We start from the raw sequence: 144,179 nt of genomic DNA on the forward strand, positions 1-144,179 counted from the left end.
CAGTTGTGTATATTTTCTATTTTTTTCTTTATATATAATGTCTATTTATTTTAATTATGTATTTTTATTTTCAAGTCAAATCAATAAAAAATATAGCTCCATTGTTTTTTACTAAATAAAAAAGTATAGCCAAAATAATGAACTTGCAATTGTACGCTGTTTTTAATTTCTTCTTTTGATGCAATGACTATTTATTTCAACTGTGTATTTTTAATTTTTCAGGTAAAATATGTAAAAAAAAACATATTTTTAGAGCACCATAATTTAGAAATATATAAAAAATTATAGCCAAAATAATAAAGTTCAAACTATATATTTTTTATAACTTTTTAGATGCCTTGACTATTTATTTCAATTATATAAATCTTTATTTTCAGGTCAAATTCAGAAAAGAATAACTATAACTTTATTTTTTTTAGCCAAATAAAAAAAATTAGCCTAAATAATGTAGTTCTAGTCATATTTTCTTATAAATTTTATTCGAAAAAAATATTTAAAAAGTAACATACTTAAAAAGGAAAAATTATATTTTATTTTTCAAAAAAAAATGTCACAGACAGAAAAATTCATGTGGCAGGCGAGTGCATGCCACTTTCCTGGGATGAGATCGTCCAAAGGGGTAACATTTATCGAATAACCAAGTATAGGGGGTAATTAAGACCATAGATAGTTCAAGGATATAACAAATAATGCGTGCCAAATTTAGGGGGATTTAAAAATATTTTGCCTAATTTAAATGAATACATGATACATAGTTTGAGTACATAGAAATAGCAACTTGAAGGAGAATTGAAATGCAGAAAGCTAATGGGAAATATTTTGGTGATATGACTCTGTTTACGCATAGACCCAGTTCTATCGTAGAGTATATTTATCCGTAAAACGGTACAGTTAAATTTATACGTGGTTTCTAGATAAGTGGATTAATTTAATCCTGATATAATAGAAGAATTAGATAAATATGCAATACTTAGCCTTGAGATAGAGACGAAATAACATAGATATAGTTCAGAGAGCAGTGCTTCTGGGCATAACAACAATGAAATCAAAAAGTAAGAAGATAAAATTATATTAAACTTTGAATACAGAGTAGCGTAAGTTTTTCAGAAAATTTGTATCACTTACAATGATAATAGAGCCCACTCATTATAGTTGCACCTAGGGAACAAGGTCCTAGGATCAAGCCCTTCTTTAATATCAATTAAAAGGGTCATTGAAGAATGTGTAAAGGCGGGCATGAATGCCATATTCTTTGTAACGGGCAGTGTACTTAATGCTGCATAATATTCTTTATTAAATGCTACGGGGGCAAGCATTTAATTCATCTTTATGAGTATCATTCTCTCAGGTGTCAGACGAGATCGTTGCCTTCGGTTTCAGTTATCCTCTATTTTCGGCTGCATGTGTCACTTCCTCATGCGATCATTTAATATAACATATTTTACCCTATACAGATAGTCCCTCTTCTTTCTGTTGGCATAACTTTGTGTCACCGGGAAGTTGGTAAAAATATTTTTTTGGCGAAAATTTTACTGACCCCCTCTGAAAAGTTTCTGACGCTTTATTAGACACACGTCTCTCCGCATTTAATGCCCCGAACACGCGTAATAATTTTTGTCGGCTATCGAGGTAATTATGACTACGAGTTTAGCCGCCTAAACCGATACTTATACGCATCAACCTCCTTTATTCACATTTCATAATTCTCCAAACTCTCTCAAACTCTCTTAATTCAACTTGTACTTTGTTCTTCAATCTCTCTTTAATTTTCTTCATAAGAGAAAAGCTTTTTCTTCTTCTCTAACATAAAATGGCTTCTTCTTCTAAAAACCTTAGTTTCTTAAAGAACAAAAGCAAAGCCGATGAAGCTGCTCTTCCTACAGTGAGCACCATTATCCCAGAAGTCTCGTCACAACTAAAGATTTCGAAGAGAAATTTCTTTCTGCTAACCCCCGTACATGGGCCGTTGGCAGATACCCTTCTTTCATCCATCCTTCCAGTATTCGTGTTGTGAAGGAAGATTGCCATTACCAGGATTTAGACATTATCACTCCTGATATGGTGTAGCGGGTAACCTTACCCAAGAAAGGTTTTACGTATCTCTTCACTTTGGGGACGTTTTCTCTGAGTGGAGAGCTTGACTCTGTTATTGTGAAGTTCTGCCTCCACTACCAATTGTGTTTGGCACAAGTGAGTCCTTCCGTGTGGAGGACGATTGCTTGTCTTATGTGCATGTGCCAAGAAACGGGAGATGGGTTATCCTTATCTCAAGTGATAAACCTTTATTCCCCCAAAATCTTCTGTGGGGGAATGATTAACTTCAGCAAGCGAGGCCACCATGCAGTGGTATCCAGCATGGATGATGATAACGACTATGGATGGATGGAACGGTTCGTTTCAGTCACCACCAGTGACATCATCCCGAACTCGGCTACGTCTTTCCCCGAATTATGGAACCGCACTCGTAAGTATATTATCATTTTCTTCTTCTTCTGTTAAAGACTATTCTTCATCATTATTGACTTTTCTTACTTTACCTGTCTCAAGGACTAGGTGGGTTCCCCCTAGGGTTGAGGGCTTGGACCAATGGGTTTAGAAAATTTTGGACGTTACTACTCCCGGAACCCGCACGTGAAAAGAATTATCCTTGAAATACGGGTGGAAGGCCAAAGATCATGGTAAGTTGAACTCATCTTGTCTTTACCTTTTCTCATGAGGAAGTTGTTTGATCCTTCTCTCCTGTTGAATATAGGTCTACCCCAGGGCTCAGTTGTCATCCCCGAGGAGGATGTTTTGGTTGATCCTGCTGATGCGGCGAGGCTGCTACTGAAGGCTTTTTCACATACAGGCATTTCCGGGTCTGCTTCTGGTGCGAGTGCTTCTTTCTGGAGTCCCCAGCCGGAGAACAAGCAACCAAAAAGAAGGCGTTCCTTCGCAGCCGGGGGAAAGAATAAGAGGGCGAATAATGCTGCCCCCGAGTCATCTCCGGATGTCATGGTGATGAGCCCTTTGCCCGGGCTGGTCATAGATACCGTGATGATTGATGATGATGGAGAAGCCAGTGAGGAGGGGTCTTCTCTACACGGAAGATAACGACATTCCTCAACTCAACAGACTGCTCAATCTGTTGAGTTAGTTACACCAACCGAGGACGATGCCTCAGCGCTCTAGGGGGAGTTTGAGATGGTGGAAAATTCCAACTCCCATTTTTGGTTGACGAGCACCCAACAACCAGCACTGCATTTGCCGCAGTTACTTCTCACCCTTTAACGCCATCAACTTTATCTCCTTCTTCACCAACTCTTCCATCAGCAACTGCAACATCATCTCCACCGGCCGCATCTGTCCGAGAAGAGGATGTTTCTCTCTCTCAATTCCCAGTTCATGGGAATTTGAGGCAAAATTATGTTGCCTACTTAGAATATCCACAAAGGAGGAGGAATGTTACTCTCTCAGTCTCTACCTAATGAAATTTGTTGTCCCGGTCGGTGGAACTTGCTAACTATTTGAAGCCTTTGGCTTCAGAAAAAGATTGGGAAAAGATACAGGCTCTCTCGAGAGAATGCTTGTTGAATAACGCTATGCACTACGCCGCAGCGGTATACTCTTCACTTCCTTTGTCATTTCTTCTATCTTTGATTTAGTAGTATTTTGAGTTTTCCTTTCTTGTTTCGCAGGCCAATTTCCTTGCTTACGAGGGCCTGCAAAGGTTGATTTGGGAAAAGGAAAAACTTACCTCCGAGAAGGATCAACTTTTGGCTGAGCGGGACCAAACTGATGCTCCCCTCTCAGAACTGGAAGCCAAAACTGTTGAGGCAGTTGTGTTGGAGGCTTGTTTGCAACAAAACGAGTAAGAAATAGAGACTCTTAGCCAAGAGATCACCCCACTGATGATTCAATTTGAAGAGGATAGGTTCAAATGGGCTGAAATCCATAGTGTCGTTCTTACTGCATCTGATCGCGAGGCTGCCTCCACTGAAAGATGACTAGTTTGGAGGTAGCCTTGAACTCCAAAACTGAAGAGCTTGCTGCTTCCAGGGCAAAATATGTCCAATTGGAGGAGAAGTATAAGAAGACCATTGAACATAATAGACTTTTCAGTGCTACTGTCTGCAAACTCGACGTTAGCCTCAAGTCCGTTAGATCCACCCGGGAAAACCTTTCTCCCAAGGTTGACCAACTTAAAGAAGAACTCAAGTGTCGAGCGACTTCCCTTGTTGTTGAAAAAACATATGTTATGTACAACATGAGGACAAAAACCTTAGAAGAGGCTAACGCGGGTGTTATTGACTTTGATGCCGAAATCGCTAAAGCCCGTGAGCTTGGAGTCAGCTGCTAAAAGGGGTCTCCCGGCCAGGACTGATGCTTTCGATTCTTCTGGTTCTGAATCCTCGGGAACTGAAGAGGAACCGGAAGGTGAATATGTTGAGGGACAAAATGATGAGGGTCAAGATATCGAGCCGGCGACGGATCTAACCATTTCCCTCGGGGCGCGGATGCTTCTCTTCCTCCGGGTTCCGGATATGCAGCAACTTAGCTTTTAATTTCTTTTCCCAACTTTTGTACTTGTGTCGCTTTGGCACATTCATTGTGAATAAAAATGTCTTTTTCTCAAGTATTGCATGAGTCTTTCTGGGTTCTTATGTTTGAATATTTATGCTAGTTTTAATCTTTCTGTTCTTTTATGCTTAAGTGTTTTGCGCAAGTTTTACTGTTTGCGTCTGATTATGCAAGGATTTGGGTGTATTTTTCCCTGAAAGCATTTGGATTTCGGGCACAAGTTCTTCCGAAATCAACCCTTTATCATGAGGGTTTTCATAAGAGAGGGCCCTCTTATGTTTACGATGCTCTTGAAGAGGACGTCTCATATTTATTACTGTACTAGCATTTGAAGTACTTGTTTAACTTTCAAATTACAAAATTAATTCATCGTTCAAACAAGAAACAAGATAGAAATAAAAGTACTTCACTTTATTCCTTCCATTTTTAAAAATTACATAATCATTCGTTATGCTAAAAAGAAATTGCCATTTCTTGTGGCTATTTGTACAACTTATTTCTACGGGGCTGGTCGCGCAGTCCTCGGTTCCGATGATACAACTATGTTTTCGGTTTTCATATTTCGATCGACGTGGCAGTCATTATTATCGTATCCTCATATCATTCCCCCCCAGTGTTCGAATGCGAAGAATGTGAATCTGAACACTGTAAGTTTTGCACCTTCGAGGATACCACTAATGAATTGCTAGATAATCTTCAGTTCGGTAACAAACATCACTTCCCCCTAGGAATTTATTCTATCGAGCCAAAGACTATCTAACAATCCCTTATTGGCTTTCACTTGTGAATGTTCGGGTAACCTTTGTTCGGTAGCAAACTTAACTTCCCGGTGGGAACTTTGCTACCGAGCAAAAGATTATCTAACCGTTTCGGAGTGGTTCTTCACTTGTGTACCTTGTTATTAGAAGGTCTTATTACTTCTTTTGAAACCTTTCTTCGTAGTATGCTTTCTGTTGCTGCCTTATTAAATACCTTGCCAAAAAACCCAATTGGGACAAAAATTAGACGAAAGGGAAAAGAGTGCTACACATACTTCCAATATAGGTGATATTCTTCAGCAATAGTATTTCTTGAGGTGTGCCATGTTCCAATTGCTTGACAACTTTTCTTGTCACGACCCAAAATCCAGTTAGTCGTGATGGCACCTAACCCAACCCGTTAGGTAAGCTAATTTGTAAAACTCCAATTCAATGAAATTTACTGATAAAATAAGTGACGAAATAACCGATTTTAACACATTTCCCAAGGACTGGTAGTACAAATCATGAGCTTCTAAGATTTAGTATTTACAAAGTTGATATGAAATAAAATACAATATTTGTTTGAAATATACATGAACAGATTAAAAATTCTAAAGCTACTATGAACAAGAGGCAGCTATAACCGGAACACAGGTACATCTTTAGATCTAGCTTCCGACGTACGTAGCTACATCAACATCTAACATCTGCACGCAAGGTGCAGAAGTGTAGTATAAGTACATCGACCATATGTACTTAATAAGTAACAAACCTAACCTTAGGTTGAAAGTAGTGATGAGCTTGGAAAAAAGTCAGAGTCCATCATCAATAGTCAGGAAACAGTTTATAATAACATAAATAAAACAATACAAGTAATAACCCAAGATATGATGTTCTGTTCGTTCATAATTTTCGGAAAAAATATACATTATTTTTCAAAGATGACAATAAAACTCTATTATTTTCACTAATCACCAAAATATGTGTAAATTTGAAAACTGTGATTTTTCCCCAAAAAAACTTTCTTCCATAATAAAGAATTTCATTATCAAATGACATGAGGAAAGTAGATCTCTATGCCTACATGCCAAGTATGCATGTCAAATAAATGATTTCACGATGATATTCCCAGACACTCTCGCCCTCGACATACTCAAGTTGTTTTCCTCAAATGCCCATTTCATCACACACATACACACACACAAAATCACTCAGCACTGTGTGGGTGCCTCGCTCATAAGTCCCTCACCTAAGCATGTGTATATATTTATATGTCATCGTGTCTGCGCTCACTATTGGTATGTCAGACTCCGGAGGGGCAGATCCTGCCCAAGCGCTAATATAAGTCAATCTGGCCTGATGTGGCGTGCAGACCGATCCCATAACAATAAAGCCTATAAGGCATGCTGTGGCATGCAGCCCTGATCTATAAATTACGCATATAGGCGTGCAACTCGATCCCATAAATACCCTCACAACTGGATGAACATGACTAAGTAGGAAATTTACAATTTAAACAAATACTTCAACAGCAATACGATCTTTGTGTGTCTCAATAATACCGCCATATAGCCTCAGCATGATTTTTAAGATGATTCTCAGCTCAATTTCTTTAACACATGATAGTACATGGATAATGCCTAGATTATTTTACTATAAATTCCACGGAATCAATTACGTCATAATTTCTATGGTGCACGCCCACACGCCTGTCACCTAGTATATGTGTCACCTCCAATCAAATTACATAACACGTATATTCAGGGTTCATACTCTCAGCTCCAAGTTTAGAAATGTTACTTACCTCAAATAGTGAAATTCTTTATTCCAATATGCCATTGCCTCGCGAATTGACCTCTAAACGCCTCGAATCTAGTCACAATTAATTCTATACAATCAACACAAAGTATAGGAATCAATCCCATATAAAAATACGAGTGATTTCCTAATTAAATATGAAAGTCAACTCAAACGTTAATAGTGGGGCTCACATCATAGATTCCGATGAAACTCACAAAATCCGAACCCTCATTCAACCACGAGTCCAACCATACCAAAATTAATCAAATTCGACCACAACTCGACCTTCAAATCCTCCATTAAAGTCTATGAATGTTTTTACTATTTTCAACCCAAAACACTAATTTAATGATAAAAATAACAATGTATTCGTGTAATTCAACCAAAACCGAGTTAGAATCACTTACCCCAATCCTCATGGTGAAACTCCTCTCCAAAGTCACCTAATCCGAACTCCAACGTCCAAAAATAGGTAAAAATATCGAACCTTCGAACTTAAGGCATTCTGCCCAGTTTTTCTCGCATTTGCGGTCACCTTGTCGCATCAGCGGTATAAATCTCGCTTATACGAGAACAGCTTGGCACAATACTCCCACCTGCGGACATTCGTCCGCTTCTGCACAACCGCAGGTGTGAATGGCAAAATCGTTTATGCGCTCCAGTTCCTTATGCGACCATAATATCGTCTCTACAAAGCCGCAGAAGCGTGCAAATTTCCCGCACCTGCGAAGTCTCCCCGGCTCAACTTTCCTCGCCTCTGCACCTTCTTATTCGCATCTGAGCCATACCAGTCGCATGTGTGGAACACCAGAACGAGTAGCTATAGAACTTCAACTTAGTCCAAAAGTTATCTGAACCTCATCCAAAACTTACCCGAGCCTCTCGGGACCCCGTCTGAATATACCAACAAGTTCTATAACATCACACGGATCTACTCGAGGCCTCAAATTACACATAATAACATCAAAACGACGAATCGTACCATGATTCAAACTTAATGAACTTTAAATTTTCAACTTCCAAATCCCGGGCCGAAACATATCAAATCAATGTGGAATGAACTCAAATTTTGCGTACAAGTCATAAATGACATAACGAAGCTATTAAAATTTTCGGAATCACAATCCGGACTCGATATCATAAAAGTCAACTTCCGGTTAAACATATGAACATTCAAACCTTAAATTTCTTACTTTCGCCATTTCAAGCCAAATTCAACTACGGATTTCAAAATAAATGTTCATACACATTCCTAAGTCCAAAATCACTATACGGGGCTATTGGAACCATCAAAACTCCATTCCGAAGTCATTTGCATAAAAGTCAAACTCCGGTCAACCCTTTTCAACTTAAGGTTTCAAACATGAACTTCATCCTTCTGAACAAATTCCTAAACACCTAAAAAACAAAACCGATGATTCACACACGTCATGATACATCATATGAAGCTATTCAAAACTTCAAATAGTTGAACGAGATGTAAATTCTCAAAATGGCAAGTCGGGTCATTACATTTCTCCATCTTGATTCTCCAACTTATATGAACCTTTCCAAGTGACAGTTGAAATCCTGTAAGGGCATTTCCATGTTGGACCTAGCTTCCCTGCGTTGAGTTCCCGGGTGTTTTGAGTTACTTTCCTTAGAACCAAGTATCCCACTTTGAAATAACATAGGTTGGCTCTTCGATTATAATATCTTTCTATTCTCTGCTTTTGAGTTGCCATCCTTATATGCGCCATGTCCTTGCGCTCATCGAGTAAATCCAAATTGACTAACATTGATACGTTGTTTGCCTCTTCATTTTCCTGGAAATATATCAAGGTAGGCTCCTCTACTTCCACTGGGATCAAGGTTTCTGCTCTGTACACAAGGTAGAAAAGAGTCTCTCCTGTGCTCGATTTGGCCGTTGTTCGTACGCCCATAGTACTCCACGCAGTTCCTCGGCCATTTACCTTTAGATGCTTCCAATCTCTTTTTGATATTTTGTATAATCACTCTATTCGTTGATTTCGCTTAACCATTTGAGCTCGGATGATAGGGTGAAAAGGTGATCCAATTGATTTTCAAGTCTCTAAGGAATTTTGTTGTCACAACCCAGACCGCAGGGCCGAGACGGGTACCTGGTGCCTTACACAACCGAGTACCAATGTAATATATCTTTCTTATCATACCGTCATGGGTAAGTGGGCCAGAAGGGCCGTCATGAGATAACGGGAATAAACATAAGGGAATACTAGACATAGGACAACCCAATATGATATAAAAATTTATACATGTGACATACGGTCCTATAAGGCCGACATGATCATTTGTATATTCAAAACATAGGTCGATAAGGCCATATAAGTATCCATATACATGATATTTGTCTAAAAGACTCTATGAGTACATAAATGTCATAAAGGTCGAGACATGGACCTACCATACTAATCAATACATGATCAAATCATACTGAACAAATAGGTAACTCCGGAGAAAGTGGAGTGCACAAACACTTTCCGCTGAGCTGATAGCCTACTTGGAGAACTCTCAACCTGTCTATCGGGACCTGCGGGAATGAAACGCAGCGTCCCCACGCAAAAGGGATGTCAATACAAATAAAGTACCGAGTATGTAATGCATGAAAGTAGTATATAAAAGACATGAAAGAAACATGGAGTAAAGAACTCAACATGTAATTCTGAATAGCTTTGTGAATCATGAAAAACTTATAATGTCATGCATGTGTGTATAAATGTCATACCATGCATAGGTATATGTGTACATAACATCATCAAACATCTAAGGGCATCCCATCATATCATTTCAGCCACTATGGGTGAAATCATCAACGTATACCAGCTGATCAAGTGGTGGTGTGTATATAACGCCATAACCTTTCCTCATATCTCATATACATATAATATACGTGTATATAACACCATATGGTCACGGGTAAATGTACATGTATAAATGGATGCAATGCATAATGAAGTAAGTCAATAAGATATCTCGGAATGTCATAAGATCAATATGCCTTCGGATAAACTTTAGCAACTTACTTATTTTTCTGATACCCATGAATAAAAGATATAATAATAGGACACATGGGTAATCAAGACATAGGCACCCCTAGTACTTCTAAGAATAGAATCATTTATGAAAGTTGCGTGCTTGCTTATTTCGTTTGTATCATATGGATCATGCCAAAGGGAAAGAAGGGACAGCCTTAACATACCTCAAGTCTTCAATGCAACTCAACAACAAGCTTATGACATCTAGCGTGCCAACCCTATAACAAAGAAATACGTGTACAACTTAGATGGCGGTGGTATATCACGTATATCAAATGATAACTCGATTCTAAAATAAAACGAGCAGCATTTCCCCTGATTTCACTGCTCCTTCAAGCCTACTATAGGTTAGATACAAACACAATGCAATCAGCAACTCAAAAACAACCCAACTGCAATTTGGGACCTTCAATACAACAAAACCCTCAAATATACCATAACACACCAAATCAATTAGCCTAAAATTGCAATGACAAGCGACCAACCTACTACCCTATCACATATGGCATTTATCCATGCCCTTTTTATCCTTCCAAACACCATAAATCAGCAGCACAATAGGCCAAGATGAGTGGACTACAAAACAATCCACTAAAAGTGGAATAAGTCGAACTCACGGCTTCCGATCACTGTCCCGTGAGTTCTAACTATTAGGAAACTAATTTATCAACCTTCCTTGATATTTAAAGATTAAATACAAAAAGAACAAGTTTTCTTAACTATTAAGTACCTTCCAAAACTCAAACAATAAAGAAAAAGAGAGGCGATATAGCGCTACTTACGTCGTAGGGATCGTTTTAATGTTATCGCTTCTTGATTTCGTACCCGGGATGTGAATCTCCTTTGAAACCCTAGAAGAGAGCTTATAGATATGTTTATAGATGTTCTCAAGTCGTGTTATATGGTAAAATAAAGATAAACACGGCCTAAGACTTATATATATCAAATTTGGAAAAGTCAAAGAGGTGCTAGCTTGGCACCCTCTCATTAGCCCATCTTCCGATGCTTATATCTTTTTATCTGGATGTCATATGAATGAACGGTTAAGAGCATTGGAAATTACATTACAAGACCTTCAATTTTATATATAATATTTCCCAAAAGAGGCCCAATATAGCAAACTAAATGTATTTCTCAAAAAGCTTTGTTACAAGGCAAATCCTTTATCGGTTTTTCCGCAACTTAAATCCGACTTTTCCCAAACTTTATATTTTCTATACCAACATCATATATAGTCATATTATGAATTTAAACCTATTTAAATCATGATTAACAAGTCTCATATTCATTATACATCACTTTGGGATGCACAGGGTGAAACAATCCCCCCCCTAGAAACATTCGTCATCGAATGTTAAACTCCCAGAGATCTTTAGAAATATTTGGCAGAGTCTCCTCTATAACAGTTCTACTTCCAACCTATCAGATAGAAAACCCAACTACACAAAGCCACACAGGGCCACAATCATCAATAACACCAATGGCCTTACCCGACCAATGATAATAACTAACATAAGCATCAAATACCATATACGTACCTAAAGGTTGTGATGTCTTAGTCTGATCCTCCTCCGAAAGCGGAAACAAGTGAGGATACCTAGAATTCATGTCTTCTTCAGCTTCCCAAGTCATCTCCTCCACATTCCTCCAAAGTACTTTAACTGAAACTAAGTCCTTAGTTCTCAATCTCCAAACTTATTTGTCTAGTATAGCAATGGGAGCTTCCTCATATGATAGTTGCTCTGTGACCTAAACATCGTCAACTGGAATGACTCTAGAAGGATATCCAATACACTTGTGGAACATAGACACGTGAAAAATTGGATGTACTGACTCCAAGTTCGAAGGCAAGTCTAACTCATGTACTACCTGGCCTACTCTGCGTATGATCTTATAAGGTTCAATGTACCTAGGGCTAAGCTTTCCTTTCTTACCGAATCTCATAATGCCTTTCGTCGATGATACCTTTAGGAATACCCAGTCATCTACCTGAAACTCCAAGTTTTGTCGTCGATTATCTCATAGGACTTCTGACGACTCTGAGCTGCTAATAGCCTTTCCCATATAATCTTCTCAACTGTATGTTGTACCAACTCTGGTCCTACTAACTTAGTTTCCCCAACCTCGAACCATTCGATAGGTGACCTACACGTCCGTCCGTAAAGAGCTTCATATGGAGCCATCTGGATGCTTGAATGATAGCTATTATTATATGCGAACTCAATAAGTGGAAGATGATCATCCCAGCTACCACTGAAGTCCATCACAAAAGCCCGTAACATATCCTCCAGTGTCTGAATAGTTCGTTCCACCTCACTATTATTGGTTCCCCAAGTACACGCAAGTATACGTGGTCGTCAAGTAATAAAGTGACTCGAAAGTCGGATGTCGAACCCACAGAGACTTAGATCAATTTTCAACTAAGCAAACTAAAATTAACTTACTGTCCAAGATGATCAAAAGTTTAACTATTCTATTACAACTACTATTGCAAAATTCAAACACGTAACCAAGGGAGATATAGATTCCAGGGTTGTGGTCGGTTTATCAATCCTATTGAGTTCGTAATTACACCTGTTAATCCGAATTATCTATGATTGCTAGTTGACCGGATCGTTTATATAAATAACATGTTACCACAATACTATTCGTCTATCCATAATATATCAGTCCTATATTCCTATGGTCTTGAATCTATCATGAATGAATATAATACGATATTCAACTAAGCAAGACTGTTACGTATATTTCTATCCTAACCGCGAAATCTTTTCCTGAGTCACGGGTTCAGAAACAAGCTCTCTCCAATTCTACTCTAATCTAAACACGACTTTCCCAAGCATAGCATAGATAGTAAATAGAACTCAATTACTGGCCAAACAATTAAGCAATTATGCACATAATTAGAGAAACAACCAAAGATGATAATTTGAATTAACGGTAATATAATTAATAAACTTCAATATTCATGACAACCACAACCCTAGAATACGGAATTTAGCTCCACGTAGCCATGGTAGTAAAATAACAAATCATCAAGAAAAAAGTAAAGATTACTAAGTTTGATAAAAGAAAGATGGAATCTGATGAATTTCGGCCTCCACGGTAGCTTCGTGCTCTCTCTTTGTCTAAAGTCCCAAAATTCCCCTTAAAATGGTGTTTAATGACTATTTATATGTGTAGAAAAAAAGACTTAGATGAAAATAACTAAGTCCAAAACAAAAAAGGAGACAAAATAACTTTAAACGCGAACACCTCGTGACAGGCCTCGCGGCGCAACCTCTCCAGCGCGCCTCCTCTCGCTATATCCCTCACGGCGCCATCTCTATAGCGAGCAAAATGCCTCGCCTCGCCTTCTCTATAGCGAGCAACAAGGCTCGTGTCGCCTTCTTTGTTTCTGCTTCGTTTAAAATGTTGATTTGCTTTGCTTCAGTTTTTCTTCTGTTTCCTTATCTTTTCGTTTCACGTTTTTTTTTAATTTCTTTTTCAATTGTTTTTTTCATGTTCTTTTGATTTGTCTTTGCAATCATTGCTCCATAATATCATTATAATATTTCCAATCAATAAATGATCATGAACCATTCTTGTAGTGTATAAACTACACATAAAATCTCTACTTTGCTCCCAATTTTATTTTCAACGTACCTACACATAAAATAAACTCAATTAAGCACAAATATAATGTAGTTTAGAATTAAAGTACCAAAATATAAGGTAAGTAATGCCCTAAAAATATGGAATTATAGCCAAACATCACTACCCCACACTTAAACGTTGCTTGTCCTCGAGCCAACCAACAATTCACACTATCCTTGAGCACTTTATTTTTACACAATTTAGGCACACTACACCAATGACCATGGTTTATAGAAACAATTAAACTTTAGCATGTGCAATCATATACACTTCCCTTTTCTTATGCCATACTTCACTAGTATTCACAACAAATACAACATGCTCATACTCCTAGCCTCAAAAATCAACTAAATGTCACAATGCACTCATAGCTTAAACACTCAACATAGAGAAGTCTAATAACGTTACAAATCCCTCGTGAAACCATGTGCCCTCACAACAAGAACAAGAGAGTAAGTTGAATCCACACATTCGAATTATATGATCAAATATAATTTAAGAACTCACATACATCGAATAAAATCTCTCACTCTCACAAAAGAAGTCACATGCATGCAATTGGTACCATAGGCTTGCCCTTAATGTAAATCTCTACTAATGCAGGCTCACTCAGTCTAAAATCAATTAGGACTTTTTTTATGGTTGTAATGTGGGCTAAGGGACGGGAATAATATATTTAGGAATAATGGCTAACCCTCCTAAGCACTTCAACACATCACAAATCAACTGTAAGCGCAAATTCTTCTATCGCAATTTTAATTTCACAACTAAAATTATCCCTAACAATGTTCCCTCTTTCTTTAAGCACTACTTTAATTCATTTCCACTAGCAAGAACAAAATATCAATTCATCTACTATTTTTTTCTTTTTCTTTTTTTAGATTTTTCTTCTTTTTTTTCTTTATCAATTTTCGCTAGTGGTGTATTATTTTACAAAATAAGTGCACCCTTCTTTATTTTATTGATTTCACTCAAAAGTCACCCCACACTTAGTCCCTTCTTACTTCTTTTAGCGCTCATTTTATAATTAAAGTGCCTTAAGAGGTAAAAGATCAAAATAAAGTCAATTAAGAATAAAAAGGGGTATAAGCTTGTAATGTGGGTGCCAAATAACAACATATAGGCTCAAAGAGGTTAACTAGGGATAGATTTTATTTATGATGAGCATTAAACTCAAAAAGAACAAAGATAGCCTAAAATCATTTTTTAAACCGAGTATCACCTAAAATTTCGCTTCGACTCACATACCGGGCAAGTTCTAGACACAAGCACAATAACATGGACTATACAAAAATCTCACCATACATGACACATGACTCACTAAGGACGGTTTCATTCCCACTCTCAAACTAATGCAAGTATTCACGGAGCCACGAGATGTTAAGCATTAAGCACAAAGTGAACATAAGTCAAGAAAATGAGACATAAGCGTCACAAAACATGCTATCCAAATAACCAAGGCATCAAAAGCACTTTTAGCACATAGGGAAGATACTACGCATGCCAAAGCCTAAATATGCTACTATCAAAAAAGTCAAGGGCGCCTAGGAATCTCATCTTTCTTCCTCTATTTATTCCCTAATTTCTAATCTACTCTAAAAATAAAAAAAATAAAAGGAAAAACTACTACCATGTTCAAACTACATCCCATGTAAAAGAACTGAGGTACAAAGAAAAATCACAGGGGATTATTACTACCTAAGGAAAGCTAAAAGACATATTTTTGGATTTTTGTTTAGACTTCAATCCCTCAAGAAATCTGTCTAGGAGATCCATCTCGGGAAAAGTCTAATTTTTCTACCTTTTTCGATTTTTTTCTTCTTATTTTCCACATCTTAAAAAAATAAATTAAGCTACTAAAATACTACACAACTACGAAAACAAAAATAAGAAGCTAAAATCAAAATAAGAAGTTAACATTTTCTAACATACTACTACTAATTATCTAGAGAAATTCTCCCACCTCACACTTAAAGGAGTGCAATGTGCCCAATGCACAAATAAAGCAAAATAATAACGAGGGTGGACAAGAAACTCCCTAAAAGGCCAAAGGCCGAAGCAATAGCGGCTCACGGGTACTCATACTTCCCCCAGGCATGGTCCTTTGTGTGGTCACTCCATACTTAGTTCTCACCATCTAGCTCGTTTTTGCACTATTCCAATGGCTTTGCCTCCTATGCTTATAATCCTACAAAACAAAATCAAACATTACAACAATAATAAGATAAAAATAAAAATAAAAGACAGCAATAAAGCTGAGTTGCCTCCCAACAAGCGCCTGATTTAACATCACGGCACGACTTGTAGCACTTTTTGTCTTCATCTCGAACTTATGAATTGAGCCCCCAATAGGGCATCCAGTCTGTGGCTATACTCTGTCAGTAAGGCTAAAAGAAAACCAGGCCAAGCAATAAAATTTTCACTCTACATCTCTTGACCTTTAGATGAGAAATGTAATTTTTGCTTTTTGGCACAACAAATTCAAGAATATAGGCACCCCGTTCCTCGTCCAATGGCTCCTCCAAAGGCTCAGATGACTCGATTTCCATGTCATAATCCAAACACAATGTTGAAAAATGTATAGAATGAGGATCAATACGTCCTAACTCTAGAATTGTATTACTCTTTACATCCCCATATGTACACACACTAGCATCTTCAAATATAATATTATCTACTTACTCACATGACTTTAGAACACTCCTCTCAGCATTGGCATCCTCAAGAAAAATATGATCTAATGCTTGGTATTCTCGTTTTAGCTCCTCGATTTGGTCTAGAAATTTTTTTTCATTTTCACACAACTCATCATTAAATTGTTGGGCGTTAGATGCAATAACCTTTGCATTCAATTGAGCTTCCAAGTCGTGAATAGTAGTGCCAAATTTTTTGATCTCTTGTCCCAGTTCAGCTCTTCCTTTTATTAAGTCTTTTATCCCATCTGTAATTTTCTCATGTTGAGCTTCATATATTTCTAATCGTTCAGCTTGTTCCATTAGCCAAGTTTGGCTCAAAATCTCATCTTCTTCAAAATTTTCCTCTTGCTGGAACTCACTCTATTCTCCAATTTTAAGCTCTTCCTGACTATCAACTAAGGTTGCAGCTTGTTGATCATCGAATGTTTCAACCCATTCTTCTACTTTGGCCTTCATTCTCTTCATTGTGGCCTTGAGATTTTCCATCTCTTTTCGACGTTCATGAGTTTGCTCCATTAAAAATTGAGTTTGCTCCATTATTTGCCTCAACAGGTCCATAGTCTGAGAATCATATTCCACATTCTCCACTTTGTTCCTATTAAACTCACAAACGTTATTAGAAACATCACAATAAGGGCTCGAAGAAGGATAAAAACAATTAGGACAGTCATTCCAATGGACACCTTGACCACCACACATACTATAAATATTCCACTCATAAGATTGAGATGGTGCACCGAACTCACTCTCGGGAATATTTTGACAATTTTTTCACCAGTGGGGTCCTCCACAATATGGACAAGGATCATCATAGTAAGAATAACCATCATTCGAATAATTTTCATTCCAAGATGCCATGTGAAAATAAGTTTAAAAACAAAGAATACTAACTAAATAAGAAAATTAAAAACTTGAACAAAAATCAACTAAAAGCTAAACTTAGATAAACAATTAATAACTAAGTCCTCGAAAACGGCGCCAAAAACTTGTTGGTTCCCCAAGTACACGCAAGTATACGTGGCTGTCAAGTAATAAAGTGACTCAAAAGTCGGATGTCGAACCCACAGAGACTTAGATCAATTGTCAACTAAGCAAACTAAAATTAACTTACTGTCCAAGATGACCAAAAGTTTAACTTTTTTATTACAACTACTATTGCAAAATCCAAACACGTAACCAAGGGAGATTGGATTGTTTATATAAATAGAATATTTCTACAATAATATCCGTCTATCCATAATATATCAACCCTATATTCCAATGGTCTTGAATTTATCATGAATGAATATAATACGGTATTCAACTAAGCAAGACTGTTAGGTATATTCCTATCCTAATCGCGGAATCTTTCCCCGAGCCATGGGTTCAGAAACAAGCTCTCTCCAATTCTACTCTAATCTAAATACGGCTTTCCTAAGCATAGCATAGATAGTAAATAAAACTCAACTGCTGGCCAAATAATTAAGCAATTATGCACAAAATTAGAGAAACAACTAAAGACGATAACTCGAATTAACAATAATATAATTAATAAACTTCAATATTCATGACAACCACAACCCTAGAACGCGAAATTTAGCTCCACATAGTCATGGTAGCAAAACAATAAATCATCAAGAAAAAAGTAAAGATTACTAAGTTTGATGGAAGAAAGATGGAATCTGATGAATTTCGGCCTCCACGACGGCTCTGTGCTCTCCCTTTATTTAAAGTCCTGAAATCCCCCCTTAAAATGGTGTTTAATGACTATTTATATGTATAGGAAAAAGACCTAGACAAAAATAACTAAGTCCAAAACAAAAAAGGAGACAAAATAACTTTAAACGCGAACACCTCGTGACAAGCATCGTTGCGCAACCTCTCCAGCGCGCCTCCTCTCGCTATATCCCTCACAGCGCCAGCTCTATAGCGAGCAAAATGCCTCGCCTCATCTGCTCTATAGCGAGCAACAAGGCTCTCGTCGCCTGCTTTGTTTCTGCTTCGTTTAAAATGTTGATTTGCTTTGCTTTAGTTTTCCTTCTATTTCCTTATCTTTCCGTTTCACGTTCTTTGTTTCTTTTTCAATTGTTCTTTTCATCTTCTTTTGATTTTTCTCTTCAATCATTGCTCTGTAATATCATTATAATATTTTCAATCAATAAATGATCATGAACCATTCTTGTAGTGTATAAACTACACATAAAATCTGTACTTTGCTCCCAATTTCGTCTTTAACGTACCTACACATAAAATAAAATGCAGTTTAGCATTAAAGCATCAAAATATAAGGTAAGTAATGCACTAAAAATATGAAATTATTGCCAAACATCAACTATTTGTCCGGGGATGAAATGTTGTACTAAGACTTACTTGAGTCCCCAATCCTTTTTGGAAGGACCTCCAGAAATTAGCTATAAACTGAGCACCTCTATCTTCGATAATAGATATAGGGACAGCGTGAAGTAGTATTATCTCCTTAATGTAAAGCCTTGCATAATCCTCTGCTGAATATGTAGTCCTGACAGGCGGAAAATGAGTTGATTTTGTAAGTCTATCAACAATAACCTATATAGAATCAAACTTACGTTGGGTATGAGATAAGCTTATGATGAAATTCATATTAATCACTTCCCATTTCCAAGTCGGAATCTCTATAGCCTGCAATAATCCATCGGGTTTCTGACGCTCAATCTTAACGTGCTAACAATTAGGGCATTGAGCAACAAACTCTGCTATATCCTTCTTCATTCTGTCCCACCAGTATATTCCCTTGATATCATGATACATCTTTGTCGCTCGTGGATGAATAGAATAACGAGAATAGTGAGCTTCTCCCATAACCTGTTGGCGTAACCCTGCCACATTAGGAACACATAACCGACCTCGATATCTGAGGACTCCATCTCCTGTAATCTCATATGATATCAAATATCAACTTTTGATTTTTTTTCTTCCCGTTCATTAGCTACGATAGGTGAAACTTTCTTATGGAGTGCATACAATGTTGTAGTGAGACTGTTATTACAGGACCATTTTTTTCTTTATGTCACTATGCTTAAGTTGAAGCCTTCTTCCTTATTACCTCAGCTAGTCTTTCTTTGTAGACTTTGGGGGGGACCATTTGACACCTGTAAAGCTGCAAGCTTATTACATCGTATACTCGAAAGAATTTTTGATATTCTTACTCGCCTATAATTATCCTTCATTACTTACCTCCGCGTCCTTGCACTCATAAGGTTGCTTCTGAATTGAAATTTTTGACTGTCTTCCCAGTGGCACTTTCTTTTATTTCCATAATACTTATACGGTACCTATAATTACCCCAACTCCTATTTGAATATTTCTCAAGGGTTACGACATCATATCTGCGAGACTGAATTCACTATGTTGGGGTTCACTACGTTTATCTTGCACAATTTGCTGATTTGTCTATATCCTCTTATCTAGCCATGACTAGGCTCTTCCTGAATCAACTACTAACTACTCGTTGGTCCATTCTTATATCTATATTCTGCGTAATCTCTCTTGGGTTGTATCCTTTGTCTTAACTTACCCCGCATACTAGCTCTTTATGTATCAAATGTTCATTTGCACTTATTTATCAATAACATCTAGCGACGAAACCCTTACTGCCTCTCCCCGTCATCATGCTTACATAATTTTCTGGAGTCGTATCATATCCGTAGGATCTGAATAAATGCAATCTCATTCCTTTTGCCTTTCTACCACATTCTTCCTTTACTATTCCACAGTTATCTGCACCACATAACTCCGACTTAATACCATATCATATTATTTTCCCCCTTTAGGGGAGTACTAACATTTAATGCTATGGAGATTTACCTATAAATTTTTTACCTCTTCATCTTTGGCGTCTTTTCATATTTTCGCGAACTTTTACTTGCCTTGTGGTAACCTTTTTGTACCATGGATAACTGAATTTCATACGCATGAAGGTAACACCTAGTGTGACCGGCACACTTAGTCCCTTAAACTTAACTCTTCTCTCAGTTCTTGCTTTAGGGAAGCGTCTTCCTTAATGACCTTTAAAGGTTATTCTTTTGTTGTCCATTCTATTATGCCGAAAGTGATCTCTGAAATTCTCACGATGTCGACTATTATCAAATCCTTTAGTCCCGAATTTATGTCTAGTTTATCTTATTCACTATCCTATACTAATTTCTATTACTCCGAGGGTCTAACTTTTCCTTATGGTAATCACGTACGAGTCACCAACTCATTTCTCGAAATGGGGACATGACTTTATGGCTTATACTCTTTTATTGTCTCGAGGCCTGTAACTTCTTGTCTTTTCCTTCACTTGACTATAGAATCTGTAGTCCTGTCATATTTTAATTTACCGATATCAGAATGCTTATATTTCTCTACATGAATTGTAAATACAAATAATCTTCGCTAACTAGGTACCCATATCCTTATTCACCTAACTTCTTTTACTTGTTGAAACTTGTAAATACCTTCTGCTTCTCTCATTGCTTTTTACCATAGGTATGAGGTGGATAGATATTCATGCCTTGGAGCTCCTTATCAAGAAGCTTACACATCGTAGTACACACATAATCTACTGAAGACCTTACATTTACTCATCATAAGCATGATGCAAAATCAAGGTCCTCTAACTCAACTCATCCACAACCACATTCAATCTCTTACCAACTGTCTTTCTGGATGTAGATGTCATTGTATAACGAATAAAATAGAATTTAGGAGTTTGAATTTCTTACAACTAAGCTCTACCACATGATCTAGAGTAAGAAGAAAGAGTGACAGTCCTAAATGCCATGTAGACACGACTTGTAGACTCCCTAGGACATAACTGCTCTAATACCATATCGGTCACGACCCAGACCGCAGGGCCGCGATGGTCACCTGGTGCCTTACACAACCGAGTACCAACGTAACATATCTTTCTTATCATACCATCATGGGTAAGTGGGCCAGAATGGTCGTCATGAGATAACGGGAATAAAACATAAGGGAATAATAGACATAGGATGACTCAACATGATATATAAACTTATACATGTGACATACGCGCCTATAAGGCCGACATGATCATTTGTATACTCAAAACATAGGCCGATAAGGCCATACAAGTATCCATATATATGACATTTGTCTACAAGCCTCTATGAGTACATAAATATCATAAAGATCGGGACAGGTCCCCGCCATACCAATCAATACATGTCTAAATCATACTGACCAAATAGGCAACTTTGGAGAAAGTAGAGTGTACAAACACATTTTGCTGAGCTGATAGCCTACTAGGAGAACTCTCAACCTGTCTACCGGGACCTGCGGGTATGAAATACAACATCCCCACACAAAAGAGACATCAGTACAAATAAAGTACCGAATATGTAAGGCATGAAAGTAGTATATAAAAGACATGAAAGAAACATGGAGTAAAGAACAAAACCTGTAATTCTGAATAGCTTTGTGCATCATGAAAAATTTATAATGTCATGCATATGTGTATAAATGTGGTATATGCGTATATAACATCATCAAGCCTCTGAGGGCATCACATCATATCATCTCAGCCACTGTGGCAGAAATCATTAACGTATACCAGCTGATCAGGTGGTGGTGCGTATATAATGCCATAACCTTTCCCCATACCCCATATACATATAATATACATGTATATAACACCATCTGGTCATGGGTCAATATACATGTATAAATGGATGCAATGCATAATGAAGTAAGTCAATAAGATTTCTCGGAATGTCATAAGATCAATATGTCTTTGGATAAACTTTAGCAACTTACATATTTTTCTGATACCCATGAACAAAATATATAATAATAGTACATGTGGTGAATCAAGACATAGGCACCCCTAGTACTTCTAAGAATAGAATCATTTATGAAAGTTGCATGCTTGCTCGTTTCGTTTGTATCATATGGATCATGCCAAAATAAAATAAGGGATAGCCTTAACATACCTCAAGTCATCAATGCAACTCAACAATAAGCTTTTAACAACTAGCGTGTCAACCCTATAACAAATAAATACGTGTACAACTTAGATGGCGGTGGTATATCACGTATCTTAAATGATAACTCGATTCTAAAATAAAACAGGAAGCACTTCCCCTGATTTCACTGCTCCCTCAAGCCTACTATAGGCGAGATACAAACACAATACAATCAGCAACTAAAAAATAACCCAACTACAATTCGGGACCTTCAATACAACAAAACCCTTAAATATACCATAACACACCCAATCAATAAGTTATCAATTAGCCTAAAATTGCAACAACGAGCAACCAACCTACTACCCTACCACATGTGGAGGTTATCCATGCCCTTTTTATCCTTCCAAACATCATAAATCAGCAGCACAATAGGCCAAGATGAGTGGACTACAAAACAGTCCACTAAAAGTGGAATAAGTCGAACGCACGGCTTCCGATCACCGTCCCGTGTGTTCTAACTATTAGGAAACCAATTTATCAACCTTCCTTGATATTTAAAGCTTAAATACAGAAAGTAAATGTTTTATTAACTATGAATTATCTTCCAAAATTCAAACAACAAAGAAAAAGAGAGGCGATATAGCGATACTTACGTCGTAGGGATCGTTTTAATGTTATCGCTTCTTGATTTCGTACCCGGGATATGAATCTCCTTTGAAACCCTAGAAGAGAGCTTATAGATATGTTTATGTATGTTCTCAGGTCGTGTTCTATGGTAAAATAAAGATAAACACGTCCTAAGACCTATATATATCAAGTTTGGAAAAATCAAAGAGGTGCTAGCTTGGCACCCTCTCATTGGCCCATCTTCTGACACTTATATCTTTTTATCCGAATGTCATATGAACGAAATGTTAAGAGCATTGGAAACTAAATTACAAGACCTTAAATTTTGTATATAATATGTCTCAAAAGATACCCCATATATCACACGAAATGTGTTTCTCAAAAAGCTCTATTACAGGCAAATCCTTTGTCGGTTTTTCCGCAACTTAAATCTGACTATTCCCAAACTTTATATTTTCTATCCCAACATCATATATAGTCATATTATGACTTTAATACTATTTAAATCATGATTATCAAGTTTTATATTCATTATACATTACCTAGTGACGCATAAGGTGTAACATTTGTGACCTTTGCACCTATAAACTATGGCCCGTTATCACAGGCTATCTATTTTGGTATTCCAAATCTACAAATTATGTTCTCCCACAAGAAATCTACCACTTCACGTTCGTCGATCTTCTGATAAGGACTTGCTTCAACCCACATAGAAAAATAGTTAGTTAAAATCAAAAGAAATCTTACTTTACCAGGGGCCGGTGGCAGCGATCCGATGATGTTCATCCCCTAATTCATGAATGGCCATGGAGATAAAACCGAGTGCAATGGTTCTACTGGTTGATGTACCGATGGTGCGTAGCGTTGACACTTATCACATTTTTGTACAAAAGCTTTCGCGTCTTGTTCCATTCGGGGCCAATAATACCATGCCCTTAACCAATTTTAATACTAAGGAATCTACGCCCGAATGATTTCCACAGATCCCTTTATGGACTTCTCGCATAACATAATTAGCTTCTGAGGCTTCCAAACATCGGGCCAACGGGCCTTGGAAAGATTCATGTACAATTGGCCTCATTTGAAACTATACCGCACTGCTTTGGCACGCAGCGCCCGAGATGCCTTGGGATCTTCAGGCAACTTTCTGTGCTCGAGGTAATAGATGATTTCTTTCCTTCAGTCCAGGACCAAATTAGCCGCATTTACCTCGTAATAATTTTCTGCATCCAGAACTGAGTGCATAAGTTTTACGATCGTACCAGAGTCGGATCCCTTCATTTCCGTCAATGATCTAAGGTTAGCTAATGTCTGCTTCTGCATTTTCTTCCCTCGAGATACACATAATTGGCCACTCCTGGAAGTGAGCAAGCAGAGCCTGAACCTTCATTACATATTGTTGCATGCACTCCTCTTTGGCTTCGAAAATCCCGTTGACCTGATTTACCACCAGCTGGGAGTCGCATTTGATTTTTATGATCGCGAAATCTAGTCCCCTGGCCAATTCGAGTCCTGCAATCAAAGCTTTATACTCCGCCTCATTGTTAGTTAAAGAAACCGTTCTTATGGCTTGCCTTAGGGTTTCTCCCGAAGGCGTGATTAATACTATGCCAAACCTGAACCCCTTTACATTGAAGGCTCCATTCGTAAATAGGGTCCAAACTCCTCATGTCGATTCTGACACCATCACTGCTTCTTTGGTTGCCAGAGACAGCAATCCTGGACTAAAATCGGCCACAAAGTCGGCCAAAACCTATGACTTAATCGTAGTCCTAGGTTTATATTCTATGTCAAATTCACTCATTTCGATGGCCCATTTGGCTAGCCTACCCAAAAGTTCGGGCTTATGAAGGATATTCTACAGGGGAAAAGTGGTCACCACATCAATCGGGTGACATTGGAAGTAAGGCCTTAGCTTTCGAGCGGCGACTACGAGAGCTAAGGCCAACTTCTCCAAATGTTGGTAGCGAGTTTCTGCTCCTGTTAAAATTCTACTAACGTGATAAAATGGGAGATTGCATACCTTCGTCCTCACAGACTAAAACGGCGCTTACCGCTACTTACGAGACTGCTAGGTAGATTAACAATTTTTCGCCTTCTCCGACTTCAAAAGTAACAGAGGGCTTGACAAGTACCTTTTCAAATCCCTCAAAGCTTGCTGGCATTCCTGGGTCCATTCGAAGTCGTTCTTATTTTTGAGTAGCGCGAAGAAACAGTGACATTTATATGATGATCGGGAAATGAACCTGCTCAAAGCGGCCAATCTCCCTGTGAGCCTTTGAACTTCTTTTACGCTTGATAGCTGGTCCGGGATGTCTTCAACGGCTTTGATTTTATGGGGGTTTGACACCAAAAATCCTAAGAACTTGCCGGAGCTGACCCGAACGCGCATTTCTCGAGGTTAAGCTTTATGTTATGCTTCCTTAGGATGTCAAAAGTTTCTTGCAAAGTGCTTAAGATGAACATCTGCGTTCAAAGACTTAACAAGCATACCGTCTATATAAACTTCCATGGTTTTCCCTATTTGTTTTTCAAACATCTTATTTACGAGCCGCTGATAAGTGGCTCTGGCGTTCTTTAGCCCGAAGGGCATCTCATTATAGCACTATTTGCCAAAATTAGTTATGAATGAAGTTTTTTCCTGATTCTCCAAGTTCATCTTAATTTGGTTATACTCGGAATAAGCATCAAGGAAACTTATTAACTCGTGCCCGGCTGTTACATCAATCATTTGATTGATGTTTGGCAGTAGGAACGAGTCCTTTGGGCACACCTTATTTAAGTCCTTATAGTCTACGCACATGCAAAATTTATTGTTCTTCTTAAGAACTTCTACTACGTTAGCTAACCAGTCCAAATACTTTACCTCTTGGATCAAACCGATATCAAGTAGGCGAGCTACCTCTTCTTTGACTAATTTATTTCTGGCATCGGTAATAGGATATTTCTTTTGTCTTGCCGGAAGGATGTTGGGATCCAAGCTTAGCTTATGTACGACCACTTCCGTCGGGATACCTGTCATATATGCATGTGACCACGTAAAATAATTGGAATTAAATTTAAGAAATTCAATAAATCCACACCTGAGTTCGGGGTGCAGTCCTTTCCCAAAGTGGAATTTCCTCTCTAAGAACTTTTCAAATAATGCGACTTGTTCAAGCTCTTCTACTATGGACTTCGTTGCGTCCGTATCTTCTGGTAATTGGAAATATCTTGGCACTTGATAAGATTCTGACACCTCTTCCCCTCAGTTGACTTCACTCGATTTGGGTGCAGGCGCCGGTTCTTGTAATTGCTATGTCGCATGCTCCTTCCCATTACTACTGGAGACCGAAATCACATTCATCTCCCTTATTGTCAGTTGATCACCTTTAATCTGTTTGATCTCCTTGGGAGTTGGGAATTTCAGTAACTGATGATACATTGATGGTACAACTTTCATCTCGTGCAACCATGATCTTCCCACGATAATGTTGTAACCCATATCACCGTCCAAAATCTCGAAAAGGTCGCCTTCATCATCCCCTCGGCATTTGTGGGCAACATGATCTCTCCTCGGGTTGTCACGCTTGTGAGGTTGAACCCAATGAGGAGTTTGTGACCGGAATGATGCTTCATGTAAGTTTGGCTTGTTCCAATACCCTCCATTGTATAATATTGGCCAAAATCCCTGGATCCACCAGAACACGTTGATTTTAAAATCTAATACATTTAAAGAAATTACCAATGCATCATTGTGCGGTAGCAACAATCCGTCTGCATCTTCCTCCGTGAAAGTGATGTCGTCTTCAGCGACTTCCCAGAGCCTCTTGTTGTGGGTTACTGATACCTTCGTCTTTTTGTTGTCGGAAAGGTAGCCCTGTTAATCTCGTTCCCCCCGAAAATCATGTTGATCGTCTGGCACGGGGGCTCTTCTCCTGCTTTTGAGGGCTTCGTGTTATCACGATTGCGACCGTAATTATTTTTGGCCCGGTTACTTAAGAATTCCCTGAGATGGCCATTTTTCAATAGTGTCACCACCTCTTTATGTAGATATCGATAGTCCCCAGTTTGGTGGCCGTTCGTCCCGTGGTATTCGCGCCACAAATTTGGATCCCTCTGGCTGGGATCAGACCTCATTGATTTCGAGAATCGTGCTTCTTTAATGTTCCTCATAGCCAACACCAACTCTACTACACTGACATTGAAGTTGTATTCTGAAAGTCTGGGATAGGAAGGATCTCGAGGACCTAAAGTTTCCTTGTCCTATAGCGATCTGTTCTACTATTGGTAGCGAACCTATCTGCCAACCAGAGACTTCTGTCGCGTCCTTCGACCCGTTCATAGGGCAAAACTGGCCCTTCGAAGATCACCTATATGTGTCAAAAATCGTCTTTTGATTTCTTTTTATTCCTCTCCCGACCTTTAACGACGTTGGGAAGTCGAGCTGATCATCCTCAATCCTTATCTTGGACTCGTACCGGTTGTGAACATCCGCCCAAGTCGTTGCTTGGAACTCGAGCAAGCTTTCCTTCATTTTTCGGGAAGCATCGAAACTTCTCGGATTCAAATCCTTGGTGAATGCTTCAGCCGCCCATTTAACCGGAACAGTCGAAAGCAACATCCTTTACTTCTGGAACCGAGTTACGAATTCCCACAGCAACTCAAACTCTCCTTGCGCAATTTTGAATAAATCGGGCTTCCGTGCCTGCACCTTTCTGGCCCCGATATGAGCCTTAATGAAAGAATCTGCGAGCATCTCAAAGGAATCTATGGAATGCTCGGGTAGCAGCGAATACCACGTCAAGGCTCCCCTCGTGAGAGTCTCTCCGAATTTCTTCAGCAAAACTAATTCGATCTTATGGGGAACTAAATCGTTCCCCTTCACATCCATTGTATATGTGGTAATATGCTCCCGAGGGTCTGAAGTCCCATCATATTTTGGCACGTCGGCCATTTTAAACTTCGGGATCAATTCTGGTGCCGAGCTCGGTTTGTACGGCAATTGAGTGTACTTCTTTGAGTCGAGTCCTTTCAGCACTGGTGGTGCACTCGGGATTTGGTCCCGGTGGGCGTTCACTTCCCTTATAAATTGTGTGAATTCGTTTTTGAAGGGATCACTCTTATTGTTGTGACCGGATCCGCTCCCCCCGGCCCCAATGAAGCCGACCTCGCCTCTCGGGGTGTTGTTGTCGACCCTTTGCATTATTTGATTTGCAGGAGCACCGGGAGGAACTGGACCTCGTCCATTCGCGTTATTAGAAGCGCCCTGTAACGCGTGCTTTAGTTTTGTCATAACCTTATCCTGCCGTGTGATATAGCCAAGAATGACCTTCTATTGCTCCTGCAGGACCCTTATCGCTTCAATGACATGCTCCTCTTCAGCATCATCAGGAGTCGCCTCCCGAACATATCGCGGGTACCGCCTGTCGTGGACCGGCGTGACATCGTCCCCCTCATTACGGGTATCACTTATTGAATCCTCGTGTTGGGGCTGGTTTCCTTGAGCCTCAAGATTGTGTGTGTTGTTAACACCATTATCTGTCATTTTCTACTATTTTTGCTAAGAAAAAATAACCAAAGCACGTTAGTAAAAGAGGCAAGGACCAACTTAATCGCACGACCGTCTAGGCCCCACGGTGGGCGCCAAACTATTTACCCGTAAAACGGTACAGTTAAATTTATACGTGGTTTCTAGACAAGTGAATTAATTTAATTCTGAGATAATAGAAGAATTAGATAAATATGCAATACTTAGCCTTTATATGGAGATAAAATAGCAGAAACAGTAGTTCCGAGAGTAGGGCTTCTGAGCACAACATCAATGAAATTAAAAGGCAAGAAGATAAAATTATATTAAGTTTTGAATAGAATGTAGCGTAAGTTTTCCATAAAATTCGTATCGTTTACAATGACAATAGAGCTCACTATTTATAGGTGCACCTAGGGAACAAGGTCCTAAGATCAATCCCTTCTTTAATGTCAATTAAAATGGCCATTGAAAAATGTGTAACAACGGGAATGAATGCCATATTCTTTGTAATGCGCAGTGTACTTAATGTTGCACAATATTCTCCATTAAATGCTACCGGGGGCAGGCTTTTACTTTATCTTTATGAGTATCATTCTCTCCGGTATCAGACGAGATCGTTGCCTTCGATTTCAGTTATCCTCTATCTTCGAATTCAGGTGTTACTTCCTCATGCGATCATTTAATAAAACATATTTTACCCTATACAAGGAAGTCGCCCCTTTGTTTATGTAGTGGGCATCGAATTGAAGAATTTGAATAAAAGTTCCAAATGTGGCAAGGTACCTTCTTTTTTATTTACTTTATAAAATCAATAAGTTGCAATATCATATATTTATGAGTGTGGTTCACAATCAAAAGTTCACTTTGTGGAGAAAAGATGTTATATATTTACGCGTGACTAAAATTTCAATTCTTAGTTCTTTGATTCGACCCAGATCTGAAACAGTGGTCGATCTATATACAAAATTTGGGTGCTTTACCACCCATTAACCTTAACATAGGGTATATAATATAGAATATTTTAGAAATTTGATATGATAAGCCAGTAAGCACCCAGAAAATAAGAAGCTTGATGGGTGCTTTAGTTAAGGAAGGATGTTAGATGCTCTAATGAAGTGAGGGGACAAAGTTCAAATCTCAATCGTAACAGGCATATATTTATTTTCTTCCTTTTTAGGTGTTCTTTTTATTTTATTAAGTACACTTTTTGACCCAATACTACTTTTTTTTGTCTACCGAAAACAACCTCTCTACCTGCATATGGTAGGGGTAAGGTTGCGTACATAATACCCTCCCCAGACTCCCCATTTGTGGGATACACTAGGTTTGTTGTTGTACTACTATATTTATTTTTAGACTATATTAATCTGAATTTGTTTTACCTTTTTAATTTTTAACTTTCCACTTCTGTTTTACCTAATAATTCTCTATAGCAAAAAAAAAAAACACAATCTTCTAAGTTCGACCCCTTCTAAAAATGAACTCTTCCTCTAGAGCGGCAAAGTCCATCAAATGTTTTCACTAACTTTTTCACCGTCATGTTCAATAGTTATGCACTTATACTATGTGATCGGTAGTAAAAAAAAAATTAAGCATCCACGAACCCAAAATCTTAGATCTGCCTTGTATAGGGTACAATATGTTCATATTAAATGCTCACACGATGAAGCGACATGTGGAGCCGAAGACAGAAAGCAATCAGGTCCAAAGGCAATGATCTCGTTGGTTCCCGAAAGGAATGGTGTTCATGAAGGCGGAATAAACGCCTACCACCTGGTAGCATTTAATAGAGAATATTCTATAATGTTAAGTATATAGTCCGTTACAGGAGAATGACATTCACTGCGTACCGTTACACACTCTTTAGTGACCCTAATAATTGTCATTTAAGAGGTGCTTGATCCTAGGACCTTGTTCCCTAGGTGCAATTATAAATAGAGAGCTCAACAACCAATGTAAAAGGGAAGATTTTTTTGACAAACTTATGTTATACACTGCTCAAAGCTTAAATAAATTTTATCTTCTTGCTTATTAATATTATTACTGCTACCTCCGGAAGCTCTTCTCCCGAAAACAAGATTTCAGCTGTCTTATCTTGATTTCAACGCTAAGTCTTACATTCTTGTTTAATTCATTTATCTTTCTAGGATCAAATCGATTCACTTGTCTATAAACCACGTATAAATTCAACTATACCATTTTACTGGTAAACACACCTCTGATCCGAAACCCTCACATTTGCATAGTACAAGAAGAAACATCATTAATATAGCTAGTGTGGTTCCACAAGTGAAGTTTGGGGAGCATATAATGCATGCGGACCTTATCCCTACCTTATATGAGGTAGAGAATTTATTTTTGATAGACTCTCGGCTAAAAAATATATTATTAAAACATATTTTAAAAATATAACAATAAAGACGCTATGATGAAAATACTATAAAAAAAAGTATTGGTAGCAAAAATAGTAAGATATTCCAATCAAAGGAATAACAGTAGTAGTAGTAGTGAAATTGAAGAATAAAATAATAATATGATAATAAGGGGTCGTTTGGTACATGTACTAAATTATCCCGGGATTATAGTCCTGAAATTATAATCTCTAGAGTAATTTAATTCAGGTAGGATAAAATAATACCAAATTTGATTGGATAAGATGTGATATCCATGATTAAGTATGAGACTAAGTTTATCACACTTTATCCCACCTTATTTCGCGTACCAAATGACCCATGATAATAATAATATTAATTAGGAGAAGAGGAGACATATAATGTGCTCTATACTAGAACCACATCCTCCCAAAGAAAAGAGAAAAATTGTCGATTACCTATTAACCTTATACTCTAATACTCGACCTACATACTCTCCTATTCATGTCCTCGATAAGCTGAAGATATGCCATGTCCTGTCTAATCGCCTTTCTCCAATTCTGTTTCGGCCTACATCTGCCTTTTCTTAAATTCTCGCTCCTACTCGTTTAAAAACTATAGATGATTTAGTTTTTAAATTAATTTAAACAAAATATATCAAAAATAACTTGAGAAGAGTTATGTGTTTGGATTAGTTTTTGAAAACAAATGTTTTGGATAACATTTAGTGGTGGTGAACAAAAAAGTTCTCTTTGTTCCATTGTCCAACAATAATAACAACCCAATTGAATTCTATAAATGGCATATGGGAAAGGTAGTGTGTACGCATGCCCTACCCTTAACCTAAGAAGGTAGAGAGGTTATTTCCGATAGACCCCCCGACTCAAGAACCAAAAAAGAAATAGCGAAAACACCTAGCATCAATAAATAGGTCAGAAAGATAGTAACAACAATCTCAAAGTTAAAAATAGATGGAAAGAAGCGGTAGCAATAATAAACAGTAACAACAACAGAGTACTAAGAGACCGAAGCAGAAGAAAATAGGAAAACAACATGAAATACTACCAATCTAAGACAAAAAAACTACCATACTAACCCTAATACCTCGGTCCGTAACAGAAACATGCTCAACTACCTACTAATCTTCTACCCTAATTCTTGACCTCTACACCCTCATATCAAGAGCCATGTCCTTGGTAAGATGAAGCCGCGCTATGTCCTACCTGACCGCCTCTCCCCAATACTTCTTAAGCCTCCCTCTACCTCTTCTTATACCCACATGCCCGAACCATCTCAGTCTCGCTTCCCTCATTTTTTCCTCCAGGGGGCTACGCCTACCTTTAGACAGATATCTTCGTTCCTAATGCTATCCAACCTGGTATGATCACACATCTATCTCAACATCCTCATCTCTGCTACTATCATCTTCTGGATATCAGAGTTCTTGATTGGCTAACATTTTACCCCGTACAACATAGTTGGGCTAACCCCCACTTTGTAGAACCTACCTTTAAGTTTCAGTGGCACATTCTTATCACACAAGACACCATAAGCTAGCCTCAATTTCATTCAGCTCACTCTGATACGGTGTGTGACATCCTCGTCTATCTCCATATTCCCTTAGATAACATGCCCGAGATCTTTGTAACTTCCTCTCTTGGGAATGACTTGTGAGCCGAGCCTCACATCCATGTATACTTCATTCGTTGCCACACTGAACCTACATTCCAAATATTTTATTTTCGTCCTGCTCAGCTTGTAATCCTTTGACTCCAGGGTCTGTCTCCAAACCTCTAACTTCTTGTTAACACCGCCTCGCGTCTGTCAATCAGTACAATATCATGTGCGAATAGCATATATTATGGCACCTCCCCTTGAATGTGGCGTGTCAGTGTGTCCACCGCCAATGCAAATAGAAATAGGGTAAGCATAGATCCCTGGTGTAACTCCATAAAATGATCCGAGTCTCCTCCCATTGTCTTCATCTGAGTCTTAACTCCATCATAAATGTCACGAATCATTCTAGTGTACGCTACAGGAACAACCCTAGCCTCTAAACATCTCCAAAGAACCTCCTTTATGACTTTATCATATGCTTTCTCAAGGTCAATAGATATTATATGCAAATCCTTCTTCCTCTCCTTGTACGGTTTCTCTTTTGTTCCATTATATGTGAGATTTTTCCCTCTTTAATTTATTAAACTTTAATTTTTATCATTTGATCTCTTATAGGCATACACATGTCATGACATGTTACCTCATTAAATTTTACGAATACTCTTTTATGTGCCAATAGTCATTATTTATTTTATTTTTAAACTTCGGGAGCAGTCAAGTAACATTATACAAAATTAAAGGAAAAAGTAACTAAGTAATGGTTGTAAAGTTAATTTTAGCGAAAAACATCACTAAAGTCGTTTTAAATTCACAGAAGAAGGGAAACTTAGAGAAAAATAAAGATATAAATTATTTTAGAAAGTCCAAAAATGAAAAGTGGTTACTTAATATAAATGAGAAGAAAGAGATGGCGTTAGGCAAATTCCAAGCTTGATTACGGGTCCCCTGATGTCAAATTCTGTCTTGGGGAGAAAGAAAGAAGACCCTGGCTAGTGAAAACACTATATATTCCAGTTAAGGGGTTCTCTAATATATTGATTAGAAGATTCAATTCCTACACAAAAGAGCTTGCTATCTTCACAATTATCAGTAGAAAATGCACTTGTACAACGCCTGGCTGCCTCCCCCGGTAGCAGAACCGACAAAGGGGGAGAAAGAATCGTTTGCCAAAGTAGTGAAATTCGTTAAAGAATCATACAAGTCGGATGATCCCGATTCGGTTTACGCCACTCTTAAATGGGTTTCCGTTCTTGACCTGTAAGTTTCCATTTCAATTCCTAGTTTTTTTTAACAGAGTAATTCTTTGTATACGTAATTCCTGGTACTGAATTTTATTGCTCGTTGACTTTTATCACTCACTTACACAACCAATTTCAGTAATAAACAGGCAAAAGAGAAATAAAGCAAAAAAGAACCAATTTCATTTCATAAACTATTTGCAATTACAATCACGTGTATAAGCTCCTCCTTCCCACTTCACTGAGCTCGTGAGCCTTCTAACAAACTGATAACAATTTGGACAGCTCACCACGACTCAAACGGACTAAGGAGCTAGCTTTGGACTAAACTGATGTAATAGAAAATACTCTTTCCGTCACATTTATGTGATGCAGTGTGACTGGGCATGCAGTTTAAGAAAGAGAAAAAAATTGTGAAACTTGTAGCCTTAAATATTTGCGTGGATTTAAATCATATCATTAAGGCTAAAATGAGAAGTTTAAAGTTAATTGTAAATATAAAAATGTATCATTCTTTCTGGGACAGGCGAAACTGGAAAGCGCATTACATAATTAGGACAGAGGGAGTACTTAACTACTTCATAATTTAACTGCTAATGACTATCACAACCTAAAATGCTTGAAGTACCATTTCTGGATGCTACATCGTTTTACTCCCCAGTCTGCACTCTCTTTCACTTTCCTCGTCTGGGGTTTTTGAATTTCTCGAATTCGAGTAAACATGATTATTGTGCTGTCTTATATCTATTTGTCAGCAGAATCGAAAATAGAACGCTAATTGATATGATAACAAGATTTAGGGACTTAGCACAACAAATTTATCGCTTGCAACCTATGCAAACTTAACACGAAATAGAACATAATGGAAGAGAAAGATCCTTGTAAGAGGAACTACTTTTTGATATTAAGGCTTAGTCTTCTGGGTATGCTCAAATTAATCCAGTATCTGCTAGGAGTCGCAAAGCATGTTTAGCGCTTCGCCTCGCTTAGCGGGTGCTTCGGTGTCGTCATCAAGGCTCTAAGGCATACTTTCCTTGCCAATGAGCGTACTCTGGATTGGAAGAGGCGACACTAAACAATTGATATTTCACTTTATTGTTATGTTTTTCAATTTCTTTGTCCTTATATTTGTTATTCATGCTTATAATTATTAGTCTTAGCCTACACATACATATTTGTATTTTTTTCTCCATTTGCGCCTTTCTTCATTAAAGCCCATACTTTATTTGCGCTTTGCGCTTAAAGCCCCAACGGACCTTAGAGCTTTTTTTGCGCTTTTTGCCTTTGATAACACTGGTAGTGAATTTGTAGGGTTAGAGAACTTAATTTGTTGAAAATTGAAAGGTGACTGATCTAGAAAAGGGCATCCCGGTGCACAAAGCATCCCGGTGACTGATCTAAATGGAGAGAAAAATTTAGTGAGGATTCAGATAGTGAATCCCAACTAGATTGTGATTAAGACTTAGTTGGTATTGATTAAAGAAAAATTTCTTGCACATTAAGGCTTGGTTACAACTGGGGTTCGTCTTTAGTGTATTGTTTTACTTGACTTAGGGGAGCCTTCATACTTTTCTGCTGGCTCTTTTGCTATTTAATTTCACAAGTTCAGAGGGTGGGCTTTAAAATTTAATTTGTGTGGCTGTGCTAATTTTCTAAATGTGGATACTGATTCAGTAAGTTTTTGTTAGTGAAAGTACTGCAGAAAGAACACTAGAGGAGGTGGTAGTAACTTCTTGTTGCGACCTCCCAAAAGCATATGAATCTTTGTATAAGAAGTTGTAAATGGACCTTATCAAAAAAGAAGTTTTAAATATGGATTAACATACTCGATTGTGTTGTCTCCTATTTGAATCTGCAAATTTTAATTCAATAGAAGTATTTGTGATATTCATTAACTGATATATCTGATAATAGTTATAAAATTCTGGGCGTAATTGAACTCAAGTATTCTCTTATGCAACGTAAGCGCGTAGATAAGAAACCCTGATTGGTCCTTGGTTTTGTGATACCGATATGCATATATCCAGTTTGAAAATCACAATTTTTATCCATGCATGCAGATACAACTTTTTTTGTCAGATATCTAGTCTGGAGTTTTTTTTTTGTTGAAGGGATACGGACTTGTGGAATTATATAAAACCTGCTGACTAATGGACTTACGTGCAGCTTCATAAAGGCAAAAAGTGAACTATCTCTGGAGGATGTTAAAGAAGTAGTTGAAGTTGGATTGGAATTGTTTCGTATATCAGAAAATAAACTTTATGCTCAGGTAATTTCTTCCGAAAGCTACATGTTCTTGCATATCCTTTTGATGGCAGTCTATTTACGTGGTTAAGGTCATTTGCTCTCATCAGGTTAGATGGGGAAATATCTTGGTAAAGGTACTGAATAAATACCGGAAAAAGTTGGCTTTGGAAGTTCAATGGCGCCCTTTATATGATACTCTGGTTCATACACACTTCACAAGGCAAGTCCCTACTTTTATTTTATTTTTGACCTTTTGTTCCCCAATTAACTTGCTTTTATTACCTTTTCTGTATTGACATAGTAATTAATTCAATTTTGGTCACACTTAGGCCACTTGAATTTCATATCATTTTTTCCATCTGAATGCCTTTGCAGCTAATATACTGTCCAGTGCTGCGATTTAACCCCATGAGGTTTGTGAAACCTGATAGTTGCTGGTCAATAGTTTAGGAGTATGGTTCTACCCTTTCATGGCTTTGTAAACCTTATCATGGCTCGTGCTCCCTTGCAGTCGAATTGGCGTGATGTAAAAGTGATAAGAGGATTGAATTTCTTCCTCAGTCTTTGTATTTAAGTTCTGCATTTCACCCCCCCCCCCCCCCAACTCTCTTGCTTGTAAGACCATACAGACCAATCTCAAGTCCCTATTCAAACAAGGCTAGTTCTGCAATGCCTTTTACCCTCTGCATCGTATTACCTACACCTGAATATTTGTATTGAGTTTAATTATTGAATTAGCAAATAGTTGAGGGTACTTCTCAAAATTCTCCCTGCCACTTTCAGATGGAGTTTGAAGATTCATCTGTTATTCTCTTCTTTTATAGCTCATACGGGGTGCCTCATATCTCCATAAGATATATTGACGGCAGAGTAATTCAAATAAGCAATAATTCTTTTTGATGTTTTCTGTCAAGGTGTCGCTCACAATTTAATGAATGTTGGACGTTATTAGTTAATTTGGATGGGAAGTAAAAATAGGGATAATCAGCAGCAATTTTAGAATTGTAAGGAGTTTGCAAGAAGTGGCTTTATCAAAGCAATCACATACCTCAGGAAGTACATTCCTTTCTGAAGTCTGATGTTTATACGCGTAATATTTTATAAATCTGACTGCTCACATACTCTACATATTTCTGTCTTTTGGAAGATAGAGGAGATACATTTTTTTGGTTAACATTTTTACTACCATAACTAATGGGATCTGTATTAATCAGTTTATTACAAACCTAAATCTCATTGTTCAGATACTTAATATGTAGCTGTTATATCATTAACCGTGCGATTGTTCTTTTAGTATATTATATGCTGATTTGTTGAACTATTTTATTTGCTAAAGGAATACGGGCCCAGAAGGGTGGAGAATAAGACAACGACATTTTGAGACCGTTACTTCGCTTGTTCGATCCTGCCGGAGGTTTTTCCCTCCAGGTTCTGCATTTGAGATATGGTCTGAGTTCAGGTAACATTTTACTTCCTGGGCTTAGTCTCCAAGACTGCTAAAATTGACAGTAATGTGGGGTGTATATTGTACTTTATTTCTTAGGATCCTTGAAAGGGGAAGTTCTTAAAAGAGAAGCTAATGTTTCTGTTAGCGTGGAGTATGTAGTGATCTAACTATGAAAGATACTAGTTCATTTATACATGCATTATATTGCTCTAGGCTCATGTGATAATTATGGGTGGAAAAGAACATTTGATTTGTACATTTTTGTTTGTATTTTAAGCTACTTTTCCTTTGGCATGCCATTATTCATGTGAAGACTGGTGGATTTGGAATCCTTTAAGATAATTGGAGAACTTGGCTGACCTTATGCTGACGGTCAGATCCAGGTCATTGAAATCAGAATTTTGCGCTTTGCACAATCTGCATATCATGGTGAACTTATGGGTTTATTAAAAAGTGTTAACTTAGAGGGATTATCTAATTGAAATTGGAATTTCTTGTGTGGTTTACACCTTTTTGGGGCTTGAATCCTTTTTTGGGACTATGAATGAATATGTAGGACTTCACGTGCACTTTGAAGCTGTTAGTCCCTCATTGGTTGCAGGATTGGGTTGTAGTATGGTCTTGGGAAATCCTCCCCTCAGAGCTAGCTCTGGGGTTGAGTTAGGCACAAGGCCCATTTCTTCACATGGTATCTGAGCCAAATCCATTGATTCCTGTTGTTGTTTTTCTCAATGTTGGCCCCCTGGATTATGTTATCCACGTTCCAGTTCTCGTCCTATACGTGCAGGGGTGGTGGTGGTTTAGTCTGACATTAGTTGAGGGAACAAAGTGTTTCCTTATATAGTCGTGTGCAATCTTCCCCTCATGAGCTAGCTTTTGGGGTTGAGTTAGTCTCAATATCTTTTTCTTCATAGAAGCATTCCTAGGATACTTTTGTGATACTTCATTTTACTAGTCATAAATTTGTATTATGATAGTTTTACAACTGATAGATAATTTTTTTTTTTTTTTTTTGGCAAAGTTGTGTCCACGTGGTTGCTCCTGTGAATATCATCTAATTACTCTATGAATGAAAATGTTAGGAGTGACTGCATTTTCCTTGGAAATTTGGCTTGTTTTGGTCCTCATTAATGGAAAGCATTTTGCAGATCTTTGCTTGAAAATCCATGGCATAACTCATCCTTTGAAGGTTCTGGTTTTGTAAGATTGTTCCTTCCTACCAATAGAGACAACCAGGATTTCTTTTCTCAGTAAGGACGATCAACTTATTCTGAAAATCTTTTCACTTTCATTTCACTAGATGAGTAAATTGATTTTCTTTTTGGTGTTATGACAGCACATGGATTGCTACGTGTTTAGCCCACTGGGATTCAGTACCAAATTCCCAGTTTTGGAACAGCCAGTGGGCCTCTGTTACAGCTCGTGTGATAAAGAACTATAGCTTCATTGACTGGGCACATTACTTACCTGATATTTTCAATAAGTACTTGAATATGTTTGAGGTAGGTTATGTTGCATAGACTTTTATCGTGCCGCTTGAAGAAATTTTCTCGGCAACTGAGCATGTGCAGACAAGTCTGTCTTATTACTATGCCTTGTATACAAAATCATATTCCATCATATATGTACATTGAAAGGTTTCTTATCTTAGGAAGAATTGAACTCGTTGGCATGCTGTTTCTCACGTAATACTTCATTCATGCTTGTTCACAGGTTCCCGTTGCAAATGGCAGGGGATCTACTCCATTCTCTGTGGATGTTCCCAGAAACACAAGATTCTTGTTCTCAAATAGAACAATCACTCCATCACAAGCCATTGCGAAATCAATAGTAAGCTCACTAATATAAGTGATCATAAGAAAATATTTGCATATTGTCAAAATGACCCTGTGTTTTTGTCAACGTAAATACAGGTTTATCTACTAAAACCTGGTAGTTCTGCGCAAGAGCATTTGGAGAAATTGGTCAACCTCCTGGAACAGTCTGTTTTCTAGATGGATTTTATATCACCTTGCTTTCGCAAATTTTGTCTTGCAAATTTTGTAAACCATCTCTTTTTTTGTTTTAGGTATTACCATCCTTCTAATGGTGGTCGCTGGACTTATTCCCTAGAGCGATTCTTGTTCCACTTGGTAAATACATTTCAGAAGCGCTTGCAGCATGAGCAACAGTAAGAATTTTTAATCTATCATAACAGCTCTAGATACTACATGGAATATGTTGCCTTAATCTGACGGTAAGACTGGGCTCAGGAGAAAAGATGATGGCGAGCAGTCTGAAATCTTCCTAGGGCAATCAGAGAGGGTTGCTTTTGTGATTTCTATTCTCAAGCTAATTGATCGTGGACAGTATAGCAAAAATGAACATCTTTCTGAAACAGTTGCAGCTGCCACTTCTATCCTTTCATATGTTGAACCATCTATGGTTCTTCCCTTTCTATCATCTCGCTTTCGTATGGCCTTAGAGACGGTGAGTTTGTTTAAGAAAGAATCTTGGTAATTTTGATTCACACTCCATTTTGAACCATTTAAAATAGATAGCTCCTGTGTGGCTGAAGAGTTAATATTCTTTGAGTTAGACTGATGATTTTACCCCCTTAACTACAATTTTCCGAATAGATGACAGCCACTCACCAGTTGAAAAGTGCTGTGACGTCTGTAGCATATGCTGGTCGATCTCTTCTCCTGACTATGTCAGCTTCATCCATGGCTTTGGACATTGTTGATCGTTCTGATTCACTTGTTGACCTGATGATGATTTCCTTGTCTAATGCATTACTTGGGATGGATGCCAATGACCCACCTAAAACCTTAGCAACAATGCAACTAATTGGCTCCTTATTCTCCAACGTAAGTACCAATATTAGAAGTTGCTTCCTAGTTTTGGCTTGATCCACAGAAGATTATGCTTATTTATCTTACCTGCAGATGGCTATACTGGAAGAGACTATGGACCAGTCCTCACTCATGCCAGGATTTCACTTTTCAGAATGGCTTGACGAGTTCTTGTACCGCTTATTTTCGTTACTTCAAAACTTGGAAGCTAACAGTGTTGTGTAAGTAGCACTTAATAGATTCTTCTCACTTTTGTTTTGTCATATTTTCCAAATTAATGCTACAAACTTGAGCACTAGTAATTGGAGTCAATTGTATATCTCGCATAAGCTCAAGGCTGTTGTCATAACTGGTGCTTCAGGAATGAGGGTCTTCATTCACCAGCAACTTCAGGAACTTTCCTGGTAGAAGATGGTCCATTTTATTTTTGCATGCTGGAAATCCTGCTTGGGAGGCTTTCAGAATCACTATACAAGAAGGTATTTTTCCTGGATTTCAAAATGATTGTGATACTTCTGAGAATTACAATTTATACTGATGTAAACTTCTATTTTACTGAACAGGCTCTTAAAAAAATTTCCAAGTTTGTCACAACAAATATTCTTCCTGGGGCAATTGCAGAGGTTGGATTGCTATGCTGTGCCTGTGTTCACTCTAACCCCAATGAGGCAGTTTCTCAGCTTATCAAACCACTGTTGGAGTCTGTTATATCAGCCTTAAAAGGAACACCTGTTACAGGATTTGGTGGAAGAGGAGCTTTTAGAACTTCTGAATCTAGCAAGGTTCTCTTCTTTAACTAATGGTTATTACAACATGCTTCAGGATCGCACTTAACAGTCTGCATTGATTTCTCATTTTGAATTCTCCAGGCTAAACCAACGGTGTCTCCTGCTCTTGAAACTGCAATTGAATATCATTTGAAAGTTCTATCAATTGCAATTAGTTATGGAGGTCCATCACTTCTTCATTACAAAGACCAATTCAAGGAAGCTATTTTTGATGCCTTTGATTCACCATCTTGGAAGGTTTTCTTTCAACTATATATCCTTTTTGATTACCTTTTTCTTACAAACCCTTGATTGTACCCACATTAGTCAAATATATAGGTTGCTGTCTCATTATATGGTGTTGGACAATCCCATCTCTTGGGTTAGCTTTTGGCTTGAGTTAGGCGTAAGGTCCACTTCTGTAGCACGGTATTGAAGCTCGACTCATCTTTATTCTTGGTTCCCCAATGTTGGGCCCTTAGATTATGTTGTCCGTGCTCTAGATGTCCAACCCTGGGCATGTGGTGCGTGCTTGGGTGTTAGAGTTGGTAGATATATGGGTTGTTGTCTCCTTATATGGTTTTTGACAATCCTTAGCTCATGAGCCAATTTTTGTGCTTGATTAAGCCAGGTCAATTTTATTGACAATAATTATCTCACAAAAAAAGTTATAAGCCCTTAATTATGTCATTTCATTTGCAACCTGTGTCGGTTATTCACCCGTCTTAGAAGTTGATACTTCTTAGCTTTTGTCACTCCTTGGTCATGAACTGTTTGATTGTCTTCTAATACTAACCTTTGCACTGGGTGGACACTCTCTAACTTCCTCACTCTCGTGGACTGAATTAATGCTTTTTCTTTCTGGCGTTATAAGGTTTTATACTTGAAACATAAGTAATCTTGCGGTAACACATTCACCTAAATAATCATAATTCCAGCAACCCCTCATGTTCCATCTTCCAAATAAATGATCCTATTAGGGATTGCAGCCTCCCATCTGTTGAAAACCAAGGTGCTTACAAAGATCATGGAGAACACTACCTATTGATCAGCAGTGTGGTTTGGTGATCAAATTGTTTTCCAGGTCCTGGTGATATCAGATTTATCAGGGGAAAGAGTTTATATGATTGACGTATATATGCCCAAGGCTCAAAATAAGAAAATAACCAAAAAAAGAAATAAATTGCCTAAAGCTTAGCAATTCTCTTCATTGAGGATATAGTTGATTACGTCTACATTGCTAACATTAAATGACTTGTAGATGGAGCCAGATGATTGTTATCTTCTATTCATTTGTAAACATATTCTGTAAAGATCTCTCTGGTATATTCCAGTTACCTAACCTCTTGCCTCCTGTGCCTCCCATCCCAAGAACAAAAATCCAAGAGAGTCTGCTTCTGCACGCAATAAGGAAGCATATCAGTCTTTTTCCTCTTTTCTCTGTCCGTCTCCCTGTTTTCACCTTCCATGGCTTGCATTGGGGTAGTAGTAAACTGAGAATCACAGCGAATAACATATACAGAGTATGTTATTTTTCGTCCAGCCAGTCCACGTAGACCGTGTTCATATGAAGCTTTCAGCCATAGTATTCTTGGTCTTTGAACTTTATCTGATAGGTTTAGTGTTACATGACAGGTTAATGGTGCTGGTGACCATGTTCTCCGATCTCTCCTTGGAAATCTTGTTCTTTATTATCCCATCGATCAGTACAAGTACGTGAAAATTTTATCTGGTTATGAATTTTATACATTCACCACGCAGTTTTTCCCATTTTATTTTTCGGTTAGATTATATGGGACAACCGTTTTTTACTAGATAGTTTTCATGCATGTAACTTTTGATTGCACCACTTCGGGATACCAGGTGTGTTTTGCACCATGCTGCTGCCCCTGCACTGGAGGAATGGATCAGCACAAAAGATTTTACTGATGATAAACCCTGTTTATCCCCTACGTGGCATGTCCCTTGCGCTGAAGAAGTTCATTTTGCAAATGAACTCTTGAAGCTGCATCTTGATTCTGCTTTAGATGACCTTTTGAAGATATGCAAATCCAGAATCCATTCTGATCCAGGTAACTATGATTTTCTATTACATTTCTGATTGTTGAAAGTGCAATCTGCCAATCGAATGAATCATAAATCTCGTGATTGATTGACTTTATGGATATTTTCTATTCCTCTACTGAATGGAGGCATAGTGTTTTGTCGAATGGTACTTGTGTAGATCATTAAGATCAGAATGAGTATTAGGTGTTGGTTTCAATAGGAAGTGGTACTTGCATAGTCATTAAGCCCGGAATGAGTGTTAGGTGTTGGTTTCAATGTTCATGTAGGGATGGTTAGATGAATTCTCTGTATCCATTTCGCGCTATTCAAGCCCAACACATGTATCATTTGCTTAGAAAAAGATATAATGCATGCATGGAAAAAAAAGACAAAAAAATAGTTGAGAGTTGTTTACCTTTTCTTTTTCCAGTTGAAAACCTGCGTTGTTTATTTATCTTTTTCTGTAAGTCATTGGCTTACTGTCTTTTAATCTTCAATTGCAGGTATAGAGAAAGAACACTTGAAGGTGACCCTTTTGCGTATTGATTCGTCACTTCAAGGTGTTTTATCATGTCTACCTGATTTCAGGCCATCCTGTAGGAACGGGATGGCTGAAGAGCAATCTGACATTCCTTTTCTAATTGCTGGAGCAACTGGTTCATGTGTTGGCACTATGGAACTACGAGCAAAGGCTGCTGATGTTATTCATGCAACCTGCCAGTATTCACCTTAATCTCTTCTATATTTTCTTGCTTCTTCTCTCCCTTGGGTTACATATGGTGAATTTGATCACTACTGTTGTCACAGATACTTGCTGCAGGAAAAATCAGATGATAGCATTCTGTTGCTGCTTCTGATTCGTATAATTGATTCCTTGGGGAACTACGGTAGTGGAATCTTGTTTTGTACAATCTTCTTTTTCTTGTTATGGGCCTTTCGTAACTTGTACCTGAAGTTATTGAGATGGTCAACAGGAAGTTCAGAATATGATGAGTGGTCAAATCACAGGCAGTCCTGGAAACTAGAATCTGCTGCCATAATAGAACCTCCAGTTAATTTTATTGTGTCATCTCATTCGAAAGGGAAACGAAGGTAAATTTAGCTATGCTTTTGTCTGTAGGACTAAGGGTCATATTGAATATGTCGTTTTCGAATTTGAAGATAATGCCAATTTTGCAGGCCTCGGTGGGCAATTATTGACAAAGCATACATGCATAGTACTTGGAGAGCCTCACAGTCATCATATCATGTCTTCCGGCTGAGTGCGAATGTATCTCCTCCAGAGCTTATCATTCATTTGATGGATGATCTTCTTAATCTCTCTTTGCATAGTTATGAAACAGTCCGTGGGTGAGCTCTAATCTTTTACTCCTAGTATCTGAAAAAATCTTTGGAATTTGGATGATTGTCTTAAATGAGACACTTGCAGATCTGTGATCATAAGTTCAAAGATTATGTGGCGGCTGTTACAATTTTGTTCAGGCTATCTCAGTGTATGATTATCTCCTACCTGATGTGGTATTTGGTTGACTTTTTCTTCATGATATCTATCCATTATGTTCTCTTTGCCTTAAATGAGGTCAAAGTATTACAAATCATTGAGTTTAACCTACACAATATTTCTTCATCCACTGATAGGAGCTCCACAATCACTCTATGTTGGACATACTTCTTTCCTTTAAACCTTTTGCTCATTCACTTAGTAGCCTATATATTAGTTAAGTGATGAAGCTAATATAATTCCATGCTATTTTATTATGTTGTGGAACAGTCATGGAAGTAGAATAATGATATCATCTTTGAGTGATTTAAGCAATTCAACGAAGTGTACAAACTGTGTGCTTATCTCACATGGTCTTTGTCTATCAATCTTAATTTTCATTGGAAAGACCACTGTTGTTGATTACTGGTGATTTGGTCCCATAACCAAGTTGCTTCTTCTGGAAGATTTATTGTATCTCATCTATCTACTCCCCATTTTCTCAGACTTGCTGGAAAATCTCTTTTGAAGATGATGAAAAGATGGCCCTCTACAATCTCAAAATGTGTTCTCAGTCTCAGTCAGAACTTGAAGAATCCTAGCTCACCAGAATATACAGTCTTAGGTTCCTGTGCAGTCCTTGCAACACAAACTGTTCTCAAATGTTTAACAACGGTATTGATCTTCAGACTGCTTGCATTATTTTTTAAGAAGTGAGTACCTGACTCTGTTTTTATTCTTCATGAATCAAGGATTTGAAGACACTTTCTTCTTTCCTGCTTGGAATTCTGTCAAGGTAAATTCTTATGCTTGCATCTGCTTAGCTTGTGATTCCTTGTAGCACAGCGTTGAGTATTGACTGTGTGTTACTGAATCTTTATTGCTCAAGCTCCCATCATGAAACACTAAAAGCTCAGAAAGCCATCAACGAGGTGAGATATACATTCTAACTTGAGTCTTTCCGTTTCTCCTTTCTATGTTGACAAAAGAATATTTACTCTTTTAATTGGGTATCTGACAGCTTTTTGTCAAGTACAATATCCATTTTTCTGGTGTATCCAGAAACATGTTTAAGGTATCAGGCAATTCAGAAGGAACAGATTTCACAGTCTTGGTTTCTGAGATAGGTTCTCTGAGTTTTGAGAGTTCCAACTTGCATTGGCGGTAAGAAATCTTTATGTAACGTCCTCCTACCCCCTCCTACCCCCCTTTTTTAGCTTCATAAGTTCCTATACGTTTATTTGTTTCCATTAGACTAGTATACATAGGAATGGCAATAGCGCTGGGTGTGGCAGGTTTTAACTTCGCTGCAACAGTGCTGCTTCACACCGTCCACTTCATCGCACAAGCTCTTTCTATAGGGCAGGGTGTGACAGATTTTGACTTCCGCTGCAATAACACTGCACTACACTGTCCATTTTACCGCACAGGCTCTTTCTCCCTGCAAAATCCCCGTCCATACTGCCCCCTGCATGCTGCAACATTTTTCTTTTTATTGATCTTTCGCTCAAGCATAACTATTGAACAATAAAACAGATCAACAGAGTGCTTCACGCTTGTCAAAAGATGAAGGAATTGAAAGTAGATATCAAAACCAATAATTGAATTAAAAACCATTAATTTCTTATTGTGATCTAAGATGCAACTCTATGAAAGACGTAGCATCTGCACTTTATGTCTTCTTAATATCTGAAGAATACTAAGCTTCACATTAGCTTGTCATTTTCTCTATTTTGTGTGCCACTGGAGATTTATTTTTAAATAGAGAGTTGCTGGTTGAGACACTTCAAAAAGGGTTCAACCACGAATAATGAAGGCTAGCTGTGGGCAGTGGGTAGTATTGCCACTGCCACTGCCAGTGATGAACTTTGATTGCTGTTGTCATGAGAGATGAATGGATGTTTAGAGACGTCGAATCCCTACTTCAGCATTTGTCCACATTGCCACAACCACCCCTGCCCCACAATTTTCTTGAAAGGAATATTCTCTCGCGTGACCTGTCTTGACTGCCATCACTAATTATTGAAATGTAGATGAAGATTAGCTGCAGAATTATTTTTGTCTTTCTGTAGTCAATCAACGCCTTTTTTTCCTTCTATGCATAAATAAAAAATTCTGTTGTTCTTCCATTTCTTTCAGGTACAATCTGATGGCTAACCGAGTACTGCTGCTGTTGTCTATGGCTTCCAGAAATGACCCTAAATCGTCCTCCAAAATTCTGAGCGAAACTGCTGGTTAGTTAAGTTTGTCCTTTGATCTTCTTTGTTTTTGCTTCAGCGCATTCATTATAGAACACTTCTGCTGATATTCTTGTTCCCTCACGAGGCAAGACATAACATTCCTGGTATTTCATTTTTTTTTTGGTTGATCACTATTCTTCTCCTTCTGGTATTCTTGTTCCCCGAATGTAGTTTAAATTGCATAACTAGCACTCAAAATGGTTGCCATCTGCAAAAGAAACTTTCTTTTACCAAGGAAAAGGGTAAAGAAAAGCCTCAGTTGATCTTTGATAATTGTGATTCTTGTGATCTAAAGTAAGCAGTATTATCTTTTGTGTTTAAATTAATCTTCGGATTTTCAGAATTTCTCATCTTATGATTAATCTTGTCAGGTCACTTCTTACAGAGTTTAAAAAGCCAACTACCGCAGACGAGAATTTTGGCGATCTCAGCTCTAAATACTTTGCTGAAGGAATCACCTTACAAGCTCTCTGAAGACCGGCCCATTTGCTCTACTAACAGGCAGGATAAATCCAAGTCTTCTCTTGAAGAAGCTTTAAGTAACATATTCAAGGAAAAGGGTTTTTTTAGCGAAACCCTGAATAGTCTTTCTCATGTTCATATTATTGACACCGATAGTGCATCTTCTAAAGGAAATCATGGAACCTCTTCGTTTCAGAGTGTGGCCGACAAATCCATCACCCGTTTTTATTTTGAATTTTCTTCATCATGGCCTCGTACTCCCAATTGGATATCTTTGTTTGGAAATGACACTTTTTACTCTAGCTTTGCACGAATTTTTAAACGTCTAATCCAAGAATGTGGTGTTCCTGTTATACTGGCACTAAAAGATGCATTAGAGGACTACATAAATGCAAAGGAGAGGACAAAGCAGTGTGTTGCTGCTGAGGCAGTGGCAGGTGTGCTACATTCTGATGTTTACGGTATTTCAGAAGCATGGGATAGCTGGCTGATGGCACATCTTCAGACTATTATTCAAGCACCAACGGTTGAGTCCATACCGGAGTGGGCAGCTTGTATTCGTTATGCAGTTACTGGAAAAGGAAAACATGGAACAAAAGTTCCAGTTTTGAGACAAAAGGTCATGGACTGTTTAATGAACCCCTTGCCTGAAACTGTTAGTACTACTGTAGTTGCCAAGAGATACATGTTCCTTTCAGCTGCATTGATAGAAGTTTCCCCACCAAAAATGCCAGTTGCTGAACTAGAGCTTCACTATAAGCTTCTTGAAGAATTGCTTGGCAGTATGAGCCATTCATCTCCACAAGTGAGTATTCAACATTTCAATTACAGGCTTTGGATCACAACCTATTATTTTCTCTTTTCCTGTGTTATTTTTCTGGTTATCTTAAAGGTTGCTTTGGTACATAAGCCATTCAGTATTTGATTTAATTGCCAAAGAAAGCCTAAGGACTATCTGGCAATCAACTCAAGTTGCATACCTCTTTGATGAGTTGCTTTGCTGAATGCTGACAGTTCTTTTCCTTGCTCAACCATTTTTAGTTTTACAAGCTCAGCTGGTTCTTCTCAATTGATCTACAGGAAAGACAAGCTTGTTAGTCTCAGCTTTTCCAGATTAGTAGGTTCAACTCTGAGTATCACTGTTGGGTCCCTTCTTAGATTTCTTAAAATATTTTTCTTTTATAACCTTTTGGCACTTCTTATGGTTATGGCCCCACACCAGACCTTGATCCCATTGTTTTTGTACGTCGTCTCTTTGCACCTCGAGGCATCATGACCCCACGTACATTCTCTTTGAACTTTCTTCTTTCCAAGTTGTATATACATTGAGGCTATATCCCAGAAATAATCTCCGCTTTCATCTGTACTCCTTGCGTCCAAAATTGTTGACCTCTGTGAGTTTAAAAAAAAAAGGTGATATTTGACGTGTTCACAAGAAATGATTTTGGCTATACTTTCTGAATGTATAATGTTGTCATTTGTAAATGAGAACATTGTAACTTATAGTTCTTCTCGTCTAGTTTCTAACAAAAAGTTTATCTTCAAAATACAAATTTTAAGTCTGGAAATTGGTAAAATTGACCACCAAAATTAAATAAGATTAAAATTTGTGACTTTTTTTTTTTTTGGGGGGGGGGGGGGGAGGGAGGTTATACTTTCAAAGGTTGACTTCCTATTAACAACATCAGGTTTGAATCCCTTTATCATTTCTTCAGCCCCCTCCAAAGTCTTCTGTAGAATTTGTTGTCACTAAGGTCACAACTAATGAAACGGTTTTCTGGAACAGGTGAGAGAATCTGTTGGTGTCACCCTCTCTGTTTTGTGCTCAAACATTCGGCTTCAGGTGTCCCATAATCAAGTTCATCCACAAGAAGTAGGGACAAGTAATGTGCACAGGAAAGTAGAAGCAGGGAATTGGGATCATTATCTAGTAGAACGAGCGTCTGAGCTTGTGGTGAAGATCCAAAGTTTTAGCCAGTCAGACACTCTTGATGTCCAAACGGACAGAATTTCTGACAGTGGAGTATCAAGCGAACAGTCTCATGATGATGTTAAATGGATGGAGACGGTACAGTCAGCCAAAAGCATCTACTATAATTTTTGCTCCTCAGACCTTTTATTAATTAGCTTGTATTTGTGATGTGCAGCTATTTCATTTCATTATCTCATCTCTGAAGTCTGGAAGATCCTCGGTTCTGCTGGATGTTGTTGTTGGTCTTTTGTATCCCGTAATATCACTACAAGTAAGTAAGGTGTGCAATGTTGCACCATTTCTGATGCTTGTCTTTTTTTGTTTTTTTTTTTTTAAAACATTTTGAATGGATGAAATTGCTGTTTGAAGAACGTAACAGATACACACTTCCCCTCCATTTACTGATGAAAATGGTAAAACCTGTATCTGAGATATCTTGGAGAAAAGAAAACTTGGATTTTTGTTTTTGGTGAAAACTGATGGAAAGCATCTTGTTAATCTCGTTTTTAAGAGGTTAGGCTTGATTTTTCTATTTTTTCTTGGCTTTAAAAACTGCTATATTTTGCAGTTCCCCTCCCATTTGACTGGTTGATCTTTTTCTTGGTTGATCTTTTTCTTTCTTTTACCAACTACATATGTATACTGTTGGAACTGGAAGGATGCTTTGCTTGGCGTCGAGGATGGAAAAAGCTATGAAGGCAGATCTTATTGGAAATAAATGATTGGGTTTAGTTGTTTCGGAGTTGAAAGATAAGAGGACCTACTTTGATCCAAATTAATAGGCTGAAGACGCTGAAATATTACATTTTCTTCTTCCTTCTCATCATGGCCCCCAAGATAGCTTTTTTGGAGTTACTGTTTCTACAAAATCTAGATGGTTCAAGCTTTTCCAAATGAGCAGTATTAAGTGAGACCTGAGCAAATAACTTAAAATCTTCTCTCTTTAAGGGCTTAAGATTCTAGATGAGGTGGCACCAAAAAAATCAATGTGGTATCAAATTTCAATAATTCAATTCTAGTTGCCCTTCATCATCCTCACATGCCTAAAAGAGTCCAGCCTTTCATATTAGTGGTACTGGCGAACTGTTTAAACAGATAAATCTGTCAGGTTTAACAGCTTAAGCTTTTAGAGAAGGTATAGCCACATTATTTATCAATATAAAAACTAGGCAAAATGGCCTCATGGCCACTTAAACTTGCACCGGATTGCCAACCCGGTAAATGAACTTAGGAATTTCCCAGTTTAGCACCTTTACTTTATTGAATAAGGACTAATAAACACATCCGTCTGAGCGTGTTCCTCAATCGCTATGACATAAATGACATATCATATGCTTAACCTTTTATAATTTGACATGTGTAATTTGCAGGTCCCACTTTTTTAATTTCAATTTATCAAAATTTTAACTTAATTTTTGTTCTTTCTCTTCTCCTCCACTACAACTTAGACCAGCGAGAAACTCATAAACTTGCAAAAAACTAAATTTGGCTGGAGAATTCGCTGGTAATGTCTCTGGCTGGCGATGAATAGTTCGCTCTCCGTGTTTGTCTATTTTGTTAATTTATATTTACCATCTCCGCGCAAACACCTTTTTCCATTTAATTTCAACAACCTTAATCACCATCTCCATCGAAACCCTCCTTCCCACCAAGCCCATTGGCATAGAGCAAACAGATCAGAAATGGCATTTCAACCCCGTCGTTAATTTTTTTCTTAAAAAAAGGAAAAGAGAGGAGCATTGACCAGATTGGGAAGCTAGCTTCTAATAGTGACCATATCGGAAAGCCTGATGTGAAGAACATACTCCAAAAAGAAATACTCCAAACACTTAATGTGAAGAACAAAGCCTTCTTTTTCGCCAGAACTTCATAAAAAAATCAACATCCCTATCGAAATAATGACCAGATCGGAGAAATTGATGTGATTTTCTTCTGCCAAAATTTGTGTTGTGGGTTAGCTTCTCCTCTCTAGATCCTTATACTCAAAAAAAAGAAGCTCTATTTCCTTTTCAATTAAAGGTTAATACCGAAAAGAATGAGAAGGGGTGGGGAGGAAAGATTTGGGTGATGATGGGATACAAAAAAAAAAAAAGGGAGAAGGGGTGGGAACGAAGGAGGTGGGAGGAAGAACGGGGAAAAAGGGTGCCTATTTATTCTTTTTATCTTTTGTTATATATTAATAGATTTTTATTTATTTAATATTTTTTTTAATCCAAACTACTACATTCACGCGCTATTTAAGTGTGATTTGCACGCAGTTTCGCCATGTCAGCAATGTTTCCTCGACGTAAGCATGATCAACGGTCAGAGGTGTTTATTAGTACTCACTCCGTCAAGTACAAGTGTTCAAATGGAAAACTTATAAGTTTATCTACCGGGCTGACTTTTAGAGAAGGTATAGCCACATTATTTATCAATATAAAAACTATTGAGCATAAATTTCTCCCTGCTGAGTTTTGCTTCTAATTCTCTCAGATGCTCTACTTCATTACCTTTTACTACTGACCTTCTCCCTTTTAGCTACTACCGGAGCAGAATTGCAAGTCTCTTCTTCCTTCATGTTTTGGTGATATTTCCGCTGTATACATCATCCAGACCATGTAAAATCTTGCACGTGTAGTTCTCTTAATTCGTTCTTCCAGTTTCTAGTCTTTGATTTATAACTACATATAAAGTAGGTGCTAGTTGAAATGGAGTGTTGTTCAAACAAATGATACTGAAAATTCAAATACTTGATATTTTTGCAGCTGTTACACACGTGAAGAATTGATACATAAGTAAGTGCATTCCTCTTATGTGATACTGTTGATTTCTTGTAGGAGACATCAAACAAAGATTTGTCGACCCTGGCCAAAGCAGCTTTTGAATTGCTAAAGTGGAGAGTTTTCTTGGAGCCCCATTTAAAGAAAGTTATACTCACGATTCTTTCTTTAGCCAATGATGCCAATTGGCGCACAAGATCTACAACTCTGACTTATTTGCGGAGTTTCATGTATAGGTATGATCTTTTCATTTTGATCTTCATGCTCCTTTTCCCCTCCGTTGAAAAATTTCCTTATTTTGGTTCTTGAAGAGAAAATGAGGTATTTTTGAAAGAGAAAATTGAATCACTTTGAATTGAATCATCATCATTTTTACTTCAACCTCAATCTTCAAGTATAACTCACTGTCTTGTTCCGGTGGTCTACTTTAGCCAAATAATGCAAAAAGGCAACTTGTAATGTCCTGAGAAATGAAGTGCTCTATTGTTGCATCATACAGGCACACTTTCATCCTCTCTAAGGTGGACAAAGAACAGATTTGGCGAACTGTCGAGAAGCTACTCACAGATAATCAAGTTGAGGTTAGTTTTTGACTAGAGTACATAAATTTTAACTGACATATTTGAGGTATCAACTACGTAAATCATTTGAATTTTGTGCATTATCATTTGATGTCTAGGTTTGAGAAAGTAAGTAATCTCTCTGATGCTCTTTGCATGTTTTGTGCAGTGGTTGGTTTGGAACAAATGCATTATTTTCTTAAATTTAGTGGGTCATGTTTTATTACATATAATAGAAAAGGATAGAATGCAATTTTCCTCTGTCTATCCTATCATATCCGGCTAAAGGTAGGCATGGCCCCCGTGGAGGACAAAATGAGGGAAGCGAGACTGAGATGGTTCGGCTATGTGCAGAGGAGAAGCTCAGATGTCCCATTAAGGAGGTGCGAGCGGTTTTGGTGGGTATGAGAAGAGGTAGAGGGAGGTCTAAGAAGTATTGGGGAGAGGTGGTCAGGCAGGACATGGCGCCGTTGCAACTTACCTATGACATGGCCCTTGATAGGAGGGTGTGGAGGTCAAGAATTAGGGTAAAAAGTTAGTGGGTAGTCGAGCGTATCTCTGATACGGACAAAGGGTATTAGGGTTAATATGGTAGTTTTTTTACCTTAGATTGCTAGTATTTCATGGTTTTTTCATATTTTCTTCCGCTTCGATCTCCTAGTACCCTGTTGTTGTTACAGCTTGCTATTGCTACCGCTTCTTTTCATCTACTTCTGACTTTGTGATTGTTGTTACTATTTTTTTGGCTTATTTGTTGATATTACTTGTTTCCACTCTTTCTTTTCTCTTTCTTGAGCTGAGGGTCTATCGGAAACAACCTCTCTACCTTCCCAGAATAGGGGTAAGGTCTGCGTACACACTACCCTCCCCAGACCCCACTTGTTGTTGTTGTTGTTGTCTATCCTATTATATGTTTGATGCACCAAAGGGCAACCTTTTTTCAAAGATCACCCTTGGTTATCGTATTTCTTATCTGATTCTATATGGTATTACAGAACACATCAATTTCTTGTAGGGTCGTCCCTCTTCTATTGCTGTAGCCTGAAGGTGTCTCGCATGCGTAAATTGGTACCATGAGCTTCTCTAAATATTGTTGGTCCAGCTCCGGTTGCCTGGTGATGAGACAGTTAGGATACTGTTGCATCAGGGGAGGCAATAATTTATGTAATGATGATATAGGTGATAGATGTTATGTGTTTGATTATAGTCCTTTTCAACCATTCATGTTCAGGTCAAGTGAGATTATCATCATTTAAGGTTATTGGTGTTTGAAAGCTCTTTTTATGTAGCTTGAATTATGATTGATTATTGCCGCCCCATTCCACGTAGGATAGGTTAGACTTGTTTGAATGGTATATAAAGCTTCATGCTCTCACTACTAAGAACTTGCGCCTTGACTTCTTAGTCAAATAATAATGAACCTAGCCGCTAAGGATAATCTCGATGAGTTGTTTGTCCTTGAGGTTTGACTTGATGCATTACAAAATAGGACCAAGCTCAGGGGAAACCAGCCAGAGGTGTGGGAACTAACTGCCATACCAGATCAAGCATTACATCACATAAGTGGTGAGCCATCTCTAGAACCGCTTGCTGGTCCCTGGCTGTGCCTAATTGAACATCAGGACTTCAACCAGTAGAGAATATGATATCACGTCCCACATCAAATAAGAAACACTTATGTAATGTAAGGCATGCTTTCTGTGTGTAGAAGTTGGGCCTGCTCTACGTGCTTCTTTGTTGTTAAGATGAATTATGTGTAAGTGGTAAGTGCATTATTTCTTGAGAAACAAGACATTTGCATTTTAAGTAGTCTTGTTTTATCGTCTTTTATAATTAAAATAGCTTTAGTTTTCCCTGATTACATAAATATGGAGAATGTGTTGTGTAAACAAATTCACTTGGATCCTTTTGAACATTCTTGTCAGGTGAGAGAGCATGCAGCAGCAGTTTTGGCTGGGCTAATGAAGGGTGGGGATGAAGATTTGGCCCAGGATTTTCGTCATAGAGCTTATGTAGAAGCAAGTATCATTCAGAAGAAGAGGAAACAAAGGTTCTTTTCTTGTTTTAGTTTTACTCAATTTTGCCTAGTTATAATTACTACGTTCTTTTCATTTTGTTTGGTTATCTCTGATGATCATCCTAGAGAGATCAAGCCCCTCTGTATATGCTCATCACTGGTGATCATCCTGAGAGATCAAGCCTATCTGTATATGCTTACACCATTTACCTGGCATGGGCTTGCTAAGTCATTACTGATGATCACCCTAGAGAAATCAAGCCTATCTGTATATGCTAACACCATGCACCTGGCACGGGCTTGTTAATCATTACTGATGATCACCCTAGAGAGATCAAGCCTATATGGGGTTGTTGGTCAAGGGACATATATATAATGATTAAGAAATGTATACACTTGACCGACAACTTTATATTGGTAAATGGTTTTAGTATACAGAATGTTTTGATCCTAAGAGATGACTTAACAAGTGAAATAGCATAATGATGATCAGATAGGCCAGCATGGCCTACTCTACATGAGTAATAGTCACGTTAGTGCACATATTTGATCTTGAATTTTAGTGGCCTTGTCGTATCTTGTTCTCCGTTTCTCAGTTGCACGATATACATGTTTCCACTTCTTTTTTCTTAGCACTACAAATTCAAGGAATGCAAATAGTTAGAAATAGGAATTTAAAAATAATTTAGAAGTTAACAAGCTAAGCAGGATTTAGAACTTTCAAAGAAGTCAAGCTACACATTAGGTAAGAAACTAAACCCGTAGCAATAATATAATGGACAACCTAAATCATACACTAGTATTAAGGAAATTACTCTGCTAAACATACCGTAATTAGGGAAAAAGAGTCTACATGTAGAAGCTAGATACTTTAGTCTTTCAAGGGTCCTTACATGTTAATCATCCAATAGTTAGAAAATATTACAAGACATTTGGTATTTTATAGGGCCCCAAAATTAAAGTAGGCCAAAAACAAAAAGACCCCAAAATGGGAAATCCATCCCGAAACAGTCATGCTACGAGCATTGAGGGTGGATTGCAATTGCAACACTGTCTTTTGAGTTGCTTAGGTTCCTTTAGGTTGTGATCATGTGTTGCGATTGCAACTTGATTTAATTGGCTGGTCTTTCAGGTGCTATTATACTGCGATCGTAACTCTTCTTGTGAGCCATCTTGACAGCATTCTGTTTAGCCTATCCATTTGTTCTACAACACGGATCCCTCTAGTGCGATTGCATGTATTCATGTTAGTCTCATAGTGGTCTCCAATCTGCTCCTTTGGCCTCTCCAAGCTCCGGGTTGGCTTTGTGTATGCCCAAGGCTCTCATCTTGGGCTCTGGATGTATCTCAAGTCAATGAATTGGCCTTGCTTTTTCTTGAGGAACTAATGTGGATCCTTCTCGGGTGCTCTGTTTTTCCTTGAAGATTTGTAGCCTCATAGCTTGAGATATTGTTAACGGCTTCTTTGGAGTAAGGTCCTCTCCGCGGGGTTTGCATGTGGATCGCCATCAGCCCCTCTCTCTTCAAATAGATTTGTCCTTCATTGCCTTTATCAAGAAGTGTTAAAGTCAGAAATATTAAAAGAAACACTAACCCCATACTCACCCTGTTAGTCAAGCTTATAACCATTGCCATTGATCTGCTCCAACACTTGAAAAGGTCCATCACTTCTCTGGCCGATCTTTGCCCTTCTTGAAGGAAACTTCTTCTTCGTCCAATGAATCCACACTCCTCAAGCACCCGGTTGAAAGATCATTTGCTTCCTTGATTGGTTCGTCTTGGAAGTATACTCCTTGGTTCTTCATTTCAAGGTGCGCCCTAGGTTTGTCATGTAGCCTTTTCATCACTTCGTCTTTTTCTTACCATCAACACTCAAGATCTTTTAGTAGGAATATGAAGTAAATCAAGAGGGGACACAGGGGATTAAAACCATAAACAAGTTCAAAAGGGGTAAAAAGAGGTAGACACATGCATTGGCCTATTAATAAAATGAGATGTTCGGTCCTTTGCATCGGGTGAAGGTAGAATTACTGCTTCATTGGTTTGAACCACATTTTTTAGCCATTTTCTCTCTCTCTCTCTCTCTGTTTCATTTTTTGGGTTCAAGTAATTGAACAGAAGAGAAGGACTGGAGAGCAACCAAGGTCTAGTGGTCAATGCAGTGGCTTTAGAACCATGAGTCTCAGGTTCAAATCCAAACGGAGGCAAAATTCCATCTTTCCAATTTTTGATGGATAGAGTTACTCGATATATGTGTTGTGGGAGGTAGCAGGTATTTTGTAGAATTAGTCCAGATGTGCGTAAGCTGGTGCACACACCACAATTATAAAAAAAAGAAAAGAGAAGGAATAAGTGATTCAAGCAAAAAAAAGAAGGGGAAAGTCAGATTGCACTAGAATTTTAGATTCAAGGTTTGGACAAGACATAGTGAAGGAAGAAACATGCATTTGAGTGGGGGAAAAAATTAAGTTTAGAGGAGATAGTATAAGGTTGGAATGAAGTTATAGGTGTGGGCTATGCGATATTGGCGAAGGAGGATCCCGAAAAAGACGCACATGTCGGAGTTGCGTGCCACCCCAAGAGGCTGTGGTGGTGTGTATGTTTTACGGGTGCAAATTTCGATAGTGGGCTTCTAGAAGCTGGAGCATCCCTGAGCTGTTTCTGGCAACTGGAGATCTTTTTCTCGGTACTTTTTAGGGATTTCTCTTTTCTTCTTTTTTCTCAAGCAGAAAAGGGAGAAAGGATATTAAAAGAAGGAAGAAAGGATTTCTTTTTGGATTGGAGATTCAAACCCTTGGCTGTGATACCATGTAAAGAAAAGAGAAGAAATGTTGAAGAATGAATTGCTTGATTATTCCCTCAAACATGTTGGGGTTTAATGGTGTTCACAACTAATCCTAAAATGGAAAAGAAAGTAATTCCTATTCATAATTACACAATCATGGGGATTCTAAATCTTTCCCATCTTTACAAGGAATGTGCTCTTGTCAAATTCTTAACAGTTACGATCTACAATCTTCTAAATCAATGGTGGTATCGGGAAAGCTAGCATGTATATAATGTATACATAAGCAGTCCTTAGTAGATCATCATCCTGCTAATGTATTTGTTTCAAGATCAATGTTGGATGCTTTTATGCTCCTATTTTGGGTCTTGGCCTAATTTTTTGCTGGCAATCATAGTGATAATGATATATGCATGCACTTGAGGAAATGAAGATGTAAATGTTTGTGGTTGTTGAACAGAACTCATGATGATCCTACAATTTGTCTGTTTTTTTTTGGCTTATTCATCACTCTCATTTAGCTGCTTGGGGTGCTGACAATTTGCACTTGTGCGTTTTGACAATATGGTGTGTGGTTACATCCTTAGAGAAGTAGGGTGCCGGAGGGAGAGAAATTTGATGCTTATGTGTTCTGTGGGTGAATGTGTTGCATGCTTCTAGTATTCCTGATGACTGATATATGCCCTTATCCATTCAAATTTGCAATTGCAGAAGCATGCGTTCTGGACTATCCGCAGCATCCCTACATGGACGGATACTTGCTTTGGCGGCTTGTGTGCTATCAGTTCCTTATGATATTCCCAGGCATGTCCATTATCTAGTATAGTTTCATATATTCGAAGATATATTTCACTATCAGTTCCTTCTGATATTCTCAGGCACATCCATTATATAACACATATTTTCATATGTTTGAAGATATATTTCACTAAGTGTTATCTTAGGAAGTTCCGGTTGTATGGATTACTCGAGGGAAATTTTACTCATTAGTGACAAATTGTCAACTTTTATTGCAGTTGGTTGCCAGAACACGTTACATTATTGGCTCAATTTGTATCTGAACCATCACCTTTAAAATCTACCGTGACAAAAGCTGTGGCAGAGTTTCGGCGCACTCATGCGGACACATGGAATGTTCAGAAAGATTCTTTTACTGAAGAACAACTTGAGGTATGTTTACGCATACATTTATTGTCATTTTTGTACATTTAGCAGATGTATGGGTTCCGAATTAGGTGATATATATGTGTGTGTGTGTGTTCATAGTATATACCCGAGTAAAAACCTATATTCAAACAAAAAGAGTTTGACATGTATATATATGGTCCGACTTGATAGCACTGAGTGTAGTTGTACTCACCCAGTTCTAGTTACTTAGATCCTTCTATGCACAGTCTTTTTGCCGTCCAAGGTTTAGAGTTGACATGGACAATTAATCCCTTCGAAAGTTTATCTACGAATGGAAGGTACTAAAAGTTTTCTTGTAATTAAAACCTTGTTAGACTTAGACATGAACTTCTCTTCTTTTTTGGGGGTGGGGGGATTAACAATTGGTTATTTTTAATTATAATTTATGGGTTAGCTTTTAATAAAAATTAAAGTAGAGGCTCTTCTAAAACTTTCTGTAAATTCACCTTGAAAGTCCGTAATATATATACTTGTTAATAGAGTTTAATCTGAGTTAAATAGTTTAAAACAGTATTTGATTGTCCTCGGATTGTTTTTAACTTTTTTATTCATGTGTAACTACTTTGAGAATATTGTATTATCTAAGTTATGTGTATCTTGAGAATCTATTACAATGACATGGTTGAGATCTTATTGCCAAAAGGCTCTATATTGAATTCCATCCAAAAATAATTACTTGTTGAATGTGAAAATGAAGTATTTTTTTAAGTTTTAAATAGAAGACTTCCATTTTTTATATTTCAAATCCTAGTTCCAGACGGGGATCAGATTTATCAGTACAGCTAGTACTTAAATAATTTTAAACAAGCCACCCTTGTAATTGATGTAATAGCTGCTTTCTTAGCTAACAAGATCGTTTGCGACTTCTTGCAGGTTCTGGCTGATACATCATCGTCCTCATCATACTTTGCCTGACATACATGGTTTGCCTTACATGAGAGATAGAATAAAGATAAAACAACGAGAATAATAGGCGTTTTTCTTTTGAGTTTGACCATTAATGAAATTATATTCTCTTTTTATTTTTTGTTTCATTGTTCTTCTGATAATGATGACATTTTTGACTCAGCCTCTTTACATATTAAAAAAATCTAATCTTCAGATGATATTCTCCCACAGAACACAATCTGAATTGAAAATCTTTGATCCATTCCTTATTTCTTTCCATCATCTGAATCCTCACGGTTTTCATGATCAAGTTTCTTGTGCAAGTGACCGTCTGTGCTTTGGGTACACAATTCCCCTCTTCATGAATCAGAGATTTGAAGGTTGTGGTGAAATCCTGCAAACTGATATGAGAAAACTACTGCTTATGCATAACTGGGTCATTTCCCATCTCTAATAGCTTGTTTTTTTACCAGCATGCTTAGGAATGAGATGCCAGTTAAGAGGAGGGTTTGTGGTCTTCCATAGGTGTCCACTGCCCCCTCTTGACGATATCTTTTCCACAGCATGGGATCCTATCCATCTTGTCAAATCGAGTGCAGTAGGGACTATTTTACTGGAAATAAGAGCTGAGATTTTCCCCAAGTTTTAAGGTTTTCGCAGGATGATGGTCTTGTCTCATTTCCTGCAATCTTTGGCTTCATGCAAAGCCAGATATGCTATTCATTTGCATTATGATACTTTCTTTAGAGTTACCGGTTGGCGTTTCTTTCTCTCCATCGGTAGGATTCTGTTTGCGCGAAACTTAGAGATCAACAATGAAAGAGATGGCACTATTGTTAAGCAGGATAAGAAAAGAGCATTCGGGGTGAGAGAGGGAGGGGGGACATGGGTCCTAAATTTGAACATCTTGTGTTATTCCTTGAGAAAAGAAACAGTAAGCCAAAAGTTCAAGTGGAAAAGTTACAATGGATGTTGAGCTTTTAAATTCATGATATAAAACATAACATCATTTTCTTGATCTAACATGGAGCAACTGAGTTTTTATCTGATACACCATCTTAATAAAGTGTGAGATTTAAGGAACCTCTAGTCTTAGAGAATATCGATTTAACAAGATTATTTAGTATTGGAATGAAATATGCGCTAATAGACAGAATGAATATGAAGGATTCATATTCCAGATGTCTGAGCAATTTGGGATTGAATAGTAGTTGATGGACTCATAGTATCTTGCCAAAGCTTTGTATTAAGGGGCCTGCAGAAAATAACAAAAGAATGCTGGACTCTCGAAAATTACATTTCATTATATGTTTTGTTACTGACAGAGTAAACCATTGTTCGCATAAACAATATTAAATATTTTCACACTACTAATTCAGTACATTTCTTCTGACTGATCTAATGCCTGTTGAGAGGGATGTGAGTAAGTATATTTTAACTGAACCTAGCAACTATCACTCCTCTGATAGGCCCTACAAAAGCATACAATATCACAATCAGGCAAACCATTGTATACACACGGAGCACTATAGCTTTGGTTTTCCAACTTTCAGTTTTTTTCTGGGTTAAGTACATCTCTACAGGGAAATAAACGACAACAGGCCAAAAAGTTATTGCTCCAGACACCCCCACGACCTGATTAAAGTAAGGGAATAATACTGCAATCCCTGTGATTAATGCAACATATGCTGTTCGGAAGACTAATCTCATCAAGTTCAATTTAAATGGCAGCATTGGTAATGGTTTAAGGGTGTGATTCTTGTGAATAAACTTGCTCTCTGGGAATTTTCTTGCAAACCATCTCTCAATATCTGCAAATAGTGGCTGGCTGAAAATCTGTAAAGCATATTCAAGTGAATATGAAAGATCAACTCCGAGGAAGTCAATAATGTTTGTTTGAAGTTTTTCAAAAGCCGAGCTTGTATTACTGAGTTGGGAAATCTTTAAAAAGAGTTACAACTTCGTTTTGCAAAAACAGGTTTGAAAACACTTTTTCTTCCAAAAACTCAACAGTGGAGTTTGCATAACTCTATTTACAAAGAACATCAAACAGAAATCAAACTACCAGAAAGATATTCACTGACAAAAATAGTCTAATGCTTAAAAAAACTGCGAAAGTACAAAAGTTGTCTAAGAGAATATGGGGAAACATTGTTAGACTTGAAAGAAGATTTAGGGAAAGCGTACCTGATATCCTCCAACAAGATGAAGAACAACACATGCATTAGCAAAGTCTACAAGCCAATATGGTTCATAGAAACCGAATCCTGTCAAGAGGTTTCCCGGTGTGGAATTACCAAAAGCTGCATAACCAAATGATGACATTTTTGACTCAGCCTCTTTACATATTAGAAAAATCTAATCTTCAGATGATATTCTCCCACAGAACACAATCTGAATTGAAAATCTTTGATCCATTCCTTGTTTCTTTCCATCATCTGAATCCTCACAGTTTTCATGATCAAGTTTCTTGTGCAAGTGACCGCCTGTGCTTTGGGTACACAATTCCCCTCTTCATGAATCAGAGATTTGAAGGTTGTGGTGAAATCCTGCAAACTGATATGAGAAAACTACTGCTTATGCATAACTGGGTCATTTCCCATCTCTAATAGCTTGTTTTTTTACCAGCATGCTTAGGAATGAGATGCCAGTTAAGAGGAGCGTTTGTGGTCTTCCACAGGTGTCCACTACCCCCTCTTGACGATATCTTTTCCACAGCATGGGATCCTATCCATCTTGTCAAATCGAGTGCAGTAGGGACTATTTTACTGGAAATAAGAGCTGAGATTTTCCCCAAGTTTTAAGGTTTTCGCAGGATGATGGTCTTGTCTCATTTCCTGCAATCTTTGGCTTCATGCAAAGCCAGATATGCTATTCATTTGCATTATGATACTTTCTTTAGAGTTACCGGTTGGCGTTTCTTTCTCTCCATCGGTAGGATTCTGTTTGCGCGAAACTTAGAGATCAACAATGAAAGAGATGGCACTATTGTTAAGCAGGATAAGAAAAGAGCATTCGGGGTGAGAGAGGGAGGGGGGACATGGGTCCTAAATTTGAACATCTTGTGTTATTCCTTGAGAAAAGAAACAGTAAGCCAAAAGTTCAAGTGGAAAAGTTACAATGGATGTTGAGCTTTTAAATTCATGATATAAAACATAACATCATTTTCTTGATCTAACATGGAGCAACTGAGTTTTTATCTGATACACCATCTTAATAAAGTGTGAGATTTAAGGAACCTCTAGTCTTAGAGAATATCGATTTAACAAGATTATTTAGTATTGGAATGAAATATGCGCTAATAGACAGAATGAATATGAAGGATTCATATTCCAGATGTCTGAGCAATTTGGGATTGAATAGTAGTTGATGGACTCATAGTATCTTGCCAAAGCTTTGTATTAAGGGGCCTGCAGAAAATAACAAAAGAATGCTGGACTCTCGAAAATTACATTTCATTATATGTTTTGTTACTGACAGAGTAAACCATTGTTCGCATAAACAATATTAAATATTTTCACACTACTAATTCAGTACATTTCTTCTGACTGATCTAATGCCTGTTGAGAGGGATGTGAGTAAGTATATTTTAACTGAACCTAGCAACTATCACTCCTCTGATAGGCCCTACAAAAGCATACAATATCACAATCAGGCAAACCATTGTATACACACGGAGCACTATAGCTTTGGTTTTCCAACTTTCAGTTTTTTTCTGGGTTAAGTACATCTCTACAGGGAAATAAACGACAACAGGCCAAAAAGTTATTGCTCCAGACACCCCCACGACCTGATTAAAGTAAGGGAATAATACTGCAATCCCTGTGATTAATGCAACATATGCTGTTCGGAAGACTAATCTCATCAAGTTCAATTTAAATGGCAGCATTGGTAATGGTTTAAGGGTGTGATTCTTGTGAAAAAACTTGCTCTCTGGGAATTTTCTTGCAAACCATCTCTCAATATCTGCAAATAGTGGCTGGCTGAAAATCTGTAAAGCATATTCAAGTGAATATGAAATATCAACTCCGAGGAAGTCAATAATGTTTGTTTGAAGTTTTTCAAAAGCCGAGCTTGTATTACTGAGTTGGGAAATCTTTAAAAAGAGTTACAACTTCGTTTTGCAAAAACAGGTTTGAAAACACTTTTTCTTCCAAAAACTCAACAGTGGAGTTTGCATAACTCTATTTACAAAGAACATCAAACAGAAATCAAACTACCAGAAAGATATTCACTGACAAAAATAGTCTAATGCTTAAAAAAACTGCGAAAGTACAAAAGTTGTCTAAGAGAATATGGGGAAACATTGTTAGACTTGAAAGAAGATTTAGGGAAAGCGTACCTGATATCCTCCAACAAGATGAAGAACAACACATGCATTAGCAAAGTCTACAAGCCAATATGGTTCATAGAAACCGAATCCTGTCAAGAGGTTTCCCGGTGTGGAATTACCAAAAGTTGCATAACCAAATGATGACATTTTTGACTCAGCCTCTTTACATATTAGAAAAATCTAATCTTCAGATGATATTCTCCCACAGAACACAATCTGAATTGAAAATCTTTGATCCATTCCTTGTTTCTTTCCATCATCTGAATCCTCACAGTTTTCATGATCAAGTTTCTTGTGCAAGTGACCGCCTGTGCTTTGGGTACACAATTCCCCTCTTCATGAATCAGAGATTTGAAGGTTGTGGTGAAATCCTGCAAACTGATATGAGAAAACTACTGCTTATGCATAACTGGGTCATTTCCCATCTCTAATAGCTTGTTTTTTTACCAGCATGCTTAGGAATGAGATGCCAGTTAAGAGGAGCGTTTGTGGTCTTCCACAGGTGTCCACTACCCCCTCTTGACGATATCTTTTCCACAGCATGGGATCCTATCCATCTTGTCAAATCGAGTGCAGTAGGGACTATTTTACTGGAAATAAGAGCTGAGATTTTTCCCAAGTTTTAAGGTTTTCGCAGGATGATGGTCTTGTCTCATTTCCTGCAATCTTTGGCTTCATGCATAGCCAGATATGCTATTCATTTGCATTATGATACTTTCTTTAGAGTTACCGGTTGGCGTTTCTTTCTCTCCATCGGTAGGATTCTGTTTGCGCGAAACTTAGAAATCAACAATGAAAGAGATGGCACTATTGTTAAGCAGGATAAGAAAAGAGCATTCGGGGTGAGAGAGGGAGGGGGGACATGGGTCCTAAATTTGAACATCTTGTGTTATTCCTTGAGAAAAGAAACAGTAAGCCAAAAGTTCAAGTGGAAAAGTTACAATGGATGTTGAGCTTTTAAATTCATGATATAAAACATAGCATCATTTTCTTGATCTAACATGGAGCAACTGAGTTTTTATCTGATACACCATCTTAATAAAGTGTGAGATTTAAGGAACCTCTAGTCTTAGAGAATATCGATTTAACAAGATTATTTAGTATTGGAATGAAATATGCGCTAATAGACAGAATGAATATGAAGGATTCATATTCCAGATGTCTGAGCAATTTGGGATTGAATAGTAGTTGATGGACTCATAGTATCTTGCCAAAGCTTTGTATTAAGGGGCCTGCAGAAAATAACAAAAGAATGCTGGACTCTCGAAAATTACATTTCATTATATGTTTTGTTACTGACAGAGTAAACCATTGTTCGCATAATCAATATTAAATATTTCCACACTACTAATTCAGTACATTTCTTCTGACTGATCTAATGCCTGTTGAGAGGGATGTGAGTAAGTATATTTTAACTGAACCTAGCAACTATCACTCCTCTGATAGACCCTACAAAAGCATACAATATCACAATCAGGCAAACCATTGTATACACACGGAGCACTATAGCTTTGGTTTTCCAACTTTCAGTTTTTTTCTGGGTTAAGTACATCTCTACAGGGAAATAAACGACAACAGGCCAAAAAGTTATTGCTCCAGACACCCCCACGACCTGATTAAAGTAAGGGAATAATACTGCAATCCCTGTGATTAATGCAACATATGCTGTTCGGAAGACTAATCTCATCAAGTTCAATTTAAATGGCAGCATTGGTAATGGTTTAAGGGTGTGATTCTTGTGAATAAACTTGCTCTCTGGGAATTTTCTTGCAAACCATCTCTCAATATCTGCAAATAGTGGCTGGCTGAAAATCTGTAAAGCATATTCAAGTGAATATGAAAGATCAACTCCGAGGAAGTCAATAATGTTTGTTTGAAGTTTTTCAAAAGCCGAGCTTGTATTACTGAGTTGGGAAATCTTTAAAAAGAGTTACAACTTCGTTTTGCAAAAACAGGTTTGAAAACACTTTTTCTTCCAAAAACTCAACAGTGGAGTTTGCATAACTCTATTTACAAAGAACATCAAACAGAAATCAAACTACCAGAAAGATATTCACTGACAAAAATAGTCTAATGCTTAAAAAAACTGCGAAAGTACAAAAGTTGTCTAAGAGAATATGGGGAAACATTGTTAGACTTGAAAGAAGATTTAGGGAAAGCGTACCTGATATCCTCCAACAAGATGAAGAACAACACATGCATTAGCAAAGTCTACAAGCCAATATGGTTCATAGAAACCGAATCCTGTCAAGAGGTTTCCCGGTGTGGAATTACCAAAAGCTGCATAACCAAATGATGACATTTTTGACTCAGCCTCTTTACATATTAGAAAAATCTAATCTTCAGATGATATTCTCCCACAGAACACAATCTGAATTGAAAATCTTTGATCCATTCCTTGTTTTTTTCCATCATCTGAATCCTCACGGTTTTCATGATCAAGTTTCTTGTGCAAGTGACCGCCTGTGCTTTGGGTACACAATTCCCCTCTTCATGAATCAGAGATTTGAAGGTTGTGGTGAAATCCTGCAAACTGATATGAGAAAACTACTGCTTATGCATAACTGGGTCATTTCCCATCTCTAATAGCTTGTTTTTTTACCAGCATGCTTAGGAATGAGATGCCAGTTAAGAGGAGCGTTTGTGGTCTTCCACAGGTGTCCACTACCCCTCTTGACGATATCTTTTCCACAGCATGGGATCCTATCCATCTTGTCAAATCGAGTGCAGTAGGGACTATTTTACTGGAAATAAGAGCTGAGATTTTTCCCAAGTTTTAAGGTTTTCGCAGGATGATGGTCTTGTCTCATTTCCTGCAATCTTTGGCTTCATGCAAAGCCAAATATGCTATTCATTTGCATTATGATACTTTCTTTAGAGTTACCGGTTGGCGTTTCTTTCTCTCCATCGGTAGGATTCTGTTTGCGCGAAACTTAGAGATCAACAATGAAAGAGATGGCACTATTGTTAAGCAGGATAAGAAAAGAGCATTCGGGGTGAGAGAGGGAGGGGGGACATGGGTCCTAAATTTGAACATCTTGTGTTATTCCTTGAGAAAAGAAACAGTAAGCCAAAAGTTCAAGTGGAAAAGTTACAATGGATGTTGAGCTTTTAAATTCATGATATAAAACATAGCATCATTTTCTTGATCTAACATGGAGCAACTGAGTTTTTATCTGATACACCATCTTAATAAAGTGTGAGATTTAAGGAACCTCTAGTCTTAGAGAATATCGATTTAACAAGATTATTTAGTATTGGAATGAAATATGCGCTAATAGACAGAATGAATATGAAGGATTCATATTCCAGATGTCTGAGCAATTTGGGATTGAATAGTAGTTGATGGACTCATAGTATCTTGCCAAAGCTTTGTATTAAGGGGCCTGCAGAAAATAACAAAAGAATGCTGGACTCTCGAAAATTACATTTCATTATATGTTTTGTTACTGACAGAGTAAACCATTGTTCGCATAATCAATATTAAATATTTCCACACTACTAATTCAGTACATTTCTTCTGACTGATCTAATGCCTGTTGAGAGGGATGTGAGTAAGTATATTTTAACTGAACCTAGCAACTATCACTCCTCTGATAGACCCTACAAAAGCATACAATATCACAATCAGGCAAACCATTGTATACACACGGAGCACTATAGCTTTGGTTTTCCAACTTTCAGTTTTTTTCTGGGTTAAGTACATCTCTACAGGGAAATAAACGACAACAGGCCAAAAAGTTATTGCTCCAGACACCCCCACGACCTGATTAAAGTAAGGGAATAATACTGCAATCCCTGTGATTAATGCAACATATGCTGTTCGGAAGACTAATCTCATCAAGTTCAATTTAAATGGCAGCATTGGTAATGGTTTAAGGGTGTGATTCTTGTGAATAAACTTGCTCTCTGGGAATTTTCTTGCAAACCATCTCTCAATATCTGCAAATAGTGGCTGGCTGAAAATCTGTAAAGCATATTCAAGTGAATATGAAAGATCAACTCCGAGGAAGTCAATAATGTTTGTTTGAAGTTTTTCAAAAGCCGAGCTTGTATTACTGAGTTGGGAAATCTTTAAAAAGAGTTACAACTTCGTTTTGCAAAAACAGGTTTGAAAACACTTTTTCTTCCAAAAACTCAACAGTGGAGTTTGCATAACTCTATTTACAAAGAACATCAAACAGAAATCAAACTACCAGAAAGATATTCACTGACAAAAATAGTCTAATGCTTAAAAAAACTGCGAAAGTACAAAAGTTGTCTAAGAGAATATGGGGAAACATTGTTAGACTTGAAAGAAGATTTAGGGAAAGCGTACCTGATATCCTCCAACAAGATGAAGAACAACACATGCATTAGCAAAGTCTACAAGCCAATATGGTTCATAGAAACCGAATCCTGTCAAGAGGTTTCCCGGTGTGGAATTACCAAAAGCTGCATAACCAAATCCCCCACAGCAAAGGTTGAAAAACATCGTAATACAGACTGCCATTATTGATACCTTCTTCATAGTGATCTTTTCTGGAGGAGGCGCCTTTAATGTGTCCTTCATATATTTAAAAGTTATAACTAATTGCTTCAGTGTTGCTTAATTCCGTTTAAGAACATACTTTATTACTTAATGTAGAAAGCAAAGTGTAGAAAGCAAATTGCAGCACCTGTATCTCCAGAAATATAAGAGAGAATGGAAAGGCAAAGGCAATGTCCCCAAGTGCTTGAGCAACCAACCATAGTTTTTCAGCAGCAGTAGAACTTGTCAGTCCTGTAATGCTACCTTTGATTTCTCCATTTTCTGCATATCAAGATTCGGCAAGTGGAAATCTAATATAATGGCTCATCTTACCTGAGATCCAAGTCATAACCATGCTTGTTGATGTGAAGAATTTGTGGCATTAAATGACATATGTGAAAGGTAACCTACCTATTACTTTGGCTAAGCCAAGTGCTGATCCGATAATTGAATATGTGAATGACATGACTGCAGCAACTATGGAGAGCCACTTCATATTCTGAAAATCAGGAATTTGAGACACTATAACTTGGATTAGTCCAAATATAACCATATATCTTGTACTTCCATATCGACAGGTAGCATCATGCCCTTGATCATGATAGCAGTTTGATTTCTGGATTGCTCTGCAGACATTTAGAGGACGCATTATCAATTTCACCCATTAGAGAAATCCTTCCTAATGCACTTCTATAGGTGTTAAAGCATTGAGAATAAGCGAGAGAGTTTTCAGAATGCATGAGAGCAATACCTCTCGGCCTTTGTATATTTATACTATGCAGCATAGCCTTATCTATGCTAATATCATTTAGGGATACATTTCCTAAATCCAATAAATATTATGACTTCCCAACCATTTTAAGTTTGAGAATACATGATAGCAACATCAACTCTTTTATATTTACACTATGTAATGTATACAGGGATTCCTGATCCCATTTGTTATGGAACTTCTATCCCTTGATAACGGGACATAATTCCTAATTTCACTAATTATTAGATATGGCTTCCTTATCCCTCAAATTATCTGATTAAAATGATGATATGATTACATATCTCTGCTTATAACTAATTTCGAAGGTTTAAACTGTATTATTTGCTATTTCTTGAACCCATAAGATTCCCTAACTAGTTTATCTTAGAGTTGTTAAGGCTTAAGGGCATCTCAGAAGATAGTTTGAAATGAAAACCTCATTACAGTTGCTATGGGTCCATAATTCATTATATATTGATGACTAGGAGTTCATTTGTAATTATACATCTGCTGATAGATAGGATTATTCAACAGCAATACTCCAAGCTATTTCAGAAAGCAACCATCAAAAAATTAAGTGTTATAGTATTGAACTGCAACCTTGAGGTCATGGACAAACAAAACAAAAGTTGAGCATGAAAAGCAGCAAAGCTCATAAAGGAAAGGTATGTGCAGAAATTTTGAAAGGAGACATTGACAATACCAGTGGATAAAAGATTGCTGACATACCGAATGCTGATAGTGGACGTAATTGTATAAACAATTGCAACCTTGATGAAATTTATACGAACAATGATTCCACAAAACCACGCATTTCTTTCTCCTGAGACGCCAGAAGAAAAGAATTAGTTGGGTAAGTCCAAGTCCATTACAACCCTTTTGAGTTCAGCAAGGTAAGAAGTGAATTGCTGGCAAGCCAAGTTCAAAAGGTGCACTTGAAATTTCTCACCTAAAATATTGAGAACAGCATCAAGGTAAGAGGCATTTCTATGATCAGGGCCAGTATCTGGATGAGGAGATAGATAACAGTTGCAGAGAAGAAAAGCAGAAGTAAGAGTGACACATGCAAAAGAGAGCATGGCCAATGGACCTGCAATCCAACCTAGTTGTGCCATACTCCATGCTAATGATAGAACCCCAGAACCAATTACTGCTGTTACTATATGTGCCAAAGCTGTCCATTCATTTCCTGAATTCTCACACACATTAGTTTCTCTAAGTATCAATTACTTGTACATGTTTCAGTTTATTCCACAAGAAATTACTAGAAATGAATCTATTTCACAAATGGTCAACTCTTGCTCCAACAGTAAATCATTTTCCCATTTATTTTTTCTTTTGAGAAAAAGATCAAGACTATACCTTTAAGACAAAATCTCCTTCAATCAGACAGAGGACAAGTTAAAGCAAGATTCTTGACAACGTTTCACTATGAACCCAAGTTGTTATAATCAAGACTCAAGCTTTTTTGTAAAATGAAGCCTAAGTGGTAAACTGGGGATAAATGGGGTTGAAGAACAAAAGAAAAAAATGAAGTATTTGACAAGAAAAGATAGTACGTAGCTGTTAAAAAGTTGACCTTGCTGTTGTGGTAGAAAGACCAATAATGTAATAATTGAAGAAGAAAAGATTGGAAGAAGTAAGCATAGTACCTGTTCTTTTGAGGGCAGTTGTAGAAGATGGGGAGGAGGAAGAAGAAGAAGCATAATTTGCCTCCAAAAAAGGCATCTCAGAATCAACGTCTTCATCAACTACCAAAGGCATAGCCTGAACTGTGTCCAAGTTTCATGGAAAGTTATTACTCTCTGTGTGCAAATTTGTTTAACAATATTTTCTTTTTTAATATTTCAAAGAAATTGACATATGTCCGTCCATTTTTAAAATAATTTCATTTTTTGGGTTTCCCATTTCACTCGGAGTCTAGTAGCCGGTTTGAAGCCCAATTAATCTGGATTCCTGAAAAAGACCAATTGAATATTTTGACAATCAACTACTTGGTGTTCGGCGTCTTTTACCCGCAATCTTTCAATCTTTTATTCAGTACAGCACTTCAAATTGCACCTTGCTTTATTAGACAAACAACAAAATGAGAGATTCAACTGCTGATGCCCGTGACTCAGTGTGTATTAAAATATAATATATACAACAACAACAACCCAGTATAATCCCACTAGTGGGGTTTGGGGAGGGTAGTGTGTACGCAAACCTTACCCCTACCCTAGGGTAGAGAGACTGTTTTCGATAGACCCTCGGCTCCCTCCCCAGACTCCCTCTGGGGAGGGTAGTGTGTACGCAAACCTTACCCCTACCCTAGGGTAGAGAGACTGTTTTCGATAGACTCTCGGCTCCCTTCCTCCAAGAACTCCCCACCTTGTTCTTGGGGTGACTCGAACTCACAACGAACTCCCCACCTTGTTCTTGGGGTGACTCGAACTCACAACCTCTTGGTTGAAAGTGGAGGGTGCTTACCACTGGAGCAATCAAAGAGTGTGTAAAAATGGGCAAACTTCTTCTTAATTGGGAGGTTGGAGTGGTTAATCAATCAAAGAGTATATGTTGAATGTAATTCGTAATGAAGGGCACTGATAGTAATTTCCTCCATTAATAGTTGTTATTTTCATTGTTATTGCTCCATTTCCATTCTTTCACTATTACTATTATTCTCATTTCCAGTTTTAGATTACAAAACATTGAAAAGATATATTTATATTTATATGGTTTTCCGTAGATAAAGACAAAATAAAGAGAGCCATTTGGTTTGTATTTTTTCACCTCATTTAATAACGTCTTTTACATCGAATTATTATTAATGTTAATAAGAATCTCGGCCAAATTGCCTTTTTAGCAAATACGCACATATCACTTTAATAAAATTGATTAGCACGAAACCAATATTTAATAATTGCTTTGTTAAATATTTAGAATAGGATTCATAATCTAAACCATTCAAACTAGACCAGAAGAATTGTATGAAATAACTGAATTTGTTCTAATGCAAAATTCTTGATTGATTGAGACAGAAATAATCCCTCAATACAGCTTAAATCCAACAAGTGTGTAGCATTGTACAAGTACTGAAAATGTGTAGAGTCTTTTGGCTGATTGTCATTTAAAATCTTAGTATTTGCTAGCAAAGACCTCAAATAGGAAGCTTTTCTGATTTCTAAGACAAGCAACTTGTAGCAAGATTCTTGAGAATCAAAGAGGAGAATTTTACATTTTAGCTAATTTAGCACTAATTATTCCCTCAATTGATCCAATCAAACCAACTACAGATACAAGCAAGCAGATCATACTGAAACCCTCAAGAAGAAGCCATTTTTTTGTCCAAGCTCCAATTTTCCTTTGCACAATGTACATTTCCACTGGGAAATAGATGGTCATAGGCCAAAAGTTCAAGGCTCCCAAGATTCCTAATACCTGATTGAAATAAGGAAATGCCATTGCTATTGCTGTTGTAGACATAACATAAAAAGTCCGAAAACATAACCGAAAGAAGTTCAACTGAAAAGCTGGCAACACTGGAAGTTTGATGGCATAGAACTTATTCAGGAATTTGTTCTCTGGGAACTTCTGAGTTAACTTTTTTTCTACAAATGCAAACACAGGCTGGCTGTATACCTAAGGAAACAAGCATTTCGTCATATTAAATTGAAGCTTTCATAAACCAAGGGCTAAAGGAAAACACTAGAATTTTAGTACTACCTGATACCCTCCAACCAGATGCAGAACTATGCAGGCATTAGCAAAGTCAACAAGCCAAAACGGCTCGTAGAAACCTGTCAAGAGGTTCCCTGGCGTGTCATTCCCGAAGGCTGCATATCCGAAGCCACTACAGCATAGATAGAAGAAAGTGGTGATAACTATTGCACTCATTGATGCCTTCTTCATGGTCTGATTTTCTGGTGGAGGCGATTTTAGTGTATCCTTCACACCATAAAAAAAACAAATTTACTATTAGCAGAAAGATTAGCAGTCTTTGTGATGCTTTTAGTTTAACTAGTCCAACTAGAGTGTCAGTAGTGTGATAGCTTCAGCTTGGTTTCAGAAAATTTAGCTAAGGTGGTGTTTATGCTCTTGAGCAAGCTCGAAAAAAGCTAAATCCATATTCAATGATCTAGTATCAGGACAAATTCTATGAGCTGGATCCATTAAGCATTCACTATGATAAATTAAGAAATCCAGAACTTAAGACTTGCACACAGTAGACACATAAAACCTGTGGAATATCATTACATAATACCTGTATCTCCAGGAGAATGATCGAATAAGGATAGGCAAAAGCAATGTCTCCGAGTGCCTGGAACACTAACCATATCTTTTGAGCAGCACTCTTTGCCGGTACTCCCACAATGCTTCCTTTGATACGCCTGTTGTCTGCATATCCAACATCAAGAAAATGCACAAAATTATTCAGTACAACAGTTTTTGGAAATTTGAAATGAAAACCAAGAAACATAGAAAGAGAACAGGCCAAGCCTTACCAATCACTTTAGAGAACCCAAGTGCCAACCCAATGAAAGAGTAACAAAATGACATTAATGCAGCGACAACAGATAACCACGTCATGTTATGAAAATCTGGTATCTGCGACGTTACTATCTGAATAATACCAAAAATCAGCATAAAGATGTTTTTCCCAGTCTGGCAATCAGCGTTTGCTCCTTTGCGGTAACAATTTGATCTCTGAATTTCTCTGCAAAAATGGTCAGAGAGATTAGTAACCTAACGTAAACATGTCTCATTAAGCTTGAATTGCATACACTGTCTTTTGAAGACTGGGCATACATACTACAATGGATATAATGTTATCTGATAACGGGACCAAATGAGCGTAGCAAAGTGACATGTTTATTGTTATTGAGACACTTGCAAATTCTGAGAGTCTAAAATCTAAACTGTATACACAGCTAACTAACCTCATACTTGTTGCACTTGTAATTATATAGGCAATACCAGTCCCATAGAAGCTCACATACTGAAGCAAACCACACACCCACGTCCATTTCTTGCCTGAACGAGTAAGTCAAAACACATCAAAGAAGTTTCTAATCCCCTTCCCCACAAAAATGTAAAAGAGGGAATCCTAATATGAGAGACTGCTGAAAGAGTTTCTAAGATAATTTTATATCATAGGATGGAACAATCTACCAAGATTAACTCTAACGGCATCAATGTAAGAGTGATTTCGCGTTCCTGTTATTGGATCAGGTGACCTGTAACAGTCACATATGAGGGATGCAGATATGTACGTAACAAGTGCAAAAAAGAACAAGGCGATTGGCGCTGCAATCCATCCTAACTGTGCTGTGCTCCAGGCTAGAGAGAGAACACCAGCTCCAATTACAGCAGAAATTATATGCGCAACTGCACTCCACACAGTTCCTGACAAGAAAATATATGTCGACTGTTGTTTCTTAATCCTAGTTAATGTTAAAACTCAAGGACCGGAGAAAATTTGAGATATCTTAGAGTTTTACCAGTTCTAATTGCATCTATATCATCATTGCCTGAAGTTTTCTCTTGTTCTAGAGAATGTTCAACTTTCATCTCAGATCGATCTATCTCAGACGGCCGCTAAGAATTTAGAGATATAGGAACCCTAAAGCAAAAGCATGAGCTGCATAAAGCCTTCATCTATTAGAAGAACTCCAAATTTATTGGAGTTGGCCATAAGTTTTATCAAGAATGATGGAACTTCCACTTACAGAAACGTTTGGTTGTAGTTTTCTGTTGTAAATCTACCTTTTAACTGCAGAGAAGACAAATTTGGGAAATAGAATTTCTTCTCGTCATATAATGACAATAGCATCCTTCCAAGGGGCCCTAACTTGACACCATGAGATAGACATTTCCACAAGAATTTTCACCAAAGATGACTATTTATGCATAGAGTCTAGTGACCTTTAACAATTTTTGTTCTTGTCACTATGGCCATGTATGGATATTAGCTATTTGCATTGATACATGTCTTTTTCAAGGCCTGACAGGTCCCAACCAAATTTTGATCCAAATCAATGTGTTCATTTTGGAAGCTAATATACAAAGAGAGGTGAGCCCCCCCCCCTCCTATGATAGACATCAATTGGTTTGATTAAAGAAAAGATTCAGATCAATGAAAAATCAACAATTATGAAAAGTTGTAACGTCACAATGAGAAACAGAAAAATAGAGACGATCTGTCCAGAACAACTGTTGTTTCGTATGATACTATACTTTTTAGCCGCGATTCTCAATAATGTGATATTTATGTTTATATGATACTATAGTTCAGTTTGATTCTCAATATGTGATCATATTTATTTTTCTATTTTTGATAGAGTAATTTATGTTCTTTTTGTATTTCCAGGGATAGGACAAAGGTCTAGAGGAGGTCAATGGTGAGGAGAAGACTTCGGGACTGTATCCCGCAGCTCACAGGCCAGCTACAACAACACTCAAATGCAAATCCTCAATCTTTAATTGTTCAGTCTTCTCTCCCAAAAGTATCAAACTTTAATATGCAAAATAATGATGATAACAGCAGTATTTTCAGAAATGTATGATAAGAAGGTAAATCAAATCCCAACAGAATGTAAAAGAAATATTGTGAACAGTAGCTTACCAAAGTAGAATCTTGCAGCTTCCAATAAAGAGTGGTTTATAGTAGGGCCAAGAGCAGAATGTGGAGATTTATAGCAATCACAAAGTATGGAAGTTGCAAAAAGGGTAACTGCTGCACAGAAGAGAATAGCCAATGGACCTGCTATCCATCCTAATTCTGCTATGCTCCATGCAAGTGATAGTACCCCTGCCCCTATAACCCCTGTTATTATATGCGCCACTGCACTCCATTTTGTTCCCTTTTTCCCAATATCAGAGTATACAACTACACAAATAAACCATAACCAAATCAGAAAACCAAGTCAGATAGAAAGAATCTATAACTAAATTCAAGATACCATTTCTCTCAGAAAATGGCGCCGCCAATAATGATGTTTGTGGATCATGTTCTATTTCACCAGCCATTTCTCTGACCTCGTACAATAGAATAATCAATCTGTCAATTAGTTATGGCGTGTACTACTCCACGTCAACAATAATAAAAACCGTTTGCCATATCTTTACCTACTGGCTACTGCCTTCTTCTTTATTGGAAACATAACACTAATATTCTCTTATTTTGTGGTCCCAATTTTCTACCTAATATATTTTGCGTTCAAAACAAATGCTAAATCAAAGGAATTAGTTATAAAGAAATCTATCAGAACTCCTTAGCATGCTTTACGTGGCAGACTAAAATTACTTTTAAGCTTTTCAAAGTCCACTTCAGAAAAGTCTAGGCAACCGCCAGTCCACATCTGTTTTATTTTCTTTTGTCCCAAAGCAAGTTAGATTTTGTTTTCTAAGCTTATGGATAAAGTTTTTGATTTTTCCTTTTACTAACAAGCATAGTTAATTTTTGTTTTTATTTATTTAAAAAATGAAGGAAAAAGAAAGAGTTTAAATTAATAGAATAAAAATAACATACTAATACTGGATATATATGCAATTTAGAAATGAGTAAAGATATTTGTTATATATCAAGTTGTTTAGGACTTTCTGAAAGTTGTATCACTAAAAAGGCGCTGCAACATAAAATGTTTTTTTATATGTAGTAATTATTACTAACAAGGCGCTACAACATAAAATGTTTATGTAGTAATTACTACTAACAAATGAACATTAGTCAGGAGTAAATTTTATTCCCCAAAAAAAGTAGATTCCAGTGGGAGTCACTATTGAAGAGGGTGACTTATGCTAATTGCTAACAAACGAAAAATTTGGTTCCACTTCATGAAAATCTTTGCTACTTCTATATATTTTTCGTTTAGACACTCAACTGCAGTTATGTCATTATCTTATCACTATTAACAGCTCCCAAGTCCCAACTCAATGGTCAAAAATCAACTACCACTTCTTCATGAAAGATTTTTATTTAAAATGAAAAGTAGATAAATAAACATACGTGTCGTACTAATGCACTTCTCGAGAAAACATCTTACAGAGATTTATAAGTTGAAGAATTAAATAAATTCAAGCCTTATTATTTATGTGTGCTGTAAGGTATATACTCTTCTAATTACATTTTCTTGATTTTGAGAATCGCCTACATGTGAAGTATTATATAAAAGATCTGTTTGAACACTGACTGGGCCACCTTATAAACATTCACTGCGTCTGAGATATTTGTTCTCGACGACATGGATAATTGTCCCTCTCCAATGTTGATCACTGGACTGTCAGATTATAATAAGTGAGTCGTTACCTTGTCACTCTGTAAATTTTATTTCGATAACAACTCATTGGATAAAAAATTTGATCTACTCATATTTAAAACAAATATAATTCAAAAAATTTAAATAAAATAAGAAAACATTTGGATATAGGAGTAGTTCCGTTCAAAAAATCGCTGAGTGGAAAAACGCAAATTAGTGGGCTTTTTTATTTATCATCTTGATCCACAAAATGGGGAAGTGCACAGTTAGCCACTAATTAGAGATGTCTTTACTCTTTAGCCACTATTTAAAATGTATTTATTTTTTTAGCTAGTGCTTAATAAATTTTTATCTGCCCGGACGAAAATACTCCTGTACTAGACATGGGTGCTGTGTAAATATTAAGGACATGATGTCCTTAACTTCATGAATGCTATGCAAATATTAAGGACAAAGTGTCCTATATTTGCACATTTCGTTGTTAAACTTTAGGACATCATGTCCTTAACTTCATATGTGCAGTGTAAATATTAAGGACATGACCTTCTTAACTTCATGTGTGCAGTGTAAATATTAAGGACACAACGTAATTAATATTTATACAACACTCATGAAGAAAGGGTAAAAACGTCTTTTCATATTAATTTTAATAAAGTAGTGACTATTTTTGCTCAGCATTAAAAATACTGGATAAAAACTAAATATCATATTAAAAATTAGCTATCCCACGCCATTTCTACACGGAATGGCAAGGGGAAAAAACATAAATAGACAAAATTTAAGAAAACTTTTCACACACGCAGCAACAATAGGTATTTTACATACAAGGCAACTAAATAATTATATTCATAGCAGAAAGTTTTATACCCTTACCTACAATCACGCTCTAAAGTGTTCATTTCCTTAAATATAAAACCAAAAGGTTTCAGTTCCCATCTAATAATGAAATTGTCATTAATTATGATTTTATTGTTACTTTCTCTCTATTTCAATTATGGTAACGTTTTATTTGGTGGTATAACCATATTTTATTGATAAATATGAATGCTTGTATTATAGTGCATACTTGGATAAATACGTGATATTTATAATATTTAGATATTATACAAATTATATAATTTGTATAATACATTAATATTTATTTAATAAGTATATTATGAAGTATAAATTAAATATTATTAGTATAAAATATTATTTTATTTGGATATACATAGTATATAATTCTTTTTCTCAATATGATAAATATATACGACGTATATTCGGAATATTAAATTTTATAATATAAAATATACCACATATTTATTGTATAGTTGTTAGTATATATGTAGAGCACATTGTAGTTGTTTAAATATTATATAGTATTACTATTATATATGAAGTATAAAAATGACTCACGCATGCTTCACGTTTAAAGCTGTTCATTTTGTTTAGTGATAGAATTTTGTGAAAGGGATAGAAATTAGTGAAAAGGAAGATAAAATCATGGCATAAAGGATTCTTAAATTTATTATGACAAATTTATACTTAAAAAATAACATAAATCTTTAAATTTATTCTAGAAAGATACGATAAATCTGTAACTGTTATATTCAAATATAATAGAATATAAAATTATTAAATAAAATAATATGTGGTTATACAATGTACGTTTTATAAATATTTACTGAATTTAAGTTACATTACTTCATACATGCTTATAGATCAAAATGTCCAAACAATTAAAAAATATTAAACTCCAAAAAAGTTGAATTTATCATATTTTCATTACCATATAGATGAGAGAGAAATATTTAATAAGGAAGAAAGGAAGAAAGGAATAAAATAAATAAATAAATCACAAGTGATGTTATTTATATAAATAGTCTTAAATAAGAGACCTATCATGTAAAAATTTCAATGGCGAGCCCGAATGTGTGAATGACTTGCATATCCAACGCTAAAAATTTGACCTTTTGTGTGATAATTGTATTAGTGGAAAAAAGGCATGACACGTTGACTATCATCGAGGTGACAGGGCATGGTGCGTGGACCATCAATATAGCGACAAGTGAAGTTCTTAATTAGACGAGTTAAAGAATGCGAAAAAAGGCATGGGAGGAATACTCTCGGGGTTACACTAAGAAAAGAGTCGGACCTGAAAACTGTAAAAGGAGAAACATGAGCGGAATGAATAAAGACCGTTAAGAAGGAAAGATGCACGCACGAACCTGTCATAAATAAGGAAGAAAAATCGATACGGTTACCGGAAATCTTTAGCCATAAATACTTCCGTTACAATTGTATATGGGAACGGGTAATCAAGGTAATTAATGCCATTAGTGAGCCCGAATTAAGTAAGAAAACCGTTATCATTGTATGCTCTTATATAAGGACTGAAACCTCATTTGTAATATCATCGAATTTTTATTAAAATTTATGCAATCATTCTTTACTTTATTCTCAAGGTTCTAAACCGCAATTTTGGGAGTGATTATTAATCCGTTTCGTATTTTCTTTATCAATTATTTTCATTCCTTGATTTATTCTTCAAATTATTGAAAAAGTGAAGTAAATCTTGGTTATCAGTAACCCGATTTTTTCTTGATATTGACTTTGACCGAAAAATCTATTTTTGGGTTAAATAAATTAGTTCCGTTACCGGAAGTCTGATAATCTGTTCACTTTCCAAACTTCATTTTTAACAACCAAGTATGCCAACCGTTAACGAGAAACCCCAACTGAACTAACAAGGTAGAACTCCACCACACTACACACCTACGGGATCATCTCAGCAATCCCGTGAAAGTTCAGCTGAAAGGTCTGCTTCGCGCACTGATGAACAGCAGGGAGATGACTAAACCGTGGAGTAGGATGCGCTAAAGCAATTGATTGCAGAACACATGAATAGTGCACTGCGGGCTTTTGTCATAGGGTTACCCAATGCAGTGCAAACTTCTCCACCAGTTAATACAACAACTTTGGAGAACCCGTGTTCGGGACTTGATAACTCTGAAAGTGGAGAAATTCCCAATGAATCTCCCGATGGAGGGTCAGGTACACCAAATAATTCTAGTTTACAAAGTTTAGTGCTAACTTTGTAGAAACGGTTGAAGGAGCAAAACGAGCGTATAGAGCAAATACCCGGCGTGTCTCCCGTGATCAAAGGTATGGATATTGACAAATATTCACAGCAACCCTGGAAGCCAAGTGCAATACCTTTACCAATTCTTAACAAGTTTAAAATGCCTAATATTCCCAAATATGATGGAACAACTGACTCTCAAGATCACGTAACCGCATTCACTACCAGCGTGAAAGGCAATGATTTAACCAAATAGGAAATCATATCAGTTTTGGTTAAAAAGTTTGGCGAAATACTCACAAAAGAAGTGTTTTCTCTTTTACCTGAAAATTTTATTGATTCTTTTGTTGAGCTTGCAGATTCATTTATAAAGCATATTCGGGGGCTCAAAAAATTAAAAAAAGGATGGAAGACATCTTCAACATTAAACAAGGGAGTACATAATTGCTCAGGGAATTCGTAGATAGATTCCAGCGAGAGAGGATGATGTTGCCTCGAGTTCCTGATAACTGGGCGCCTATGGCATTCGCGAGCAACTTGAACGAGAAAAGTTCAGAAGCCATGAAGAGGTTGAAATAAAGTTTGCGAGAATTTCCTACAACAACTTGGAACGATGTGTACAATAGTTACAACACAAAGCTGGGGATAGAAGAAGATACAGTCGCACGCCTAAGGGTCGAAGAAAGACCAGGTTTGAGATACTTAGAATCAGAAAAGAGGTCCGGTAAAATAGGTACAAGCCATACATGAGACTTGCGGGGTGAGACTCTCGATCTAAATAGGAGAATGCACAATTTGATTCAAGATCAAGATAAAAAGACACGAGTTCTTCATCCAGGTTAAAAAAGGAGCGGGATGCCCGAAGTAATGATCCCAATACACAAGCAAGAATATGGGACTATAGCTTTAACATTAGCACCTCTGAATTAGTGGTTGTTTTAAGAGGTATGGGAGATAAGGTACGATGGCCAAAAGAAATGAGATCAGATCCGAACAAAAGAAATCCAGATTCCTGGTGCGACTTTCATAATGATCATGGCCATAGAACAACGGATTGCAGGCTTTTGCAAGGAGAGGTTAAACACTTATTGAAGCAAGGCTATCTTACTGCTCTGTTTAGTGAGAAATGGAGACAATCATACATGAAGAACATACAAGAACCCCCAAAACCTCCATCCCCAAAGAGAACAGTCAACATCATAATTGGAGGAGATGGGATCAATTGAGTAAGATATACATCCGCGAAAAAGACATCAAAACTCATTATCACTCACGGAAAGCGAGTCCAACAAGTCTTGGATGGTGACAGTGTTACATTCGACGATGAAGACGCGGATGGCTTGATGATTCTTCACAACGATGCAATGGCAATATCTTTACTTTTACATGATACTAATGTAAAATGAGTTTTGATTGATCTAGGTAGCTCAGTGAACATCATTTTACTGAGGGTGTTAAATGAAATGCAAGCTAATGATAAGGCCATACCAAAAGCACGGTCCTTGTCCGGGTTTGATAATTCAAGCGTTTTTACGAAAAGAGATATTGTACTTACCACATTTACAGAAGAGGTCATCAAGGATACAAAGTTCCAGGTGTTAGACGCGGATATGGACTATAATATAATTTTGGCAAGACCATGGCTTCATGATATGGATGCAGTCCCATCCACATTGCATCAAGTTATCAAATTTTCTTCACAGTGGGGAATCCGTCGAATCTACGGAGATCAACAAGCTTCACGAAGTATTAACTTGGTGGTGATTGCAAGCACAATAGCCAATGATATATATACGAAATAGCAATTACAGAACTCAGTTGAGGACATTGCTGTTCAAACCTCAACTGAAAACAGGAGAGTGCAGACTGATGTCGACTAGAGACCCGATGTGATTCAAGAGCCAAAGGAAAATGAGAACATTAAAACAACCACCAAGGATCTCGAAGCTGTAATACTATTTTTCCACTGGCCAGACAGAAAAGCTTACATCGGAGCAAATTTTATCCCAGAGATGAAAGGTAAGTTAATTGAATTTTTACGTACTAACGCAGATTACTTTGCTTGGTCGCATTCAGATATGACAGGTATACCACCAGAGGTGATGACTCATAAGCTGAATGAGGATTCATTACACCCACCTGTCAAGCAAAAGAAAAGGAAGCAAGGGTCCTTCAAAAATCAAGTGATCCAGGATGAGGTACAAAAGCTTTTGAAAATTGATTCAATACGAGAGGTTAAGTACCCTGACGGGTTAGCTAATAGTAATACCGTTGTGGTTCCAAAAAAAGAATAGAAAATGGCAAGTTTGCATAGACTATACTGATTTTAAATAAGGCTTGTCCTAAAGATTTATTTCCTTTACCGCATATAGATCAGTTAATTGATTTTACCACAGGTCATGAGCTTTTAAGTTTTTTTAAATGCATATTCAAGATATAACCAAATAAAAATGGACTCTCTAGATGAAAAAAAACTTCGTTTATCATAGACAATGGGACTTACTATTACAAAATCATGTCATTTGGCTTGAAAAATGCTGGAGCTACATATTAAAGATTGGTGACTAAAATATTTCAAGAATACCTGGAAAAAACCATGGAAGTCTACATAGACGATATGTTGGTCAAGTCAATATAAGCGGGGGATCATTTTCAACACTTGTCTGAGAACTTTGAGATTCTACGCAAGTATAATATGAAGTTAAATCGGAAAAGTGCATTTTTGGCGTGGCTTCAGGTAAGTTTTTAGGTTTTCTTATTTCTAACAGAGGTATCAAAGTAAATCCCGCACATATCAAAGTTATTGAGGAAATACCATATATACTCACGAGCAATAAAGAGGTGAAGAGATTAACAGGCATCATAGCAGCTCTAGGAAGATTTATATTAAAGTCATCAGAAAAAAGTTTTAAATTCTTTTCGGTGTTGAAAAATCAAAATCAGTTTGAATGGACCGACGAGTGCCAACAAGCTTTGAACGACCTAAAGGCGTATCTATAAAATCCGCCTCTGTTAGCCAAACCAAAAAACGGTGAAAGATTGCTCATTTATCTCGATGTATCAGAAGTAGCGGTAAGTACGGTATTGGTACGTGAAGATAAAGGTAAACAATCCCCAATTTATTATGTTGGTAGGTCCTTACTAGATGCTGAGACACAGTATCCACACTTAGAAAAGCTTGCTTTAGCTTTAATTATGGCATCAAGAAAGTTACGACCTTACTTTCAGTGTCACCATATTTTTGTTATAATTGCCTTCCCACTAAAGAACATACTGCATAAACATGAATTATCTGGTAGATTAGCTAAATGGGCAATAGAACTCAATGAGTATGATATCATATATCAGCCTAGAACTGTAATAAAATTGCAGGTGTTAGCAGATTTTGTAGTGAATTTTAGCACGAACTTACTGAAGTAGAAAAAGAACTACAAGTGTATACCGGAGCTAATTCGGGGACATGGATCCTATTTACTGACGGTTCCTCGAATGTTAAAGGAGCAGGTTTAGGTATTATTATAATTCCACCCTCAGGTGAAGTCATAAAACATGCAATAAAATATAATCCAATCACTAATAATGACGCAGAGTATGAAGCTGTGATTGCATGCTTGGAATTGGCACGAGAACTTGGTATCGAATAAATTGTGATCAAAAGTGACTCGCAACTGGTGGTTAATAAAATACAGGGGACTTACGTGACAAGAAAGACATGAATGCAGCAATACCTCAAAAAAGGTACGAGAATTGCTCAAACAATTTCATACACGGAAAGTCGTGCAAATACCTATGGAGAAAAATATAGAAGAAGACACATTGGTAAATCTCGTGTCTGTCGCAGATGCAACAAATGCAGAAAATGCTATTGTGGTACATTTGTTTCATTCAACACTCGATCAAACTAAGGGTGAGGCAAATTTCAATAATTTAACTTGGGATTGGAGAAACGAATTTGTGAACCTTTTGCAGTATGGTATCTTGTCCGAGGATAAGAAGAAATCTAAATTGTTACGGTTGAAAGTTGCCCAGTACTGCTTAATTCACGGAAATTTATATCGCAAAATGTTTGGTGACCTTTAGCACGGTACTTCGGTCCATCGCAAATGAAGTATGTAATGAGAGAAATTCATGAGGGGCATTATGGAAATCACACCGGGGAAAGATCATTGGTGAAGACATTAATAAGGGCAGGATATTATTGGCCAAAAATGGAAGAAGAAGCAAAAAACTTCGTAGCCAAATGTGATAAATGTCAACGATATGCCAATAGCAAGCATCGACCAACGGAACTGTTACATTCAGTTATATCACCATGTCCCATCATGAAATGGGGTATGGACATCGTAGGGCCTTTGCCTCAAGCTAAAGGAAAGGTACGATTTCTGTTAATTTTAATGGATTATTTCTCAAAATGGGTAGAAGTGGGTGCCTTTAAATAGGTGCGAGAAAAGGAAGTCACAGATTTCATTTGGAGAAATATTATATGTCGATTTAGAGTTCCAAAAGAGATCGTCTGTGACAATGGACCACAATTCATAGGCACGAAAGTCACCGAATTCTTTCAAAGTTGGCAGATTAAATGAATTACTTCCGCACCTTATCATCTAGCGGCCAATGGACAAGTTGAATCGACAAATAAGGTTATCATCAATAATTTAAAAAAGAGATTGGAAGAATCAAAAGGCAAATGGCCAGAAGTACTCCCAGGGGTGTTATAGGCTTACCGAACAACGACAAAAACTAGTACGGGCGAGACTCCGTTTTCACTTGTATATGGAACAGAAGCTTTGATTCCAGTAGAAATAGGTAAACCAAGCACGAGGCACACACATACCACTGAAGCAATAAATTAGGAAGAGTTACAGATAAATTTGGATTTGACAGAAGAAAGGAGAGAAGCAACACTAATTGGAATGACGACTCAAAAGCAGATGATTGAACGATATTATAACAGGAAATCCAATTTGAGGTACTTCAAGATTGGCGGGGGACTTCGTCCTCAAAAAGGTGTTTCGGTCAACAAAAACAGCAAACACAGAAAAATTGAGTCCAAATTGGGAAAGTTCATGTAGGGTTAGAGGCATTGTTGGAAAATGAGCGTATGAGTTAGAAACTATGGACGGCAAGGTGTTACCATTATATTGGAATGTAGTCCATTTGAAGAAATATTACTTCTAAATGAGGATAATACCCACGGTCAGGTATCACGCAATTTTGTTCTTTTGAATTTTACTAACCATTTTAGATGATAGACAAGAAGCTGGCCCATACCAAATGATGATATTAGACCTGAAAGACACACGTAATGCTGAATTATTCCCGGTTTAGGTTACAACTTTTCTGATGGAAAAAAGGGTTATGCAATCATATCTAAAAAATTATCTCCGAGTCTCATTTGTATTTTCCCTTTCAGGAAAAGGACTAAAAGAAAGGAGTTGATCTAGTGTTCAAGATTTTATACTTCAATACTCCAACACTGGGGGGACTATGTATATAGAAGGTTACACAAGGAACGAAGATGTATGCCAAGGGCATAGTTCAGTATGAATCAAAACCTTGAAGAGATCCTAGAAGACTTTCTCAAAAAAAAAAAAAAAATCAAAGGCGTTCAAGCTCGCAAAAAGGATGCAAGATATTCCCACGAGCTTGTAGGTTAAGTCCATAAGTTTAGTCGCAAAAAGACATACTTGAATTTGTAAACCTTCTACAATGAAAGCAGTTATGAAAATGATGTACGAATAGTTATGAAAACAATGTACAAACTTACTTATTTGAGAGTTCAAAGAATAAAACTTCCTCAAATTACTTTTTATTTCATATCTACTTCATGTTTCATATCTTTGCACCAATATGAAGATGACACTTCATCTTCATTAGTGTCGTTAACATAAAATGACCCTCTTTTATGAAAACCCATGAAAAATTAAGTCACGGCCTATTAAAGCATTTTAAGTACAAGAATAAAGCTCAAAAATTAAAGAGCACAATGCATAATATATGGCAAGAAGATATTTATCATTACCCCCAAAAAAGACTGGGGTAGTAAAACCTTCCAAAAGTTGTCCACAAAACACAAGGGAATTCCAACTAAAAACCAACAAACAAACACTTTCAACAAAAAAACAGGAAAGGGGAGAGCTAAGGAGCATCATTAACAGGAGAAGAAGGATTGACTTGAAGAGAAGAGGGTTGAACATCAGATTCACTAGGAGCAAGTCCATCTCCATCACCCTTAGAACCTTCGTCTTCAGGTGTGGAAAAGTTTTGACGCTGCTGAGTCTGTTCAATTGTTTCTCTAGCCTTAACAATCTCAGTGTTAAGGTCAAAACCTTCCTGGCTGGCTTCAGTTAAAGTCTCGAGGCGAGTGTTCAAAAAAGCCCAGATAACATCTAGTGATGACTTATCTTCAAGGGCTTCATAATCCTTCTCCTACTGCTCGATCTCAGCTTTCAACTCTTCTTTTTCCGCCTCCGAGGCTTCATAAGCTATCTTCAAGGGAGCGAGAGAACTTTCAAGGAACTGAACTTTATTTGAAGAGGCACATAGGTCTTCTTGAGCTTGGGTAAGTATCTAAACCAGATCACCCGCGTAAACTTATTTTTGATAAAGGAGATCTTTCAAACTCCTTATCTCTTCAGTAGCCTTGGAATGTTGTTCATCAAAGGAGGATTCCAATCTATCTTTGTCTTTCTCAACTTGACTGGAAGAAGCTTCAGCGGAGATCATCCTCAGTTGTTGTTCCAAAGGTCCTTTTTCCTCTGCAAGAATATCCTTCTCCAACTGAAGACTTTCAAATTGTTCTCTCTGGTTGTCAGCCTCGGTGCGTAACTCAATTAATTACTGGTCAGTCCAATAAACCCTTTTTATAAGCTCAGTGTCTATCAAATTAATCTACAAAAAGGCAAAAGAATAGTCGTTACGAATGAGGAAAAAAGAAAGAAAGGGATATAAGTAAAGTTATACCTTAAGAGAAGAATGAACGATGTCATTCAGTAAAGTCAAAGAACTATGACTCTCCAACTTCTTCTTTTCCAAGGGTCCTAACAGTGTCTTCAACCACACATCAGCTTGTCCAGACATTCTCAATAAATTCCCACCCTCGAAGTAGGACTAGATGAGGGGATTGACTAAATTACTAGCGTATTCATCAGAAATTTCTAAAGGAACACTCTACGGTTCATAAGCGAGTCTGAATAGAATTGAACCTGATGGGCAATCTTGGGAGACAGGGGTTTCATCATCTGAAACCACGCATCTTCTGACACACGGTTTTCTCACCAAGGAACCTTCCTCGGTATCCTCATCATCATCAGACCCACGAGCTTCGGTAGTTTTTCTTTTGGAAGAAGAAGCACTCAAGATATGCTCTTATACGGAGCTTACAAAAAGCCTGGTTGAGGGAACAAATGCGGAGCTAATGCCGCAAATGGCAAACCCTAATAAAAAGGGGAAAAAAAAAGTTGTATATGAAGAATTAAAGAGGGAAGAAAATCACGAGAACAAAAAGGTATCGCGAGTCTTCACTTTCCAACCAAATATCTTTGAAAGAAATTTCCAAGATCTTTTGTCCGTGGGAGTAGCAGTTAACATCTTTTCTACCCAAGTACGAAAGTCAGGAATTTCTTCAAAAACTTTCATGGTTGCTGAAAAAATTAAAATACGATTATGAAGGGGAATTCAAGATATCAAATAAAGAAAAAGAGGAAAAAAACTTACGTGCAAAGTTCTATTTTTCTGAAAAATACGTGTTTTCTTCACCCATTAATCCACTGGTGGGGACAGCAACAAATCGGGCATACCAGCCACGGTTACAGTCATCCTCATGGCTGACTAAAACCCTTTTACTCTTAGCCACGAGAGAAAAGATACTTTCACAAAACAGCTTAGGAGAGTGAAGATGAAGTAAATGACGGAAAGTAAAAGGAGCGAAAACCAAATCTAACAAATAACGAAGGCATGCCACTGCCCTCCATACAATGGGACCAATTTGGCCAAGGCAAACATTAAAATAGCGAAAGAACTCAATGATCACTGGGTCAATGGGAGGTTTAAATCCTAAAGTGAAAGGGTAAGTATAACGAAAGAGAAGCCAGTAAGGTAAGAAGTGATTCTTTGGTTGGCACCAGGAATTAAAACTGGGAAATCTGGTTTCCAATGACATTCACGACGAACTAAAGAGAGAAGACCATGAGTGATCAGACTTGGGTAGTGTTCAGCAGGGTTAAAGGAAGCTATAGAAGAAACTTAATTTTTCATGGCTTCACGATCTGATACAAAGGAAAACTCTTGAGGAACAATCTCAGAAACTGTAGGCTCACGCATGGGTTCATTCTGATCCATGTTCCTAGAAGAAGATCTAGGGGTTAAAGGGACTCTAAGTCTAGAAGAAGATGGCTTGACGGAACTACTTTGGGAAGTAGAACTGCGAGTAGATAACGAACCAATATTGCAGAGTCTTCCACCCCTCCCACTTCTAGTAGCAATGGTAGAAAGAGCAAGTTCGTCGAGATGACAACTTTACGAGGGTCTGGTGATGAAGAATACATGTTTAACGAAGAAAATATAGAGGAATACGAAGGAAGGTCAAGGAGATGAATATAGCGAAGCAGGATAACGATTTCAAAATATCAAGTGAGATGAAGTATTTATAAGGAGAGGCAACCATCATCAAGGTTGATCATTATGAAGCGTCATAATAGAACCGTCACTTCCTGACTGATGCAGCCGCAAAAAAACCCTAAAAAAGCGCTGAAAAACTGCATAACCAATCAAGTGAAGCCACGTGGCATGGGCATTAAATGGATGTGACATACGTCGCATCGATTCTGAAAATAGCATAATGATACTCAAGAAATGGCGGCAAAGAATTCCCTCCATAAATACTTATCACTTACCGAATATTCAGAAAGTGGGGGGACTTTCTGTATTAGTGGAAAAAAGGCATGACCCGTGCACTATCATCGAGGTGACAGGGCATGGTGTGTCGACCATCAATATAGCGACAAATTGCATTCTTAATTAGACGAGTTAAAGAATGCGAAAAAAGGCACGAGAGGAACACCCTCGGGGTTACACTAAGAAAAGAGCCGGACCTGACAGTTGCAAAAGGAGAAACTGGAGTGGAATGAATAAAGACCGTTAAGAAGGGAAGATGCACGAACCTGTCATAAATAAGGAAGGAAAATCGATACGGTTACAGAAAATCTTTAGCCATAAATACTTCTGTTACAATTGTATATGGTAATGAGCAGTGTTTTAAAAGGCGTGGATGTAAGGCGATGCATTTTACATATGCCTCAGCGAGGCGTAATCCCCATAGGTATTTAATTTTTAATATTTTATAAAATATTATAATTACAGTAAATATTTATAAACAAGTAAAATTGCATAAAAAATAAAGAAAACTATAAATATGTGAAACATATATATATATATATATGTGTGTGTGTGTGTGTGTGTGTGCGCGCGCGCGCGCGCGCGCGCTTCATCCCTACAAAAAACTAGTCAAAACAATCTATTTTACGCTATTTAGAAGCTCAAGTAACTTGAGTCGAAAAGAATAAAGTTTTCTACATGAAAGAACAAAAATGATGACTAACCTGCAATTTGAACTTTGAACTTGCTGCTATGAAGGAGAATAGAGTTCTCTTTGTATTTGTAAAAAAAATGAATATTCGTTGCTTTTGGGAGATATTAGCAGACTAGCGGACAAGATAAAAAATTGGGAAAGAGCATGAATTGAGGTTTCAATCAATAAAAAAAGTCATAACTTTTAAATTTAATACATTTCAGTTCCTTTTTACAACTTTTGAGTAATTACCAAGCTGAATTTTGAGAATTTGAGTATTATATGAAGGACTTATTCAACAAATTTTATTTTAATTTGAAAAAATCTTTGGGGCTTACGCTTCACCAAAACAATACTCCCCGAACGCTCCGAATTGCTGGGCGTACGCCTCTTGAGACTTTCGCCCCACACCATCGCCCCAGGGCGTTTTTGGTGCGCCTTGCCCCAAGGCTCGCCCCGAAAACGCCTTTTAAAACACTGATAACGGGTAATCAAGGTAATTAATGCCATTAGTGAGCCCGAATTAAGTAAGAAAACCGTTATAGTTGTATGCTCCTATATAAGGACTGAAACCTCATTTGTAATATCATCGAATTTTTATTAAAATTTATGCAATCATTCTTTACTTTATTCTCAAGGTTGTAAATCGCAATTTGGGAGTGATTATGAATCTGTTTCATATTTTCTTTGTTAATTATTTTTATTTCTTGATTTATTCTTCAAATTATTGAGAAAGTGAAGTAAATCTTGGTTATCGGTAACCCAATATCTTCTTGATATTGACTTTGACCGAAAAATCTATTTTTGGGTTAAACAATAATCCATTTTAAAATTTGCCTTGCCATCATGTATTTTTATTTCACATAGTGTTCAATTAATACGATGTGATAAAAATAGAATATTGAAATTAACCCAAATCGCATTTATAACTAGTTTGTTTTTCCTCGAACAGAATAGTCATTGCCCAAGGATGGGATGTCGGTCTCAAACTTAAATCCAGGATCGGACACAAACCTCCCCTCTTGAACAAATAAAAACCCATGCACTTTTAACTGGATGAAAAACAGCACCATACAAGCCACGAATCAAACCGACTATACAACCCACACTTTATGTATATACGACAGAGACCAAAAGAAGTAGAAGTAAAGAGGAAAAGCATTCTCCAAAAATGTACATGTGTAGGGGTATAGATTCCATAGAACTAGGTGCAACTAGGTAAAAAGCAAATGTAGCACAAGCATATATATAAACTATCCTTTCCTGACTACAATATTCTTAAATCTCTAGTGGTATCTCGCGCTGCACATTTTGCTGCAAATAGCCGGGGCTTTCCGGCCTATGCTCCTCCACAGCAGTAGTAGAGTCATGGGGATGCTCCTTTAAAGACTCAAACAACTCAACAATTCTAGTAACTGGCACTGAAGTGTCCTCTTGCTGCTCCTTCACTGTCTCAATTCTGTCCACATTACCTGCAGGAACAGATATAATGTATAGTTGTATATAAAAGATATAATGTATAGTTGTATATACTTCAAGAAAAACTGACATATTTCTAAAATTTGAAAACAATTTAACTTCGGATTTCTTATTTTATTTATAACTACATAAATGTTATAGCATATTCAAATCATCACTATCTTTTAGAATTTTTATGATCACACCATTAATACTATGGTATATTTAAGTCATAAAAATTGAAACTGAAAAGGTGAAGTATATACGTGAAAATTTACTAGAACTTCAACAAGTATGAAGTGATGAACCAAAAAATACAAGAATTTAGTGATAAGAATATAAATATTGAACCTGTCAAATTTAAATCCACATCTAGTACCTGCCACTTCTGCGTCCAGCTGCTGCTGCTCCTTCGCTACAGTCTCGTCCGGCTGAATCATTTTATCCACAGTGACCGCCGGGTTATCAGTATCGCCGTAGTCTATGCCCGTTTTTCTTACGCCTTTAATTAGTGAACGATAAACCAGAACAAACGAAGACAATCCTGCAAAAGCTATAGTCCCAGCCACCCCAAAGCCTGCGATGGCGAATGCGAAAACACAAGCAGCACCAAACAACAGAGGACTAAATATCAAGAGCAGCGGAGAAGTTACGACCAGAATTATCAAAGAAGTCAGAAAGCTGAAACCCATCATCCCCAAAAGTGGGCCTTCTACTGCTATTCCAGCCAGTGTTGCCAGAATCAACGTCCTTCTGCTCACTTGCTGGGGATTTACAATATCCATCATTTGCCCGTTTTCAGCCATACTCTTTTTTTGTTTTATTACAGTTCTCTCATAAAGTGGGAAAAAAGTTTTCTCGATTCTTGTTGATTGCAGTGGCACCGATACTTCGACGGAAGGTAATATGATGCTCTCATCGTATTTGAACAATAGCAAAAGGATTTGAAACAGGGCACGTGTCTGCTTTTTCCTATACGTGTTGCTTAGCAAGTAGCCTTTAGCCTCGTCCCTTTTGAACTTATCGCCCGCACTTGGACTTTATAGGTGCAAAGGTACGATTTTTGGGATAGGATTCTATATCCAGTGTAGCTGACCAGAGCATACTTTGATTGCTTATCCAATGTAAGAATACGCAAATAGGCGGTAACATATAAACAATTCCTCCTTCAATTGTAAGTTATGTAACACTTTTGTCTTAATCTATTTATAAAATAAATAAAAAAGATAATAACTTTTTTATATTTAAAATAAATGAATTTTAAAAATTTTATTTTACTTTTTAATGAATGAAATTATTTATAGCAACAAATGTTCATGACTTATTTTATGTTATAATTTTCAAATATCTTTCTTCCTTGCGTGAACATCATCTCTTCTTTCCGTCAAACAAAGCCACAAGAAGTAGGAAACAGAGAATAACAAAAAGAAAAATAATCAATAAGTCATTTTACTATTCGGAGGTACTAAAAATTTTGTACTTTAATGTATCATTAATCATACATAAAATTAATCATGGCCGTCAAAATTTATTGGTCTTTTTGACAAAAGAAATTTACAGAGAAGAAAGTTATTATGCGCGGTATTGTGAATATCAGTACATACATACACACATATTATGGCTGACGCTGAACACGGATGGTTCTCAGTCAGAGGCGAAGCCACCGAGATTTAAAATTTGAGTTCAGAATTCAAGTGCTTTAAGTCACTGAATTCAAATTAATAATATATACATATTAAATACAAAGTTTTTTGATATCAAAGTAGTTAGGCAAAAATTATATATTGATAGAGAAAAATGTTGTGGTGACGACACGATTCTCTCTCGGCGCAGGTTACTCTAACGTGCACCAGCCATGGGGAGGAGAGCTTGTGTACCATCTCAGAAGGCGTTAATGGCAATATCGGCATCAACACAGGCCAAATTCCTAGCAGGAACGAGTGCTAACACTGGATCGAAGCAGGGAAGAATAAATTCTCCAAACAATTCCAATGAAACGGTAACCAATGCAACAGTAGAGGACATTGCAAATGGAGAGAAATTGAAGTAGAAGCAAGCGATGAATATGTGGAATGAAGCTATCCACAACCCAAGGAATGAAGGACATGGTAACTCTCCTGGTAATGGAAGGTAATCATGGGCGGATGAAGTGGAGGAAGAATTAGGGCTACCGAAAAAGAGGAATTCAATTTGGGATGAATTCGACATTGCGAAGCTTTCCAATGCTGGATTCAAATTGAAATATGTTCAACCTAAGCTACATGGTGAGTCTCGTGTAAGTGCAATTCAACTAGAAGACATTTCTAGTGAAATTGAGTATTGGCAGAATGTGATAGTTTGCTATGTACTAGGTGCACATCCTCCTTTTGCAGTGATTCAGGGATATGTTAAGAAGTTACGGGCATGATATTAAAAAAATCTCAATGCTTAAAAATGGAGTTATACTTATAAGGTTTGACTCTGCTGTAGCAAAACATGAGGTATTGAATATAGGGATCTACCACTTTGACAATAAACTTTTTATTGTAAAAGCATGGAACCCAGATTTAGAATTCACTAGGGAAGAATTGCTCAATATGCCAATTTGGGTGAAATTCCTAGGCTTTGACTTCAAGTATTGGAGTCCTAAAGGATTGAGTAAAATAGGAAGCTTAGTTGGGAGACCTTTAATGGTGGATCTAAACATTGAGAAGAAGGTAGGACTACAGTTTGCAAGGATACTAGTAGAGGTCGAGCTGGATGCTCATCTAACTGATATAGTGTTATTTAGAAATGAGAAAGGTCAGCTCATTGAACAAAGAGTGAGCTATGATTGAAAACCAACTATGTGTACATATTGCCATGCCTATGGGCATGCAGAGGAGGTATGTAGGAAGAAGAATAAGCAGTTGCTCAACATGATAAGGCAGTGTCAACAATAGAGTTAGTGCAGAAGCAGCGGGATAATGAAGAAAGGGAGATAAAAAAAGGATAAGGAACAGACATAAGTGCTTCAGAAACAAGCATCAACTAGTTATGAATGGATCACCCCTCTAAGAAATGGAAGAGACCCACCTAAACAGAATCTACAAATTGAAAAGTCCAACTCTTATCAAATTTTGGATAAGCCTGCAAATGTCAGTCTTGTACAAACTGCTATCAAAAGTGCGAAAGGGAGAGGAGGAACCATGCCCCGTACTGGGAATGGTTAACCTATTGTGTTGGAATGTTAGGGGCTTAAATATCCCAAATAAGTATAAGGAAGTTAAAATCTGTTGCAATGAAGTTAAGGCTGGTATAGTAGGTCTGTTAGAAACAAAAATAAAGAAGAATAAGATTGAACAAATTGCTGATAGTTTGTTTGGAGGTTGGCATTATATTACCAATCTTGAAGCACACTATAATAGTAGAATATGGTTGACATGGAGATAGGATTACTATGATGTAGTTCCTACAAATATTACTTCCCAAAATGTGACTTGTGAGGTGACTTGCATTCCACTACAACTGACTTTTCTGCTCACAGTGGTATATGCCTTCAATACAAGATAAGCAAAAAGAGAGTTATGGGATACTATTATGCAATAACATGGAGTTTGTTCTAGACCTTGGCTCGCATTAGGAGACTTTAATGCAGTATTAACATATGAGGATAGAATAAGAGGTAATCAAGTCACTTGGGCAGAAGTGATGGAGTTAAGAAATTGTGTGGATTATTGTTGTTTGATTGAACTTCCTCAACAGGGCAACAGATACACTTGGAATGATAAAAACTCTGAACAAAGAATATTTTTCAAGATTGATTGGGCTTTCATCAATGACAAATGGCTTGATATAATGCCAGCATGTCAAGCCAAGTTCCTACTTGAAGGAATAGGTGATCACTGTCCCATGTAGTTTACTTTAGAAGGGATTAACACAAGAAGGAAGAAATATTTTCAGTACTGCAATGTATGGGATCAGCATCCTTTGTTTGACGTCACTATCAAGGCTGGGTGGGAGGTGCAGATTAAAGGGTGAAAAATGTTTGAGAGTTGTAAGAAGATTGAAGTTGCTAAATAAAGGACTGAAGCAGCTAAATTCAAAGTACTTCAAGGACTTAGTAAATGAAGCAGAAGAAAGCATGGAGGAACTCAGGAGGATACAAGAGAAGCTGCAAGAAAATCCACTAGATAAGGGTATGCAGCAAAAGAAAAGAGAGGTGTATCTACATTTTAGAAAGATTTCATATATGGCAGAAATCTACTTATAACAGAAAAGTAAAGCTACTTGGCTAAGATTGGGAGATGGCAACACAAGGTAGTTTCATGATATGATTAAACAAAGGAGAATGAAATTAGTTACAACACAGATAAGGGATGAACAAGGCAATTGGCATAATGATCCAGATGACATAGCTTAGGTATTTGTAGACTATTATGATAAATTAATGGGAAAGACCACAAATGCTAGAGTTAGAGCTTTCAACAACTTTATGAAAAAGTGGGGGTGGGCATAATACCAACCGAACCGAAAAAATCGGTCGAACCGTAAATTTTGGTTTATTCGGTTTCGGTTTATTCGACTGGTTTGCTGTTTATAGTTTTTAAAATTTCGGTATTCGGTTCAGTGATCGATTTTAACAGTTCGATTTTCGATTAAACTGAAAAAACCGAAATTGTTTTATCAGCTTTTGGACTCTTAGTCCCTTACCGTATTACTCTTTCTTAGTCTTAAAGCCCAAAACTAATTCTCAACCTAAAGAAGTCCAATCCATTGGGTGTGTCAGACCTATAGCTTGTCATCTTGTCTAAGATCGACATATCTTTTATAAAAAAATATGTACTGCAGGAAATTTGAACTATCTGAATAATTGTCACGCCCCAAAATAGATTGCGACATGGCCGGTACCTAGTGCCTACCAACTTGCACCGAGCGAACCATTATTGCATAATACATACCCCAGCTTGTAATTGTGTAGCTCAATCCATTTAAGTAATTACAATATTATATGAGAGAAATAAGATAAACTTCATTAACAATAAAAGTTCATAAAAAAAAAAAAAAACTAGACATAAGCAAAAATGTCACCCGCAATATCATATGAGTACCCATTCCCCTAAGATAATATAAACCCTCTATGAAGCCTCTATGACGCTACGAATAAAGTAATAAAGTTACGGAGCTTGTCCACACTATAAAAATATATACAACTGAAATATTGTGGTCCCACGAGTACGAAGGTGGGCTCACCAAAAGAGAGGAAACTGTGGGAACTCTAGTATGTGCGCTGACCGCCTTGCACTCGACTGTCTGCTAAACCTGACACCATTTAAACAAACGATGCTTGAGTATTAAAATTCTCAGATATGCGTCATAGCCGCCACTAATGTTGGTATAAGAGTTATACAAATTATAATCTATATAATAAGGCAAAAGATAAATAATCTCGAATAAATTAAGGAAGATAAGGTACATAGAATCACAATAAAGGATAAATTTGCAAGAATAATAATTTAAGTTTTATTCATTTAGACCTCTTTCATAGGTCCAATATCTCATTAGTATCGTCCTCATTATCTAGTATCTCAATATCAATGGCATACATAGTGTTGGAATACATCGGGATGCTATCCACGAATATTGTCGTACCATCCCCAAAAGGTTAGGCCAATGTGTACAGTCAAGGATCCAAGAAGGTTGTCGTACCACTCCCGCACAGCTAGACAAGGCATATATTTTTTATTTCATCATTTTTTCTTTTAATGGACATCAGCCGAAAATTACGTTGTTATGTAATACATCAAGGATCCAAAAAGGTTGTCGCACCGCTCCCGCACAGCTAGACAAGACACATTTTTTTATTTATTCATCTTTGTCCAAACCAAGAGTAGGCCATGAAAGCCTATCCCTAATGTACACGGAATATCATCCAACTATAATTCGAAGCCAAGAGTAAATTTGATAATACACAAGTAACTAGGAGCTCGACATACCTTGAAGTCGCTCTAAGTTAGCTAAAGCTCGCCTCGATAGAGTTCAATCTACATAATATATCATATATGGGTAGTGAGTTAATACTCAAAACATCCTAAAATCCCCAAATATTTTAACCCAAGATTGACTTATTTCAAGATTCACCCCAAACAAGAATCCCTAGGTCCCTAAATTCTTAAAATTAATTCTTATATGTGAATTAAACCCAAGACTATTATTTATATTTTAATTTCTCTTATATATATATATATATATATATATATATATTATTTTACAGCCTTATGTACACCATCAAATACTTTATAGATACTAGTATATATATATATATATATATATATATATATATATATATATATATATATATATATATTAGAGGGAGCTCAACAACAACAACAACCCAGTATAATTCCACTAGTGGGGTCTGGAGAGGGTAGTGTGTACACAGACCTTACCCCTACCCTGGGGTAGAGAGGCTGTTTCCAAATGACCCTCGGCATCCTTCCCTCCAAGAACTCCCCACCTTGCTCTTGGTGTGACTCGAACTCACAACCTCTTAGTTGGAAGTGGAGGGTGCTTACCATCAGAGCAAATACCTTACAGAGAAACTAGAGATGATTTTCGATCTCTTACTGTTACTGCCACTTGATCTTTAAGAACTTGATCGATTGTAAAACTTTCACTTTATCCAAGCCCCTCCTTCGTATTTCCAGTAGCTAAAAGGGGAGAATGCCTACCTTAGCGTCAAGGAGAAGCCAAAAGAAGGTCTTGGTTCTCTCTCCCTTATTTTATATTTATGTAAGTTGTACCCCTCTTTCTTTTTAGAGTTTCCAAGGAATTGAAATATTAATTTAATAACTAAAAATAATTTTACAAAAGATATGTGGTATGCTGCCAAAATTTTCAGCAGTGGCCACGTGAGGGACTTAGTTCCCGTTCTAAGAATAATTAAGACCCCATTGGGCCCACCACCACTTATACTCATATTTCTTATTATATACTTCATTAATCAACACTTATGTAATGTTTATAATCATAAAAACTGCTGCTACAAGTTAATTTAAGAACCTCAAACATGACTGTGATCTCGCTATTTTATTATTCTTCCGAGTTATACACCAAATAATTGTATCCATGTTCTAACCATTTTTTTTTTCATAACTCAACGTGACGTCCTATACCCATTTGTGTCACTAAAATCACGTTATTAAGCTAGTAATTATCCTATTTAAAGCCAAATATTCATTGGACTTTACAATAATGGATTTGTATATGCTAGTAACAAAGAGAAATTAACTACCAAAAATCACATAAATACATAAAACTAAAAGACTATCACGGAATATCAATAAAAAGAAAAACACAAAATGACAACAAGTAACAATTCCAATCTGAAACTTATCAAATAAAAGTTACTTCTTACTTTTCAAAAGAATGAAAAATTCGAATCATGCCAGATTAATGTATTTGGTATTAATCAAGCTCGCACCAATACAAGCTTAACGCAAGATACTGCTAATACTATTTTCTTTTCTGTTTTTGTAATGTAGAATAATTTTTCTTGTATAAAGATTCTTATCTTTTTCGTATATTTGATGGGATTTGTTATTTCTTTTGTCTTTTTTGTCAACGAGAAATCTATTTTCATTGTTTCGTAATATTTTTTCCATGGCTTGAAACCGAAAAATCGAACCAATTAAACCGAACCGAACATGAATAAACCAAATTGAATCGAAGTTGTTATGGTTCGGTTTTTATTATTAAAATCATAAATTAAAACCGAATAAACGGAACCGAACTTCTACAAAACCAAACCGACTGATGACTAACCCTAATGAAAAGAGGGCCAGTGCTACCCTTAGAGTAATAAGTAAGCTTTATCAAACCTTATTTGGGTAAAAGAAGTCAAAGAAACAATGTTCCAAATTGACAAAAATAAGAGTCCTGGACTAGATGGCTTTGGTGGGTTCTATAGATTAGCATTGAGGAATTGTAGGAGGAGACATCACTGAAGCTATCCTAGAGTTCTTTGAGAATGGTCAACTCTTGAAACAACTGAATACAACCAACATTGCACTGATTTCTAAGGTGGATAAGCCTGAGTATGCTAGTCAGTACAGACCTATTTCATGTTGCTATGTCTTGTACGAGTGTATCTCTAAGATGATATGCAACAGATTGAAGCATGCCATAAGCTACGTTATGGCTGACAATGAAGCTGCATTTGTTCAGGGTCATGATACATAATGTGCTAATATGCCATGATCTATTGAGGCATTACAGTAGAAAGACTTCTGCAAGGCATCTTATGAAAATTGATCTAAGGAAGGCTTATGATATGGTGGACTGGGGATTTTTTGAGAAAGTTCTGATTTGGTTTGGGTTCCCATAGAGATTCATTCACTTGATTATGGTATGTGTAACAACTACCGAATTCTCTATCAAAGTAAATGGTGAAGGACATAGTTATTTTGAGGGCAGGGGGGACTAAGGCAGGGAGATCTTATGTCTCCTCTACTATTTGTGATAGTAATGGAATACCTGTCCAGAGTTCTATCAACTATGAGTGAACTTTCAGATTTTCAGTTTCATCCCATGTGCAAACAGTTGAAGCTAACACATTTGATCTTTGCACAGGATCTCATGATCTTCTACAAAGGTAATCTGGCATCAGTTACTAGGGTGGTTGAAGCTTTAAATCATTTTAGTGAGGTACCATGACTTATTGCTAATTAGGATAAATCTAATATCTTCATTGCTGGGGGTGGATGAATTGACAAAAAAATAGTTGATAGCAAAAACAGGATTCACCCAAGGTTCTTTCTCAAATAGATATCTTGATCTTCCCCTTTCATCAAAGAAATGGAACAAATTGGACTGCATTCAGCTAGTACACAGAATAACCAAGAGGATAAAAGTCGGCTAGTCAAAGCAACCTTCATATGCAGGCAGACTGCAGGTGGTTAACTCTGTGTTGTTTTTCATTTATAACTTCTGGAGTGCAGTATTTATTTTATCTCAGACAATAGTTAAAGAGGTGGATAAAATATGTAGGGATTACCAATGGGGGAGTACTGAAGACAGAAAAAAGCTGGCACTAGTGTCAAGGGAAAAAATATGTTTTCCTAAAAAGTTTGGAGGGTTAAATGTTAAAGGTAGTAAACTATGGAATGTGGCCTATGTTGGGAAATTATTATGGCAACTTCTCAATAACAAGGAAGCTCTATGGGTAAAGTGGGTGCACGGGTTGTATATTTCGGCCGATTGCAGTTGGTTTTGGAAGAAAGTTAACTCTCTGAAGGAGGACATGCATGGGTGACTTATACAAGGTGCTTACACTTTGAATAAGGACGGTGGCTATTCAATAACTAGGAGCTACATTGCCTTATTAGGGGAATGCAAAGACTGCATATAGCAGATTTGATACGGAGTAGGATAGCACAACCAAAACACAAGATTTTTCTGTGGCTTGGAGATCAAAGTTGACTGCTTACAATGGAGAGGCTAGTGAAGTTGCAGATACATGTAGAAAACCTGCATTGCTGTTTATGTGAAAAACAAACAACTGAAACATATCAATATCTTTTTGTTGAATGCAATTGGATAAAAAATGTTCGAGCTGAGGTTCTGCGATGGCTCGGTGTACAACTGCAAGAAGGGGACATAACGAGCACACTGGACAACATTAAAAAGAAATGTTGGAAACAGTTAAAGAAAGAAGTGGTTGCAATAACTATGGGAGCTGCTTTCTATCATACGTGGAAGGCAAGAAATTGGAAGATATTCAAAGGCGCATGTATAAATACTGCATAGGCGGTGGAGCAGATAAAGAAGGAAACATTAGTTAGATTAAATAATATACAAATGTCAAAGAAGGCAAGTAGATGTAGAGATTTCTTGAGGAGTATCACTAATGTATAGAATTTGTGTTGTATAGAATTTGTGTTGAGGCAGAACATTCATAGTACCCTTCTGAGAAGGATTATGAGGTAAAGTGCTCTTTAGGCGCGATCATTTGATTGATCAATGGTAATATTCATAATGTTACCATAAAGAATACAGAATTTGAATTAAAGTTACTATATTCGCCCTTACTTCTAGCTCTGCCCCGGTATTCGGTCAAGATTCTATGCTAGTGTCACTTTTTTGTTTTTCGAAGGTTCTTTTATGGGCATGCCTCATTTTTTTCTTTCCTTGTAGAAGTGGATGTCAGCATCAACACACACTTGAAGACTGTCAACTGTAAGTGATCATGAAAGCGTTCAGAGGCAACGATATTTTTGAATCTTGAAAGTTGGCTTGTGGACTAAACTCCTCAAGTCAAGCCCAAAAAGTAAACACCAGTTATTGCACCATTTGAAATTGCATCCCTGGCCATGGCATCACTTCCTCATGGTGAAAATTTATATATCTTTCCATGTATTCACTAGAGATCACTAAATATTTATCTTGTACGTTAAAGCCAGCTGAAGAATGTTGCATTATCACCCCTTAAATTCAAATGGACATGTTTGAACTAGTAACATGCAAGATGAGCAGCGCACTTAGATGCTTTTGATCAATAGAACAAGAAAAGAAGGAAATAAATATTATGAAGAGCATCTATTTCCAAGGCTCGGATAACTAAGATACAGGACCAATAGATCATCATTATGCTATGGGAATTTCCAGCAGATTGATCAAACATGGTGCAAAGCTACAACATCAGGACCTCAACGACAGATATCGCCCCTAAATTCAAAATATGAGTAACTGGAAAAGAGAGACTCAGTTTACAAGTCTTCACCTCATCCAATGATTAGTCATACATCACAATGATCATCTCGCACTTTTCATACTTCAACCCTTACGTCCCAAGCGTATAACTCTTTGTCAGGAACTCTAAGAGCCAGAGTGACTAATCCAGAGGATTTTTCATAATCAAACTGTACTTCTTTATCGTCCACTTGTATTCTTTTAGGCTTCACAGGTGAATAGGCTCCAAACATGCCACATCCGCGAACCTTCATAGAGATTATTCCACTTCCCTCTGTTTCATACTTCAACTCTTTGATTGCTCCTCCTGAATTGAACATACTTACAAGTCCAATCGGAGCAAATTTAGATCCGGTTGACATTTCCTTGATTGGAACCACCGTAAAGACTTCATATTCTCTCGCCTTAAGAGTAATTGGAAAAGATGAATTTTTTGGAAGATGGACCAAGTCTCCTGCAGTGGGTAATACAATCAATCAGGTCAACAGAATGCACTTTTCCTCTAGATGAAAGCAGTAAGCATAATAAAAGAAAATGGTATTATTAGAAAACAAATTTAGAATAAAGGTTCATACTGTGGAGATGAGAATAGAGAATGGCATCCCCAGTCCATCCATCATGAGCAATCCTAGGTAAGTAGTCGACATCATTAGCACGGACAATCCCAGTTATCGTCTCTGGTTGATAATCGTGGATTAGATTCTTCTTGCCGACCTTACACCACCCAGCTCCTTGACAGTTAAACACACCAACTACTCCATTGAAATCATTCAGATTCCAAATCTTCAATAGACTGCACACATAAGGAAAACAAATACAGTACAAACTATATCACTGTTGAAAAAGATGTTTTTTTTTTGGAAGAAGACTGTGGTCAAGCAAACACCTTATCCCATCTCTTGCTGGATCAGAAAACAAGCAGTCTCTAGTTGGCCTTCCAGGAAGTTTGGCGCGTAATATGGAACCATCTGGAAGAACAAGCTTCTTTAAAAGATTAAAATCGTGCTGTCCAGGCTTGTCACTGCATGGCAATAGGCAGCCATGAGAAAATACTAACCAAAAGTTAACTGTTTACCAAATAACTAAACCATGTATAAGGGTATAAGCAGCACCTGACATAAATAGCACAGCCTCCAACAGCCCGCGCTGCTCCATGGTATTCAGCCATTGGGTGCACACTCTTAACATATTAAGACAAAGTTAATAAAGAATTTTAGTCAGTTGAGCTTTTTTAGGGGAAGTTGGGAAGTATATACACTAAGGAACCAAAAATCATGTCATCAACTCACATGAAACATGTCCCAATCAGGCTGCATGAACTCCCCAAGGAAAATAGTATTATAAGCCACTGATGCTATGTGAATTGTGTGTGATGCAGGATCTCTCGGCCAGAAATCATCTGAAGCTCTAATAACAGCTGAGCGTTTCGCACTACACAATACAAGAGAAACAAAACCAAATCAGAATTTCGCAAAAGTGTCTATTCACAATAAGTACCGTTTCTTAGAACAACTAGTCCAGCTTCAATTTTATAAGCTATATATATATATATATATATATATATATATATATATATATATATATATATATATATATATATATAGAGAGAGAGAGAGAGAGAGAGAGAGAGAGAGAGAGAGAGAGAGAGAGAGAGAAGTACTATGGCTCATGCATGAAATAATTCCATTATCAGGAAAGTTTTGAGAAATAGATGCCTCTAATGCTTGATGATACTTTCTTGCAAGTTTTACTCTTCCACCATGACCTGCTCCAAGTGTTTCAAGGATGTTCTGAACATCTACTTTAACCCCGTCTATACCCGGCAGAAGCAAGGTATGAGTGCAGTTCATTATAGAAATTATAGACTTTCTCAGGGTTCACTAGACCAAGACCATTCTTTGTCAAGCTATCCAAAGCATCATCAGGTTCTTGTGACTCAACCCCAGGGGATGAAACTGGGAAAGATAACTTGGATTCATAGTGATCCATCTCAGGGACCCCAGGTTTCACACCGCCCCAGTAACCGGCGAGCGCATGCCACACGTACACATACCTAAAGTACAAAGGTTGAGATAAGGAAACAGAAAAGCAGATAACTAAAAGGCCAGGACCTAAAAGTTGACGATATTGAAGAGCATACTTTAAATTGTGTTGGTCTTTGATATTGGTAACAACATGCCGTAGTCCCATTGCAGGATCATTAACCCTATGTCCTTCCTTTCCATCTTTTTGAAACTTGTGGTTCTCTTTGATATGAGTTAGCCTGTTAGCAAAGCTGAACGAGCCAAAGAACGAGCAGAACATTTAGCCAGTGGAAAGCAGCTCCTCAATCAAAAACTGAGAAAGAATAGAATGACGATGATATTAAATTGGTTCGATCTACTCACTTTGCATGGTTATCAGCAATGGATTCAATACTATTGGGATCCACACCCACTGATTGCCATCCATCATCAATGAGTACAAACTTTGGAGGAATACCTCCTTTCTCCAAGCTGCAAAAGTCATAAAAGTGTAAGCACTATAAGCAATACAAGAATTTAGAATCATAGGCAGTATCTAAAGATTAAAGTTGTGACCTCTCTAATCCTTGCTTCACTCCCTCGGCAGTAACAGTAGTATAGAAAGCATCCCATGTACACCATCCAAACCAGTTCAACATGTCTGGCATCTGAACCATGACAAAAACATGCCTTCATATATATCCAGAAGAAGTAATGATGCCAATAATACTTGCAGCAGTCCAAAGACATTCAAACTGTACCTTCTTTCTATCACGGTGGCAAAATGTCTGCAAATGCCTCTCCACCGTCCTGTGTTGACAAAGTATTTCAACCATCAACTCCGATTCAATTAGGTAATGTCTATAACAGACTCATACATATAAAATCTCAAGTGGAAAGCCCAAGCTTTCATACGTTGTGCCATTATTACTGCAAACTTCAATTCGTGCATCCCACATAAATAAATTTTGATGAATACTTGGTAAAAAAAGCATATAAATATCAAATTTAGATATTTATACCCTGTCGAGTTAAGGGACCATGGCATATATATCTGTACTAGATTCCATTTGGGTAGAGATGAAAATAGCACTATGTCGGCCAAAGGTTCTATCCATCTGCTCTTTCTCAAGACATTTCTTTAGCAAAGCCCCCTTTTATCAGTTACAACCATAAAAGACATGTTGACAGATATAAGTTAAAACCAAACAGTACTACTGCCAATATATGCAAATCTATATGAGAGGACAATGGATGGAACATTCGAATAAGGAAACTTCAAGAATAAAAACAATCGAAGAAAGGACATACTTGACTGCATTAGTGATGACATCAAAAGGGTCCGGGCCACCTGCTACGAAAACCAAATGGCTTCCTTCAAAATCTTGCACAGCAGGATCTCCTGCAATCAACCATTACCATTAGCATCATTGAGAATTGCTAAAGACCATTCCACAAAACCCAAAACACATTAATAGAGATCATCCCAAAAAAGAATAGATCAAAATACTCATACCACTTTCCAGGCATATTTCTAACTCGTCGTTTGAGTTCCCTTGAAGAACAGCCCTAAAATCTCCCTCCAGAATAGGCAAGAATACAACATACAATGCTGAATTTTTGCGGTTGTCTTGATCAAAATTTGAACCATCATTTCCTTCCACAATCAAAAATTGGGTCTCAAATGGTATGTCTTGTCCGGATGTGCCCATCCTCTGTGTCATCCACCATAACTTGAATCGGAAAACACACATAAATCTCAATCCTCTGCAAACCGTAAGCAAGGATTCAACAAGTAAATAATTTTCTAGTTAATACCAAAAAGTAACTCAAAATCCAAAAAAAAAAAGGATGCAATCTTTACAACCAAAAATTGCAAATTTTACATAATAACTCCAAAGATTCTCAAAATTTAGATTCAAAATAGGGGAAGCCTTAATGAAATTAAAATATAAAAATCCTCCATAAACCATAGGTAATCATTCGATACGTAAATATTTTCTTTGTAAAAACCCAGATGAAAACTCAAACAGCAAAAATCAAAATGCAAGCATTGAAAAAAGAGGTGCAATCATGACAACAACAAAAAGGTGCAATCTTTACAGCTAAAAAAATGCAAGCTTTACATAAGAACTCCAAACAATCTCACTACTTAGATTAAAAACAGGGTGGGATGCTTTAAATAAAGTTAAAACTACTGCAATCCTGTGCAAATCATAAGCAAGCATTCAACACGTAAATATTTTTCTCGTAAAAATCCACAAATAAAAAAAAAACAAAATCAGAATGCAATCTTAAAAAAATGTTGCGATCTTTACAACAAAAAAAAAAGATATGCAGTCTTTACATTAAAACTCCCAAAAAATCTCAACACTTAAAATAAAACAGAGGGAATGAAGCTAAAACATAAAAGCCATCACCATAAATAAAAAAGAAACCACTTTGATTTATTAATGAAAATTCAAATTTTCAATCTGCGGCCCCAAGAACGAAAAAAGAGGGGAAAACTTAAAACAGGCAGAGGAAAAAGCTAAGAAGAAGAAGAACATACTGGAGTTTGCCAACAGGGAAAACTCTGCGACTACCAATTTTATCGGAATGAACACCAAGGAATGCCCCATTAGTGAAAGCTTCACCTGTTGGCTGTGTTACAATTATGTTTTCATTAACATCTGCGAGAATGCTCTGTCCCAACACATTCAGCTTCCTTTCAGCTACACAAATTCCTGCTCCCACTGTCATCTTTCTTTGTCTTCCTATAACCCAAAAAAAAAAAAAAATCTACAGACACCGCCCAACAAAAATCTGTCTTCCTAAACCAAGAAAATCTACAAAAAGTATGATCTTAGCTATATAAGACCGAAAATAAAAAGAAAATCTCAAAAACCCCACATGAGAAAAGCAATGACAGGATCAAAACCTGTAGAGATTGATAAATATGTAAGATTTTTGAGAGTTGAGAGGTGTGTGTGTGTGTGTGTGGAGAAAGAGAAGGTTAAGAGGTTGAGAATTGGCCGGGGTTTGTGCTTTTTATACAGATTTTTTAGGCTACGGGAAAACCAAACCAATGTTGGTTCATTACAGAATTATGAGCTATTGCCAAATGGTAGGTGGGACCAGCTACACAGTTACCAATCCAATCTGGCTCTTTAATTATATTTTGCGTTTTTTCATTTGATTTCTTGATCTTGTCAAAAAGAGTTGGCTCTTTTTTTCTTTCTATTTTCTACTCTCTCTATTTCTTTCTTTTTTCCTTTTTTTTATGGCGGGAAGCAACATAATGAACTGGAAATATCTTCCAGATAATTTAATTCATTTATTTTAGGTGATAATCCGATTATGTCATAAAGCATGTTTGATTTTCATGTGAAATTAGTTGGATTTTTTTTTTTCTTTCTATTTTCTACTCTCTCTCATAAAGCATGTTTGATTTAGAAAAGTGGGTTGCTCTAGTGGTGATCACACTCCACTTCCAACCAAGAGGTTGTGAGTTCGAGTCACCCCAATAGCAAGATGAGGAATTCTTGGAGGGAGGGAACCGAAAGTCTATCGGAAATAGCCTCTCTACCCCAGGGTAGGGGTAAGGTCTGCGTACACACTACTCTCCCTAAACTCCACTAGTAAGATTATAATGGATTGTTGTTATTGTTGATTTTCATGTGAAATTATTTCTTTTTAGTCTATCCCAAGAAAATAATAGGAGTTCATATGAACTTATAGCCATAAAGAAACATATTTTAGACCAATATTTATTTATTTTTTTAAACTTTGTGTCTAGCCTAATAAGGAACGATGGTGAAGGGAGTAAAGTTTAATAAAGGTTATCCGCTATAGTAAAGTTTTTTTAATTAAAAAATCCGATGAATTACAAAATGTTTAAGGGAAAAATAAAGGCTATTATTTTTTTTCCAAGATGGGCCTTCGGAAAACAGTAGTATATGGAGTACTTTATAACCTTGTTAGCAAATTAACAAAAAAATGTATCTTTTAGGAAAGCAAAAGGATAGGTGTCCATTAATTCTTAATATAAAAGCTTGAATTTTAAATTGCTTTTACGTTTGAAAATTAGAACATTCACACTATAAAAAAAATTGGAAAATCCTCAACCATCTAAGGTACTTCTAGTTCTATTATGCTATCTGCATTTTTCATTAATGGACTGGAAGAGGATCAATTCTCTTCTGGTTAGATACTGTTAACTTTCTAACCAGCTAATTAAATTGTAAAAGGCTACAAGCTAATTAGATTGTAAAAGGCTATAGTTAACTTATTTCTCATCTTTGTAAATACAAATTTTCATCTTTGTTGTTACTTTTGGGAGGCAATGTTATATAGTGAGTTATGTTGAAAGAAAAAATTCAAAATTAAACTTAACAAAATCTTATCAAATGCTAGTAATGTTTCAACAAAGATTAAAGGGGTTGATTATATCGTCAACATTAAATTGCATCTCACAAAATAAAAAGAATCAAAAAAGATATCTAAAACTATTAAACAAGTTTAAGACTTTTTATTACGGCTTAAATTTACGCCTCAAATACCATTGAGCCGTTTCTGGGTTGAATCTGTAGCTTGAAATTCATATTCAATCAGTGTAATCCAAATGGATGAGAATAGGTTGTCTGATATTTTCATAGGTTTACGTCTTTTTACTTAAATTTCCAAATATTATTACGATTTGACAAAATATGTGTGTGTGTTCAAGATAATTGTTTTCAGTTTTCGCCATGTCGCACTTTGATCTCATAAAAATCTTTTCTTTTCTGTTGCATGGTCGAATTTTTATATTTAAACAATCTTTTCTTATTTTAGCTTAAAATCTCAAATGGCACCATCTCTGTAATAGGTAAATGCCTCTTTTTTTTCCAGAGATTACCCATTGAATTTTCTGGTAGTAGAACCATATAATTTTCCTCTTATAAAATAAAATTCTACACCAAAATTTCAGTCTAATAGTATCGGTGAAAGTCTCTCACACAATAATTGTAGATATAATTCTCACAATTCTCTGATGTAATATATTAAGAAAATGTTAGGAAAAAAAAAGAAGCAAAATAATCACATTTATTTGTTAGAGCCGACACAAAAACTAAAATTAAAACCAAATTTTCCAAAGATCAAACCCCTCTTTTATTTCAACAAAGGCAAGGGAATTCATTAATTTTTTTAAAAAAGCAAGGGAACTCCGTGCATCAATTACAAAGTGGAATTAACTTCTCACGAAAACAGATTAGATTTACAGCTTAATTTAAAGACATAAATTGAAGGTTTTACAGCTTAATTTAAAGAGAGTGAATGTTGGCTCAACAAAAAATCATACACTATTGATAGATAGTAGTTAAGCTCCTCATTTAGTTAATTTATAATCAAACATTATGTCGGCATTTTGATTTAACAAAATGTATGTGTTTGGTATTATTTCAAATTAATTTGAAGACCTTTTTTGTTTTCATCAATTACTGCTCAGAAAGGGCAGCTGAAAATATCAGGAGGAAGACAACAAATTGAATTAGCAATCACGAATCAGATGAAAATATCTGCTGTCTTTTAGTTTTGGTAATTAAACAAAACGTGAAAAGTAGGAAAAAATATCACGGGGAATGCAACAAATTACAAAGTGTACGATTTTAATTATCATGCACTAAATTGGATTTTATGATTCTGTTTTTACTTTTAATTCCAATCAAATCATATATATCTTCAAAGTAACTGAAACGTAAATCGTAAAGACTTTCATATGACGTGTCCAAAAAATATATAAACGAAGAAATTGTGAAAGATAAGCAAATGCTGGAGACACATCAGCTTGATAAGTTTATGACATAAACACGTCATCAACGGCTCGGATCCTACTAGGATATAATGTACCCATCTCCCAAAGGTTACATCTTGTTAATAAATATCGTATATTTTTAAGTTTGATCATATGATGTCTGATTCTCAGTAATCTATTTAGCTCAAATTCCTGTCTAATAATTCCATTTCCACATCAGAAATAGTAGTATAATTATTACTGAATTCCTCCAAGCTAAGGCATATTTTAGTTCAAAACATGAAAGAGATTAGAAGAACTCTTGAGATAGCTTTTTTACACTAGTTCAATGTCAAATAAGACTAACATTTCAAACATGCTAGTTTTATCTTCTAGTAGCGGGCACAACATGAAATTATATTTTCATTTTAGTTTTACACTTAATGAGCCGCTTGAAACATGTTATTCCAGGATTATAATGATGAGATTATACTATTGGAATTAAATAATAATAAAATTATTTAGTGAATATATTTTTATTCGATATTTGATTCATTGGACTAAAAATGGGATATACATGATATAATATAAACATGTGTTTAGTTTATACTAAATAAGTTGGGATAAACTTTTATTTTTAAATATTAACCTTCGATTATTTAAGACTTTGGGGGAAGAGTCATGGAGAAGAGCATCTTTGTCATTTTAGTATTTATCCTGGAATTAATCAACCCCGGATTATTATCTCACCCTTAATGTGAGATTAATTAATCTTGAAATTGCTAATTTCGGATTCAAAAATTAGCAAGATAAAATAATGTTGCATTTAATCCGGAAATTATTATCCCTTATCCGACGTACCAGACGAAAGTATGTATCAATGTGAAAGCTCCCTTCTGATGTGTGTGTGTTATAAAGTGATTTTTAGAAAATGTTTTTTATTTTTCATTTGTATTGTTGGGTTAAATTATTGAGAAAATATCTTTCCACTAAAAGTATTTATGTCAACTAGATGCACGTCGTTTTCACTAGACCCAAATTTCCATCGATGACACACTTAAATTAATTAGGATTCTGATAAAACCAAATCTTGAAATATTAGAATTAACAAGTTCTTGGGTAGTGTGCATATTAGGGATGTACAAATGAAATCGATAAATCACAACAATCCGATAATTCGAGTCAAATCGAGATTAAAAAAATTGACTATGGCTTGGTGTTGAAAAAAAAAAATTGACCATATTTGATTTGGTTTGGTTTGGTTTTAACTAAAAAAAGTCAAACCGAAACCAAACCAACCCGACATTATATGTATAGAAGTTTTAAATATATTTAATACATAAAAATATTTATGGTAGTGTAGTTTATAAATATTTCTTAAGCTTTTTCATAATTTTATCTTTTAACGTATTATTTCAAGGTTGGTCTTATAATTTTTAGATGCTCAAATAAGTTTTATAGCCCATAAATGTTAGTAACTCAAATAAATCCTAAACCAAAATCAAATCAATTCTAATACTAATAAAAGACATTCAATTCAATTGTACTTTGAATAATAATAGTGTTGGATATCTATTTTTTAGTTTTTCCATGGTTTAGATAAAATGTATAACTTATTTTTCTTTTAATGGTTAGTCATGTAAATAATAGTACTTATTTGTCATAATTTTAAATTATGTTTGTTTTTATTATTGCTTATTAATAATATTTATTTTATGCGATTTTATTATCTTTATTGTTTAATATTTTAGTACAATGCCATGACCCATCTCATATTTATGTTATTTTATTGAAAAATACCTATATAATTTTGTCTTACTAGCATTAAAGAAATTTTTGGAGCACAAATTTTACGTTTTGTGCTATGAAGACTTTATGGAGAAAAAAATCTAAAAAAATTTGAAAACTCGAAAAACCCGAGATTAAAAAATCCGACTTTTATTGATTTGGTATGGTATGTTATTTTGATTTAATAATCTGATACAATTGGTTTGGTTTTGTAATTAAAAAATATGAACCAATCGGACTTATTTACACCCATATGATGAAGTGAATAACAATCATTCTCCAATTATTGCTCTGATCTCTCTCTCCTTTCTTATTTTTCCTTCGCTTTTCATCAATCAGAAAATGAGATCGGTAATATCTCTCTCCACTTTAAAGAAGACAAACGTATACTAATAATATTGTTGAACCAATCTCCTCCATTATTTGTTTTTCGCATATGGCTAAGGGCCCATAATTTTGTTAGAAAGACAAATGCAATCATGTTACGTGAACGTCTAGTAATTGCAAAACTTTCGTGTTCATGACCATTACTATAGTCAACGATCTCGAGCATTCCGTTTTTTGCATTTTGCAATATACGCAATTTGATTATGTTTTACCAAGACAAGTTTGAATTTTTTTTCTACAATGTTTCTGCTTTGCGTAATTGCGTTGCTCAGAAACTAAAGTGTTAGGATCGGGAATTTAGGTAGTGCGGAATTTAGCCAAACAATGATATAATGATAATAACAAAGACAATGGAAGTTGATAACAACGACAATTAAATCATATAAAGAAGACACAAATTTAACGTGATTCGGTCACAACTCACAAGTGACCTACGTCCACAAGCGGAGAGAAGCAATTTCACTATACCAATAAGAGTATAAAAGAGAGTACAAAATTAGAGTAAACACTATAATTAATCCCAAATACCCTAAGAGAATAACCTCACAAGATCACTCCAAAGAAAGGGTTCACACAAGTGCTTCCCAACACTAACTCTCATACAAAATACTCTTAATAAAAGAGGAAAGGAAGAAACAAGAAATGAAGACTCAAGTCTTGTTGGTGTGTCTAAAATGAACTAATGGCATTCCCTTTTATAGGCAAAAAAGTTTTGGCCTCTTAGGTGCAAAAGAAGAGATACAACTTGTGTAAATGATGCCCACCACACAATGCAATATTTTTGGGTCCCAAAAAATATTGCCAACAAAGTCTAGTAATATCACTATCTATCTGTTCTTTTGATTTTAAGATAGATTTAATATCCTTATAAGAGATATTATCCTTTGCATAAAGGATAGTATCTCTTATATGCTTAAAAGATGGGGGTACAGAATAAAGTAGTAACATGGCTTGATCCTAATCTTTAATTTCAGCATCTATATTACTCAAATCCATAAGAATGGAATCAAAGATGTCAAGATGAGAGAGAATAGAGGTACCTTCACCCATACGAATTGTATAAAGCTTCTCCTTTAGGTAAAGTCTATTTTCCACCGTCCTCTTCATATATAAAGTTTTTAATTTTTCCCGCATGCATTTAGCTGTGGTTTCTATAGAAACTTCACATAAAACCTCATTTGAGAGATTTAAAATGATACCTGCTTTTGCCCTTTTATCTATGACGACAAACTCCTCATCCGTCATTTTATCTGGCTTGTTCTCCTTTCCTTGCAACGCCAAATCTAAGACATCCTGAATTAGGATAGCTTCCATCTTTAATTTTCATATTCCGAAGTTTGCACTTCGATCAAATTTCTCAACATACGTCTTTGTTAAAGTCATATTGGCTACTGAATCAAACCCAATTAGATCCGGCTCTGATACCAATTTGTTAGGATCGAGAACCCGGGTAGTGCGGAATTTAGCCAAACAATGCTATAATGACAATAACAAAGACAATGGAAGTTGATAACAACGACAATTAAAGCATATAAAGAAGATACAAATTTAATGTAGTTCGGTCAAAGTGACCTGCATCTACAAGCAGAGATGAACAATTTCACTATACCAATAAGAGTACAAAAGAGAGTATAAAATTAGAGTAAACACTCTAATTAATCCCAAATACCTTAAGAGAATAACCTAACAAGATCACTCCAAAGAAAGGGTTCACACAAGTGCTTCCCATACTAACTCTCATACAAAACACTATTAATAAAGGAGGAAAGTAAGAAACAAGAAATGAAGACTCAAGTCTTGTTAGTGTGTCTAAAATGAACAAATGGCCTTCCCTTTTATAGGCAAAAAAGTCTTGGCCTCTTAGGTGTAAAAGAATAGATACAACTTGTGCAAATGATATCCACCACACAATGCAATATTTTTAGTCCCAAAGAATATTGCCAACAAAGTCACTTTGCAAATATACTTATACTTATGTAAGATGGACTCCATTAGCCAAAATATTGGCCATAATTACATAAAGGTTTTTCGATCGTACGTCATTGACTCCACTTTGTATAGCTTTACTTCTTGAATTAGGATTTTCATACGCGACGTCCTCCATATCAAAAGATATTTTTTCTGCTGAGCTGGAAAATATTCCTTAAACATCGATTTTATTTTTGTCAACTTTGCTCGATATGGCCAGTGGCGGAGCCACAAGCACTTTGTTACACCCTGTGCATCCCAAGGTGACGTATAATGAATATGAGACTTGTTAATCATGATTTAAATGAGTTTAAAGTCATAATATTGTTATATATGATGTTTGGATAGAAAATATAAAGTTTGGGAAAAATCGGATTTAAGTTGCAGAAAAACCGACTAAGAATTTGCCTTGTAACAGAGCTTTTTGAGCAATACATTTTTTGTGCTATATGAGGTTTTTTTGGGACATATTATATACCATATTGAAGATTTTGGAATGTAGTTTCCAACGCTCTTAACCGTTCGTTCATACGACATCTGGATAAAAAGATATAAGCGTCGGCAAATGGGCCAATGAGAGGGTGCCAAACTAGCACCTCTTTGACTTTTCAAAAGTTGATATATAGGTCTTAACTCGTCTCTCTCTTCATTTTTACATAGAACCCGACCACAGAACACCATAAAACCTATCCTTGAGCTCTCTAATAGTATTTCAAAGAATGCTAACATCCCGGGTACGAAATCGAGTATCAGAACGATCCCTACGAGGTAAGTATCATTAGACCGCCTCTCTTTTTTATTTGTAGTTCGAGTTTTGTAAGGTACTTCATAGTTAAGAAATGTTTAATTTTTGTATTTAAGTGTTTAAATATCAAGAAAGGTTGATAAATTGGTTTTCTAATATTTAGAACTCACGGGATGGTGATCGAAAGCCGTGAGTTCAATTTATTTCATTTTTAGTGGACTGTTTTGTAGTCCACTCATGTTGGCCTATTGTGCTGCTGATTTATGGAGTTTGGAAAGATGAAAGGCGTGGAGAAACGTCACATGTAGTAGGGTAGTAGGCTGGTCGCTCGTCGTTGCAATTTCAGGCTAATTGATAACGTATTGATTGGGTATGTTATGGTATATTTGGGGGTTTGGTTGTATTGAAGGTCCCGAATTGTAGTTGGATTATTTTTGAGTTGTTGATTGTATTGTGTTTGTATCTCGCCTATAGTAGGCTTGAGGAAGCACTGAAATCAGGGGAAATGCTGCCCGTTTTATTTTATAATCGAGTTATCATTTGAGATACGTGATATACCACCGCCATCTAAGTTGTACACGTATTTCTTTGTTATAGGGTTGGCGCGCTAGTTTTCATAAGCTTGTTGTTGAGTTGCATTGACGACTTGAGGTATGTTAAGGCTATCCCTTCTTTCCTTTTGGCATGATCTATATGATACAAACGAAATAAGTAAGAACACAACTTTCATAAATGATTCTATTCTTAGAAGTACTAGGGTTGCCTATGTTCTGGATTCCCCATATGTCCTACTTTCATATCGGTTGTTCATGGGTCTCATGACATTCCGAGAGATCTTATTGACTTAGTTCATTATGCATTGCATCCATTTATATATGTATACTGATCCATGACCAGATGGCGTTATATACGCTTATAGTATATGTATATGGGGTATGGGGAAAGGTTATGGCGTTATATACACACCACCACCTGATCAGGTGGTATACGTTGATAATTTCGCCCACAGTGATTGAGATGATATGATGGGATGCCCTCAGAGGCTTGATGATGTTATGTACGCATATACCTATGCATGACATGACATTATAATTTTTTCATGATTCATAAAGTTATTCAGACTTAGAGGTTGAGTCATTTACTCCATGTTTCTTTCATGTCTTTTATATACTGATTTTTATGCCTTACATACTCGGTACATTATTCGTACTGACGCCCCTATTGCCTGGGGGACTGTTTTTCATGTCGCAGGTGCAGGTAGACAGGCTGACGGTCCCCCATCTTAGGATCCTTGCTCAACGAGAGTTGGTATGCTCCATTTGATCCAGAGCTATTATTGAGTTTTGGTACGATAATTTTGTATACATATGGGTATGACGAGGCCCAGTCCCATCCTTTATACAGTTTTACACTCTATTAGAGGTCTGTAGACAGTCATGTATAGTTGGATAGTATGTGGCCTTGTCGGCTCGCCCTACTGTATTCCGCATGTATATGTATATGTCCTTTGAGTATGTCTTCTCACGTATGTTATTCACGCGATTCAGCAGTTTAGGGGCAGATGTTATGCATGACCTACACTTATTTCATGTTTATATCTTATATGTATGCTTAGGGGTGTTCGGTAGGTAGAACTCGGGCACTCGTCATAGCCCATCGGTTTGGGTCGTGACAAAAGTGGTACCAGAGCAGTTTCATCCTAGGGTTGTCTATAGACCATGTCTAGTAGTGTCTTGTTTATGAGTATGTTGTGCACCACACTTATAAACAGGAGGCTGCAGGACATATAGGATGTTACCCTCCCTTCTTATCTTAGATCGTGCGATATAAGATTTATTTTCCTAACGATATGTTATGTTTTCAGCAATGCCCAAGAAGGCTAGAGCTGCCCAGAAGGGCAAGTCCGTGGATGATGAGACTATTAGTCGAGCTCCACGAGTTACCAGGGCTCAGGGAGAGTCACATAGTGAGACTCCATCTCAGACTTCACATACCCTACCCTCTCCGGAGGAGATCCGAGGGGAACCAGCTCCAGCGCCAGCCCTAGAACCCCTTGCTCCTCAGCCAGATGCACCAGGTCAGGAGATGATTGATGTTATTCAGCTATTGACTCGATTAGTGGCCGCACAGGCTTGGCGCCAAGAGGTAGGTATTGGTCATGCAGATAGGGACATCAGTGCAAGGGTTCATGATTTCATTAATTTGGACCCTCTGATATTCACTGGAGCAGATCCAAACGAGGACTCTCAGGTATTTATCGATAGAATGCAGAGGACTTTGAGGGTAATGAAGGCTACTGCGACCGAGTAAGTTGAGCTAGCTTCCTATAGACTTCGGGATGTTGCAGTTAATTGGTACTCTTAGGAGTTGTCCAGAGGTGAGGATACCCTTTCAGCAGTATGGCAGGAGTTTACAGAGGCTTTTCTTCGTCATTATTTGCCACCAGAGCTTAGACGGGCCAGCGTTGATTGGTTCTTGACCCTTCGGCAGGGTAATATGAGTGTCCGGGAGTACAACCTTTAGATTGATTCTTTGGCTAGGTATGCTTCTACTATTGTAGCTAAGATGGAGTATCGGGTTCACTGGTTCGTGATGGGGTTGGAGCCGCACCTACTTAATGACTATATGTCGGTCTCACTTCAGCCATGCATAGATATTTCTCGTATTCAGGCATACGCTCAGGGTGCAAACGAGCAGAAGCAGAGGGTCGTCGATGGTGAGCATGATAGGGGCCATAGTAAAAGAGTGAGATCTTCAGGTCCTTCTAGTGAGTTTCGAGGTTATCAGCGACAGTAGTACCCAAGGTATCCAGCCCAGCCATCTGCTAGTGCACCCCTTCAGTTTGCCGGTAGGAGGTTTGATCGTTCTATATATTCAGGGCCCAGTCAGAGTTCTAGGGCCTCTAGTTCTCAGTATAGGGGTGAGTCAAGTTAGATGAGGCTACCCTTGCCACGATGTGCTTAGTGTGGTAAGCAGCATGCCGAGCAGTGCCTCATGGGTTTGGGTGTTTGTTATACTTGTGGTTATCCAGGCCACGTTATGAGATATTGTCCGACGAGAGGTGGTGCAGGTATAGTTCAGCCAGCGGGATCTGTAGTTGGTTCGTCATCATCTGTACGCCCCCCTGGGCAAGGTTCACAGGCACCAGTTGGTCGTGGTAGAGGCAGAAGTGGAGCATCTAGCTCGAGCGGTCCTCAGAACCGTATCTATGCCTTAGCGGGTCGACAAGATCATGAGTCATCACCTGATGTTGTTACAGGTATATTATCAGTCTTCTCATATGATGAATATGCATTGATTGATCCAGGTTCCACTTTATCGTACGTCACTCCGTTGGTTGCTAGTAAGTTTGGGATAGAACCTGAGTTGATTGAACCTTTTGAGGTATCTACACCTGTTGGGGATCTAGTGATAGCTAGACGGGTATATAAAGACTGTATGCATCCAGTGATAGTCGTTCTACAGTAGCAGACCTGATTGAGTTAGATATGGTGGAATTTAATATTACAATGGATATGGATTGGTTGGCCTCTTGTTATGCTAACGTTGATTGTAGATCAAAAATGGTTCGGTTCCAGTTTCTAGGGGAGCCAATTTTGGAGTGGAAAGGTAATACTGCATCACCAAGAGGTAGGTTTATTTCCTATCTCAAGGCAAGGAAGATGATCAGAAAGGCTTATATTTATCACTTAGTTCGGGTACAGGATATGAAAGAAGAGTCACTGACTCTTCAATCTATCCCGGTGGTTAATGATTTTCCCGATATTTTTCCCGATGAGCTTCCACGCCTTCCGCCAGAGAGGGAGATTGGGTTTGCTATTGACACATTACCAGATACTCGGCCGATATCTATTCCTCCTTATAAAATGGCACCTGCAGAGCTGAGAGAGTTAAAAGAACAACTGAGGGATTTGCTTGAAAAAGGCTTTATCAGACCCAGTACATCACCGTGGGGAGCACCTATGTTATTTGTGAGAAAGAAAGATGGTTCCCTGTGGATGTGTATTGATTACATACAGTTGAATAAGGCGACGATCAAGAATAAGTACGCGTTCCCGAGGATTGATGATTTATTTGATCAGCTGCAGAGTGCCTGGTGTTTCTCGAAGATACACTTGAGGTCAGGGTAAAATCAGGTAAGGGTTAGAGAGAAAGATATTCTGAAGACAGCATTCAGGACCAGATACAGGCACTTTGAGTTTCGTGTTATATCGTTCGGTTTGACCAATTCCCCAGCAGTATTCATGGACTTGATGAACCGTGTGTTTAGACCCTTTCTAGATCTGTTCGTGATTGTATTTATAGATGATATTTTGGTTTATTCGCGTTCAGAGGCTGAGCATGCAAATTATTTGTGTATTGTGCTCACAGTTCTACAAGAAAGGAAGTTGTACGCAAAATTCTCCAAATGTGAATTCTGGTTGAATTCTGTAGTTTTCCTTGGACATATTATTTCAGGTGAGGATATCCGGGTTGATACACAGAACATTGAGGCAGTAAAGACTTGCCTTAGACCCACGACACCGATGGAGGTTCGTAGCTTCCTGGGTTTGGCGGGTTATTACAAGAGATTTGTAGAGGGCTTTTCTTCTCTTTCAGCACTATTGACAAAGTTTACTCAGAAGGCAACTAAGTTTCAATGGACTGATGCTTGTGAGCGGAGTTTCCAGGCATTGAAGGACATATTGACTTCAGCACCGGTTCTGACACTCCTAGAGGGTACCGATGGTTATGCTATTTATTGTGATGCTTCGAGCATTGGATTGGGTTGTGTACTGATGCAGCATGGTAAGTTTGTAGCTTATGCTTCTAGACAACTAAGAAAGCACGAGAAGAATTACCTGACCCACGATTTAGAGTTAGCCGCGGTGATTTATGCACTAAAGATGTGGAGGCACTATTTGTATGGCATTCATGTTGATATCTATACGGTTCATAAGAGCCTTCAATATATCTTCAAGCAAAATGAATTGAATTTATGCCAAAGGAGATGGTTGGAGCTACTGAAAGACTATGATGTTGATATTTTATACCATCCGGGGAAGGCGAATGTAGTAGCCGACGCCCTCAGCCGTAGATCTATGGGTAGCCTATCATATTTACAGCCAGAGAAGTGTGGGATAGCCCATGAGATTCATCATCTAGCTAGTCTTAAAGTTCGATTACTAGACTCAGGTGATACCGGAGTTACTATTCAGGACACGACAACACCCTCTTTAGTAACTGAAGTGAAGGAACGCCAACATGAGGATCCTATGCTAGCTCATTACAGAGATACATACCCTCAAAAGGAGAATACACAATTTGAGATTACATGAGATGGAGTCCTCAAATATCGAGGTCGATTATGTGTTCCTAATGTGGTAGGGTTGCGCCAGCAGGTTATGGGAGAAGCTCACTATTCTCGTTATTCTATTCATCTAGGAGCGACAAAGATGTATTATGATATCGGGGGAATATACTGGTGGGACATAATGAAGAAGGATATAGCAGAGTTTGTTGCTCAGTGACCTAATTGTCAGCAAGTTAAGATTGAGCATCAGAAACCCGGTGGATTATTGCAGACTATAGAGATTCCGACTTGGAAATGGGAAGTGATTAATATGGATTATTGTTGATAGACTTACAAAATCAGCCCATTTTCTATCTGTCGGGACTACGTATTCAGCAGAGGATTATGCAAGGCTTTACATTAAGGAGATAATACGACTTCATGGTGTCGTTATATCTATTATCTCCGATAGAGATGCTCAGTTTACAGCTAATTTCTGGAGGTCCTTCCAAAAAGGATTGGGGACTCAAGTAAGTCTTAGTACAACATTTCATCCCCAGACAGATGGTCAGGCGGAACGTACTATTCAGATAGTGGAGAATATGCTATGGGCTTGTGTGATGGACTTCAGGGGTAGCTGGGATGATCATCTTCCACTTATTGAGTTCGCATATAATAATAGTTATCATTCAAGCATACAGATGGCTCCATATGAAGCACTTTATGGACAAAAATGTAGGTCACATATCGGATGGTTCGAGGTTGGGGAAACTAAGTTAGTAGGACCAGAATTGTTACAACAGGAAGTTGAGAAGATTAAGCTTATACGGGAAAGACTTGGAGTTTAAGGTAGATGATTGGTATTCCTAAAGGTATCACCAATGAAAGACGTTATCAGATTCGGTAAGAAAGGAAAGCTTAGCCCTCGGTATATTGGACCTTATAAGATCATACGCAGAGTAGGCCAGGTAGCATATGAGTTAGACTTGCCTTCCAACCTAGAGTCAGTACATCCAGTTTTTCACGTGTCTATGCTCCGCAAGTGTATTGGAGATACTTCTAGAGTCGTTCGAGTTGACGATGTTCAGGTCGCAGAGCAACTATCATATGAGGAAGCTCCCATTGCTATACTATATAGACAAGTTCGGAGATTGAGAACTAAGGACGTAGCTTCAGTTAAAGTAATTTGGAGGAATAAGAATGTGGAGGAGATGACTTGGGAAGCTGAAGAAGACATGAAGTCTAGGTATCCTCACTTGTTTTGCATCTGGAGGAGGATCAGACTGAGACATCACAACCTTTAGGTACGTATATGGTACTTGATTCATATGTTAGTTATTGTCATTGGTCATGTGAGGCCATTGGTGTTATTGATGATTTTGGCCCTATGTAGCTTTGTGTTGTTGGGTTTTCTGTCTGACAGGTTGGTAGTAGTACCATTATAGAGGAGACTCTACCAAAAATTTCTATAGATCTCTGGGAGTTTAACATTCGAGGATGAATGCTTCTAAGGGGGGAAGATTGTTACACCCTGTGCGTCCCAAGGTGACGTATAATGAATATGAGACTTGTTAATCATGATGTAAATGAGTTTAAAGTCATAATATGGCTATATATGATGTTTGGATAGAAAATATAAAGTTTGAAAAAAATCGAATTTACGTTGCGGAAAAACCGACTAAGGATTTAACTTGTAATAGAGCTTTTTGAGAAATACATTTCATGTGCTATATGAGGTCTTTTTGGGATATATTATATACCAAATTGAAGGTCTTGGAATGTAGTTTCCAATGGTCTTAGAATGTAGTTTCCAATTGTCTTGGAATGTTGTTTCCAATGCTCTTAACCGTTCGTTCATACGATATTCGAAAAAAGATATAAGCGTCGGAAGGTGGGCCAATGAAAGGGTGCCAAGCTAGCACCTCTTTGACTTTTCAGAAGTTGATATATAGGTCTTAACTCGTCTATCTCTTCATTTTTACATAGAACCCGACCACAGAACACCATAAAGCCTATCCTTGAGCTCTCTAATAGTGTTTCAAAGAATACTAACATCTCGTGTACGAAATCGAGAAGCGAGAGTATCAGAACGATCCCTACGAGGTAAGTATCATTAGACCGCCTCTCTTTTTTATTTGTAGTTCGAGTTTTGTAAGGTACTTCATAGTTAAGAAATGTTTAATTTATGTATATAAGTGTTTAAATATCAAGGAATGTTTATAAATTGGTTTCCTAATATTTAGAACTCACGGGACGGTGATCGAAAGCCGTGAGTTCGATTTATTTTACTTTTAGTGGACTGTTTGCAGTCCACTCGTATTGGCCTATTGTGCTATTGATTTATAGAGTTTGGAAGGACGAAGGGCGTGGAGAAACGCCACATGTGGTAGGGTAGTAGGCTGGTCGCTCGTCGTTGCAATTTCAGGCTAATTGATAACTTATTGATTGGTTATGTTATGATATATTTTGGGGTTTTGTTATATTGAAGGTCCCGAATTGTAGTTGGGTTGTTTTTGAGTTGATGATTGTATTGTGTTTGTATCTCGCCTATAATAGGCTTGAGGGAGCAGTGAAATCAGGGGAAATGCTATCTGTTTTATTTTAGAATCGAGTTATCATTTGAGATACGTGATATACCACCGCCATCTAAGTTGTACACGTATTTCATTGTTATAGGGTTGGCACGCTAGTTGTCATAAGCTTGTTGTTGAGTTGCATTGACGACTTAAGGTATGTTAAGGATATCCCTTCTTTCCTTTTGGCATGATCCATATGATACAAACGAAATGAGCAAGCACACAACTTTCATAAATGATTCTATTCTTAAAAGTACTATGGTTGCCTATGTTATGGATTCTCCATATGTCCTACTTTCATATCGTCTGTTCATGGGTCTCATGACATTCCGAGAGATCTTATTGACTTACTTCATTATGCATTGCATCCATTTATACATGTATACTGACCCATGACCAGATGGCGTTATATATGCATGTAAAGTATATGTATATGGGGTATGGGGAAAGGTTATGACATTATATACGCACCACCACCTGATCAGCTGGTATACGTTGATGATTTCGCCTAAAGAAGCTGAGATGATATGATGGGATGCCCTCAGAGGCTTGATGATGTTATGTACGCATATACCTATGCATGATATGACATTTATACGCATATACATGACATTATAATTGTTTCATGATTCACAGAGCTATTCAGACTTAAAGGTTGAGTCCTTTACTCCATGTTTCTTTCATGTCTTTTATATACTGATTTTTATGTCTTACATACTCGGTACATTATTCGTACTGACGCCCCTATTGCCTGGGGGACTGTGTTTCATGCCGTAGGTGCAGGTAGACAGGCTGACGGTCCCCTATCTTAGGATCCTTGCTCAACGAGAGTTGGTGTGCTCTATTTGATCCGGAGCTGCTATTGAATTTTGGTACGATACTTTTGTATACATATGGGTATGACGGGGCCCAGTCCCATCATTTATACAGTTTTACACTCTATTAGAGGTCTGTAGACAGTCATGTATAGTTGGATAATATGTGGCCTTGTCGGCTCGCCCTACAGTATTTCGCATGTATATGTATATATGTCTTTTGAGTATGTCTTCTCACGTCTGTTATTCACGTGATTCAGCAGTTTAGGGACAGATGTTATGCATGACCTACACTTATTTCATATTTATATCTTAGACGTATGCTTACGGGTGTTCGATAGGTAGAACTCGGGCACTCGTCACAGCCCATCGGTTTGGGTCGTGACATACTTAAGGGGTATCAACCGATACCCCTTTGTCAAAAAATTACACTGTGTAGTTAGATAATATTTTTATAAAATATGTATATATATTATGTATTGACACCCCTTGACTTCTTGGTGAGTGTTTGAACCAAAAAACGTAAATCTTGGTTCAAATAATTAATTTCAGTTAAGTGTTGGTTAATCTTAGTTAAGAACAATATCCTTAGATCTTGTTAATCAGAAAAGGCGGTTGAATAGCATGTACGAGGGCAACAATAATTCTATGTAATAAATGCCTTTTTTTATCAAGAACAACAGTAGTGTGTATATGATTTTCAATAAATGACAATAAGTTTATTTTTTTATATTTTGACCCCCTTTGATGAAAATTCTAGCTTCGCTACTGGATATGAGATTTACTTCTTTAATTGCCCCTCCTTGTTGAATATCTCAGCAAGTCTAATAATAGGAGCAAACGTAACATTATAAGTTAATTGCTATACCTTGAAAATTCACCACACCCCCAACATTTCAGGCTAAAAAAAACTGTACGTGATAAACTAGGAGATGCTTATGGTAAATGACAATGCGAATCAGATATTCAGATCAGCTACAATTGTAGAAATTATACAATATGACTCACTCCCACTGTGGGAAGTCACAATCACATCGTTAATTATTCTGTCCAAATGATTATCAGCACCATATTGCTGCTCCTTGACAATTAAATACACCAAGTAATTCCATTGAAGTATTTTATGTTTCGAATTTTAACAAGACTGTCACAACATAATTAATAGTTGATTAATCGAGTTACCTTTTGGGTCTCTAGTTCAACCATTTGTCTTGTGGATAAACACCCGAGCTAATGTGGGCTCAAGTTGTCATCCAGTCCTTGAAGTGTTATTCCACAAAATTGGATGGCCCAACAAGAAGTAGGAATGATGAAATTTTGGAGTCTGCTAAGTTCTAGGGATGGGCATAATAACTGAGAAATCGAAAAACTAGACCGAACCGAATTAATTTGATTATTCGATTGCTGATACGGTCTTCACTATTGGAAAATCTGTATTGGTAGAAAATAAATAATACACGTGGAATTATATGTGGCAGACAGGGCATGATACGTGGATCACTAAGAAGATGACAACTGGAGTGTAATAATTAAAAGATGCACGAGTTATAAGAGGTACGAACAAATCACTCACGAGATGAAAGGACGCAGTTGCTCGAGCCTAAATTGTTCAATGAAGAGACAAGGATGAAATGAATCAAAACAATAAAAAGGAAAGATTCACGAACCTCCAATTAATGAGGAAGAAGAATCAGATCCGTTACAGAATCTTCATGGACAATTACGATCGCCAATTATAACGGTTCATTTAATGTCATTAATGCTCATAATGACTCAGACATAAAAGGAATGAAATGTTATATTTGTAAACCCCTATATAAGGGAAGAGAATTTTACTTGTAAAGGCATGTTCTGATTCTTACTGGAATATAATTATTTACTTTTGTTTTCAATCAATTATTTCCATATTTCTTGTCACGTTTATTTCCTTTCATATAATTGATAAAGTACGGAATTTCTTGGTTATCAGTAACCCGAGTTCTTCTAAAAATAGGCTTTGACCGAGAATCTTATTTTTTGGTTAAACAAATTGATTCCGTTACCGGGAATCTGATAATCTTTTTACTTTCCAAATCGTTCTCTCTCACAACCAAATCATGTCATCTGTCAATGACAACAACCAACAGGTAGAAGGAACTCCAGTTCCATCACCTCAGGGATCTCCACGCACTTTTCGAGAAGGAACACATGAAAGATCTGCTACTCACACGAATGAACAACATGGAGATGAGCAGACCGTTGAGCGGGATGTTGTGAAACAGTTGATTGCTGAACATGTGAATAATACTCTCCAAGCTTTTGTAAGGGGACTGTCAACTGTGCCACCAACTCTTCCCCCAAATAATACTGCAACTGTGGAAATTCCACGCTCAGGGCTTGCTAATTCAGGAAGCGGGGGAACTCCCGATGAGTCACGTGATGGGAGACTAGGTAAACCAAATAATTCTAATTTATAAACTTTACTACTAACTTTGCAGAAACAGGTAAAAGAAGAAAAATGCCGCATCGAGCAAATACCTGGCGTACCACCTGTGATTAAGGGAGTGGATATCTACAAATATTCACAACAACCCTGAAAACCAAGCATGGATCCATTGCCCATTCCCAAGAAGTTCAAAATGCCTGACATCCCAAAATATGATGGAACAACCGATCCACGTGACCATGTCACTGCATTCACCACAGGAGTAAAAGGCAATAATTTAACCAAACAGGAAATTGAGTCAGTGTTGGTCAAAATATTTGGAGAAACACTCACGAAAGGAGTGTTAACATGGTATTCTCTTTTATCTGAAAATTCTATTGACTCTTTTGCTGAGCTTGCAGATTTATTTATAAAAGCACTCGGGGGCTCAAAAAGTTGAAAAAAGAATAGAAGATATCTTCAAAGTGAAGCAAGGAGATACAGAATTGCTAAGAGAATTTGTAGATAGATTCCGGCGTGAAAGAATGATGCTACCAAGAGTACCTGATAACTGGGCAGCCATGGCGTTCGCGAGTAATCTAAACGAAAAAAGTTCAGAAGCCACGAGGAGGCTCAAAGAAAGCTTACAAGAATTCCCTGCCACAACATGGAATGACGTATATAACAGGTATAGTACCAAGCTGCGGATTGAAGAAGACATCGTTGCTCAGTCAAAGGTTGATGAGAGAACAGGATCGAGGCGGTCAGAATCTGAAAAAGGGTCTGGTAAAAATAGGTACGAGCCTTATATGGGACCTTCCGGGCGAGACGCACGTTCCAAGCCAGAAAATATACCATCTGACCATAGATTGAGGAACAGAGACTCGGGTTCATCATCATCTAGGTTCAGAAAAGATCGAGATGTGCGTGATGGGGATACCAACGCAAATGCAAGGATTGGAGACTATAGTTTCAATATCAGTACTTTTGAGTTGGTAGCTATTTTAAGGAGTATGGGAGATAAGGTGCGATGTCAAAAGGAAATGAGATCAAACCCAAACAGAAGAAATCCAGATTTCTGGTGCGAGTTTCATAATGACCACGACCATAGAACATCAGATTGCAGACTGTTATAAGGTGAGGTAGAACATTTGTTGAAGCAGGGATACTTGAAAGACCTATTCAGCGAGAAAGGTAAAAAGTCTTACATGAAAAATAGACAAGAACCTCCAAAACCTCCATCTCCAAAGAGAACAGTGAACGTGACAAGTGGGGGAGAAGAAGTCAACGGTGTAACGTACACATCTGCGAAAAAGACGGCAAAATTCACAGTAACCCACGGAAAGCGAGTTCGACAAACCTTGGAAGAAGATAGCATAACATTTGATGATGTAGATGCGGATGGCTTAATGATTCCTCACAATGATGCACTGGTAATATCTTTACTTATACATGATACTAATGTAAAACGAGTTTTTATTGATCCAGGTAGCTCCGTGAATATTATCTTATTGCGAATTGTGAACGAAATACAAATTGGCGACCAGATGATACCAAAAGCACGTTCCTTGTCTGGATTCAACAATTCAACCGTTATTACGAAGGGTGAGATAATATTAACTACATTCGCAGAAGGAGTCATCAAAGAGACGAAATTTCAAGTAATAGACATGGACATGGCCTATAATGTGATTCTTGGGAGGCTATGGATTCATGACATGAATGTTGTGCTGTCTACGTTACATCAAGTTATTAAGTTTCCTTCAAAATGGGGAATTCAACAAATTTGAGAAGATCAACAAACTTCAAAGAATATCAATTCAGTAGTGCAGTCACACAAGGAAAGCATTGATACAAATGAGGATTTTGTGGAAGACGTGGTAAATCAAATCTCATCTGAAAATGTATCAAAGCAAACTGATATAGATTCGAGACCGGATGTAATTCAAGCACCAGAGGAGAATGAAAACATCAAAACAACAATTGAGGAGCTCGAAGCTGTTGTGCTATTCGAACAATGGCCAGATCAAAAAGTTTATATTGGAGCAAAGTTGAGCCCAGGAATGAGAGGTAAGTTAGTTGAATTTTTGAAAGCTAACGCAGATTATTTTTCTTGGTCGCATTCGGATATGACAGGTATACCTCCGGAGGTGATGACTCATAAATTAAATGAAGATCCATCATACGTGCCTGTCAAGCAAAAGAAGAAGAAGCAAGGATCATTCAAAAATCAAGTGATTCATGATGAGGTATAAAAACTCTTAAAGATCGGTTCAATATGTGAGGTAAAATATCCTAATTGGTTAGCTAATACTGTGGTAGTTCCAAAAAAGAACGGTAAATGGAGAGTTTGCGTAGATTATATTGATCTAAATAAAGCTTGTCCAAAAGATTCATTCCCTTTACCGCATTTAGATCAATTGATTGATTCTACCGCAGGTCATGAGCTATTGAGTTTTTTAGATGCGTATTCAGGTTATAATCAAATAAAAATGGACCCTTTGGATGAAGAAAAAACTTCATTTATTACGGACATGTGGACTTATTGTTATAAAGTCATGCCTTTTGGTTTGAAAAACGCTGGAGCCACATATCAAAGGTTGGTGACCAAGATGTTTCAAGAATACCTGGGAAAGACTATGGAAGTATATATTGATGATATGCTAGTCAAATCTGCACGAGCGGAAGATCATTTTCAAAATCTTTCAAATACCTTCGAGATCTTCCGCAACTATAATATGAAATTTAACCCACAAAAGTGTGCCTTCGGCGTAACTTCAGGTAAGTTCTTAGGTTTTCTTGTATCTAATAGAGATAATGAAGTAAACCCTGCACAGATCAAAGTTATTAAAGAAATTCCTGATATACTCACGAGCAAAAAAGAGGTACAAAGATTGACAGAAAGGATAGCAGATCTAGGAAGATTTATTTCTAAGTCTTCGGAGAAAAGTTTCAAATTCTTTTCAGTGCTAAAAAAGCAAAATCAGTTCGAGTGGACTAAAGAATGCCAACAAGCCCTCAAATATTTGAAGGCATACTTATCAAATCCTCCTTTGCTGGCTAAACCAAAAGATGGTGAGAGGTTGTTCGTTTACCTCACAGTTTCAGAAATGGTTGTAAGTGCAGTTTTGATACGGGAAGACAAAGGTAAACAATCTCCAATTTATTATGTCAGTAAATCTTTGTTGGATGTTGAGACTAAATATCCTCATTTAGAAAAACTTGCTTTAGCATTAGTTATGGCATCTATAAAGTTGAGACCTTACTTTCAATGTCACCCTATTTCCGTAATAACTGCTTATCCTTTAAGGAATATTTTGCATAAACAAGAATTGTTAGGTAGATTAGGCAAGAGGGCAATAGAACTCAGTGAGTATGATATCATGTACCAACCTAGAACTACAATAAAATCACAAGTTTTAGCAAATTTTGTAGCATATTTTAGCACAAAAATAGTTCCTGAAGTAGAAAAGGAATTACAAATATTCACCTGATCTAATCCCAAGTACGTGGACTCTATTTACTGATGGCTCCTCAAATATTAAAGGAGCATGTTTGGGTATTATTTTAATTTCACCTTCGGGAGAATGTATAAGACAAGCAAGTAAATGTTACCATATTACTAACGATGAAGCAGAATACGAAGCTGTAATTGCAATGTTAGAACTGGCACGAGAACTCTCCATAGAGAAAATCGTGATTAAAAGTGATTCTCAGCTGGTAGTCAATCAGATGCAGGGGACTTACATAGCTAGAGAGGCACAGATGTAACAATATTTGGAAAAGCACGCGAATTGATAAGGCAATTCCAATCATGGAAGATTGTGCAAATACCCAGGGAAGAAAATACAGAAGTAGATGCACTAGCTAATCTTGCATCAGTTGCGGAAATAAAAAGTGCGGAAAATACTATCGTAATACATTTATTTCATTCAGCACTAGACCAAGTTAAAAACGAGGTAAGTTTCAATAATCTAACTTGGGATTTGAGAAACGAGCTTATTAATTTTTTGCAGTATGGAACCATACCTGAAGGCAAAAAAGAGTCTCAGTCGCTTCGACAAAAAGCTGCTCGTTACTGTTTAATTCGAGGAAATCTATATCGAAAAATATTCGGTGGACCTTTAGCAAGATACCTTGGACCTGCTCAAACAAAATATGTGATGAAAGAAGTGCATGGGGGTCATTGTGGAAATCATGCAAGAGATAGATCTTTGGTAAAAACTCTAATTATAGCAGGATACTACTGGACTAAAATGGAGGAAGATGCAAAAAGTTTTGTAGCAAAGTGTGATAGATGCCAACGATATGGCAATAATATGCATTGCCCAGCAGAATTATTACACACGGTTATTTTTCCGTGGCCATTCATAAAGTGGGAAATGGATATAATGGGTCTTTTGCCACAAGCTAAAGGAAAGGTACGATTTTTGTTAGTATTAACGGATTATTTTTTCAAATGGGTAGAAGCAGGAGCTTTCAAACAGGTGCGAGAAAAGGAAGTAATGGATTTTATTTGGCGGAATGTTATATGCCGATTCGGAGTGTCAAAAGAAATCGTGTGTGATAATGGCCCACAGTTTATAGGCTCGAAAGTCACAGAATTTTTTCAAAGTTGGCAAATCAAACGAATAACTTCCTCACCTTATCATACCGTGGCAAATGGACAAGTTGAGTCAACAAACAAGATTATTATTAATAATTTGAAGAAAATATTAGAAGAATCAAAAGGCAATCGGCCCGAGGTGTTACCAGGAGTATTATGGGCTTATCGAACAACAACACAGACAGGCACGAGAGAAACACCATTTTCACTTGTTTATGGTTCAGAAGCCTTAATCCCAGTTGAAATAGGAAAGTCAAGTACGAGATTCACACAAGCAATAGAAGAATCAAATAATGAAGAGTTAAGAACGAACTTGGATTTACTCGAGCAAAGAAGAGAAGCAGCTCTAATAAGGATGGCAGCATAGAAGCAAACCATTGAACGATACTATAACAGGAAGGCTTATCTCAGATACTTCAAGATTGGGGACTTCGTTCTCAAAAAGGGTTTTCAATCAACAAAAACAGCTGGAGCAGGAAAATTGAACCCAAATTGGGAAGGTCCTTATAAAGTTCGAGGTATCGCTTGGAAAGGTGCATATGAATTAGAAACCATGGACAACAAGGTGTTACCTTCGAATTGGAATGCTGTTCATTTGAAGAAATATTATTTCTAAGCAAGGAAAATACCCACGGTCAGGTATCACTTAACTACGATTTTGTTTTGTTAACTTAAATTATACTAATAATTTTAGATGATAGGCAAAAATCTAGCCCACACCAAATGATGATATTAGACCTGAAAGATACGCAGGATACAAAATTATTCTCGGTCTGGGTTACAACCTTTCTTATGGAAATAAAAAGGGTTAAGTAGTCATCATCAAAAAATATACCTCCGAGTCCCGTATGTATTTTCCTTTTCAGGAAATGGACAACATGGAAGGAATAATCAAGTGCTCGATATTTCATACTTCAAAGCTCTAACACTTGGGGGACTATGGAAGGCAAAGAAGACTGAAAGACAAAGAAGACTAAAAGAGTCAGAATTCAAGTCAAGCCTGGATCAAGCCAAAAATCAAAAATCAAGAGCTAATCAAGAGCCAAAAAACAAGCATGATTTAAAAACCTTTGTAATAAGCTTTGATAAAGTGTAAACTCACGGATATAAATTACAAGATCCTACGAGTACTTAGGTTAAGGGAAATGATTAGTCATCGGTTGCAAAATATACCCTAGAATTTTATAAAATCTGTTATAAGGAAAACAATTATAAAAGAGTTGTAGATGTTGTACAAAAAGTTACTTGAATACATGTAAAGTGTTATATAATTTGAAAGTTCAAAATATGAAACTTCCTCAAATTATTCAAGAAATCTCTTCGAAACATGTATTTTCCTACTTCTTTCATATACTTACACCAATATGAAGTTGAGACGTCTTCTTCATTAGTGTCGTTTATAAAAGGGCCCTCTTTTATAAAATTCATGTCTATACCAAAATCACAAAATACTAAAGCATTTTTAAAATGCAAGTCAAAGAGTAAAACATAAACTCAAACAAAATGTTATATAATAAACCTGGCTAAAATTAAGTATAAACTTAGTTAAAACCAAGTTATTAGGTTGATTACAAACCCCAAAACGGACCAGGGATAAAAACTAGCCAATCATTCCAAAAATAAAAAACAAAAACAAACAAAACAAACTTCCCATCAAAAGTTCAAGAAACAAACTAAGAACACTATGGGGCAGAATCCAAAGCAACACTATCAGCAGCGGGAGAGGCAGAATCCAATATGGCATCATCAGCAGCGGGAGAAGATTCAACTTGAACAGAAGAGGCTTGAACACCAACTTCACCAGGAGTAAGTTCATCACCTTCGGGAACTCCGACCTCAGGTGGGGAAAATGTCGAGTTTTTTCAATAGTTTCCTTTGCCTTTGCAATCTCAGCATTCAAGTCAAAGCCTTCCTGGCTAGCCTCTATCAAAGTATCGAGGCGCGTGTTCAGAAAAGCCCAGCTTACGTCAAGAGTTGATTTATTTTCGAGAGCCTCGTAGTCCTTCTCCCATTGCTCAATTTCAGCCTTCAACTCTTCTCTTTCAGTCAAAGAGGCATCATAAGAAGCCTTCAAAGGGGCGAGGGATCTCTCCAAGAACTGGACCTTATCAGTAGAGGCACAGAGGTCTTCTTGAGCCTGAGTGAGTGTTTAAACAAGCTCTCCGACATAGGTTTCCTTTTGATTAAGGAGTTCTTTCAAACCCCTAATCTCTTCGGTAGCTTTGGAAAGTTGCTATGTAAATGAAGACTCAAGGATGTCTTTATCTTTGCCAACTTGACTGGAAGAGGCTTTTTCAATTGCCAATTCTGCCGCCATCTCTTACTTGTTGTTCCAAAGCACACTTCTCCTTATCTAAAACTTCTTTCTCCAACTGAAGACCCTCGTATTGTTCCTTCCAGTTGTCCGCCTCCGTACGATAATCGTTGACTAGCTGTTCAGTATGGGCAATTCTCTTCATAAGTTTCGTGCCTATCAAGTTGATCTACAAAAGAAAAAGAAGAAGTGATTATCAAACAAAGATAAAATATCACTAGGAAAATAAAGGAAAGAGCTAAGACTTGTACCTTAAAAGATGAATGAACAATATCATTCATCCACGTCAAGAAATTGTGGCTTTCCAACTTCGACTTCTCAATTGGGCCAAGTAGAGGTTTTAGCCATACGTCGACTTGACCAGATTTTTTCAAAAGATTACCATCCTCGGGGACTTCTATGGTAACTTTTTTCATCATCCTATTGCTACTGGAAGTACCAACTTCAACATGAGAAGTGGTAGCAATAGGGAGAGTTGAGGAAGTGAAAACAGCCACGGGAGGAGCAGTAGCAGCAACAACAGGAGCGGAAATCTGAGAATCAATAGGAACTGATACTGGAAAAGAGGCAAGGGGTACATCTTCGGAAACAGGACCAAAATCTTTACTATCAAAATCACGGGAAAACAATTGATCGGTAGAGTCACGGGGGGCAACATTCATCTCTTTATCAGAACTCACTAAAGTAGCACTTGCACGCTCATTCACAGGAACTGAACTTGGAGGAGGGATGGTTTCATCATCTGAAATAACGCGCCTCCTAGCCCGAGGCCTGTGCACTAAAGGACCCTCTTCTTGTTCCTCTTCACTAGCTCCCCCCGTTTTTCTCTTTGATGAAGAATTTAAAATCATCTCTTGAGCAAGGGACAAAGAGATTCTTGATGAAGTAATATATGCGATACTGACACCTTGAATGGGAAACCCTAGCAGAGGAAAAAGTTATTAACCTCCAAGTAAATACAAAAGAAAGGAGGAAAATTAAAGAGAAGGATACCATGAGTCTTGACTTTCTAACCAAACCTATGAGAAAGGTATTTCCAAGACCTTCCTTCCATAGGAGCAACCGACAACAATTTCTCTACCCAAGCAGGGAAGTTTGGTATTTCTTCAAAAACTTCCATGGTTGCTAAAAAGAAAAGAAAAAAGCCACGAGATCGTAAGTCTCTTCTTCCCTCATAAAAGAAGAAGAGAGATACTTAAAAATAATTTACGTGCAAAATTTTACTTTTCTGGAAAAGGCATGTTCTCCTTACCCACCAAACCATTTGTGGGAGCAGCAACGAAACGGGCATACCAGCCACGATCTCTATCATCTTTAGGGCTAACCAAAACCCTTTTTGCTTCTCGCCACGAGAGTAAAGACCCCTGAATGAAACAACTTAGGGTAATAAAGATGAAGCAAGTGTTGAAAGATAAAGGGTAAGAAAGCCAAATTAGATAGGTATCATAGACATGCAACAACTCTCCATACAATAGGACCAATCTGTCCTAAGCAAACATTAAAAAAACGACAAAATTCTATGATCGCTGGGTCAATAGGTGGTCTGAAACCTAAGGTAAAAGGATATGTGTAAATAAAAGAATAACAAGCCTGGTACGAAGTAATCCTTTGGTTTGAGCCAGAAACTAAAACTGAAAAATCAGATTTCCAGTGGCATTCTTTTCGCACAAGAGAAATCAAGCCATTAGTAATCTGGGAAGGATAGACATCGGCACGATCATGGAAAATCATAGAAGTAACTTGTTCCTAATCAATTCACGATCAGTAGAGAAAGAAAATTCTTGAGGAACGATTTCATCAACCGTTGGTTCTCGAATGGGTTCACTTGATTCCCTATTTCTGGCAGAAGATCCATGGGTTGAAGAAGCCCTAGTCCTAGAAGAAGAAGGAGTAACAATGTTGGTTAGGGAAGTAGAACCACGAATAGATACAAATCCTAAACTACGTAATCTACCACATCTTCTACTCCTAACAAGATTAGTTGAAGGGGGAAGTTCATCTACAATTACTACTCTGTGAGGATCGGGATTTGATGAAGACATGGTTATACAAGAAAATAATGTGTGCTGAAGAATAAGAACGATTAAAGAAGAAGAACAATGTAGATTGAAGGTTTCGTGGAACTAAAAGCACATGAGGTATTTATAAGAAAAAACAATTGTCATGTAAAGAGAGTCATGATGGAAACGTCATAATGAAACAGTCACTTCATGACTAACGCAGCAGCAAGAAAGCCCTAAAACCGCTGAAGAGTCGCAGACCCAATCGATGAAGGCCACGTGGCATATACATTAAATGGAAGTGACATGCGACGCGTTGGTTCTAAAGAAGACGCAATGATACATGGGAAACGACGGCAAAATATTCCCGCCATAAATACGTACCACTTCCCAAATATTCAATTGCAGAATATTCGGCAAGTGGGCGGACTATCTGTATTGATAGAAAATAAATAATACACGTGAAATTATATGTGGCTGACATGGCATGATACATGGACCACTAAAAAGATGACAACTGGAGTGTAATAATTAAAAGATGCACGAGTTACAAAAGGTACGAACAAATCACTCACGAGATGAAAGGATGCAGTTGCTCGAGCCTAAATTGTTCAATGAAAAGACATGGATGAAATGAATCAAGACAATAAAAAGGGAAGATTCACGAACCTTCAATTAACGAGGAAGAAGAATTGGAACCATTACAGAATCTTCATGGACAATTATGATCGCCAATTATAACGGTTCATTTAATGTCATTAATGCTCATAATGACTCAGACATAAAAGGAATGAAACGTTATATTTGTAAACCCCTATATAAGGGAAGAGAATTTCACTTGTAAAGGCACGTTCTGATTCTTACTGGAATATAATTATTTTGTTTTATTTTCAATCAATTATTTCCATATTTCTTGTCACGTTTATTTCCTTTCATATAATTGGGAAAGTACGGAATTTCTTGATTATCAGTAACCCGAGTTCTTCTAAAAATAGGCTTTGACCGAGAATCTTATTTTTTGGTTAAACAATATCGATATTTCGGTTCTTCGGTTCATTATTTCATATTAGGGTTTCGGCATTTCAGTATATCGAAATGGCAGAATAGCCTAATAGATACTTCTACTTGTTCGGTTTTGACATCCCGATCCTCATACTTAATGAAATTTCATCTAGACACCTTTATTCATTCAAACGTAATATTTTAAATCCTTCTGACCATTGACCAAGTTTATGTGGCATTTCCTTTGCTGAGTTGGATAAAACGCATGATTACACGCTTTAAGAAGCAAGTAAAATTTGATGAATTTAATTAAAAATACCAAAAAATGAAAAGAAAAGAAAAGAAAAATTAAAAAAAGTATTCTTACGCAAAATAGTTCACCCCCACCGAGGTCATTCCCCCTTCCCAATTTTTTAGTACTCTTTTTCATTCCCCCCACAAAATCAACGTATCTCTTCTTCCGCCTCTCTAATTTTCTTTTCTTTTCATCCCTTTCTCCTCTCCCTTGTATCTTCAAGTTAGCATCAAAATCAAGTCGAAAATACACAAGCAATAGAAAGGTTTTTTGTCAAAAATAAAGTTTGAGATCTGGGGTTTTAAAAGATGGTGGATTTTTTGGTGACTTGATTTAGTAGATGGGATTTTGATTTTTCATTGATTTGAAGGTTCTTGTTTACTAATTTAAAGGTTTACTATACAGAGGAGTTGGGTTTTTGATATTATTTTCGAAAAGTAAGAAAGAGAGAAAAATGGAGGGGTCGCTATGGATTTTCCGGCCGTTTTTCATGGGTCGTTCTCGCCTATGATCTTTTTTCTTTTTCTTTTTTTGGGGTCAAGATGTGAAGGTATCATGCAGAGAATTTTACACAGATTAAATTGGATACTTTTATTATATCTGATTTCAATAAAAATGAACAAAATAAAATATTCAATGGATTTCTATGAAAAATCGGCTGATTTGGTTTTGCAAACATTAAGAAAGAGAAATGATGGATTTTGGTTTAGAATTGAAAGAGGATATGAGATGATGAATTTTGGTTCTCAAATGTAAGAGAACTTTAGGACTCAACTTATATTTTTCTTTTTCAAAATAGTTTTTGTTGAATAAAAATAATGACGTGGAATATTTTTATCTGACGTGGATAATACAGTAAGACGATTGAGGAACACACATAGTCAGAAGGGTTTAAAATATCACATTTGAACGAGTAGAGGAGTCTAGATAAAACTTCGTTAAAGTATGGAGACCGAAATGTTAAAACCAAACAAGTAGAAATGTTTATTAAGCTATTCTACCTATCGAAATACTAAACTTTTTTAGTATGCATATTAAGTAGCCTAATTTAAATTCGCGTCCAACCATAAATCCAACCCAAGTCTCATTTTTCTTTTTAGCTTATTAGAAAACATTGATATTACTATTTCAATGAAGTGCTAAAATTAAGCTTGAGGAAATTAAATCTGGTTTATTTGTGCTGCTACTACCTCAATTCAATGCTATATTTTATTTGTCGCATCAACTTTTACTGATCTTTATAAATAGAAAATATTTTTGGTCTATCATTAACTGAGAATTTCGCTAGGTCAATAGCTCTACTTGGAATGGTTTTTGCTGTATTTCTATTTTGTGAGTTTGTATAATGCGTTGGTTTACCAGATGATGTCTTCTTGTTGCCTTGCTTTCATTTTACTATATGAAATTTTGTTTGGTTGCTGTATCAAAACGGACAGCAATTTGTTGTTGCTGCTCGTTAGTTGCACTAGCTGCTGCATTCTTTGTGGAAATTTGTCATGCAAAAAAAAAAACCGAAATCGAACAAAAAAAATGAATTGTACCGAACTACTTTAGTACGGTATTCATATGGACAATTGATAAACCGCATACTGAAGTACCAAATCGAAATTCTTAAATACCGAACCGAAGTACCAAACGTCCACCCTAGTGCTAACAATTGAATGACTAACCCAAAACTCATAAGTCAAACTGATTGTGGGTTGAGAAATGGACAATCAATAGTGCTTATCATCTTATAGTCTAAACATCATTTCTTTTAATTATTGACATGTCGATTTTATATATAAGTTGACTCATCAAATGCCACTTATTTAATGATTTTCATTTTTTAAAAAAGAAACAAGAGATCAATTTCAGCAAGCATGACAAGTATAACAATCAAAGACCAGCAAAGTTTTTTTTTAATGTATTACTTAGGGTGTAGAAATGATGCATTATTGTTATTTAATTCAAGAATTTTCTCATCAATCAAAATAAACTATTGGATCAGTTTCAACTAAATTGACAAAAAGAGAAGAGAAATATTGAAGTAGTGGTAGACCTCAACTATTACAGACACATTAGATTACTCCAATTTTCGTTGGTTTTAATATGAAATCTTTTTTTTTTAATATTTAGAAATGGTTCTAGAAAAGGTTTCTAGACGCGTTATCCCTTTGCTTGAATGCAATTATCATTCATGCTACTATATGTTAGTGCATGTGTATATATCGATGGGTCAACTAAAATTGAGGTCCAACCGTACAACCCAACAGAGATTATGCAATTTTTAGCATAAAAATTGAAAGAGACGGCAACAGTCGATAAACAATAGGGACATTTCTCCATATTATATATAGGGGATGTGGCTATTTTGTGGAGGGAAAGAGAAGGGCTTCTAGATGCATTGCCACGACAGAAAGGACCGTCCTTTTTTTGGTATATAGAAAGGACACTAAACATCTATAACCCCAAACAGTACCAATTTTTCACGGCCTAGTGATTTTATTAGGTGGAAAATACATTTAATCATAAATAATTGAGATGTGTCTATTTATAAACACGTGTTATATATCTATATATTAATTTGGTGTAAACACACGGTACAAATAAATATTTACCAAGAAAGACTGTCCTTAATAATGAGCTTGTGACCAGGGTTTTGTACTATTTTGTCCTCCAATAACTCAGAATGATAGAACCGATATAATATTTTAAAGGCCGTAATTTGACAACAATGAATAAAAATTCTCAACTAAAGATAAAATTTCAAAACCTAAACAACTCAATTGATAACTTCATAACTGGTCCAAGAGAAGATCAATCAAGTTTATTAATGTTAATGCAGTGAGATTTGTAAATTAATCATGCTTTATACCTATCGACATAATGACATAATAACTGCACCAAGGAAAGACTTGTTTTCTTTTGTTGAAAGGAAAGATTATGAGTCTATATATGGGAGTTGGGACCTATCTTCATCAAGTAATGCTAGTTTCTTCTTTTTTTTCAGAATGGTTCGGGTAACTACAAGGTGTGGATGGGATTAAGAGAATTATTTAGGAACGTTAAAGGCCATCCTAGAAAGGCTTTCCAACATAAACGACATCTAGAAACTCTTGACTCTTTGCCGTTTAATCACCGGTTACCACTAATTCACTTCCCAAATCCCACTCGGTAGCTTCATCCTACTTTGAGAATTGAAATTGTAATTTGTATGAACTGTATAGCATTACCATTCGTGTACCATAGCGAAAATGCAATAAGTATTTATCAAGCATATATTATGAAAATGAAATTTTAGCTAATATCATTAGCCCGAAGTTTTAAAAAACACTTACTTTCTTTATCTTATACATGATGAGAGATGCATGCTTTATAGAAGGATAAAACTTGTAAAATTACACGTGTGGATGTGACAGTATTTCTAAATCTATTAATTGGGGATTTCATTGATACCATTTGTATACATTATTCATTGAAGTCGAGAGTGTACATAAATTGTAGAGTATATAAATTTTCTGCATCTTTCACGGCTGAGACTACATTTTAAGACACTATATTTCACATTGAGCGTTGAAATGAAACACGAGTGGAGTTTCTACGAATGCAACTGATCATCTATGTCGTCCAATTAACGCTTAAATTAAAAAACAGTATATAACTTTTAAGTTAAAAGGTGGTAGATATTGTATACGGGTGAAATCGAGCTCATGGTGCATCCCGGCCTCCGACAAGATAAGCCAGGCTGGAGACATAGTGGCAAGGGACCGAAATCGAGCCAAAGGTCCTACCGAGCTAGAAACCTGGGGCACGACGCATGCCCTCGAGAATTTCGAGGTCATGATTCCGGAATCGGTCCTAGCCTCGAACGACTTCGAAGAACATTGTCGGACAATCAAACATAGCAACACGAGGCCAAAATATCCGTGACCGGTCGGATATTACGGCGGGGATCTCGGCACATATCGATAAGGAACCGACAGACAGTAAAAAGGGCCAGATAATTCATGAAACGCGCTGTAACACGCATTCCAAAGCAATATATTATGATTTTCTCTGTCATCAACTCTCTCTCTCTATCTATCTATCTATCTATCTATCTATCTATCTCTCTCTCTCTCTCTCTCTCTCTCTCTCTCTCTCTCTCTCTCTCTTTTTTCTCTGTCTCTTTATTCACCAGTGTTGGCCACAGCGAGTCCGGATTGAGGGTAAATATTTCATTAAGGCTGGAACTATCTTCCTCGTGTGGTTTAAATTTAATTTACCTTTGTTTCTTCAATTCTACTTAATTTATTGTTCTGTGTCAAATTAATTAGTATATCCTTAAAATCACTTATAAATTTAATTGTTATCCGATTTTGAGGGTAAACAGGTTGGCGTCCACCGTGGGGCTAAGGATAATAACGGCGATTTGATACAAATTTATGTAACACACCCTACTTTACACTTGCTCTTTGAAGTGCCTTTGATTTCAGGTTTGCGTTAAAATATTGAACTCCCAATCTACCCCCTAAACACAGATGTTGAGTCTGGCCACCATGGCGAGAACAATATAGCGCCCGGAAATGAGATGCCTCCCCCGGATCCCAACGGAATTGCGATCGCGGACCCGATCGACGCTAGCTCACATGTGGCCATCAACACGAATTTGTCTACCGATCCTGAGAACAACATTTGCTGGGGAGTTCGGTCAATAGCTCAAAATGCTCATGACGGTGAAGGAGATGGGATCAGCTTGCAGGTGATCTTCAAAATGCTGCAGGCTCAACAGGCAGCGATAGCCCAATTGAAGAACTGAAGCCGCGCTCCCAGTAGAGTTGAGCCCAAGTCATCCAGGGAAAACACTCGTGGAAACGAACCAGCCGCAGATAGGCCAAATGAAATTGAACCCGAAACCAACCCCGAGATAATAAAGATGATCGAGGAATAAAAAAATGGGTGGAAATGGGAGAAAAGAAAATCGAAGCCAATGACAAGAATGTGGAGACTTACAACTCTAGGGTCGACCAAATCCACGGAGCGCCACCAATATTGAAAGGCCTAGACTCCAAGAAGTTTGTTTAGAAACCTTTCCCTCCGAGCGCAACCCCGAAGCCGATTCCTAAAAAGTTCTGCATGCATGAACATCCTAAGTACAACGGGACAACTGACCCAAATGAACATGTTACCTCATACACGTGTGCCATCAAGGGGAACGACTTAGAAGATAACGAGATCGAATCTATCTTGCTGAAAAAATACGGAGAGACCTTGTCAAAAGGAGCTATGATATAGTATCACAACCAACCTCTTAACTCTATTGACTTGTTTGCTATGCTTGCAGATTCCTTCGTAAAAGTACACGCCGGGGCTATCAAGATCGAGACCAGGAAGTCGAACCTTTTCAAAGTGAAACAGAGGGATAATGAGATGCTTAGAGAATTCGTATTCCGATTTCAGATGGAACGGGTGGACTTGCCTCCAGTCGCGGATGATTGGGCCGTTGAGGCCTTCACCTGAGGACTCAATACTTGAAGCTCGTTGGCTTCGTAGCAATTGAAGAAAAATTTGGTAGAATATCCGATCGTGAGTTGGGCCAATGTGCATAACCGATATCAGTCAAAATTAGAGTCGAAGATGATCAGCTCGGGGCCCCCTCCGGGCCTGTCTATCCTATCCGAGCTAGTGACAGACCCAAAAGAGACATCGATCGTGAACCAAGGCCAAGTAGGGACCGATATCAGCCGTATATGGGTAATCGCAGGAGTAACGGATCTGTATGAAACCCTGCGAGAAATGAAAGGAGAAGCGATTAGAGACAAAATAACCGAGGACTCTTGAGCAAAAACGGTTTGACAGGACCATCGGGCCTAAGGAAGCACCGAGGTTATCAAAGTACAACTTCAATGTCGATGTTGCTACCATCGTAACCGCCATCGGACGAATCAGATACACCAAGTGACCTTGACCTCTACAGTCCAATCCAGCCCAAAAGGATCTAACCTGATGTGCAAATATCATGGCACTCACAGCCATAAAACGGAGGACTGCCGACCATTGAGAGAGGAAGTATCCCGGTTATTTAATAACGGACATCTTCGAGAGTTCCTGAGCGATCGAGCCAAGAACCATTTCAGGAATAGAGATTCCAATAAACAGATCAAGCAGAATGAACCTCAGCATGTCATTAACATGATCATCGGCGGGGTCGATGTTCCTCAGGGGCCGATGCTGAAGCGCATCAAAGTATCTATCATAAGGGAAAAATGGACTCGGGATTACGTGCCGGAGGGAACCATGTCTTTCAATGACGAGGATGTTGAAGGGATCGTGCAGCCTCACAATGATGCACTGGTAATAGCTATACTCAAAAATAAATCTCCAGTTAAGCGCGTGTTAATTGATCCAGGTAGCTCGGCCAACATCATCATATCGAGAGTCGTGGAACAGCTCGGTCTACAAGATCACATCGTGCCTGCAGTACGGGTTCTAAACGGATTCAGCATGGCATGTGAGACCATTAAAGGGGAAATAACATTACCGGTAAACGTCGCATGGACCATTAAGAAAGCCAAGTTCTATGTTATCGAAGAAGACATGAGGTACACCTCTCTATTCGGAAGGCCATGAATCTACAACATGAGGGTGGTACCCTCGACTCCGCACCAAGTGATGAAATTCCCAACTCCAGGAGAGATAAAAAAAGTTTACAGAGAACAACTGGCTGCGAAGGAGATGTTCGCGGTCGACAAGGTGGTCTCGGTATCTGCACTTACAACGATAAAAGGTTTGGGTTTGTCCGCCAAGCAAGAAGACAAATAGCAATTACCTACATCGACCCCGACCTAACCAGAGAAGCAGGGGAATAATGAAGACGACGATTATGGGTTCCCAAGTCTTTTATAGCCCCTGACAATTCTGATGCAACCAAATCAATAGTCGAGCAATTGGAGCAAGTCGTATTGATCGAGCGCTTGCCCGATCGAAAGGTATACCTGGGCACGAGATTGAGTCCCGAGCTCAAGAAAAAACTCGTTCAATTTACTCATGGCTAACATAGATTGTTTCGATTGGTCCTACCTTGATATGACAGGGATCCCGCTAGAAATAACCACTCACAAGCTGAGCACCCGGTCAAGCAGAATAGGAGACGCTAGTGCGAGGTCAAGCATGCGTTCATCAAGGACGAGGTATCTAGACTCCTTAAAATAGGGTCTATCCGGGAAGTTAAGTACCCGGATTGGTTAGCAAACGTAGTGGTAATCCCTAAAAAGGGAAATAAATTAAGAATGTGTGTGGACTATAAAGATTTGAATAAGGCATGCCCCAAATACTCTTTCCATTTGCCCAACATCAATCGTATGATCGATACGATGGCCGGCCACGAGATCCTTAGTTTTCTTGATGTCTATTCCGGGTACAACCAAATTCAGATGGACCCGAATGATCAGGAAAAAACGTCATTCATCACTAAGTACGGTATCTACTGTTATAACGTAATGCCATTTGGACTAAACAAATACCGGTGCCACTTACCAACGCCTAGTAAATCGGATGTTCGAAGAATAAATATGAAAATCAATAGAGGTTTACATTGACGATATGTTGGTTAAGTCCCTGCGAGCAGAGGATCATTTGAAACATTTGCAGGAAACCTCCAACATATTGAAGAAGTATAATATGAAGTTGAACCTAGAGAAATGTGCATTCGGGGTCGGGTCCGTAAAATTCCTCGGGTTCATGGCATCCAACCGGGGAATCGAGATTAATCCTGATAAGATCAAGGCCATCAAAGATATCACTGTTGTGGATAACGTCAAGGCCGTTCAAAGGTTAATCGGACGTATAACCGCCTTGGGACGATTTATTTAGAGGTCCTCCGACAAGAGCCACCGGTTCTTCTCACTGTTGAATAAAAAGAATAACTTCTCATGGACCCCGGAGTGCCAACTAGCCTTGGAGGAACTCAAGCAGTATCTCTAGAGCCCACCTCTGCTTCATACTCCAAAGACAGACGAACAGATATATCTGTATTTAGCGGTATCCGAGATAGCGATAAGTGAAGTCCTGGTCCGGGAAGAGGAAGGTACGCAATTTCCAATCTATTATGTTAGCAGTACTCTAGGCGAGGCCAAAACTAGATACTCTCACCTAGAAAAACTGGCGCTCGCTTTGCTAAGCGCCTCT

General features: G+C 37.2%; 7 protein-coding genes, 1 long non-coding RNA gene and 1 pseudogene across 14 annotated transcripts; 1 reads left to right on the forward strand and 8 right to left on the reverse strand.

Moving 5' to 3' along the window:
• The first annotated feature begins 33,381 nt into the window (after window positions 1-33,381).
• Window positions 33,382-59,704, forward strand: LOC107782113 (proteasome activator subunit 4). 2 transcript variants are annotated; one of them, XM_075234495.1, is made up of 35 exons: window positions 33,382-33,800; window positions 35,948-36,050; window positions 36,136-36,248; window positions 37,365-37,487; window positions 38,624-38,725; window positions 38,812-38,977; window positions 39,189-39,305; window positions 39,389-39,456; window positions 39,544-39,645; window positions 39,728-39,944; window positions 40,094-40,324; window positions 40,403-40,530; window positions 40,671-40,788; window positions 40,873-41,091; window positions 41,179-41,334; window positions 42,712-42,788; window positions 42,940-43,148; window positions 43,626-43,842; window positions 43,930-44,009; window positions 44,097-44,214; window positions 44,302-44,472; window positions 45,109-45,277; window positions 45,355-45,398; window positions 45,492-45,534; window positions 45,624-45,766; window positions 46,742-46,836; window positions 47,214-48,109; window positions 49,091-49,372; window positions 49,452-49,556; window positions 52,096-52,274; window positions 52,538-52,619; window positions 54,524-54,648; window positions 58,112-58,204; window positions 58,417-58,570; window positions 59,462-59,704. In XM_075234495.1, the coding sequence occupies exons 1-35, from the start codon at window positions 33,640-33,642 to the stop codon at window positions 59,501-59,503; spliced, it is 5,448 nt and encodes a 1,815-aa protein (XP_075090596.1). In that variant the 5' UTR covers window positions 33,382-33,639; the 3' UTR covers window positions 59,504-59,704. The 2 variants fall into 2 exon arrangements, with proteins under 2 accessions (XP_075090596.1, XP_075090599.1); XM_075234498.1 differs by having other exon boundaries at window positions 49,452-49,547.
• Window positions 59,705-60,741: 1,037 nt separating this feature from the next.
• LOC142171568 (putative amino acid permease 7) lies at window positions 60,742-61,937 on the reverse strand. The gene is made up of 2 exons (XM_075234507.1): window positions 61,664-61,937; window positions 60,742-61,312 (listed from the first exon to the last, which is right to left on the reverse strand). Exons 1-2 carry the CDS (start codon window positions 61,799-61,801, stop codon window positions 60,911-60,913), a joined length of 540 nt encoding a protein of 179 aa, XP_075090608.1. The 5' UTR covers window positions 61,802-61,937; the 3' UTR covers window positions 60,742-60,910.
• A 973-nt stretch (window positions 61,938-62,910) lies between these two features.
• On the reverse strand, window positions 62,911-65,066 carry LOC142171569 (putative amino acid permease 7). The gene is made up of 2 exons (XM_075234508.1): window positions 63,819-65,066; window positions 62,911-63,467 (listed from the first exon to the last, which is right to left on the reverse strand). The coding sequence occupies exons 1-2, from the start codon at window positions 63,954-63,956 to the stop codon at window positions 63,066-63,068; spliced, it is 540 nt and encodes a 179-aa protein (XP_075090609.1). The 5' UTR covers window positions 63,957-65,066; the 3' UTR covers window positions 62,911-63,065.
• LOC142171567 (putative amino acid permease 7) lies at window positions 65,052-66,262 on the reverse strand. The gene is made up of 2 exons (XM_075234506.1): window positions 65,974-66,262; window positions 65,052-65,622 (listed from the first exon to the last, which is right to left on the reverse strand). The coding sequence occupies exons 1-2, from the start codon at window positions 66,109-66,111 to the stop codon at window positions 65,221-65,223; spliced, it is 540 nt and encodes a 179-aa protein (XP_075090607.1). The 5' UTR covers window positions 66,112-66,262; the 3' UTR covers window positions 65,052-65,220.
• A 1,018-nt stretch (window positions 66,263-67,280) lies between these two features.
• Window positions 67,281-71,180, reverse strand: LOC107794734 (putative amino acid permease 7). 2 transcript variants are annotated; one of them, XM_075234499.1, is made up of 7 exons: window positions 70,726-71,180; window positions 70,023-70,262; window positions 69,803-69,896; window positions 68,731-68,945; window positions 68,468-68,601; window positions 68,128-68,355; window positions 67,281-67,776 (listed from the first exon to the last, which is right to left on the reverse strand). In XM_075234499.1, exons 1-7 carry the CDS (start codon window positions 70,835-70,837, stop codon window positions 67,375-67,377), a joined length of 1,425 nt encoding a protein of 474 aa, XP_075090600.1. In that variant the 5' UTR covers window positions 70,838-71,180; the 3' UTR covers window positions 67,281-67,374. The 2 variants fall into 2 exon arrangements, with proteins under 2 accessions (XP_075090600.1, XP_075090604.1); XM_075234503.1 differs by lacking the exon at window positions 70,023-70,262 and having other exon boundaries at window positions 70,726-70,984.
• Window positions 71,181-72,099: 919 nt separating this feature from the next.
• On the reverse strand, window positions 72,100-76,199 carry LOC107794732 (putative amino acid permease 7). 4 transcript variants are annotated; one of them, XM_075234517.1, is made up of 8 exons: window positions 74,554-74,757; window positions 74,377-74,458; window positions 74,225-74,289; window positions 73,993-74,086; window positions 73,558-73,769; window positions 73,317-73,450; window positions 72,779-73,000; window positions 72,100-72,694 (listed from the first exon to the last, which is right to left on the reverse strand). In XM_075234517.1, the coding sequence occupies exons 1-8, from the start codon at window positions 74,621-74,623 to the stop codon at window positions 72,287-72,289; spliced, it is 1,287 nt and encodes a 428-aa protein (XP_075090618.1). In that variant the 5' UTR covers window positions 74,624-74,757; the 3' UTR covers window positions 72,100-72,286. The 4 variants fall into 4 exon arrangements, with proteins under 4 accessions (XP_075090618.1, XP_016472742.1, XP_016472743.1 ...); XM_016617256.2 differs by lacking the exons at window positions 74,225-74,289; window positions 74,377-74,458; window positions 74,554-74,757 and adding exons at window positions 75,678-75,941; window positions 76,015-76,199; XM_016617257.2 differs by having other exon boundaries at window positions 74,225-74,458; window positions 74,554-74,797.
• Window positions 76,200-90,961: 14,762 nt separating this feature from the next.
• LOC107794737 (uncharacterized) lies at window positions 90,962-92,378 on the reverse strand. The gene is made up of 2 exons (XM_016617261.2): window positions 91,777-92,378; window positions 90,962-91,411 (listed from the first exon to the last, which is right to left on the reverse strand). Exons 1-2 carry the CDS (start codon window positions 92,201-92,203, stop codon window positions 91,218-91,220), a joined length of 621 nt encoding a protein of 206 aa, XP_016472747.1. The 5' UTR covers window positions 92,204-92,378; the 3' UTR covers window positions 90,962-91,217.
• A 3,969-nt stretch (window positions 92,379-96,347) lies between these two features.
• LOC107794739 (uncharacterized) lies at window positions 96,348-98,122 on the reverse strand. The gene is made up of 3 exons (XR_001649982.2): window positions 97,931-98,122; window positions 97,352-97,399; window positions 96,348-96,677 (listed from the first exon to the last, which is right to left on the reverse strand). It is a non-coding gene; the product is annotated as an uncharacterized LOC107794739 (long non-coding RNA).
• Window positions 98,123-101,911: 3,789 nt separating this feature from the next.
• On the reverse strand, window positions 101,912-107,110 carry LOC107794733 (putative galactinol--sucrose galactosyltransferase 1; annotated as a pseudogene). The gene is made up of 13 exons (XR_012701289.1): window positions 106,659-107,110; window positions 105,624-105,874; window positions 105,419-105,509; window positions 104,869-104,917; window positions 104,684-104,775; window positions 104,492-104,599; window positions 104,245-104,379; window positions 103,765-104,157; window positions 103,394-103,584; window positions 103,217-103,284; window positions 102,991-103,125; window positions 102,680-102,897; window positions 101,912-102,558 (listed from the first exon to the last, which is right to left on the reverse strand). The product of XR_012701289.1 is annotated as a putative galactinol--sucrose galactosyltransferase 1 (transcript).
• Window positions 107,111-144,179: the final 37,069 nt, after the last annotated feature.

The sequence above is a fragment of the Nicotiana tabacum genome, chromosome 2 (genome assembly GCF_000715075.1).
Source record: "Nicotiana tabacum cultivar K326 chromosome 2, ASM71507v2, whole genome shotgun sequence".
Lineage (NCBI taxonomy): Eukaryota > Viridiplantae > Streptophyta > Magnoliopsida > Solanales > Solanaceae > Nicotiana > Nicotiana tabacum.

Excerpts from the sequence above, each read along its gene's own strand:
- LOC107794737 (XM_016617261.2), bottom strand. The coding sequence starts at position 92,203 with ATGGCTGAAAACGGGCAAATGATGGATATTGTAAATCCCCAGCAAGTG. Across the intron at positions 91,412-91,776 it reads GCTGGACGCAGAAGTGGCAG|GTAATGTGGACAGAATTGAG; the intron begins GTACTAGATGTG and ends CTGTTCCTGCAG.
- LOC142171569 (XM_075234508.1), bottom strand. The coding sequence starts at position 63,956 with ATGTCATCATTTGGTTATGCAACTTTTGGTAATTCCACACCGGGAAAC. Across the intron at positions 63,468-63,818 it reads ATCTTGTTGGAGGATATCAG|ATTTTCAGCCAGCCACTATT; the intron begins GTACGCTTTCCC and ends TATGCTTTACAG.
- LOC107794734 (XM_075234499.1), bottom strand. The coding sequence starts at position 70,837 with ATGCCTTTGGTAGTTGATGAAGACGTTGATTCTGAGATGCCTTTTTTG. Across the intron at positions 70,263-70,725 it reads AACTGCCCTCAAAAGAACAG|GAAATGAATGGACAGCTTTG; the intron begins GTACTATGCTTA and ends GTGAGAATTCAG. Across the intron at positions 68,946-69,802 it reads ACGTCCACTATCAGCATTCG|AGCAATCCAGAAATCAAACT; the intron begins GTATGTCAGCAA and ends AAATGTCTGCAG.
- LOC142171568 (XM_075234507.1), bottom strand. The coding sequence starts at position 61,801 with ATGTCATCATTTGGTTATGCAGCTTTTGGTAATTCCACACCGGGAAAC. Across the intron at positions 61,313-61,663 it reads ATCTTGTTGGAGGATATCAG|ATTTTCAGCCAGCCACTATT; the intron begins GTACGCTTTCCC and ends TATGCTTTACAG.
- LOC142171567 (XM_075234506.1), bottom strand. The coding sequence starts at position 66,111 with ATGTCATCATTTGGTTATGCAGCTTTTGGTAATTCCACACCGGGAAAC. Across the intron at positions 65,623-65,973 it reads ATCTTGTTGGAGGATATCAG|ATTTTCAGCCAGCCACTATT; the intron begins GTACGCTTTCCC and ends TATGCTTTACAG.
- LOC107782113 (XM_075234495.1), top strand. The coding sequence starts at position 33,640 with ATGCACTTGTACAACGCCTGGCTGCCTCCCCCGGTAGCAGAACCGACA. Across the intron at positions 37,488-38,623 it reads GAGATATGGTCTGAGTTCAG|ATCTTTGCTTGAAAATCCAT; the intron begins GTAACATTTTAC and ends AGCATTTTGCAG. Across the intron at positions 49,373-49,451 it reads ATGTTAAATGGATGGAGACG|CTATTTCATTTCATTATCTC; the intron begins GTACAGTCAGCC and ends TGTGATGTGCAG.
- LOC107794732 (XM_016617256.2), bottom strand. The coding sequence starts at position 76,081 with ATGGCTGGTGAAATAGAACATGATCCACAAACATCATTATTGGCGGCG. Across the intron at positions 74,087-75,677 it reads AGCTGCAAGATTCTACTTTG|GCAAGAAATGGACGTGGGTG; the intron begins GTAAGCTACTGT and ends TTACTCGTTCAG. Across the intron at positions 73,001-73,316 it reads TCATTCTCCTGGAGATACAG|GATACACTAAAATCGCCTCC; the intron begins GTATTATGTAAT and ends TATGGTGTGAAG.